Source organism: Thalia democratica, chromosome 8 (genome assembly GCF_965202585.1).
Source record: "Thalia democratica chromosome 8, ktThaDemo2.hap1.1, whole genome shotgun sequence".
Lineage (NCBI taxonomy): Eukaryota > Metazoa > Chordata > Thaliacea > Salpida > Salpidae > Thalia > Thalia democratica.
In genome coordinates this window covers 22322748-22466926 of record NC_139172.1, presented here as the reverse complement: position 1 = coordinate 22466926, position 144179 = coordinate 22322748, and the positions used below count along the sequence as shown (strand labels likewise).

The following is a 144179-nucleotide window of genomic DNA, read 5'->3' as shown; positions in this document are numbered from 1 at the left end:
AATAACCTATAAAGTTTTATTTTATTTTTTGGTTTAATGAAATGATGTTTTTTAAATTAAACTAAATGGTACAAACTGTTATATTACAAGAAATAAGTTAATCAATAAATGTTTCAACAAGCTAATAAACATATACAAACATTTTTAGTCTAATTAGCACTAAACTAAAGCTAAATCTACTTCTTTTACATACATAGCATTCGAAGTTTTGTTAAGCTTTTAGCTAGTCTACTATTTTCAAAAACTTTAAACTTATCAGTTTTTTTCTTTTTACTATTATACTTATACTTAAATTTCCTACTAATATAAATTATAAAAAATTTAAAAAATAAAACGATAAAAACAATTTATTAACTTTCGAAAAACATTTGTACATAAAAAACAGTAAGTAAAAGCATATGTCATATACTTTAAAAATATAACGAGTATATAATTAAAGTATGATATACCCTATTTAACTTTTTGATGATTTTTCAACTATTTTAAGCTGAAACAACATTCAACATTAGAAAAAAAAATTATACTTACAGTAATAACTTTGCAGTCGTTAAATTAGTTTTGAAACTTAATTACTTTCTTTACTTTCATGGAATGTTGTAATTTAAGCATACTTTATGCTTTGAACTACGTAATATTTTGTTAAAATATAATGTATTAAAAACTTTCAAGTTACCAAAAAACAGACATACTTTATTCTGAATTTGTTCTAAAGCTGTTTATCGTGTTAACAGATAACGTTAACACGTTTTTAAATGTTAAAAGCCTATTAGAGAGATCTAAGAAAACTGTTTACAAAAATTATCATTGGTTATGTTTTTTAAAGTTTGGAGTTTATACTTTAAATTGCTTTTTATAAAACAAAAAAATAATTCAATTTATTTTTGAGATATAAGAAATGTTGTAAAAAAAATGCGATATAAACATACAGAACTAAAAAGTTTTTATTACCGATTTTTATTGAATTTTTAAAAATTTACTAAAATCTGTTTCTCCTTCATTTTTCAAGCTATCGACCTCAAATTTTTAGCAATTTTTTTTTTTTGCATTATGAGGAAAAGTCTAATTGTAGCAATCTTTAAAACATTAGGAAACAAAAAAAATTACGACAAAAAAAAATATGTATATTTTTTGTTTATAAACTAAAAGAAAAAAGTATACTTTAATTTTTAAATATTTTTATTTATGTTTACAGTTTGATTGTTTATTATTAAGTTCAGATTAAAATGTAAAAATTTGAGAAAGACAGCTTTAAAACTGTAGGAGAAAATAGTTTTTGGTTAAATAGTTGTTTTTGCGATTTTAACTCCGCCTTTCCAAAACGATGCTTTTGAAATCTCCGAATTTGTGTCCTCATATCTCAACAACTTATTTTTATTATAAGAAACGGTAAAAATTAATTGTTAGTTAAGTTGGAGTTGTTTAAAATAGAATCAACATGTAAAAAAGTGCCTTACCGCCTCTATGCTTATACCATTATACTTTTACAAAATTCTTCAGTTTATACAATGTTTTAAGTTTTCAAGTTTTTTAAAGTTAAAACGTAAAATTACACTAAAAACTAAATACTTACATTACGAATTCGTTTCGGTTAAAAATTTGAATTGTGTGTTTAAATTTATTGATTAAACAAAACTCTTTTAGTTGTGTACCGTTTACTTTCTAACTGGCGTCCACACTTTTTGGAAGATACCAGCAGCGACAGTTGTGGCATTTGCCCCGCGTAAAAAACTTAAAAGAAGCCATCCAAAACGTTTTAGTTTCGTTTTTGAAGCAACCTTCTCATGAAACATCAGTTTAGTTCAAGATCGTTTCGCCCACAATACCTGCATATTTTCTGCACAGCTCAGCGCGTTTTTGGAGATGATTAAATTGTATGTGCGCTCAAATCTAGATAGCGCTTTTCAAGTTTCCTTACAACACTAAGCTGAAGTTTAATAAAGATTAGTTCTCTTAGATTACCAAAATTGAGTTTAAACATTTCGACTGTTCTAGTGTCATTGACCATACACAAATTTTTATTTAAGTTGTTAATTTTTTTAAACTTGAAAGCTTTTATAATTTATCTATTGAAATCAGTTTAAGATGCATTACAAGCTTATTCAAAAAAAAGTTAAACTTTTTCAATTTTTGTTAAAAGTAAAATCATTTCTTTGCATAAACTGTGCAAAGTATGAACAAAATAAAAATATGAAAATCAAGTAATAATTACCATATTTTAAAGTTAAAAGTATTTAAAATCTACCAAACTAAATGCATAGACTTGTTTTAAACAAATTACAGTTATAATAAAACTGTATATGAAGCTTCTGAATATTAGAAATTTTGCAAACTGGGTTTTAAACACTTAAATACTATTAAAAAACTAAGTTTTGGTACATTTGCATATTTTTTTACATCTAATTAAGTGATTTAAATAAAAATAAAAAAGTTGTGCATTGAAAAAACGATTTGAGTTTATAAAACCGAAAATGTGGTAGTTAGCGTAAGGCAGCATATTTAAACGGTAGGCTCGCAGAGATGTGAAACCAGCGACCTGAGATTAAACCTACTGTTATTCAACTTATTATTTTTAGATAGTTTTATATCTTTTAATTTTTGTTTATTAAAACGTCTTATACAGTAAATATTTTGAACAGGAGGAAATTTGATAATTATAGCTGAACAAACTTATTATAACACTTTTACCAATAACCAAAATAATATAATTCTAAAGCACTTTGATCAGTTAAAAGGGATGGTAGTTTTTAAGATGACATTTGAAAGTTTTTAAAAATTTTTATGCTTAATGTATATATATCAAATTTATTGTATTAATTATAGTAATTTATTTGTCTAGTATCAAAAAAATAAGAAAGTATTTTTTGTCTTAAAAATAAAACAAATGTCTAGCAGCTTTGTATGGTTACGTCACTATAAACTAACTTATTTTATGAACTCTTCTTAAAAATGTATTTAGTATCAAAAAAAATTTTGAGCAGTTAGTATACTTCTGTATTAGAAATAAGATAAAACATAACTTTGGACAATGAAATGAATAGTTAAGACTTGTTAGTTAGTTTACAGTTAAGCATAAGCAAATTTTGTTTTATTCTAAGTTGTCTTGCATGTTTAAACATATATTCAACTTATATTTTAAAGTTTTCTAGGTTTTCTAATATCTATTTTAACTAGTAAAAGTAAACTCCAATTCATGAAAACTATATTTATAAAGTAAAAATTTTTATTTTCTTTTTTAAAATACCAAAGTACAATTAAAAAAAAAATTCTATCCCATAGTCTTTAAAACAAAAGGTTTGTTTGTTTTAAAATAAGTAGTTTTCTAGGTTTTTGTATTAAGTTTATTTTTTGGTTTATATATAACTATAAACTTCATAAAGTTGTCAAAATTAAACAAATATGTATTTATATAAAACTGTATAACCTTACATTGACAGCTATATAAGTCGTTATCTTTAAAACATATATTTAGAACTTTTTAGATAATATTATCACAAAATTTTGTCACTAATTTGCCAATAAAGCATTTTTATGAATATGTTTTTTAATTAAAAAGTATAGAATGTTTCGTAAATAACTTTAGGTGCTAATCAAAACAAACATTTAGACATGATTTGAATATTAGATGTTAACATTTACAGCGAAACTTGAATAATAAAAGAAAGGTTTTCTTTGATTAATGCTTGTGAAAATGAAGTATGATTAGTAATTTAGAAAATTTTTTAACAGGTAGAAAAGATACGCCTAGCATAACATTGCCGCATGTAAACAAAGAAAGTTACATCTTTTAACGACAGAGTCATTTATAGATAAAGACAAGTTTCCAGTTACTATTCATATGTATTTTGACTTTAAATATAATTTGTCTCGATTTGACGTAGACTACAAAACAACTAGTTAGTGTAAACTTTTTTTTTTTACTTTGCTGTGAACAAAAAATGTATAACAAGCAACCAAACTGTTATGCTTTTAACTTAAAAAAGTTTAACAATATCAACGAATTTTGTATAGAATATAATCTACTTCTGTTTTTTTTTTATAACTTTATCAAGTTTTTATGTTTAAATTACTTTTGTAACAACTGCAGTTAGAAGATAAATAACTTCTGAGGCATAAAAATTAAAATAGCTTGTATAAGATTTGCTGATCATATATCTAGTTTTTTAATTTCATTTTAGATTATGTGTTATCTGATAACTTAACTTTAAAATGTTGCTGTTAAAAAAAAAAACTTTATACAAACTGTTTATGTTTGTATTTATGCAAATGTCTTTAAAAAGTATAAAATGACAACACAACGATATTTCAGCGTTTTTGACTACAACAATTAAGTTTATTACAAAAATTTTAATAAAGAGTTCAAAATGTTTAACCTGACATCTAAAAACATTCAAAGTGATACCTTTTTTTTCAATTTGAGGTGATAACTTCTTTCTTTTTTCAGTACTAACAAAAAAGTTAAGTTTAATCTTATCTAAAAGCTTTTTAAAACTTTACGTTATATAATATTTTGTACCACAGTCAAACGATCTCATGTAATTTTAATTGAACTTACTAATTATGGTAAAAAACTGTTTCCTTTTTGCAGTTAATTTCTATGACAATTGTAAAATTAAAAAACAAGTATAACACACTAATAGCAGTTTAAAATATTTACTACTAGTGATTGATTACATAAACAAAGCAGTTTATTTCGTTTGAAGACTATCATTTTGCTAGGTCTGAAACTGTAAAAACTAACAAAAATTTTGTTACTTATTATTATACAAAAAAACATTAAAGCAAAGATGTAAGTTTGTTAATCAATAGTATTAGTGTGTTTGCATTTATTTTAACTGAGTCTTTTTTATCCGATTATTATTATTATTATTATGCATCATTTAAAAAATTTAACTACTAGTTAAATTACCATCGTTTTAGAATTGTAAAGTTTGCAATCAATATACATAAAAATACATAGTTAGTGCTAGTAAAAGCTAGTGCATGTAAAAAAGAAATTTTATTGTAAATATCGTATTTTTATAACAAAAAGAACACTGTTACCTATACTAAAACAAGTACTGGTCATAAAAGATATAAGTTATAAATTAAGCAGAGTTTTTAAACAAACTGATAATCCTATAAATGATTGTTTTCTAACTCTAAAAATTAAGTTGTACAGTATTTTATTCTACTAATAGTTTTATTTTTAAGGCTTTTTAACTATTAACATCTTTAGTCTAATTTTTTTCATTTTTCAAATAATAGTTCTTTTTTACATCTTTACTTTATCAACAATTTATTATATGCTCTATTTTCGGATCTTTAAAACGACATTTTGCAGGGTAAAAAAGTAGAAAAACTTTAGCTGTTTTGAAAGACATGAAAACAAATTTCACCAGAGTTGATAATCTTGTATACGAAGTTTTAAACGGAGAGGTTAGTTAAAGTAGTTATTAAAAACTCCTTTAAAGTATATTGGCTCGGCGTAGTAAGTTCTAAATGAATTAAAAAGCATTATATTTAATATTTAGTTTTTTATTTATCAGCAATGTTAGACATGGCTTGTTGTGCTGGGGAAAAGCAAATAATAAATGATATCAATGTTCTTATAAACAGAGCACTTAGATGCATACATTATAAAAAATATGATGATAGTGTAAGAGAATTAAAAGCTCAGAAAAAAATATCAAATATTGAAAGTCTGTATCTATATGAAATAGGTCTGTTTATGTTTAAGTTTAACAATAACTTGTTACCAGATAATTAAAAAAAATTCTATAAAAGTGTAAAAAACGTCCATAATTATCATACGAGGTACTCAGAAACAAATTTTTTCCAACCTAGGTTCAACAGCAAAATAGGTCATAAATCGCTATCCAACCAAGGAAGTAAGTTATGGATTAAGCTACCATTATATCTAAAAAATATAATTCATTTTGGAAAGTTCCAGGATGAACTTAAAAGTTATCTTTTAAATAGTGATTCTCAAGGTCATTAATGATCATTCCTACTCGTCTGTTTACTTTGTTTAAGGAGTTAATAGTATTTGTCATTTAATATCCAACATTTTTATTTATTTTCTTATACTATTGTTTTTTTCGTTCGGAAGTTGATTTGGTTTGTTACAGTAACATTGGTTTAGACTAGGTTTTAACTTTTTCTATCTGGTTATACTTTAAGATTATTCTTAAAGATTACTACTCTGAATTAAGTTTAGAATACTCAAAACTTTTTTGTTTGATATGCTTATATATATATTTTTTCTTTTTTAGTATACAAATGTAAAAAAGTAGTTATAGATTTTTTTACTTTAGCAGAAAATAAAGTATTTAAATAGTAAGCTAAGATAACTGATTCAAGCAGACTCAAGTTAATTTTTTTTCTATTTGTTTTTTTTTGAGGAAATAAAAGAAAAAAATTCATCTTTTTATTTTTGCAAATTTTGCTTGCTTTCTATTATTACAGTTTTAGACTTGGACAAGTGTTCAAAAAAAAAAGAACACAAAAAAATTTTTTAAATAGAAGGAAATTTGTTGTTGTTTATATCATTTTGTTAAAATCATTATAGTTTTTTATCTTTTTTATTTTATTAAAAGCATAAATTTTACAGTATTTTTCTTCATATTTTATAAAAGTTAAGTTCAGTTATTTTAAAAATCACTTATTTTAAATTCTTAAAAGAAAGTTTACAATAGTTTATTTAACTATTCAAATGTAAATTGTTTTTACCGTTAAAGTTAAATTATTAAATAAAATAAAAATTACCTTCTTAAAAAAAAAACTTATAAAAAAAAATTGTGAAAAATTTCAGCGTAAAACATTTTACTTTCTCTAAAGAAGTTATAACCTATAATTCAAGTATTCACACGTTTGTTATTAGTGTTGTTTCTCTACTTTTAAAAGTTAATTTAAAGTTGTATGTATATTTTTTAGTTCATATGATACTAAACAACAGTCTTAGTACATTATTAAACACAAAATTAAGTTAACCTTCGTTTAGTTTTATTTTCTTTCACTTTTACTTTCGTTTAATTAATTGTTCATTACTAAAGATTTAAATATTTAAATGATAAAAAAACTATGTGTAAGAAACTCGTAAGAAACTTTATAAGCATGTTGTGTACGACTCGATAACCGAAAGGTTCCTTTGTACACCAGTTCCTTAGACCAAACTTTTTGAGCGCTTTTTTTATCGTTCAATAAACAGTATATATATATATATATATTTATTTATTTAATTATATAAAAACTATAATTTAAACAGCTGTTTCACACATTGAAATGTAGAATTTCATGTGATCGTCAGTAAGTTACAGTTTATTATAATAGTGAACAGAAGTTTCGATTTTAGAATTTTTTATAATAATTATGACGTAGTAATGGTACAGTTTATTGTACGATTAGTTGAATTTGAAATACGCTGTGAATGTTATTTTATGCTTTTTAGGAAAGTTTAAAAAGTTTATATGGAAAAATGTTTTAAGCTACTAGAAAAAATTGTTAGGCTGTTGGGAAAAATGTTATAAAATGCTATAAAATACTCGTGTTTGCCGCTTCGATTTTATTTTGTTTTAGTATTTAGTTGGTTTTAATTTTGTTAAAAAAGTATTTTTGATAATGGATGCATATGTTTTGTCTTTCGCTTTTCTTGTTTAGTGTTACGAAAAGCGAAAGACAAAACATATGCATCCATTATCAAAAATACTTTTTTAACAAAATTAAAACCAACAAAATACTAAAACAAAATAAAATCGAAGCGGCAAACACGAGTATTTTATAGCATTTTATAACATTTTTCCCAACAGCCTAACAATTTTTTCTAGTAGCTTAAAACATTTTTCCAAAATAAACTTTTTAAACTTTCCTAAAAAGCATAAAATAACATTCACAGCGTATTTCAAATTCAACTAATCGTACAATAAACTGTACCATTACTACGTCATAATTATTATAAAAAATTCTAAAATCGAAACTTCTGTTCACTATTATAATAAACTGTAACTTACTGACGATCACATGAAATTTTACATTTCAATGTGTGAAACAGCTGTTTAAATTATAGTTTTTATATAATTAAATAAATATTAAGCTCCAATTTGATTTGTCGAGCACTATCGATCAGAACTTTGTATAAAACCCTTAATATATATATATATGTATACTAACTTGGAGATAAAAAATTAATAGTAAACCTACATAACTTGTAAATGTGATTAGAAAAGCAAAAAGCAAGTTTTTATCGATATATATCGATTTATATTGAAAAAGATTTATTTAAGCACTGACGAGATCTTTGACCGAAACTTAGTTTGTAAAAGAATAAATTAATTATTTCTCCTTCAGTAGTTGAAATCTCTCTATTTTTTTTCTTAAAACTAAAACATATAACATTTTATATATGATAATTTTAATTTTTTAGAAAATTCACTAAAAGTTTTTTGCAAATTGAATTCGTTTTTAAGTTCAATTAACTTTGTATTGAAAGTTAAGAAAGATGGTTCTTCTGTAGGTTGTTGTTTTAAATTAATGTAAAGTTTACTTAAAACATAATAAAAAAAATATTAATTGAAGTATATTTAGATTATTAACAATACAGCGACAGCGAATTATCTTTATTTCTTCAAACAACTTGGTTAATCTAAACAGTAAAATCAAGATGGAAAGTACAACTGGAATTTGCAATTAAACTTAAAAAGTTTTTATTACTATTTTGTAACTTTAATATCATTTATTTTTGTTTTTCTATTGTATCGAAAGCTGAGAAACCCTAATTAAAATAACTTAAGTTCTTTGATAGAATTAGAATAATGACTTTTAATAAAAACATATTTTACAACTTTAAGTCTGTTTTGATTTAAAACTTACTTTAAATTTTATTGTGTGGTTTTTAAATTGGGTAGCTGTCAAAATTTCACGAGCGTACAAAGTTGCACGAGGGGACAAAATTGCACGAGTGCACAAAATTGCACGAATATACTTTTGCACAAAGACACTTTTGCACGATGGGATAAAAGTGCTTGAAGATAAAATTTAACGAAGGTACTTTTGCACAAGCAGAAAATTTTGCACGAGTTATTTTTTCTTTCCTTTTATACTTTGATTATTGTTTTTTTTTTCTATTTTAATTTAGATTATTTTGTTACTATCATTTATACCCCTAACCCTTACCCTCGGTCGGTAAGCTATTTGCTTTTTTATTAATTTTATTTACTTTTTATTTAATAATTTTTTTTTGATATTTATAGTTTTTTACTACTAGTATTACCCCTAACCCTTACCCTCGGTCGGTGGCTTTTTTTTCTAAATTTTAAATTTTGTTAGTTTTTATTTTTGTTTTTACTATCAATATTACCCCTAACTCTTACCCTCAGTCAGTATATTTTTTTTTATGTTAAATTATCTTTTAGTTTTTTTTTCTGTTTATTTTTAATTCTTTTTTTTCTGTTTTTTATTACTCTTGTGAAAAATGTAACTCGTGCTTTTATGTTTTAATTTAGCTTAAACTTAAAAACTCATGTTTTAAATTAAAACAGCGCTTCAGTTGAACTAAAGATTTTACCTAAAACATTTTTTTGAACATTTAACGTTTATATTTTTTTTTCTCAGTTGACTTTCTGCAAATTTAAGTCTTTTTTTTGTGTTCATTTCACAAAAAATACTCATTCCTTTTATACTTCAAAAAACAGTTTTATAAGTTTATTTCAGTCATCTTACTTTTATGACCTAAACTATGTAGTAGTAATTTAAACAAACTGTGTTTAGTATAATTTTTTATATGTAAAATAAAAAATCTTTTTGTAATGACTACTACAACAACTATTTCCATCAAAGGTTTAGTTTTTAAGTTGTAAAGAAACTAATTTATATTTTTAAAAATGACAATGGTTGTTGATAAAGCAAATTTTATTGAGTAAAGCTTTTTTTTTTTGTATAAACAGCCAAAATAAAAACCATCAAATAAATACACTTTATTACTGACGTAAACTAAGATTAAAATATTTTTATATTAACATACATAATCAGTATTTTACACTAAAAAATACGAAAACTTTTTAAAAGGTAAAATTGAAACGTGTTTTATAAAAGTTGTCAATCTGAATATATATATTAATAAGCAACAAACATGTCAAATGTTCAAAATTTATCATCAAGTAACTTCAAAGTCATTTTAATCAAAACGAAAATTAATAGTTTATAAACTATTTAAAAGCTGAGCAAAATTAATTATTTCCGAAAAATGTTTAATTACACACACTTTGTTTTACTTCAGTTTATTTAAATTGTAAGGGTATGCATTTTTAGCCCAAACAATTTTAGTAGTTTTTATACTTTTTACTAAGAAAGTCAGTTTTAGTCTTCTAAGGAACTATATAAATTTTACGATCACTAAATGCTTTTGCATCGACTTCAAACGTACAAAAAATAACCACTACTTTTGATAAAGATAAATTGTGGTATTAGCTGTTAATCTAAATAATAAGTTAAGTGTGTAATACTTAAAGAATTTTCAAAAAAAAACGCTTAACTTTTAAATAGTTTCTTGAAAATTTACTGTTTTTTTTATGAAGAAAATTCGAACAGATCTTTTGAAATTTATCCTCTATGCAACAATCGTGCTACAATACTATTAATACTTTTTACCTCTTCTAAAATTCGCTGTTTAGTACTTTTTACACCTCCATAGTCTAAAAAAAAAGATTTATAAGTTATTTACACTTACATGTTAAGTTTTCATTTTACCAAACATAATAGTGTTTATAAGTTACTCGATTTTTTAGTAAACAAAACGTTTTGTTAGGTTATATCTTGTATAAGCTACTAAACTTAAATAAACAACATAAATTAAAATGCACTCTTAGTTATATCAAATAGCTTTTGAAGATAGATTTAGTTGCTCAAACAAGGTGAGCATTTATAAAGTGGTTAAATGTATATTTGTTTATGAGTTACCCTGCTGATAAAAAGAAAACTAATACTTTCAAAGCAGATAAATTGACAAATCAATTTTCAAAGATATTCTTTCACTAGTTTCGAAATTGTTAACTAAAGTGTTTTTAAATAAAGTAATGGTAGTCTTATAGTGTTGATCGACAGACAAAAACTAAATAGTGATAAAAATTCACAGAATAATTGAAAACTTACAAACTTTATAGCAATAAGAATTTAAAGTGTATTATTGTTAACTTTACTAAACATATATCAGTGTATAAGTATGATTGCCTTTAATTTTGCACGCATGTATTAAGAAGAGTTAAATATTAAAAGTGCAATAAACTAAATTGAAATTACATTTAGTTGTATTGGTTGAGCAGTTTATTTGCATAGTTTTTTTTTAACTTATAACTACTATTAATTTTTGTTAACTTGTTATTTAAATTCGATGAACTATAAAAACAAGTATATGGCCACAAAAGTTGTGCAATTTAGTTTTAATTATCTCAAGTTTCATCAAATAGATGGTATTGCGATCAGAAGACTTTTATGCCTTATTCTTGCTAATAGTTTTGTCGGTTATCATGAAAATAGTTTTCTCTTAATAGATAACAGTCGCCAATTGCGTATTTTAGGTATGTTGATGATCTTTTTGCTATTTTATCTTCTAAAAGTAACGTCTAAAACTTCTTTATTTGGTTATAAATGCATAGTTTTAACCTTTGAAAAAGAAATTTTAGGAAAAATTAACTTCTTAAACATAAAACTATTAGAAATAGAAACAAAACGTTTATTACTTCCATGTTATACTATGTTTTACTGCCCAATACATTTTCTGCAATTCATTTTGTACCACCAAAAAAAAATTGAAGACCATGCAATGCATAACTAATAAAGCCATTACAGTTTGAACGTCCAATTGAGAATTGGACAATATTTAGAAAAAAATTCTCATTAGGATACCCCGAAAACAGTCATCATGAAGAGAATCGAAAAAACTCATTTCAAAATGAATCGCTTACCCTCCTTGGCCCACATCCTTGCCCAGTCTACCTTTGCCTTCCTTATACGGATGAAAAATCAATTAAGTTGACTAAGCAAACGTCATTAGCTATAAAATAAAAGTTTAAATGCGTTTCGATACGTGTTGTGTACAACACCAACCGCCCGCTTAACTGAGTTGAGAAAAATGCCACTTCTACTCACAAGTTAGGTATTGTAGTATACATTTATAAAAGCAATTGCGGAAATAACTACGTAGGTCGGATATCTCAACGTTTCCATTTCAGGCGAGAGCAGCATGCTACAAAAAAGTAAAAACGCTTTGTACTTAATGGCGAAGTAAAGCCTAAAGGTGAACATTCGTCCATCCATAAACATCAACAATCCTACTTGTGCTGAAAACTACATAGATAGTAGATTCAAAATTCTAATTAGAGCTAAAAACACTTACCATCTCTCAGTTCTAGAATCAAATTTCATTAGAACTTGCGAGCCGAAAATAAAATACCAGAAATCTGTAATTCAAATATATAAATAGGGATTTATAAGTGTTTTCGTTGGTGCCGCTTTTTGTAAAGCTTTTCTTTTTTATTCTATTTCACGTGAAACTTTAATTGTATTAAATGTGTCTTAAAAATTCTGTCTTAAAAAAACTTCAAGTCATTAAAGTATAATTTAATCCTTTTTTAATCCACAGACTTTTACATTTGACTTTTAATGACAAAATTATTTCAGCTGAATATTTTAAAATCTTTATACTATACTTTTGTCAGTATTTAGCAACTTTATTCTGATGACGTGCTAAACGAAACTTGTAAACAAACTTTCTGGACTATGAAAATAAGTGATTTATATATAATCTTTCTAGCAAAAATCAGTACCAAAAAGCAGTGCCTTTTCCATTTTTTATGCAAACCTTTTATTTGTTCACAAAATGTTTTGTTAGATTATGTCAATTATAAAGTACTAAAGGTCCTTACAAAAACATTGTCATTTGTACGTAATATAAAAATTATCAACCGTTTTTGTAGTTTTCCTCATCTTGATTTTCTTGGTTATCTTCAATTCCTTCACTCGCATCAGCTAATGATAATGCCCATGGATCTTGATCATTTGTAATATCACTTAGTGATGAAGACTCCATTGCACTTAGCAGTCCAACGTCTTTAAAAGTTTTATTCATTAAGTTAGTATAAAAATTTAAATTAGATATTTATTTGAAAATTTTTAACTATGTATGAAATTTTATTCTTTACATAATTAATTATTCTCAGATCCAAAATGATAAATGTTTTAAACAACATGTTTAGTGTCAGTTTTAATAGTTTTCATTATTTGATAAAAATTAATTGTTTTTAACAAAAACCAACCATTCTCGAAGTTTTCTTCATCTTGAACAGGTTTACCATTTGCAAATGCAAAATAAGCGATCAAATTTAAAATCAAGCACAAACAAAGCTTCATACTAAATGATAAACTTATTCAGTAACAAGTTTCAAGTATTGTGTGCTAGCGAAGAAATTTACTGGCAATGTATACTGCTCTCTAAACCTACGCACATAAAGGATAATAAAAACCCACACACATTAGTTTTAATTTTAGTAACACCACCTTCGTTTATTTCCTGAAATTTCTGCACGTGAACAAAAAAGTTCGAAGTACACGTTTAAAAAACAAGTAGCTTTAATGTTAAATAACTGCTTTTTTATTTTTAAGAGTTGGTTGTTTTTACTTACATTTAAGTACAGATTACAACCAAGAATAAATAGATATATCTGCTAAGCATAAAGAAGAATAACCTATAAAGTTTTATTTTATTTTTTGGTTTAATGAAATGATGTTTTTTAAATTAAACTAAATGGTACAAACTGTTATATTACAAGAAATAAGTTAGCCATTAAATGTTTCAACAAGCTAATAAACATATACAAAAATTTTAAGTTTAATTAGCACTAAACTAAAGCTAAATCTACTTCTTTTACATACATAGCATTCGAAGTTTTTTTAAGCTTTTAGCTAGTCTACTATTTTAAAAAACTTTAAACTTATCAATTTCTTTTCTTTTTAATATTATACTTATATTTAAATTTACTACTAATATAAATTAGAACACGATAAAAACAATTTATTGAGTTTCGAAAAACATTTGTACATAAAAAACAGTTAGTAAAAGCATATGTCATATACTTAAAAAATATAACGAGTATATAATTAAAGTATGATATACCCTATTTAACTTTTTGATGATTTTTCAACTATTTCAAGCTGAAACAACATTCAACATTAGAAAAAAAAATTATACTTACAGTAATAACCTTGCAGTCGTTAAATTAGTTTTGAAACTTAATTACTTTCTTAACTTTCATGGAATGTTGTAGTTTAAGCATGTTTTATGCTTTGAACTACGTAATAGTTTGTTAAAATATAATGTATTAAAAACTTTCAAGTTACCAAAAAACAGACATACTTTATTCTGAATTTGTTCTAAAGCTGTTTATCGTGTTAACAGATAACGTTAACACGTTTTTAAATGTTAAAAGCCTATTAGAGAGATCCAACAAAACTGTTTACAAAAATTAACATTGGTTATATTATTTAAAGCTTGGAGTTTATACTTTTAATTGCTTTTCATAAAACAAAAAAATAAACCAATTAATTTTTGAGATATAAGAAGTGTTGTATAAAAAAATGTGATATAAGCATAAAAAACTTAAAAGTTTTTTTTACCAATTTTTATTGAATTTTTAAAAATTTACTAAAATCTGTTTCTCCTTCATTTTTTAAGCTATCGACCTCAAATTTTTAGCAATTTTTTTTTATGCATTATGAGGAAAAATCTAATTGTAGCAATCTTTGAAACATTAGAAAACAAAAAAAATTACGACAAAAAAAAATATGTATATTTTTTGTTTATAAAGTAAAAGAAAAAAGTATACTTTAATTTTTAAATATTTTTATTTATGTTTACAGTTTGATTGTTTATTATTAAGTTCAGATTAAAAAGTAAAAATTTGAGAAATACAGCTTTAAAACTGTAGGAGAAAATAGTTTTTGGTTAAATAGTTGTTTTTGCGATTTTAACTCCGCCTTTCCAAAAAGATGCTTTTGAAATCTCAGAATTTGTGTCCTCATATCTCAACAACTTATTTTTATTATAAGAAACGGTAAAAATTAATTGTTAGTTAAGTTGGAGTTGTTTAAAATAGAATCAACATGTAAAAAAGTGCCTTACCGCCTCTATGCTTATACCATTATACTTTTACAAAATTCTTTAGTTTATACAATGTTTTAAGTTTTCAAGTTTTTTAAAGTTAAAACGTAAAATTACACTAAAAACTAAATACTTACATTACGAATTCGTTTCGGTTAAAAATTTAAATTGTTTGTTTAAATTTATTGATTAAAGAAAACGCTTTTAGTTGTGTAACGTTTACTTTCTAACTGGGGTCCACACTTTTTGAAAGATACCAGCAGCGACAGTTGTGGCATTTGCCCCGCGTAAAAAACTTAAAAGAAGCCATCCAAAACGTTTTAGTTTCGTTTTTGAAGCAACTTTCTCATGATACATCAGTTTAGTTCAAGACCGTTTCGCCCACAATACCTGCATATTTTCTGCACAGCTCAGCGCGTTTTTGGAGATGATTAAATTGTATGTGCGCTCAAATCTAGATAGCGCTTTTCAAGTTTCCTTACAACACTAAGCTGAAGTTTAATAAAGATTAGTTCTCTTAGATTACCAGAATTGAGTTTAAACATTTCGACTGTTCTAGTGTCATTGACCATACATAAATTTTCATTTAAGTTGTTTATTTTTTGAAACTTGAAAATTTTTATAATCTATCTATTGAAATCAGTTCAAGATGTATTACAAGCTTATTTAAAAAAAAAGTTAAACTTTTTCAATTTTTGTTAAAAGTAAAATCATTTCTTTGCATAAACTGTGCAAAGTATGAACAAAATAAAAATATTAAAATCAAGTAATACTTACCATATTTTAAAGTTAAAAGTATTTAAAATATACCAAACTAAATGCACAGACTTGTTTTAAACAAATTACAGTTATAATAAAGCTGTATATGAAGCTTCTGAATATTAGAAATTTTGCAAACTGGGTTTCAAACACTTAAATATAAATTCTATTAAAAAAAACTAAGTTTTGGTACATTTGCATATTTATTTACATCTAATTAAGTGATTTAAATAAAAATAAAAAAGTTGTGCATTGAAAAAACGATTTGAGTTTATAAAACCGAAAATGTGGTAGTTAGCGTAAGGCAGCATATTTGAGTGGTAGGCTCGCGGAGATGTGAAACCAGCGGCCTGAGATTTAACCTACTGTTATTCAACTTATTTTTTGTAGATAGTTTTATATCGTGTAATTTTTATTTATTAAAACGACTTATACAGTAAACATTTCGAACAGGAGGAAAGTTAATAATTATAGATGAACATACTTATCAAAAAACTTTTACCAATAACCAAAATAATATAATTCCAAAGCACTTTGATCAGTTAAAAGGGATGGTAGCTTTTAAGACTAAAGATGAAAAATTGTTTCTTTTTCAGTTAATTTCTATTACAATTGTAAAATTAAAAAACAAGTATAACAAACTAATAGCAGTTTAAAATCTTTACTACTAGTGATTGATTACAAGAACAAAGCAGTTTATTTCGTTTGAAGACTATCATTTTGCTAGGTCTGAAACTGGAAAAAATAACAAATGTTTTGTTACTTATTATTATATAAAAAAACATTTAAGCAAAGATGTAAGTTTGTTAATCAATAGTATTAGTGTGTTTGAATTTATTTTAATGGAGTCTTTTTTATCTAATTATAGTTACTATGCATAATTTTAAAAATTTAAGTACTAGTTAAATTACCATCGTTTTAGAATTGTAAAGTTTGTATTTAATATGCATAGTTAGTGCTAGTAAATGCTAGTGCATGTAATAAAGAACTTTTATTACTTTGTTTTTTCTTACTCTAAATATCGTATTTTTGTAACAAAAAGAACACTGCTACCTATACTAAAAACAAGTACTGGTCATAAAAGATATAAATTATAAATTAAGCACAGTTTTTAAACAAACTGATAATCCTGTAAATGATTATTTTTTAACTCTAAAAATAAAGTTCTACAGTATTTTATTCTACTAACAGTTTTATTTTCAAGGATTTTTAACTATTATATCTTTAAATTTCATTTTTTAATACTTTTATAAATTATATTTTTTTTTACATCTTTACTTTATCAACAAATTATTATATGCTCTTCTTTTGGATCCTTAAAACGACATTTTGCAGGTTAATGACAGTAGATAAACTTGGGCTGTTTTGAAAGACATGAAAACAAATTTCACCGAAATTATTAATCTTGTATACGAAGTTTTAAACGGAGATGCTAGTTAAAATTATGCGTAGTTATTGAAAACTACTTTAAAGTATTTTGGCACAGAGTAGTAAGTTCTAAATAAAATTTAAAATTAATGAAACTAATTGTTGAGTAACTGACATTTAATTGAAAATTCCAAATAATGTATGTTCTAGGAAAAGGTTTTAGTACTCATCTATAATTTTTTAACTCTTTTTTATCTAACAGCCTAATATTTGTAATATATGTTTGTATTATAATATAACTTTTAGTAATTTTTTTATATAAACTTATTAAGTGCACAAACACTTTTCTATTAAAAGTAAGCAAATCATACAAAGTTATAAAAAAGTTTTACTAAAACAATATTTTAAATATTTCTAACGTTAATTTTTGTACGCAAATTTTTAAAACTCCAGATATTAATACTTTAGCCATTGTATTTTTTCAAATTATATTTGATAAAAGTGTTATTATTCCTTAACAACCTTTAAATAAAAGTAAAGTAGTTTTTGCTAAAAATATTAAATTTTACCATGATTTTTGTCTAAAACTGTTGAACATATTTTGTTACAGTTTCTAAATAGTAGTAAGTAATAATATAGAAGTTTTTAATATTATAAAGAGTTTAGATCCAAACAAAGCCAGCGATGAGGATAGTATATCTGTGAAAATTCTAAAGAAAGTAAACAATCTTATATCCCCAATACTAAGCAAATTAATAAACCAAGAATTTTATGAAGGTGTTTATCCAAGTAGCCTAAAACTTTTAGAATTGATACCAATTTTTAAATCAGGATTAAAAACATTACCAGGAAATTATAGACCCATTTCACTTCTATATAATTTAAATAAAATAATTGAAAAAGTAATCTATGTTCGCCGGTACAGTTTTTTTTCTAAAAATAAAGTTCTAAATGATTCTTAGTTTGGCTTTCGACAGAATCATTCCACCTTGTTTAGCTTTGTCTAAATTTGTTGAAGGGGCTCTGTCGAATTTATTAAAGGAAACGCAGTTAGTGCAGTCTTTTTGGATTTAAGTAAAGCATTTGATAGTGTAGATAAAAATATCTTACTTAGGAAATTAGAATGTTATGGTGTGAGAGGAAATATGCAGCTACTAATCAGTTCATATCTAGATGGAAGGAAACAGCTCGTTAGCTTTGGAGGATATGAGTCAACCTGTGAAAATTGTGAAATTAGGGTACCACAAGACTCAGTATTAGGAACGTTGTTATTCCTTATACACATAAATGACTTACAAAATAGTACTAGTCTTATACTCCTCAACTTTGCAAATGATACAATATTACACAAAACATTTACAAAAGACACATACCTAAATGACAGTAAAACGTTTAACACAGAACTAAAAAAGGTATCAGATTGGCTTATTGGAAACACACTTAAATTTAACCTTAATAAAACTAGAAGCATGATTCTACACCAATTAAAAACTAGTTTTTGAAAAAATATAGAACTTAAGGTTAAAATAGGTAAAACAGTTATAACAAACACAGATAGCTATAAATATTTGGAATAATTTTAGACAGAAATTTAAAATGGACAGAAAGAACACATAGAAGCTACAAAAACAAAATTATAAAAAACATTGGGTGTATTATATAAAACAAGACATTTCTTAAATTTGAAAGCATTTTATTTAATCTTTAGATCTTTATTTATCAGCAATGTTAAATATGGCTTGTTAAGCTGGGGAAGAGCAATAAAAAATGTATAAATGATATCAATTTTATCATAAACAGAGCACTTAGATGCATAAATTATAAAAAATATGATGATAGTGTAAGATAATTAAAAACTCAGAAAAAAAATTAGATGTTGAAAGGATGTATCTATAAGAAATAGGTCTGTTTATGTTTTAGTTTAACAATAACTTGTTACCAGATAACTTGAAAAGTTACTATAAAAATGTAAAAATGTCCACAATTATCATACGAGGTCTTCAGAAACAAATTTTTTTCAACCTAGATTCAACAGTAAAATAGGTCATAAATCGCTATCCAACCAAGGAAGTAAGTTATGGATTAAGCTACTATTATATCTAAAAAGTATAATTCATTTTGGAAAGTTCCAGGATGAACTTAAAAGTTATCTTTTAAATAGTGATTCTCAAGGTCATTAATGATCATTCCTACTCGTCTGTTTACTTTGTTTAAGGAGTTAATAGTATTTGTCATTTAATATCCAAAATTTCTACTTATTATCTTATTCTGTTGTTATTTTTTGTTACATTAACATTGGTTTAGACTTGGTTTTAACATTTTATATGTGGTTATATTTTAAGATTATTCTTAAAGATAATTATTCTTTTATTAAGTTTAGAATACTCAAAAACTTTTTTTTTGTTATGGATATATATATTTTTTCTTTTTTAGTATACAAATGTAAAAAAGTAGTTATAGATGTAGTTACTTTAGCAGAAAATAAAGTATTTAAACAGTAAGCTAAGATAACTGTTCCAAGCAAACTTAAGTTAAAAGTTTTTTTGTTTTTTGTTGAGGAAATAAAAGACAAAAATTCTTCTTTTTATGTTTGCAAATTTTGCTTGCTTTCTATCATTACAGTTTTAGACTTGGACAAGTATTCAAAAATAAAAAAGAAAACAAAAAGAATGTTTTATAATACAAGGAAATTTGTTGTTGTTAATATCATTTTGTTAAAATCATCATAGTTTTTATCTTTTTTTTCTTATTAAAAGCATAAATTTTCAGTATTTATCTTCATATTTTATAAAAGTTAAGTTCAGTTATTGTAAAAATTACTTCTTTAAAATTCTTAAAAGAAAGTTTACAATAGTTTATTTAACTATTCAAATGTAAAATTGTTTTTACTGCTAAATTTAAATTATTAAATAAATAAAAATTAACTTTTCAACAAAAATACTTATAAAAAAAAAACTTTGTAAAAAATTTCAGCGTATTACATTTTACTTTCTTTAAAGAAGTTGTAACCTATAATTCAAGTATTAACACATTTATTATTAGTGTTGTTTATCTACTTTTAAAAGTTAATTTAAATTAGTATATATATATTTTTTAGTTCATATGTTACTAAACAAGATTCATAGTACATTATTAAACACAAAATTCAGTTAATCTTCGTTTAGTTTTATTTTCTTTTATTTTTACTTTCGTTTAATTGATTGTTTATTACTAAAGATTTAAATATTTAAATGATAAAAAAAGTTATGTGTAATAGCTGTAAGAAATTTTATAAGCATGTTGTGTACGACTCGATAACCGAAAGGTTCCTTTGTACACCAGGTCTTTAGACTAAACTGTTTAAGCAAACAATATAACAATAATAGTAAAACTACATGATTTGTAAATGTTATTAAAAAAGCAAAAAGCAACTTTTTATCGTTATATAAATATTAGGCTTGTTTCTATTTTTACTTTATTAAAACATTTATTTTTATCAAAAGAAACATTTAATAATTAGACTTCGGAATTTAAAAAACATTTAAGTTTACCTAAAAGATTTAATTCATTGTGAAAAAATAATTAATTTTAAAAAGAAATTAAGTTTGTTTATATAGCTTTGTACTAATAAACAATCAAATTGCTATTATAGCACAGAGATTGGCAGCATTTTATTAGTCTTAGGCCAATTTCTTAGAAAAAATTACTCCTTAGTCCTTGGCTGCATTGTTTACAAAAATACTTTCCGCAGGCCGCAGTAAAGTAAAATATAAAATAACCAATATACAAAAAAGATGAAAATATCAGTTTTGTTCACAATTATCATTTAAATAGAATACTGTCGTTCCTAACAAAATAGTGATAACAATTAACACCTTATTCAAAAATAATCGATTTTATATAATGACCTTTAGTCAAGGTCCTTGACATAAGTTTCTATTATATTTAAGACTATCAAGCGAGGCATTTAATGTGATAAAAGAAACTATAATATATTCATCTGTCAGCTGCATATATAAGGTTCTTTTGTCTTGCTAATATTTTTTTTCAGTTTTAACAAAATAGTTTTTTAAATATTGATTTTTTATATATTTAGGTAAAGTTGATTAGGATAAAGGATTAGACTAAAAATGTTGGGAAATATGACTAGTGGTAAGGATTTCGATTAGATGTTATTAATGGGAACGGGTCAAAATTGCACGAAGACCAAATTTCACGAGGGGACTTAATTGCACGAAGATAAAATTGCACTAAGGGTCAATTTTGTACGAAGATACTTTAGCACGAAGACGAATTTGCACGAATAAAATTTTGCACCAAGTGTCAATTTTGCACGAATTACAACTTTGCACGGAGGGTCATTTTTGCACAAGAGTAAAAAAAAAACTAAAAAAAAAGATAAGCTAATAAAAAAAGAAAAAGAAAAAAAAAGTTACTGACCGAGGGTAAGGGTTAGGCTAGGCCTAAGGGGTAACAGTGATAGTAATAAAAAAAGACTAAATAAGTTACCGACCGATGGTAAGGGTTAGTGATAGTAAAAACAAAAAATAGATAAATAAAGATAAAAAAAAAATTAGTTAATAAAAATAAATAAAAATTTCGACCATCAAAATTGTCTGCTCGTGCAAAAATGTCTTCGTGCAAAAGTATGCAAAAGTATTTTCGTGCAATTTAGTACCCTCGTGCAACTTTGTCCGCTCGTGCAAATTTGACACCTAATTACAGAGACATTTTGTTGGTGTGACGGAAACGCAATATTTGCTGAGTTAGCATAAAAAAATTATAAAAATTTTATGTTTTAATTAGTTTTTAATATGTTTGGGTAAGGTGGGTTAGGGTTAAGGGTATAAATATTAAAAAAAAAATCAATTGATGACTCAGAAAATGTTAGAGGAAACACCTTTGTTTTAAAGTCTGTACCCTAATGACACCTAATGCGTTATTAATATACTGCTTTATTATTGCTTTACCTCATTTGCATATCATAATGTTATGAATGAAAAAAAATCCCAAACCTTACTTCTGCAACACAATGAAAGTTCACTTGCATGCATTCTTGATAAAGTATTTATTATCAGAGGAAAAAGTGGTACATCTGTTTATTTTTGTCTTAGAAAAGCTGTACCAGCAGATGTTTATTCTTACTTAATTGATGTTCTATTCTATGAAAAATTTTAATGCTTGATTGGTTGGTATTTTAGAGGCTCATGATATTATTTAATTACAGTTTCAAACTCAGACTGATGAAATGACATCAAAGTATGAATTTAAAACCCAGTTTGATAAGCTTATTTGCTTAAGATATATTTATGTTTTTATGATGAAGATTCAATTGAAAATAATTTCACTACACATTCTTCTTAGTTTTCTTTTCAATAAAAAAATAACTCTAAAAGCTCAGAATCCCTAAATGCTTTTCAATGTTGCAACTAAAAACACTATATATCTAAACATGCTTCATATTGCCTCCAAAGTGAACTCACAATTGGCTGCTATAAACTAAAATGAAAATGCAAAAAAAAAAAAAAAGTTATTGAACAACAAAAAATATACTCAAATTATTTTTTCCTAGGACCTGATGCACAAAGAACCTTCTGGTTATCGCTCATTACGGATACCTTTTAACGTCTTATCCAGGACTTGTTAAATAAATATTTGCTATAAACTCAAATAGAAGTCTAAAAATATAACTTAAAAATAACTATACAAAAAAAAAGAATAGTGTTATGTCTACAGTTTTCTATCAATAGTGTTCTATCATTGAAAGTTGTATTACAATACTTTTATATAGATTTTAAAACATTAAAATTGAGAAAAATATGCTTTTAATTCTCTTACTGCTTTCAGCAAAATCTTTACTGTTTTGCTAGTAGCTAGAAGCTAAATCACTAAAGTTAGTATAAACTTTATTAATAATATACACAAATACAAATTTATGTTATAAGATGATATGTACCAAAAAAAAATCAAAATAACCTGTAAACACAACATGCAGTAACATTTTCAAAAATGTGATAAAAGCTTTTAAAATTTATACTTGATAAAAACTTTTTTTAAAGTTTTTATAACAATGGTTAAAATTATATTTTTAAAGTTGTAAAAAAGACTTTCTTGAAGACTAAATTAAAATTTACAGCAGGACTATTCTATACAAAAACTTAAAAAACCTAAAATTAAATTTAGGCAAAAAAGTATGGAAATACTTGATAATAAAAAAAAAACTAGAACTCATAACAGTTTTTAAATGTAGAACTATAAAATTTAGGTTTGATACGAAATAACTGTTTTATACATTAAAAAGTTAGTGTACTATTTAGTATTTTATTAGCTATAAAACATAAATAAAGTAGCATGTATTTGTAGTGATTTTATACTACAAAATTATTTTAGTACTTAAAGTTTTTATGTCTACTAAAAAGGGACAAGGAATCTTGTACTTTTACTAATTATGATTGAGACCAAAAAACTAGAAGAAATTTATTTAAATCTAGTCACCACCCTGAATTAAGGTCCAAAAAATAAATTGTAACCAAGGATTCTCCAAAATCTTTTAATAACACTTTTTTTTGCAAATGTTTAGTTATGAGAATGTACAAATCTTACAAGTGTAAGTATATTGAAGTCAACATAACATGCTTTTAAACTACATTTCAGCAATGTGTTAATCAAACAACTCATTTAATTTGAACTGGTCAGTTTTTATAAACAATGGGCTTGTTTGTGGCTGAGCAAGAACTTGAATTAACACATCTTTCTTATTTACTATAACTTGAAGAACTTGAATTAAAATAACAGTCAGCTGCAGCACCACATAAGCAGACTGAACAGATTACTGAACAGAACATAGCCATTAAGTAAACAAAAGTTAAGTAACTATTTTACTTTTGTTTTATTAATGTAATCACAACAAATTTAGGGAATATGGGGGGGGAGTTCAAATTCATTTTTTTACAAAAAGTAACAAGACTCTTACGTTAAAGCTTAAGGTATAAACTATAAGTCAGTTTGTATAAAATACAAAAAAACTTTAAAGTTATAGTCATTCTTGTAAAAAGTTTCAAGACACAAATGCGTAGACTACAATTTTTTCACTGCCAACTTACTAGGAAATAAAAAAAAAATCATTAAAAATTTATCTTTTTCTTTATTTTTCAAGCTATTTCCTTAAATTTTTAGGAAATGTTTCTTGCATTAAAAGAAAATATTCTATTGTATCAATAAAACAAAATTATACCAAAAAGAAGAGAAAACATCAATAGGATTATGAAGTCAAGACTAGATTGATAAAGTTTAAGAAAGATAGCTTAAAGACGGTATATAAAAATATATTTTTAATAAAATAGCAATTTTTTGCCTTTTTAGTATGTGTTTCCCATAAGGAACATTTCAGTCTCTGACTTTGACCGGCTATGCCTCAAAAATTATTTTGAACTTAATCTATAAAAAACAACTTTTAGCTTAATGAAAACTCAATAAAAATGATTAAATTGTGAAAAAAGTGATTTACCTCCCCTATGCCCTTAAGTTGATTAGTTTCAACATTTTATATATTATAACCAATTTAGTTGAAGAACTTCCTTTTATTAGTTGTAAAAATTAAAAAAATATTTTGAGAGATTTGAAAAACCTCAGGATTGTTAAAGGTCATTCAGGACAGTTTTGTCACTTAAAGATTGGAAACCCTGTATTCTATTTAAAAGAAAAATATTATTGATTGACTTGTAGAATCAAAAGTAAAATCTTAAAACAACTTTTCTGGTCAATTAAAAAAAACTTTACCAGAGTTATCATTCCCTTAATTATTGCAAATTTATAAAACAAAAAACACTTAAATTCCCAAGATAAATGTGAATAAATAATTAAAAAACTCTGGATTTCCAGCAATTTTACTTTTTTTTGTCTAGTGCTGGACCATATTTGATTATGTTTACAATTGTATATAATAATATTTTTTAGCTTTTAAAGTGGCTTAAACAAGACTAAACTTTTTAAATGCATTTAGAAATGATTGTTATATTGATCTACTATAATTCTGCTCCTGCACTTAGTTTAACAGTGTATATAGCAAATAATTTTCATTGTGTTCTTATAGATACAACAAACAATATAAAATAAGCATTGTGACATACTTGACTAGTTTAATATAAAAAAAAATCTTTCATACTTTAATTTTTTTGGACTTGAAAATAGTCTTAGTATTTTGCAGAACTAAGCCTTGTTTTCTTTTTCAGAAATCTCTCTATTGTTTTTATGTAATTAAATTCCCATTTTAACTAGTTTGATTGTTACTATTTTTAGGTATTCAAGCTTGATTAGTTCACTTTTTTGCTCCTAACAGTTTTTCGTCTCTGTTTTCTCACAAGCTCAGGCCAACTCAGGCCAATTTGATCACCATTTGACTCAGGCCATACCTTTTTTTTGATCACTCAGGCTGACTTTTTTGCTTAAAATAGTGGCAATCCTGCAAACATAATACACATAAGTTTTAAGATTATTAACTTTGATTTGAAATAAAGCAAAAAATCTTTGTTTACCAATATAAAGTCGAGTATTAAGAAGAGATAATAAAGTTATCATATTTTTAAAACTATGGAAAATTACTTTATAGCAGGTAAAACTATAAAACGTTTACAATAATCACAGCACTAAAAAAAATATTCATTTAGTTATGTCAATTATAAAATTTTTTATAGTTTTTTATTGATTTATTGAAAATGTGTTATAAAGTACTGAAACAATTTTACTCTAATTAAGTTTAAATTTTTATTAACTAAATTAGTGAAAGTAACTTTTTCTACCTAGTAAATGCTTTTATAGTAAATGCTAATCATAATAAAATCTCTAAAAATTACATTTGATGTAATTTCTAGTAAATCCTAATAAAAAATACATTTTATTATAGAAACTTATAAAAGTAAACCAATTATTCAGCTCGTAAATTGTTGATTAAAAAAAGTTCGTAAACATAAAATTAATATTTTAGTGATAATTATCTGTATTTAAAAAATTTTGTAGTTTGTATTTTTAATTCACCCTATAATCTTACAAACTGGTTTAAAACTGTAGTCATGTACACAAATTTATGTTTTTTTTGTATACTATTTTTTTTTTAAATTTTAATCCTATAGTATGAGTTAATAACTAAAAGTATAACTTAAATTAGTTAACAGTTTCGTTTACAATTGTATACAATCTAAAGTAGTTTATCTTATTTATTTTTTGTCTAACCCAACTTTTAAATATTTTATCTAGCAGTAAAAACTAAGTTTAAGTAAAAATGGATTCCTACATTGCTTTCACTAATAAAAGTGTTGGTAGAGATAAAATTTATAGGTTTGTTTGATTAGATTAAATTGTTCTTAAAGACTACAAATTTAAGATTTTTTTGTTTTCTTATATTAGTATAAGATGATTTGATGCTAAAAGATTTCGAAAAAAGATATTCTGTACTAACAATACAAAATGAATTAAGTTATTTTTATAAAAATTCAGACTTTGTTTACTTTTTTTAAGCAACTAAGCATAAAGTTAAGTTTATTGTTTTTGTTTATTATTTATAAGTCTAAAAATTTATAAAATCTAAGTTTGACTGACAATATTTTGCTGCCCAAAAAAAATAAACTGTTTCACACTGAGTATGTATGATTCTGTAGAGCTGTTTATATTTAATAAGCAGTGAAACGTTGTCAGTCTAATAACGTATTTGTATACGAAAACATTTGTTTTTATTTTTTATTAGACTTAGCTTGTTTGAATTTATAAGATTAAATGACTTAAAATATAGTATCTAATTTAATAAAATACTTTGTAATTTTCCTCTCTAATCACTGCAAAATTATAAAATTGTATTTTACTAGTGATTTTGTAGGTAATTATTATAGCTACCAGATGTTTTGCAGCTAAATAGATTTGTAAGGCTTAAAAAGGTTATTAAAAAAAAACAACTTGGTTTAAGTTCTATTTTCTATAAAAATTTTAAATTAAAATTCTTTAAACTGTTTATTTTATTCTAAAGAAAATTTTAAGTTTTTTAATGTAAGAATTTATTTTTTGAAAAGTTGATAGCTCTCACTTGAAAGTTGGATATTTTTGTTAGTTATAGTTAAACATTTATTTAAAAATTAAATATTAGATTATTTATAATTTTCTATTTTTAAGAATTTTTTATATAAAATTTACTAGTACAAATGTACTAAATTAATTAAAGATAAGTTTTTGTTAGTGAATTTAAAATATACTAATTCAATAATACTATTAAAAGATAAAGATAAACAAAGAACTATCTAATTATTTTTTGTTTAATTTTTGTTATTAATTACTGCAGTCTTTTAAACTTAATTCTTAGCTATTTGTAATAACTTTTAATGAGATAAAAATATTGTAAGTATACTTATTTATAAATAAATATGCCTTACAAGTTAAGTATATTTTTTAAATAATTTATCAATGTTCAAAAAAAACTATTTTATTGTATCAAACTTTATAATTTTTTTACAAAACTAAATGTCTCATGTTGTAGGTATTAGTGGTAATTGCTTAATTAAACTTTGAAAATTATATAAGCAGTATTGTATAAAATAAGCAAGATTTCGTTCTTACAAGTTTAACATTTTTCTTTTAAATTCAGAACAACTCAGTTTGCGTGCAAGTTCATAGGCTGGGTTCTGAGAAATCATGGGACTGATGAAAAAACTTTGGAAAAATTAAAAAAGCTGGAAGCTCATTCTGGCCTTGGTAGAAAACGTGAGTTTCAGTTGAATTGTTTTATGTAGAAATTTTACTTCGTTTGTATAAAGTTCGTTTTATTTTTCAATTGTAGCTAGTTATAATTTGTAAAAAATCACAAATTACTATTATTATACATTCTTACAGTTTTACGCTTAGGACGTTCGGTTCACTCACTTGATTCAGCATTAAAAAGTATCCACATTCCTGATAAAACGCTGCAGGTGATTGTCACCACATTCTATATTAACCAGTTGAGCTACATGGTAGTAGACCACTACTTATGGATGGGAAAAGTAGGTCTTATTTGTATCAATAAAGAATGGGAAATGACTTCTGCAAGGTTGTTCAACTTTTCAATTGTTTTGGGCATCTGGAAGAACTGTTACTTGATGAAAAAGAACATGGAACGTTTGCAAGGCAAGGACAACCGCACTTTCAGCGCACCACTTCTGTACGAAGCTGTAAGAAATAATCCTGCTCCTGCCGTAGACTTGCTGAGGAACTTGTTTGATCTGCCCCTACCTTTGAGCAAGTTGGGCAAGATAAAGTCAAATGATGGTGTTTTGGGATTTTGTGGACTGATGTCGTCGCTCATTGGTGTATATCAAATGCTGCATCCTGAGTTTAAACCCAAGCCTTGATTTTTAAAGAACAAATGAATTAAATAACTACCTAGAAACTTGCAGTATCATTTAATTTAATTTAATATTTAGTTGTTGTATCTTTAATTGTAGTATCTTGTTTACACTAAAACTTTAATTAATACTTTTAAGTTAAAAAACATTACAAAAACAATTTTAGTTTATATTGGTAAGATTTAAACTGTACATAGTAATTTAGTTTATATATATAAAAAATATTGTTTTTATAAAAAGTGGTTACTTTCAGCAAGCTATCAAAAAATTTATATGTGAAGTTTTAATTTAACATTTGTATGTTATAATTTTAGTTGAAATTAATTGTTGTTGATAATTTTTAAAGTTTTTAACTGTAATATTAGTATGTAGCTATTTAGTTTACAAGTGTTATTGTATTATTTTAAGTAGGTGTAATGAATACTGTAAACTAATTTCCAATGTTCGATTAAAAAAAAAAAATTTAAATTATCATAATCATTACCTGTCATTCTGCTCATTTTTATGACCATTTATCTGTTTTTAAAAATCAAGTTTCTTTGAAATTAGCATACTGAGTGTTATTAAATTTCTAAGCATTCCCAAAGGTTTAAAAAAAACAATTTAAGGAATATTTGAACTTTATACAAACATTTCTTATTGTTTAATATTATATTTTATTTTTTGTTTAGTATGTCAAACATATCTAGTGCATTTTATTGTTAAATTTAATAGGAACAAATCTATGTTAAATGAATGTTTATGTTTTAAATAAAAGAGTTTTTATAATGTTGCTAAAATAGTTTTCAGTTAATACTAGCTTGTTTTAAGGTCAAATTAACATATACATTTATGTAATTTTGAGAAGTTAAATTTAGTTTAAGGATATAATTGAGTTTTATTTAATTATTAAGTGCTATTTTACTAATTATATTAGTTTAGAAATATATTTAAGTTAATTATTTTTTATTTAATTAGAAATGTATTTCACATTTTTCTGAGATCTTCAATGCGCATTTATTTAGCTAAAAGGCATACTATTAATAAAAATATAAATCTAAAATTGACATCAACAATTATTGATGCATCTTCATTTAATTTTCATTATCGAGGCACACCTTAATTGTGTGATGTTTGAAACACTAAAAAGTTTTGTTCTAATATGTTATATAGAAAAATAAGATAGTTTAAAATAAATGCTCTGTGTATTGCATTTACTTTTTTATTAGTTTTTGGAAGACTGCAGCTGTTTAAGTATAAAGTTAAAATGAAAAAGTTATTATCATTAACTAGATTTCATGACTTTTAAAAATTTGTCATATTTTAATTTAGTTGGATTAGATTTAATATATTTCAAAAATACTAAAATTTTTGGTAATTTTTTGATGATAATATTTTGGTTTGTTTTTTAATAATTTTTTTTATATTGATTTGTTTTTACAAAAATATTTTTTTTAAGAACAAAACTATGCAAATTGAGTTCTAAAGTTTGAATTTTGCCTTATAGAAATAATTTAAAGTTGTGTATAACAAATAAATAGTAACTGTAATTTATAATTTTATTAGTTTAAAAAATGAGATTATGTTTATTTTTACATATGCAATTATGTTTACAAGTATTAACTTTGTTTTATAACAAATACATAATAATATTTTTACAGGTTTTAATTTATTATAAAAAACATGTTTATTTTTGAAGTAGAAAAAAGTACATAAACAACAACCATGAGTAGCACAGCATCAAATGAAGAGTTGGATCTGAACAAATCTTTAAACATCAGCAAGGCGTCCAACGCAAACACCTCAATGGAAAGTTCGAATTTCGACAGCGACTTCACGGACGAAAACGTCTTCTTCAAAAGAGACAAGAGCCTCGAAAAAGACTGGCACGACGTAAGCACGTCGATTATCAAGTCGTTCGAAGAGGCGGAGATCAGCAGTCCGGTGAGCGAGCAGAAGAGCTTCTCCTTCTACGAGTCCTCCAGGCTCTCCACCTCCTCCTCCACCTCCGACCTTCTCGATTCCAGCCTGGCGGATTTCGAGGACGCGGCGCTGGCGTACGCTTCATTGCAAATAAGCCGCCACAACAGCACCGACTGCCCGAGCTCGGACTACGCAGCTTCCTGCGACAGGCCCACCAGCCACTTTCTCGTCCAATCAAAAGGCTGGCTGCCCGTGCAGTACGTTTCGGGCGACCCTGAGGCGAACAGCAGCAACGTGGAGGCGTGCATCAGAAGACTGTCGAGCAGGCAGCACAGGCAGCTGCAGGACGGGGTGGGGAGCTGGGGTGAGGGCAAAGACATGCTGCTGTCCATCGAAGCGGAACATTTGAAGTTGCTGGACCCGCTGACCCACGTGGAGCTTCACTCCCAGCTGATCAAGCACATCAGGGTGTGGGGAGTGGGCTGCAACGACAACTCGGAGTTCGCCTTTGCTGCCAAGGACGAGCGCAGCAGGGCTTACAAGTGCCACGTGTTTCAGTGCGACGACTGCGGGCCGACCATCGCAGAGCAGCTGCACTTTGCATGCACCAGGCTCTCCAAGCACTCCAAGAACGACCAGCTGAAGAAGAAGAGCCTAGCGCTGGCTACGCCCATTCCCAGGCCCGTGCTGGACACCAAAGACTTTGAAGTTTCCTATCTGGGCTGCACCAAAGTGGAGAGCTTTACGGGAATGGACGTTTTGAAAAAGGCCATAACAAATGTTACTAAAAACAGCACCGCGCTGCCTTCAGTTTTGTCTGTGAACAACGCGTCGGTCACCATCCAATCAGACGGCTGCAAAGCGGCTCACTGTCGAATCAGGTGCATCTCGTTCATGGGGCTGGGCGACGACCCCGCGGTGTTCGCGTTCATCTGCGTGGTAGGAACGAAAGGCGTTTGTCACGTGGTTCGGTGCGAACCCAACGCGTACAAATTGTGCCTGGCCGTTCAGGAGGCGTGCTGCATCAGGTACCAGAAGGCGGTGGACTCCGCCGACAAGCAGCGAGTCGAAGGGCCTCAGAAGGACCAGCAGGGAGTGACGAGGAGGTGGTCGCTGAAGAAGCTGGTGTCGAGCATGTTCTCCAGCACAAAGTCCGTTCAGAGGAGCCTGTCGAACAAGTCTCACGGCAACAAGTGATCAAGTTTTGTTGTAAAGTTTGGAGCTATTTATTTTTTTTACGGTTTTTTTAGAAGCTGATTTTGGCATCTGGATTTTTAAGTAAGTAAATTCTTTTGTCAAAGGTGTAAAGCTTTTGTGTTTTAGCCGAAAGTTCACATGTCAATCTGCTTTTAATTATTTTGTTTTTCATATAAAGTTACATTTTTATAGACTTTTTTTTTTTTTAATAGTCGCTTTTATGTAGAAATCACCACTTGATACATCACTTGCTGAATTAACACAAAGCTATTTTTTCTTCCATATATTTTTGTTGCCTTTTGAACAAGCCAATTGTAAATTACGAATCATAACTGAATTTTATTTGGTGCTTTTTCAAATCGTTTATGATTAGCTATTGTTGTTTTTATTTTTTTCAACTTATATTTTTGTTGGTGCCAGCTAAGAGTAAAATAGAACTAAGTTAAATTTGCACGAAAATTATTACATGATTATTTATTGATTTATACTTAGTGTTAAAAAAATTATTTAAATGTTTTTGCAAAATAAATTTACATTTTTTAACGAATTGTTGTTTAAATTTGAAATATTTTATTTATTTGATTATTTTATTGTTTTAGTTTAAATCATCTAAACAGTATGAAAACTTTAGTTTCTCATTTATCACAAAATCTGATTTGTAAAAATGCTAGAAGTTTTTATAAACCAACAAAAAAAATAACTTGATTTAAAAAATTTTTTGTAATACTTTATTGTAACATTCTTAATTTGCTTGTTTTGTTTAATATGATGCACAAAAACTAGATTAATTACTTTATGATTAACTCTATATTAATTTCTATTAATATGTAAGTTAATTTTATTGCAGTTTAGTCAACAAAATCAAAAATGTATTGTTTTACAATATGTTCAGTTAAATGCAAAATAGCTAATTTCTTTTTGATAAAATGACTATTACCTTTGTTCTCTTTGTTTTAAAAATACCTATTTTTATAGATTAATAATAGAAAATAATAATTTTATTAACGTTAATATTTATTAGTAATTGCTTCAAGTTCGGCAAATTGATCGTAAATTTACATATTTTGATATTTTAGAATCATTTACACATATAAATTCATAACTAAGTATTTATATAAATATGATTATGTTTTATTTCATCAAATGTGTTGTCATGTGTTAAAATTAAATAAAATTTTCACTAAACAAAAACTTTTTCTTTAATCTAATATATGTTTTTTAGTTTTTGAATTGTTTACCACAGCTTACCTTTCTTCATGGTCAGGTAAAACTAAGTTTTATTTAAAAGAGTGCTAATTCAAAAAAAAAATTATAACTGCCACATCATTATAACAAAAGTCTTAACATTCTTTGTAAGCTAATCTTTGTATAAACGTATACAAAACATGTCTCAAACATGAATAATTAACAACACTTCGATTTTTTTTTAGTAAAGATTTGAAACGTATTTAGCACCTGTTTTGCAAAGTTATAGTTTTCCATTATTTACAACTGAAAGGTTTTTTTATTGTAGTATTTTAATTCTTGAAATCATACTTTTTGGTTTATGAGAGGATTTTTTTTTCGGAATAATTGTTTTTATAAGTTTTTCATGTGTGTACCTAAATTTTTTATGTCGGTTTTTAAGGTTTTCACAAATATTTTAAAGTTAATATAGTTCAAGTTTTATTAACTTATACATATAAAACCTTAACTCTAATTAATGTTGAAGTTAACAAAAAAGTAAATGTTTATTTTTTAATGTTTTTATCTTAGTTTAAGACTCTACGTAAAATATTTATTACATGTCCTACATAATAGTTTCAAGTTTATCTAAAGAATATAATTAATAATTGTTTTATTTAATTCAACTTGAAAACTAAACATAAACTTTTTTTTGTAGAATTTAACTACTTTAAAGTACTTATTTTTATATAATTATTTTAACACTATCTATGTCAACAGTTGTAACTTGAAACTTTTTTAATAATGAAGTAACCTACTAAATATTTTCTGTTTCGGCGAACAAAAGCCTTTAAGGTCAGTTTGTTTTAGATAAAAAACTTCTACTGGCTATAAGAGACAGGTTTGTTGTTGAAAGTAATTCAACTGTGAAATCTCCGATTTAGTTATAATCGATTTTTACGGTAAAAATTCCAATTAGGAATTTAGATCTAAAATATATTGGTTTGATATTCAGCTTTTAGAGATATTTTACAAGAAAAGTTAAAAAAATATCAGTTTGCTTTTGACTTAACAAGCTCATATAGTGAATACGGCTTATTTTCTAAATTTTATACAAAATAAAAACATTTTTTATTATTCAAAAGTTCAGGAAAGTTATATTTTGATACTCTACTATCCTAGTATAGCTTCACTAGCACCTTTATTAAAAAGTATCAAAAATTTTTAATTAAATTCTAAGGTTTTACATGAGTTATGCATTCATTTTACTGCAACAAATTTTTGCCAACATTACATAAAGTTTCTCAAAACTTACTACTGTCTGTCAATTAAACAGTTGTATAGCTTTATAGTTGCTATTTTGTGCAGTGTAAAACAAATTAATACATATAGGTCATACAAAAGTCTTGTTTTACGAAAAGAAGATCTAATTGTTAGTTGAAAAAACAAAAACGTCGTAGTAGAAATTAAAAATTATAATTTTTTTCTTCAAAACTTTTACAACGTTAAGAATTTATAAGTTTAACTAAATTTTCATAACGCTTTCTTTTTTTTACAGGATAAATAGTTTAAGGAGAGTTTTTATAATACTTGTTTCAAACAAAATTAACTTAAAGAACTTACTATTTCGGTAAAGATTACTTACAAAGAAAACCTTTAGATTATTGAGTCATACACCACGGATATACTTTATTGTCCTGTCCATGACGTTAAGTTGGTATATGTGAACTTGTATACATATATTTAAAAACATATTAACTGAGTCAGTTTTCACTGAGACCACTTAAAAAGGCTTTAGTATTTTATCGCAAAATGTAACGTAAAAATAGAATAACAAATAAAAAACAGAATTCATTTTCAATCTAAAAATTTGGAGATTGTAACAATAAGCTAAATATAACAATTGTTATTTTTATTTTGAACCTTACATTTTGCTTTAAATGGTATATATAAAACGTTTTACAGTTAAGATTTTTTCAGTAAATTACCAAAAAAAAAGTTAAATAAGTTTTGATAAAAAATTTTAAGTTATATTATTTACTTTTATCTTAATTCTCTATTAAATGTAAATAAATACATGAAATCTGTTTTTATAATTTTTTGTGGTAATCACATAAAAAGCTACGTGTTTTTTTTTTGTTTAAACTCGTCTGATATTTTAAAAACTTTGTTAAGCATAAATAATATAGTTATTAATAAAAACTAAATAAGTAGTTCAGTGCTTCTGAACCTTTTTCTAGTGGCGGAACCCTTTTCCAAAGTTAAACTTTTCCGCGGAACCCCTAATATAATTTTACATAAAATGTTTAATATATTATTTCCAGCTAACAACAAAAGAATTTCAGTGAAAAACAAATTTTTTAGCAAAACTTTACCATTGTTAAAATTATACCAATTGTAATACAGTGCTTCCTCGCTAATCCGGTCCTCGCTAATCCGGTTCCTCGCTAATCCGGCCATTTTTAGTCGAGAAGTCGACTTATTTACTTTAGCGTTTTTGACGTTTAATTTCATTTTACTTCGAAAAAGTATTCAATTTACGTTTTATAAGTATGCAAGCAATATAATGTTACGTCATAATAAAGTATCATTTGTATAATCTTAAGTTTTTTTTCATACTTTTCCTGCTCAGTTGCAACAAACTTGTTTATTATTCATTTGCAATTTTTCTGTCTTTGCTAAGCAAGTTACACTTTAATATACTACAATCAACATATCTGGTTAAAAAATGGATAAGACAGCAAAAAAACGAAAACGCGTTCAACTAACAAAAGAAAACAAGTTTTCTGCTAAGAAACGAGAAAACACTGTAAAAAAATCTTCCATTCTTTCTTTTTTCAAAAAAAAAATCTTAAATTAGTTAAAGTGTTAACAGTGTAGTTTTTTAGAAACAGAAATTTTATAGTACGTTTTGTTATATACATTCATAATATAACTAAGGTAGATAATTTGTAAAAAAGCGATATTTTGTTCTTATCCGGCCAAAGGCAAATCCGGCCGTATTTTCGAAAAAATCTTGCCCAACTTGGCCGGATTAGCGAGGAAGCACTGTAGTATTAAGTCGAGTCAAACTCAAAGTGCGCCAGAGGCAATAGGTGTTTTATGATTCTATAATAAATAAACGAAAACAAACATGATTAATCGCAACGTCATAAAAATCTTTCCTTGCATAATAAAAAAAAATGAGAGCTACAAACAACAACGAAATGAACATGAACCTAATCGAATTCACAGATTAATGTAATAAACGGGTAAGATGCCTAACGAAAAATAAATAAAAACATTTAGTGCGAAACTTGAACTTGTCTCTTAGCAACAAGCATGTCAATGCGCGGCTGGATTTTGGATAGACTGAGACGGAGACAGGCAAATAAGGTTGGAGTCAGCATACAGTTCTTTTGCTTCGTTTTAATGTTTGTTACATGCTAAAAGCCGGACTCGGAAAGATAAGTGGTTTCGAATGGTAAAAGAAATTTCACTGCACGCTTTGCTAAGACGGGGTACTCTGAAATTGCACATATCCAAAAATCTAAAAGCTCCTTCCCTTTGAAACTCAATTTTAAATTGCTATACTCAGATAGTTGCAGCAACTCGTTTTTTGTATCTGTAGGAAGATTCACTTCTTCTGAAGTAATATCACACATAAAAGGATTCAAATTCCATAAATTTCCGATGCGAACATCTTCAGCAAAATAATGTTGAAATTTTATAGACAAAAGATCAAGGTGGTTGTATATTTCGTCAGAGAAGTTAAATTCTAGGCATTTTTCATGGGCTTCATCAAACCGGTGAAACATCGCAAAATTACCGTTGCTAAACTTTTTCTTCCAAAAGTTAATTCTATTTTTAAACGCTTCAATCTTGTCTGTCATGACAAAAATGGAATTTCGCTTCCCTTGCATGCTTAAGTTCAAAGCGTTCAATTCTTTAAAAATATCGGTGAGATAAGCTAGCCTGGCCAAAAAAACATCATCTTCAAAAAATTTGCGCAACTAGGACACCTATCAATAATGAAAACCCATTAAAAGTCCTACCGCTAGATAAACACTAAGAAGATCAATGAATGCTATAATTATATATGTTTTCCATTTTATGTGTTCCATTTTTTTTTTTGAAGTTTTATGATTAATGTTTTTTTTTTTTTTTTAAATTTCTTTTTTAAATTTCGAAAGGCTTCGCGGAACCCCATTTCAGAAGCACTGAAGTAGTTGATGAAAACTTAAATTAAAAAAAAAAGTAATTCTTATAAACTATTATTTTTCAAAAATAAATAAAACTTGGTAAAATAATAACTATTAAGATTTTTACTAAATATGATTATAAAGGCAAAAACAAATTTTGACAACAAAGTTTACTTATTGATTTGTATAAATTATTCTACCGTTAACTTTTTTTAAACTTGTTGTCAAAACCTTCAGGAATGTTTTCTATGTATAGTAAAAGCTTGTGAGTATTTCAGAATTCACAAGAAGTTTAAAAAAAACTGAAAAAAAGGATTAAAAAAGAGCTTGTTCTTTGCCGTTTAGTTAAACAGAGATCAAAATATTTCTCCTTAAGACCTGGTGCACCAAGAACTTCACGGTTACCGAATCGCACACCACTTGGATATCTTTTAAAGTCTTGTTTAGGACATGAACTTATTTAGAATGTGTTTAACTTTTTTGCAATTCAGTAAACTAGTATTAAAAAAGGTTTATTTTTTTATAGATTTAAGTATTAAAAAGAAAGCACGCGTAACTTTACCAAAGTGAACAGTTACTTGTAAATAGACCTACAACTCATAATCAATAAGAAGTTTTAACTAAAAGATAAACCTTACTAAATAATAAAAATTAAGTCAAGTTAATTAAAATGTATTAAATCATAAGTCTTCTGCTATTCTTAAGAAAAAAACGACCGAAATTGTTAAAGGTTTCAGGTTAGCAAGAGTTGTTAGATCCAACTACAAAAATAAAATATAATCGAGTATTCAAACTTTGAAATTAGAAAATATACTTAGTTCTATATGAAATTAAAAATAGTATCATTTAAGACTATTTTGTTAACTCACAAAGTTAAGATGAGCTGAACTTATTCTTTATTAAATCTCTATTTCAGGAATGTCAAAACAAAGCAGTACACACTTTTGCTTGTTTTAATCTTAAAATTGACACTTGAATATGTTTTGGCTATGCCAGGGTCGGTAGCCTATTTTAAATTAGGGGCTAATCTTCCAATTAAAAAGTTCTGCGGGCTGCAGTAATTTAAGTATCTATAGTTATAAAATAAAATTAAACAAAATAAAGCGCACTAGTGTAAAGAGTAATTATTGTATAATAAGACTCATTGAACGAAAAATTCTTACGAAACGAATATTCTTTTATTAAACGAAAAAAAAACTCTCAAAATATTTCGTCTTAGGGCCTGATGCACGAGGAACATTTCGGTTATCAAGTCGTACACTACGGATACCTTTTAACGTATTGTCTAGGACAAAATGTTTTATATAGTTTCCAACTTGGTGATTTTTAAATACCAAGCCCTGTAGTTTTATTTTTCAAAAGGTTTTAGTATACATACTTGATTATTTATATAAAATGAATTTTTTGCACTTACTATATTAAAAATTTTGAAGTTGGTCATATAGTTTTCTTGTATAAAGATAATTCAATACATAGTAATACTAGGTTTAGTAACTTTACTAATTATTTTAAACTATCCATTAGCTGAAACTAGTAAGAAATATAGTCGGAAACATTCTTAGGAGGTAAAACTAAGTTTTACATTTTTAAGTGATACTTGTAGTATTTAGATATATACTTTTTAATTTAAAATATTAAATTTAAAATGAGTTTGGTAAACGGTATCTATATTTCACTGTAATATTTCTTTAACATCTTAACTACAACTTTTTACTCTCAAACTTATTAGCTTTTTATTCCTTCGCTTAACTTTTAAATAAAAGACTCAGAGCATAGGTCAGCAGCCTTTTACAGTTCGCGAGCCAACTTCAATTTAACATGCAATAGTAGAGCTAAAGAGATATTATCATAACAAGAATATAATTATAAGTTTAAACTACAAAAACTTGTTACTTTGGTATTTTACAAACAGCATGTTTTAAGTTGATAAGTACCTCACGATTCGCAGTTTTCCGACCCCTAGTTTAATTGAAGACGTGAGGTCATTGACATCATTAGTTATACAACATTTTTTAACAGTTAAACATTTTTCTAGCTGTTTTTAAAATTTGAAAAGTATGATTTGAATTTTTTATATCGAGTATGAATTAAATGAGTTTATTTCTATAGATTTATTTAAAAGTTTAAAGTATTAGTTAAACATGGCATTTGAAAAAATATAAAAATTCACAAAACTAATTGATCAAACAACTATACAAGTAAACTTAAGAAACAATCAACAAATTACTAATCAAATAAAATAAAACTAAGTAATAGATTAAAATTTGTTTAATTATTATTTTCTTAGTTTAAATTAGATAGTTTTTTGATTGTTTTGATTATAATTTTATTGATTGTTTCTTAAGTTTACTTGTTTTTTTTTTTTGGCGTTCAAAACACTTTTTTCCTTGTCCATCATAACCGCTTTTCTAAAAAACTAGAATATTAAACTTAGCTTCTCAAATTACATTAATTAGTTTTTAATTAGAAACTAATTATTCATTTGTAGCAGTGAAAAAATTTTTACCTACAAAGTTCATTTAAACTTTTTTTTTAACTTGTGTGGTTATCTAATTATTTTATAAATTTAAACTTTTTCTGAAATGAAATTTAAGCTTAAATAAATTTTATTAAAACTAGGTTTTAAGTAAGGAAAAAAAACCTTCTGCATTGCCTGTTTTAAACAGGTGCTCATTTAGGTGCTCTTTGTTAAAACAAAAGGTCGCTTCTATTGTTTATTTAGTAGTATTACTTATAGTTGATTACATACATGTTATTGCTTGGAAGACACACTTTCTGGTAGAGTAATCAAGTATACAACTAACAAAAAATGTTAACAACTTATGTATTTTCGAAATAGTTAAAACTTTTTAACTACATATTTTATTTTATTATTTAATAACATTATTTTTATTAGATTACTCTATTTTTACAACTTAATATATAATAAACATTTTTAGCCACGTAAATAAATTAGTTTACAAAACGTATTACAATGATGCCAGCAGCAAATAATCAGAACAAAACTAATGGAATAAAAGAAGAGCGTAAAAAAAATGATTGCAAACCACTTGAATTTCTTGAAACTTGTAGAAGGAGCTGTGGAAATATTTGTGATATAAGTTCTTATGATTGCAAAACTTTCAATGAATTTATGGATTCAAGTAAAATATTTCCATTGTTTTTAAATAAAATATATTTTAGATTTCAATCATAAATTAAAGTTGCTGGTTATAAAAGTAATAAACTAAATGAAATTAAAAATTAGTTATTATCTATAAGTATTTCATACTTAGACGACGATTCAAGTTATGATAACTCAATTACAAAAAAATAAATTTTTACAATATTATTTATATTGGTCAGGAAAATAAAAACAATCAAATAGGCATTATCAGAAGTTTCCCAAACAAAATTAAATTTCTAAAAGTTATTAAAAATTATTTAAATTATTATTATTGTTTATTAAACGACAAGAAAAGCGCTCAAGATATTTGGTCCTAGGACCTGGTGCACGAAAAAACCTTTCGGTTATCGAGTCGCACACCACTTGGATACCTTTTGTCTTGTCCGGGACTATGTGGTTTTTAAATTAGAATTGTTAGAAATTAAATTGTCAGACTTTCAAACGTCGTGCGCTGTCATTTTGTGCAGATAATCTAAAAAAATAGTTATCATTTTCGGATATAAAAAGAAATAAATTAAATTGATAAGCTACAAACTGTATAACTAACTGTATTTTACTAAATAAAAGGTTAAACCTCTATAAACGCTCTAAAACGCTTAATTACGTTCAGTTAACTTTCCACAAGAGGATAATGAAATTTTATCAATTCTTAAAACAAGCAAGGTATTTCTCAACAAAAAACTGAAAGTTAATACTTGCAACTTTATGCAGAGCAAAATGACTGTTAAGAACAATATACTCTACCACAAAATCGCCGATGTCTTCAACTTACATAATCTATCTCAAACGAGTTTGGCTTATGCAGAAAGATGTTTTCTAATGGTTGTTGATACTACCAGTTTTTTAGAACTAGACTTTGCCCATGTTAAATTGATTCTTCAGTCTTCCAAGCTGCAGATAACTTCAGAACTTGAAGTATTTTATGCGGTAGACAATTGGATTAGCTACGACCTGAATAGTAGAATCAAGTTTGCAAAAGATCTCTTGCAAACAGTGCGACTTCCTTTATTGTCAAAAGATGCTTTGAACAGTCTTTTAATTAATGTTTCTTCCATTAGTATAGTTGAGGATTGCACATATGTATTAGAAAACGTATTTTCTGACAACGAGCTACTTTTGAATTCCAGCAACAGCTTTGAAATAAGATGCAACAATCAAAACTTACTTAATATTCTGTTTTGTGGAGATGTAAAACCAGAACAAGAAAACAGTGAACTTTTCATAAAAGGTGAACCTGTTAAAATTAACGAGATCCTGGAAGAAGATGATTGGGTTGCTCTTGGAGCGTTTTATAAAGGTAATATTTACATGATCGTTAGTAATTCTAGCAATAAAATCATGGAAATCAGACAATACTCTTGCAACTCTAAGTGTTGGGAAAAAAGAGTTGGTTTAAATTATCGTTACAGGATTTGCGCCTGTGTTCTTGTTGATAACATCTACATCATTGGTGGTAATATTAATTATGATGCTTTAGATTCTTGCATCCAGTACAATATCACCAACAGTAAAACAAAAGAAATTGCAAGTTTACAACAAGCAAGATTCCGAGCAGCTTGTACTGATTACGGAGGAAAAGTCGTAGTTTCTGGTGGCTGGTTGATGTGGACCGCCAGTGGATGTGCATGGAGGGTCCAGATAGCTACGTAACATCAAATACCGTAGAGGTATACGACCACAAAGCCAACAAATGGTCATCTATGCCCGACATGGTTAATGATAAAGAAAATCACAGCTTAGTTGCGATTAAAAGTAAACTGTTTGCAATTGGAACGTATAGAAATTGCGAAGTATTTGAAAAAGTGACTAACAAGTTTACTGCCTTTACAGTACCGTTTAAAGAAGGTGTGATTAGATCCGTTAGAGCTATTTCTTTGGGAAATAAACTTGTCATCTACAAAAAAGATGAACCAAAAATTGTATATTATGATACAGATAAGGAAAAATGGTATGTAAAATCATGTGATTGTCTAAAAGCAGATTATTTTACTCATTTTATTAAAATGCCGCAAATTTTATTTTTTTAAATTATGATGTTCTAACAAAAACTATGACCAGGATATTTCAATTCTTGTATTGAATTAATGCTTTTAGTGTTCAGTCAAACATATTTAATTGTATTTGGTTAAATTTGTGTAAATATTCTGTTGTAAATATTTATAATAAATTATGTTGAAATAGTTTGCTAATTTTATTTTATAGTACATAAAATAATAGAATTAAAACCTAACTTTGATATGATTTTTATAACATGCTGGTAGCTAATTTACAAATAAGATGGCTGTTTGTTAAAGTTTATTGTTATGTTTTTAAATTTATTTAAACTTTATGGTTGGTTTAAAGTAAAATTAATGTAAAAAATAATATAAACTACCTTACATATTAAACACCAACAATTAAAACGCCAATGTTTTCTAAACTTAAAAGGGTTTCGGCTTGCAAAAGGTAAAACTGTAGTCCCACTAAACTATATTTTAAAACTTCCGCTAGATTTTCTAAAATTTGAGATAAAAATGTTAACAAGGTCTTAGGTACGGTATACAGGAGTCTCTAAACTTACATTGGTTACAATTTAGAAAAGATCAGTCAGTATTTTGTCGAAATTCAATGGATAATTAAGTAAATTTTATGGTTTAGATGAGTTTGAAATACTTTTGTCCGCAAAAGCCAAAAGGCTAACTTGACATGTTAAGTTGAAGTTATCGAAAATAATATGATTTTGATTTTTTTGTTTTAAACATAACAATGTCTTTATTAATTTTATGTTTTATTATATTTTTATAACTATATTTTAAGATGTATATACAACTTTAAAACACTAAAATTTACAAACTATTTTTTAGCTCACAGTTTGAACTTTTAGTAATTAAAGTAAGTTTTATGCTTAAGTATATTTTTAAAATGTTTATAAATACAACTTATATTTTTTCGAAAATATTTTTACGCAAGCAATGTTTTGCACAAAGAGCTCATCACTAAAATTCAAAAAAAAAAAAAGACATGGTAATTGGTTGTTACTTAAGAGATTATTTAAGGTATTGGTATGAAACTAAAATTTTGTTTAAACAAAAAACAAAACTTTACTTATTATTTTAAAGTTAGTGACCAATTTAGTAATCGTAATTTTTAGATAAATTAGGCTTGTAAGATTAATTAGTTTTTGATAAACATACATATTTAGATGACATATGTAAGATGGTTTAGACATTTCAATTTAAATTGTTTTAAGATTAAGAGCTGTGTAACTAAAAAAAGTAAAAATCTAAAAAGTCTATTTTAAATTCTAATACTTTTGTGATTTTTAAAATCGAGTTGTAGTTTAGTAATTATTAGGTAGAAAAAATTAAAATAAAATAGAATAAAATCTAGTTGTTTTTTCTTGTTTTCTGCATATTGTTGAAAGTTTTTTAAGTAAAAAGTATAATATTGATGAGTTAATAAAAATTAAAAAAAGTGATTAATAATGAGGATCAACTACTAATATATGCAAGGCTAAAAATCATCATATTACGATTTTCTGAATTATGATGTAGCTAACGATTTTTTTTAATATGTTAGTTTTGTTTATGAAAAAAAAAATATTTTGGCAATTACTTAATTAGGGCAATTAAAAAACTTTTTTAGTAGCTACACAAAAATATTTATAAAAATATGCATAATACTAATCACGGACAAGATTTAAGTTTTGAAATGTATTTTTTTGAAATGTGGACAAGAATTGCAAAGTTTGTATCGTTTAATTAGACAGTATCTTCTATTAGCTTTGGCGATCTCAATTCTCTTAAGTATACAGGTGCTAAAAATATTGGATGGGTTTTTTGCCTTTCTAAAGTGATCAATTGTTTTCCAGTCTATTTTAAAGTTAATGCATTTATTTTTAAGTATCCAGATATATTTTGACAGTGCTTTTCCGTTTTCTCTGTAAGTTTTGAAGTCACTGATGTGTTTATACCAATTATTTCTAATGCGCCACCCGTTGAACCTTAATAGTGTTTTGATTCGTTCGATGAGATTATTGTTGCTTTGTATATAACGTTTTCGACCGAACATTTGTTATAGAGGGGACATTTACTTTTTATTCGAAAGTCGCAAAGCATTTTGTTTTCTTTATCGTTTTTGCAATTGTTTTTGCATTATTTTCATCTATGCAGCTGTAGATATTTTAAAACAATACTAACGTTCTTTTTTGAAACTAAATAGTATTTAGGCACAATGCTGTAAAAACAATTGTATGACAAATAGTCGGCTTGCAACTAAAAATAACAAAAAATGCATTAAAAATTTATTGTTTAAAACTAGTGGTCAGAAAGCCAAATTCAAAACGAATTTTCAGAACAATAATTTGAACAAGTTAAAAATTTTGTCCACAACTGATGTTGAACCATTTGGCGCAAAAACTTTTTTCTTTTATAAAATTCAGAAATTTTTAAAGCAAGGATATAAAATGGAATGAAGGTAGTCTGCCTCTTTTGATTAAAAAATTTGACATTTTTTGAAAAATTGACTAAATTAAAAATGGTTGGAAGCCATTAAAAAACCGTTGTCTCAATCTTTTAAGGAAATCAACTGAGAAAGAAAAAAAAACCGTTAAACTTACTGTAAATAAAATATTTCATTTGCTTTTCTTAGTTTTCAAAAGATATTTAAGTTTTGTTTATTACGTTTAATTAGTAATTAAGTCAAATTATTTTGGTAAAACTAAAAATCAATAATAATTATGTATCCAATAACAATATGAATTTTAAAAAACTCGCAAGCGTTGACTAAATAGATGTAAATATATACAAAGTTTAATTTTGTATACTCTAATAATACTAACGAAACATTAGCAATTTTTTTACTAAATACGCACTTTGTATATCATATCAGTGTTCTTCTAAAAAGCCTTTATAACTTAAAAATTATTTATAATTTATTTATCCAAGTAGATCACACAATTTTACATTTCAAAAACTATATATTTGATATCTACCTAACATTTTCAAGCTGTTACAACACAAAAAGCTATCAAGGATTGAATTTAACTTTTCTTGCTTTGTAGTTTAAAATTAACCTATATTTTAATACGGACGATTATATAAAAACATTTCAGAAATTTACTGCTTTTTGTCATATAATTTTGTTGTAAAAAAACTACATTCTTTAGAAAAAAAGTTCTAACAGCATCTTGGTTACATAAAAATTCATTTTTAGAAAGACTCAAAACCAATATTATTTAAAAAAGTTTTAATTTAAGAGGTGCCTATTTATAGTTTAGCGCGATTCATGTCAATTTTGTGACATAATGTATGCTCTAAAATATGCTAAATTTGAAACAACAGTATTTTTAATGATCAACTAAAGATAAGTTTTATTTTAAGTTTAACATTTTTAAGATAAAGTACTGACATATTACACGTTTATTTTTGATTACTTAGAATCGATGTTATGTTAATGTTGCTTCATTTATTAATTTGACAAGCGTATATTAGGGTAGATTAAAATATAACTTTATTGATAGTTAAAAAAAAGACAACTATGTATCAAAATACTTGACAGCCCACAAATTTTACAATTAAACAAGGTTTTCAAACTGTATTTGTAAATAAAAATAGTAGTTATACAGAATTATCGATATAAAAGCATAGAAAGCATACATTTTTTAAAGCTCATTAAAAGGAATTTTAATAAAATTGAATATATTAATTAAACTTACTTGGAACATAAAAAATAACTTAATTAAAGAATAAATATTTAAAACACAACTGATTTAAAGTTTAGAAGAAATAATTTAATATTCTTTAATTAACAATTAAGTAAATATGAACCTTTAATTAACAATTGAATAACAATATGAACCCATTTGACTTATTCTTAAATAGCAAGAATTTAAATTATTAAATTTTTAAGTTATATAAAGAAAAGCCTAAGTAGTTTAAAACAAAAAAATCATTAATAGTTGAAATACATTTATTGGTTAAACTTCATTTTGATTTTGTGCTGTTTTTGATCAGTTAGTCAAGTTTACAAATTTTTAAAGCGTATAAAAAATGACGGTAAAAAAGCATTTAATAGATTAATATAACTAAGTGAGGCGTATATCTTTCAAAAAACATTTTACGTATCTTTTTAGCTTGTACTTGAAACATAAGACCAATTTTCCTGAATAACTAGTCAAAAAAAAGGAGTAGACAATCAAAAACATATGAGTTAAGTTTTTTAAGATATTTTAGTTTCTTCAGTTGTATGGTGCCGAAATAAGACTTAGTTATTGAGTGGAAAAAATACAGAATTACAAAAAAAATCCGAATAAATGCTTGTGTTATGCTGCTGTTTGATTAAAATGAGTCTTGATCAAATTAAACTTGAAACGTCTTTTTTTTCACACTTAACATAGACAAAGCATTATTTCGGCACCACAAACAGATATGCACAACAACAAGTTTGATTACAATTACAAAGTGCGGAGTATGAACTTGTTAGTAGCCGACTGCGCACTGCCTCCTCCCGCACATGCCTACCTGCTGGTAGTGCTGGTAGCTCCTGCAGTAGTTGCACATCTCCGTGCTCGCACCGACTTCCTCGCTCTTGCTCATGCCCAGTTCCTTCCACGCCTTCTCCAAGCTGTTCACTAGTTTTCTGGCAAACAAAACATGTTTTGATGAATCTTTAATAGCGCAATTTGTACTGCTGTGTTAAACAAAACAGTCTACGGAGTTAAAATGTGGGCTTGCAAGGTATTTTGTTTTTGTGTTTAAACTTTTCAAAGACTAAACAAATGACTGTAAGTTTTTACAAACTAAAGTTAGTTTTAAGTCTTGCTTCTAATTTAGTCTTTTTTTCTTTGAGTATTTTAAAATTTATAAGATATCAAATATCCTTTAATTAACAATTAAGTATATATGAACCCAATTGACTTAATCTTAAATAGCAAGAACTTAAATTATTAAATGTTTTAAGTTGTTTAATAAAAGACAAAGCTATTAAATTCATTAAACTTAGTTCAAAGACAAATGAAAGCAAAATAGCTGGCGGAGACTTAAATTTTAGGATATCAATCTTTTGAAAACTTTAATTTACTTTAAATTTAAAAATTGTTAACTTCATGAAGTTAACAATTAAAAAAATTAAAACAAGTTATGAGCAAGTAATTTTTAATTCATAATCTGTCTTTAATGAACAAAGCAATAAATTTACTCGTCAATTTACATTTAAAAATTACTCTTTAAACAAACAAGCTGTTTTAGATAAGTTATATAAAATACACAAGGTGCTATAATATTAATAAACTAATAATCAAATTAGCTACATTTTAGAAAATATATTACGTAGCCTCTCGTTAAATGCTTACAAGAATCTTAAAATGACTTATTATAAACAACCTTTATTAGTAAAAATATACTTATTAAACAAAAATTTACTTGAAAATTTAAGATGTTACCTCTCACCTTTTATTTAATAGAAAAATACACAATTTTATAACTTTTAAAATATAATAACAACAAAAGATAATAGTAAAAAATTCTTGTTTTAAGATGACAAATACAATGACAACTTAGGTTACAAATATAACATATATGTTCTGTTTTACATATTTATTAATCATCAAATGTTGTTCATAGACTTACTAACAAAACTATTATGCATATTTTATGAAACAAAATCAAAAAGTTGAAAACCTTTTGTTACTGCAAAAACTATAAGTGTATAAATTAGTGATACTTTTTCTATATCAAACCACTTTAACAACTTAGTGAAATGTTAATTGTTTCTCAAAACAAAAGCTTAAACAATTCGAATTTTACCTTTCCAATTTTTAAAACAAACAAAAAGAAAGTTTAGATAGAACATTAATCAGTCATCAATACGTTTTTTATGCAACATTAATCTTAAGTGTCAATTTTCTCAAGAGTTTCAAATAACCTTTGTGCTCAGTTTATTTTGCTTGTTTAATTTTTAAAAAGAACTTTTTAAAGGGAAAAGCTTTATCAAACTTTTTATGATGCAAGCCTCAAGTACTATGAATCATTGCTTAAGTAATAGAGCTGTAAAGTGTATCAAAACCACTTCAAAAAAAAAGAGCTTTAATTAAACATATTATTACAAACTTATTATGGCAGTAACTTTTGTAATGTAAAGGACTATTTACAAAAATAAATATTTTAAACTCAGATCTGTTATTGTTTAATTAAGTTGTATCTTTGAGATTTTATGTTTTTACGCAGTGTAAACAGATATTTAATTATCTAGTTAAACTATACAGTTGCTTATTTGAATTCTTTAAGTAAAGTCAACTGAATTTACTTAAATTTAGCAGCTAATATTGCTATGACAAAAATACTTAATTAGAACATTTAAATAACCTCTCCTAAGCAAAAAAACAACCTCATTAACTGAGTATAATATTGAAGACATGCTTCTAAGAACTAAATATAGCAGTTATTAAAAACAAATCAGAGTAAAGACACAAAGCTATTTGATTGAAAAAAACTAAGAATAAAACAAATTAGTTATTGCGAGAACTTTGGTAAAACAAAGCAAACACAAGAATTTCAAACTTGATTGCTCACAGTAGTAAAATTAAGTAACTATTAAGTTTTCTAATTAAAAAAAAGGATACAAGCAACTTAAAAAAAAGGATATAAGCAACTTAAAAAAAAAACTTTTTTTATTGACTTAAACCTTAAACTTTTTTAGTTTTACTGCATTTTTACTTCTTACCTTACAAAGTTTTTTTAAAGTATCTAGAACATGATGATCAAATTAAATAAGTTTATCAAAACATCATTCAAACCTCATCATGAGCTGATCGTGCTGGGGTGTTACTGCGACCCTCAACATTTCGTCACCCCTGGCAACCGTGGGGTAGTTGATGGCCTGCACGTAAATATTGTATTTGCTCAACAGGTGCTCAGATAACAACGTGCATTTCTTCGGATCCCCGACCTTTGAAGAATTAAATTTATTAGAAAAAACGTACTTGTTGTTAATTACAAAACAAAATATCTAAACTTTGTTATTGGTATTGTTCCGGATAGTGAAGTTTCAAAACTTAATTTGTTTTTTATTTGTATTTAAATTGTTTTAAATATAAATTATAATGCAAGTTTATCCAACTTTGCAATTCAAATAAACTGTTTTAAAAAGAAGAAATAAATTTCGCTGACATTTTTGTACAAATATTTAGCAAGACAATTAATCAATTTACCATCCAATCACAACCCGAGCAAACACCGTTTTATTTCATGAATAAGCATAAAAATAATTTCCCATAAAATAATTTATGCAAGGTCATTAGCCGGCGCTGTATCGATATGAGCAGCCGCAGGGTTGAGAAACGAAAATACAAGAGATTAAAGCTGAGAGATTGTAGTAGCTGCTTGCGGTATTTAATATATGAGGGAGAAAATCACAAAAAGCACATTGCGCTGTGTTGTGACCGATAACAGTTATATTTAAATTGCACGCGCTCACATCATAGTTTAGATAGGTTTGGTGAGCAGTTTTTGGACCTGTAGTATTGCTGTTCAGTGTTCAAGCTAATTACACATAATCCGTGCATTGAAGTTAAATTCTTTAAAGTCTTGTGATCAAACTAAAAGATGACATCCGAGAATTTGTGTACTGTCACGCAAGCGTGTGTTGTTTCTGCTGACTTATTTTTAGTAGTTTCACCTGCACATTGTTTGCTTTGCCTTACAAACTTTTATTTGTTTCAGCTCATTTGGACGAATAACAAAAAGGTTGAATTCCATGGGAATTGCTTGAATGGAAATGTGTATTTATTATTCCTTAACGCTTTCCAGTCTCACGAGGCTCGTGTAGCGTATAGCGTGATCAATTAATTAAACTTGCGGTAAAGTTAATACAACAGTTTTGAGCTTTCGACTACGTACATACATTTCAGCATGCTTATCAGAATAATTCAAATGTAGATCACCAATAAACACACTTTTTGAGTTGAGAAAATTAAATAACACCCATCAATTACTCATAACTCAATTTCGAAAACACTTTTTTTACATGTAGTTCGATAAAATATTATACAACTGTAGCTAGATGTTTCTTATATAAGCATGTTGAGATTAAATGGTGCAACAATTGAGTTAATAACTTAAACCCTCAAAGTTTGGTGTGATGAAATAAACGTGATGTGTTAAAACCCTTGTATACCAACTAAAAACTTGACCACTACTTCTAGTAACTAACTATTTTAACTCAAAAAATCAACTTTTGTTTTGATGCAAACACAATTTTAAGGGCTTAAAAAGTATTATTGTGTTCTGAATTTATTCTTTTCGCGATAACTTATACTGATAAATGATATTCACTTAATATAATTTTAAGGTGATTATATTACACAAACTAATATAAGTAATAACAAAAGAAACTATCAGTGAGCATGTAAACAAATAAGGCTAACAAAATATATGTGCGATAATAAAATGCACAGAAATAAGTATAAAATATACGACAACTAAGAGTAAAACTTTATGAAATAATCTAGATATATACTTAAAAATTTAATAAAAAAAATTTAACTCTTAATAAAAGAACTGGAAAACTTCGAGCAGAGCAATTAAAAATAACTAACGTCCGTTTTAAATAAATCTCAGCAAAGTTAAATGATTTCTTAGGAAAAAAAATCTATTTTTACAATAACTTAGTTACAAAACTTTAATAAACGTTAATTTTCATATAAATGAATTTAGGTTTTTATAGTAATTTTTTGAGTTTTCGAATAAAACGAAAGATTTCCTAATTCCATTATCTTAAATATCACGATTTTATCTTTATCTAACCTAACGCTATCTACTTTTTATCGAAACAGCCGTTGTATTGCAATAAAAAAAAACTGCTTGAAAATACAAAAATAAAAACTTTTATGGGTATGATGTGGCTGGGGCAGTCCTCGTATGGGATGTTGGCCTGGGTCAGCAGACACTTCATGTGGGCCACGTTCCGCTGCTGCGCCTCCCGCAACGCCCGCCCCTCCCCGCTCTTCAGCAGCCGGATGGAGGCGATGGCGGAGGCGAGGTTCATGGGGGGCAGGGCGGTGGTGAAGATGAAGCCGGCGGCGTACTGCTTCACGAAGTCCACCGTGGTGGCCGTGGAGGCGATGTAGCCGCCAACGCTGCCGAAAGCCTTGCCTGAAAAACAGTGAAGGTTGTTCAGATTTGTATGGTATAGTGCGCAGCCACGTTAACAATCACTGATTTAAATTTCGAACTTGTTTGTTTTGCCTGACTTGTTAAAAAAAATAATTGTTGCCTTTATTTATATATCATTAGACTGCATAATGACTATGTGGGATGTAGAGGTGTTTGTTTGCATTTGTAGAAAAATTTACAACATGTTGTTTTAATTTGTCAGGTAGTTTAAAGTAAGTTATTTGCCTAGTGGGTGGGTTAAAAAAAGTTGGTTGTTGTTTTTTTTTATTTATCATAAACAATATTTGAAAACTTTCTGGTCGATTTTCTGTTTGTCAATATTTAAGGTACTTAAATACTTACTTTTTGGTTTTTTCTAATATACTTGCAAACAAAATAGATATTTTAATATGAACTATAATCTAAAAAATCAAATCTTTTAGTGTAAATTTTTTCTAGTGTATTCACAAGTATTAATTTTTTTTCTTTATAAGTAAATAAAATTTTAAATGTGATTAAATAAGTGAGTGGTTTAATAATTTGTTTGCCTGTCAGTAACCAAATACAAACAAATTATCAGTTTTTTCAAAAATAATATTACGGAATTTATTAAAATTTGATTATTTGCTTTTTCTAATCTTATTTTATGATTTAGTTAATTTAAATTTAAAAATTATGCAACTTTTTTATGCACTTTATGTAAATTATGTGGAAAGTTTCATCACAGAAAATTTAAGTTATGACATAATACAGCACGAAAACCTCAATAGATCTTTATGACGGAATAAAATTGTTTTGATCCAAACAAATCTTAAAAAGTTTGACAGTATGTGTACGTACTAAAACTTAATCGTAAAGGTTCTTTCTTTTTCAAACAACAAATATTTTGGAATTTTTTATTTCTATCTGATCAAAAAAAGTAAAAAAAATAATTACCTCTTTGTTTAATACATGCTCTTATGTTTTTAACTTTTTTTTTGCTTTGGTCTTAATATTTAAGATATTTAAAGTTAACCAATAAAAAATTAGTTTTCTAGCACCAAAATTAATTGTAAAAGTATAAAGTACAACAAAAATTTTGCTAAATATCGAAAACTTTTTAAATTAACTACAAAATTATTAACATTGTCTCAATCCAATTTACAAGTTTTGTTAGAGATGAAATTATATTTTATTTTAACTATTTTAAAACGAACATTGTGTATGTAAACTATTTTATCATGTTTTGTATCATACTACCAACAAACAAATAAAATAATTTTCAACTTACCAAGTGTTCCAGATACAATGTCCACTTTGTGGTGCAGACCGTCCCTGTCCGAAATACCGCCCCCTCGTGGCCCGTACAACCCCACAGCGTGCACCTCGTCCACAAACGTTATCGCCCCGTGTTTCTTGGCAACGTCACACAGCTCCTCTAGCGGGCACACCGCACCTTTGAGTTTTTAATGAAACTTAAAAGAAAAAAAAAGATTTTGTAGCTTATCAAATAAACCTATTATATGGAATTTAGTTATTTAAATGTGTTCTACTATTAACTTTTAAGAATGAATAAAAATGCTTTATTGCAAGCAAATTTAATTAATTCAGCTTAAATTATGAAATAGTTTAATATGGATAAAATTTTAGCAGCTTACCATCCATTGAATGCACACTTTCAAAAGCCACGATTTTCGGAACGAGTTTGTCCGATTTGCTTAGCAACCGCTCGAGATCTTCTGGGTCATTGTGACGAAATATGAACTTCTTCGCACCACTATGACGTATGCCTTGTATCATGGAGGCGTGATTTCCGGCGTCAGAATAAACTTCGCAGCCTGATCAGAAAATAAAAAACATCAAAATTGACTTTAAATTTTTATTTTTAACAGTATAAGTTAAACTTTATCTAAATTGTGGTACAAAGTGTTTCATAGTAATCAATTACCTGACTGAACTTATTTCATGCGGAAAAATATATTAAATTCTGACTACAGTATATTATGTAGGTGTTTGAATTAGTTTCGTACTAAGTAAAATTAAATTTTTAACTTAAAAATAAACTAATATGAGTAATATTGCACAAAGACCATAAGTAAAATAACCACTTTTTTAACATAATGATTAAAATATTTAAACTCATAAAGTTATAAGTATTCAATTCATAAAAAATTAACGTTTTATTGTTCACGTTTTTTATTTACGTAAACAAATAGTTAAACTTCCTATATTAGAAGAAAAAAATAAAGCTTTTATAGCGAAATAAAGGTAAGTTCTGTGAAAGAAATTCTATCGCGTAATACAATTGTATAGAGGAACTGGCTGTTTAAATATCTAAAAGGAAGTTAGTTGCGAGAAATATTAACACGCCCTTATGAGCTTTTGTAGCTTTGTTTAATAAAACAAGCTATTTAAAGATTGTAGACTATTTTTAAATAAAAAATAGATTTGAGTGCCTAAATAGATAAATAACAAATACTAAAAAACAGAACAACAATATACTTTTTATCTTGAAAAAATTAAACAGTTTGTTATTTTTCTCGAGTAGTTTTTACAACATAACTAAGATTTATACAAATGTATAAAATGACTTTTCTCATTTAAAAGAAGGAAGTTTAGTAAATACTCTTCGAAAACTCAGATAGACAAAATTTAATCTTACGAATTTATTTTTTGTAACTAGTTTTAATGTAAACTGAAACAAACCCTCACCCGGAAAAACTTTTGCGAGCAAGGAAGTTTATAACTTACATAACTTAAAAAATATTCTTGAATGTTCTGACAGTACATGTTTAAAAATAGTAGTTTTTTATACAATCCTTACTACTTAAACAGTCGAAATATAAATCTTTAAAAATTAAATAACCCTTTACAATACTAATTGACAACGCTTCAATTTGAAAAAATTTTGCAAGCAATAAAAGAGGCTTCTAATTAAAAAGGAAAATGTTTGTAAGTACATACTCTTCAACAACTTAGATACACAAAATTCAATCAAAAAACTCTCATCTTGAACAAAGCTCTCACCAGGAAGAACTTTGGCGAGCAGGGACAGGGTGGAGTCGTTGGCGACGAAGCATGACGTGAACAACAGCGCCGCCTCCTGGCGATGCAGATCGGCGAGCTCGAACTCGAGGGAGTGGTGGAGTGACGAGGTGCCGCAAATGTTCCTCGTGCCTCCCGCGCCCACTCCGTACATTTCCATCGTCTCTCTGGATATTAATTCGAGTTAAAAATACTCTCTTTTAGAAGCATAAACGTCTTTTTTATTGGATTTTGATTAAATACAATTGTATTGTATATTTTATTCTAAAAACTATATTTACAAAACTGTTCATATATAACTGTAAAGTTCTAAATAAAACTTTTAGTTCGTGTTTAGATCCCATTATAGTAAGCGAGCTAAAAAAAGCAATAACTTACATTATTTTTTATATCAATAAAATTTGTATGAAAACTTAAAAAAAGGAGTTTTCTAGTTCATTTACTCGTGTTTTCATAAACTTTTAAACTTATTCTAAGGTAACTAATATTTTAATTATCAGAAATTAAATTTTCAGTTTTGTAATAAAACAATTTCAGTGAAAATTCAAACTTTAGAACTATCAAAACTTGAGGAAGACTTCTATAAAGTTACATATAGAATTCCAAAAGATGTTATCGAATTATATTTTAAGGTATAAAGTTTCACGCCATTATACTTTGATACGCGTAAAATAAATATTTTGAATTCGTTAAATCTTAAAGATTTAAAAAACTTTTAAGAAAAACTTTAGTTTTACATTTGCCTTAATAAAGCTTTTTTTTATTAAACAATAGTACGTTATAAAGATTAAAACATAAACTATAATAAAAAAGTACAAATATAAAAAATAAATTAAATCCTTGAAAACTTTACTAAAAATTTTAAAATTTGTGTTGGTAAAAGGTTTAGAAAAATTAAGTATTCAAGAACACTTTAAAAATTAAAGTGAACATCAAAAAATAAAAAACTTTAAAAACAAAAAATACTTTTGCTGAAAGATAAAAAATAATTACAAACCTTGCAGCAGAAATAACTTTAGGATGACGGCTCATACCAAGGTAGTCATTACTGCACCAATTAGTCACAAGTTCTTTTTCATTTGAGTGATTTTCAGCCATTGGAAACCTGTCAGCTCTTCTATTCATCTGTTTTTGAATTATACATAAATTCTAAACGAAACCTATATGCTTAAAAATAGGAAACAAAACTGTATATCATCAATCAAATCAGTAAAAACTTTTATATTGTATACCTAAAATAAAAACAGGTAGCATTCAAAGGTATTCTAAGTTTAAAATAAACCTTGAAAAACATATTTTAATTATTTTCAAAAAACAAACTACTTAACAAAAACTGACTTCAATTAAAATTATAGAGAGGAAAAACTAAAATATTAGAAGTGTTATAACCTTATGGTTATTTTTATATAACTTTAAAAAAAAATCAAAAAAAATTGGGATAATAGTTTTTTTATAATCAAATTTTACTTAGAACAAATGAATTGATAATGTCAATATTAAAAAAAGTTTTAACTGTTTTTACAGGCATTATATACACAAACAACAAACTTTTTTAAAGATACGATAAGAATGGTCTACATGTTTTAGCTCAAGTTTCTCCATCATAAGCTTGTCATAATCAAAAGTAGTTCCATCTAAAGAAAAGACATAAAATATCTTAATAAGCATCATTGATAATAAAAAAATAAAACTGACACAAAATTTAAAAAACTTATTTTTTTGAATAATTATAAGTAGTATTATTATTTTTTAAATGTTTTAGTTTTATTTATACTTAAATACTTGCTTTTTTTTTTCTTATTCGCTAGTAAAACTACAAAAACCTCGCTTAATATTTAACATATGCAAATCAACTATTTCTTTATAAATTAAACGAACATAAGTAATTTTTTTAGTTTAGTAAATTTTATGTTGATTTAGACTTATATAAAATGAGTTAATACTATCTATTTTATCTGATATACGTTGTTCTATTGCACTTTATGGCTAATTAATAAACTTTAACTTCTTAGTCAAACGCGAAAAACAGCAAGTGATAATTTATTTTTTTAACTATAACAAACTTTTAGGTGTTTCAATTACTTTGTACATTATCTCTTTCCTCATAAATACTTCTTAAGTTTTATAATTTCATAAAATTTTATTTTTAAGCTTTGTTTTACTTCCATTCATAGGGCATCAAATTAGAAAAAAAAACTTAGCTGTTGAATTTATATTCTAAAATTAACTATTCAAAATATAGAGTTATTTGTTTTCTAATAAAGATCCTAGCAAAACAAGTTCACTGGAATATATAAATATAACAAGTTTAAGCTGTACTCTTTCTTTATTAAACTAACACATGTTTCTGTGTGTTTAATAAAGAAAGAGTACTGTTTTAATTTGCTATTTTAAATCTAAAATTAAAAAAATTAATTAAAATGTTGTAAAAATATGCAAAACTAAATAACCAGTTGAAGGGTTAACTGATGAAGGCACTTCTTCTTTTTTGTATGTCACAGCATCTTTAAGTTCATCCAACACTGGTAATGATGAAACATCTGAAAAAAATAGTTGGTTTTTCAACATCAAAAAATATATTTTTTGTTAATAGTGGACTAATCATAGAAGCTATTGATACTATCTACTAACTCACTAAATATTCTTGATTACTCAATTATATTAGTAATTATAAAGAAAAAAAAATTAAACATTAATAAAATTTGAAAACAATGATTCAGCTTACTTTAAAAAACTAATGATTTTTTTATAAACACAGTCTTGTGTTAAATTACATAAAAAAGTTGGACAAAAATACTTTTCAACTAAATATTAACATATAATGTTAACTATCTTGAAATTGAGTACATTATCAGATTATATAAAACGTTACCTGACAGGGCATCTTCATATGACTCATATCCGTCATCTTCCAAGTTCTCAACACAGTCTTGAAAAATATCTTCTTGAACATCAAAGCTTGAATTTGTGATAAGTAAAGACTGAGAGTATGGGCACATGAGAATGTTTTTTTCAGCCCCATACTTTTGTTTTCGCTGGCACTTATCTGATATAAAAATAAGTTATAACAAATAGTAATTGTATATCGTTTAAATATAAGTTTATATACTTTCAAATTGTCATAACAAAAACATATTAAAAAAACAACAAAATGATTAAAACCTTTTTATTTTCATAAACAACAATTTATGTAAGCATACTATTTGGTAATGCTTATAATTACGCTATAAAAATAAAACCAAAAGCTTAACAATATAATAAATAAAACAATTTAAACTTATTAACTTACTATGGACTTTGCCTTCAAAGTCAAATGAGGGGTTACCAACGAAGTTACTTCCATTTGTTGATGAGTATGTCCTAGAAATAAATTATTTCAACAAACAAAAATCTTATAAACTTATTTTTAAAAGTTGTTACAGATTATAAAGTTATATAAATTAGTTTTAAATTTTTTATCATGACTTTGTAAAACTTATAACAAAATTTAAACTTAAGTTAAATTTCTAAAAAGGAACTATAACTTAGCTACTGATAAACATATTTTCAAATTATAGACAGTATTTCAGTTGATTTTTTATTTCATGATCAATTAAGTATGTCAAAAGTTTTGACATAATTTTAGGTCTTTGTTTTAGGAAGTAAAAACTTAATCAGACTTTTTAACTTATACTTTTGGTTTTGTTAGCTATGTATACAACTGATGAAAATAGTTTGAAATACATCTAAATCTGTGTGCCATATATTTACTTTATACTTTAGGTCTTAATCAAACAACTACAGCTTCTTATTAAAATTTAAGGAGAATTCTACTGTTAAGATTTTTTTGTATTTGATGATCTAATTGGTGAAAACTTGTTTTGCAGTAAATTATAAAATATTAACAATTGTTCATTTTTATGATTATCTAAATTCCTCTAAAGTTATATGTTATATTTTACAACTATAAAAACAAGTATATGTATACTATATTTTGGCAACTTGTTTTTGATATAAATTTTTATGTGAATCAATGCTTTTAAGTTTTAAATTTTGTATCTAACTATTATTTTAACGAAAAATAACTAAAACAATGTAAAACTTTTTATTTTTTGTCTAAAAAAATGAAGCAACTTAATTTTTAAAAATAAATTAAATTTGAATTTAATAACTAAGATAAAAATCTTAGTATAATATGAAAAATAAGAACATAGTATATGGGTCTATATAAAAAAAAGAAACCTAGATCAAACAATTTAAAAAAGTTTTATTTACCTTTCAAAGGTCTTAACCACAGAGTTTGCAAACCCTTTTATCACCGGACAATTCTGAGCATAGTAATTCAATGATTGGCCTGCTTTTGCAATAAATTGTACAGAAACTCTTGAAATGAAAGGACATCTACTCATCATTGCTTTACTTTTTTGTTTTAAAGTTTTTTTGTAAGTTATGAAAAAGAAAAGAATATTGTAAAAAATTTTTTTTTTTTTTTTTTTTTAACTTTTATATTTTTTAGGAATTAATTGTAAAATTTGATTTAATTCAACTTTACAAGTTATGTTATAGTATTCATAATTAATGTTACCAAAAACTTTATTTTAATAAAAGTTTAGAACTTGTTTATAAATATTTTTGTTATGAAAAAGCCAATTTTATTTTTAGTCTATGTATATTTCTAAACAAAACTTTTGAGTTATACTTTTTTTTTATTATTATATAAGAGTTGAATTAAACAATGTATAATAAAAATCTCATTAAATATTTTTAAAATATATAGGAAAAAAACTTTTTAAGCCACTATTGAATAAATATAACGGATTTTCACAAGACCAACACAAAAGAATTAAAAAATGTAATAAAAAAGAATGATTTAATAGTAAGAATTTTTTGATTTTAGTATCAACAGTTTTTACAATTTTTTTTTATACTTTAATATAATCCACTTAGACACAGTAATTCTTAGACTAAATAAACTTAAACTAAGAAATTCAGCCTAAATAACTTAGGTTATAGTAAGTAAGAGTAAACATTAAAACTAAAATATAAAATTAATTGAATTGAACAATCTATTTCATTAAGTTAAATATAATTTCTGGTTTATTGATCAAAATATGTGGCCTGATAGCCTTTGAAAAATCTCAGATTTAAACTCTTCAATATCAAAACCCAGTTAGTTACTTATGTATAGAAAAAAATATTTATAAGTATAGTGTCACTTTAACTAATTACCAGGGTAAAAATATTTAAATAGTATTAATAAAAAACAGTAAGAACTTTTTTTGTCTTAGAAAGTATGTTTACAATGAAAGAAAGGAATTATGTATGTTTCTAGTTTTTAAAAAGTTTTTGAATTTCAAATTAGAAACTTAAAATAAAAAGTTTGCAGTAAATTTATTTAAAGTAGTAGGAAATTAGCTAAGACAAAATTAAAAAAAAACTGTTCTATTTACTTCAGATAAACTTTTAACTTTTTATCAATCTTTTATATTATTTAAGTTTAATGTACAAAATTGCTCCAACAATAATAAAATTTAACAGTTTAGAGGTAGTATTGAGTAAGGTATATCATTTAAAAATATAAAACCACTATCTATGAAAACCAAAGTTTTGCTTCAACTTACTAAAACCTAAAAGTTATTATATATCAAAAAAAGTGAGCTATTATAGTACATAGTACTTAAACTTTTATCTAATGAATAATTCGTATCATCAAATTTCATCTATATATACTGAATTTATTTGATAATGAATATTCATTTGACCATAACTTTTACATGGTGCATGAAATTGTATAAGCAGCTTGGTAGTAAATTTAAACTTTATACAGCTTTATTTTTTAGCTTCTAATTAACTATAGAAGTTAGCTTTACTAGAGTGAATGAAATTAAAAATACCCTAAGCTGAAAAGTACAAGGTTTAAACTTTAAAGTTTTACTTGTAAACAAATTGAAATAAGACGTAATACTTCAACAAACGGTTTTGTACTAGAGTTGGTTCTACAGTTCAAAACAAACTTGGTAAAATTTAATAATAAATTATTTTATAGACTAAAAGAGTTCTTTAATATTTAGTAAAATTATTATAACTGTTTATTTTCAGCTTATAAACTTCTATAGTTTTAAGTTTAAACATGTTAGTTGAAACAAGCTGGTTTCTAGATTTAGTCAAGTACACTTAAAGTTCAGTCTGATTTGCATACTTGGTGAGTCAAAAAAAAAGAATTTTTCATGTTATTCTACATTTAAATAGTTTAAACATTGTTTTTTAATTAATTCTGAATACGTTTGGGTAAGGTGGGTTTGGGACAAAAGTATAAATAAAAGAAGTAAAAACAAAACTTAAAAAAAGATGTGTCATCAAATAATCAAATCGGACAAACCTCTAAGTGTACTTTTCCTAAATTTATAAACTTCAAAAAAAAAAAAATGGCTAAAGTCATTTATGGTTTGTGTAATTACAGTGTTAGATTAAGAGATATCTTTTTTTTTTATGGGACAAAAATAATTAAGTACTTTAATATTCTAAAAAATATATAATATGTAAAAAGTATCATAACAGCTTTAGTAGACATGCCTGTCAGAATGAAATACTTATAGTTCTTTTCTTCATTTATTGATGTATAAGAATACGAAAGGACAAAAGACGGAAATGAAAAGATTGGCTTGAACAAGTTCAAAAAAAAATGTTTTGCAAAAAGAAATCAACTAAAGATTAATCTCATTGTTTAAGCAGATTACTGAGGAACACAGAAAAAGCAAAAAATAATTGCGACGAAATAAATACTCTCCATGGCAAGCTAGTCGAGATGGACTGCTACAAAGAAGTTTTAGAAAAATAAACTTGTTGAAGCAGCAAAAGAATACTACGGAAAGGTAGCAAGCAAAAGCATTGCTGACATGACTTCAAACCAGTAAGTTCTTGAGATTGAAACTTTGATTGCAAACGAAAAATCACGCATTGATTCAAACGTTAACGACAAAACTATTGATAAGACCAGAAGTACTTTACAGGAAGTTCTCATCAGTGATCATTCGCAAGCAAATTTGCTCATCGCTAAGGATGCAGGGGATTTTCAAGAACGTTCGAAGAAAACTCGGAAGATCAGCTCAAGAGTGTGTAGGATACTTTCAAAATAATCAATAGCAGACACAGAATACTTAAAAATTGTTAAGAAAATTGAATTATTATGAACTAATTTATAAGAGGCTAAAAGAATGTTAAAAGAAACGACTAACAAGTCATCAGCTGAATTGCAAATCAACAGATTAATTTAGCTGAAGAACACATGCGATCGACTTGTGTCCAACTTATTTTCTAGCAACAGTGGGTATCAGTGCAACGTAGAAGACAACTTTTTGAAAATCGTCACCAACAAGAATGTCAGCAAGTTTGTGCATTTTCATTGACATGAAAAAAATTAAATCGATCGCAGGAGATAAAGAACATGAAAATCACTTCAAGACCATCAACAATAAAGATGATTTCAAAGCAGCGTTTAAAAAGCTTTTGTGCAAACGACTCGTGAAAGTTAGATCTCCTTATTTGACATAAGAAAACAGGATTGTTGAGCTAATAAAAAGCAAATGCACACTAGCCTAGACACAATAACAAAAGACTTTGAGGAGTCCAGAGTGCTGAACAAATCCTTTTTGAAAGAAGTAAACGCTATCAACGGTGTTCAGTCGAACTACCGAGTCGAGTAGTGAACTCTCGCTCATGGACTGCTATAAGAAACTTGACGCTAATATTATACCTTTAGTTGTAAGTGATGGCCTTGAAAGATTTGAACAGTTCTACCATAACGCCGAAGAAAACAAAAACAAACGTTCAACAGTTTTGAACAACAATTTTGTAGCCGAAGTGAACTTGAACTTACCAACCAAGAGTTACACTTTACAACTGTGCTCTTCAACTGTCAGAAAACAGTTATGGATTTCAATCAGAAGAATCAATTTACTTTTGAAGAGTTGTTGTCGGTCAAGGATTTAACAAAATTACTTTGTTCTCTAACATCTAAGAAATCCAATATTTATTTGAAGTACCCTTCCGTAAAAGCTTATTCATCCACTGACACTTATACAGTTAATGAAGGTTTGAACCTGGAATCAGACAAGATCAACGTACAAATGACTCCGGAAGCCTAAGTTTAGCTGAACACAGTTAAGTTTATTTTAAGATATTTATTTTTTTTTCTAATAGCTCGAAATATTTATAAATAAATAATTTAACTTTATATATATATTGTGTTTTTTTTTAATTTGTTCATAATCTACTGTAAAACTATTTATTGATTTATTTTAACTAAACGAGAGTAACTAAAATATGTAACTTGTTTTAGCGTGTTTTAAAATATTTAGAAAAATAAAAACTTTAGAACAGTTTATAAGAATTTATTAAAAGTTTACAATTAAAATAAATTAAATCGATACTTTTCAAAAAATTAACTTGATTGAAAAAAAAGTGAGTATTTTAATTAAGATAAATCAAATTAACACTTTTAATATTTGCTAAAGTTGAAAACAATGACAAAAATTGTTGAAGGCAAATTTTAAAACAAAAAGTTTCTTAACTACACAGCAATGAATCAAATAGACCGAGAATAAGTAGTAGTTTTTATATTTTTAAACTAGACATACAAAATTTTAAACTAGTTTTGCCTAAGAACACGAGGTAAGTGCTGATAATTTTAAAACATTTTCCTCTACAGCTCAATTTTGTTCTTTAGCTTAATATTTATTTCTTGTTTTTTAAAGTCTAATTTAATAAGCAAAGCAATAGAAAAATATCTAGATAGGATGTTTTAATATTTTGCTTCGTGTGTCAAGTCTAATTGAAATGCAAAAAGTTTACTGAAAATGAGCTAAATGTTTCAAAAACTTAAAAACAGTTTTGTTTCGTATGTACTGTATAGAAGAGGCGGTTTTAATCCATTTTCATAAAGTCCAAAAAAGAATTCGACTAAAAATAAAAAAGTTTTATATTATTAACTAGAAGCCTTATTAACTTCCTAAATTTTAAGATTTTATTATTAAAACAATATTTCTCTGAAAAAAAGAGAGACCAGTTTGGAAAAACTATAACAAATATGTAAGAAGAAATTAGGCTAAACTAACTAAAACTTTGAAGGTATGAGACCTTGTTTAAAAACAATTTCATTTTACTAAAAATTTTGCACATGTAAGTTATAGTGTTTCATACTTACAAAACTTTTGAATAATGAATGTCTAATTTACAGGTAGTTAATATTAGAGATTATAAGTAAAACCTTAGAGCCGGGAGCTTTTTTAATAAGCTAAAATTTCAAGTTCATTGTAATATCATAAGCCTATTTTAATTCGCATAATTTTGAAATCTAAGTAAAATATTAGAAATAAGTTTTAAATAAATGAAAAATAGTGGCAACACGTTGAGTGAAGTAAGAAACATTAGTGATCTAAAATATTTTATATTTATAATCAAATGTTATATTTAAGTATTACTAAGATATTGATAACAAAAAAGTTGGATATATTTATACGAAAACAACAATAACTTGTTTATACTCTCGTCTTTTCTTGTACAAAGCAACCTATTTTTAACTAGTAACACAATCAAAAAAGTCTGTCAGGCTAAAATATAATCAAAATGTTCAGGCGTTGACTAAAACTGACAGTTCAAAACTTTTAATAGTCTAAAGTTTTGATTGAAAATAGTTCTAAAACGAATTAGTTTTGATATTAATACTCCATTGCATAAGCTAATAGGCTTTAACTTAATTTTATTTCAAATAAGTTTTGTTTAAAATTAAAAAAAAAACACTTTGAATCAGAAAATCCGTTTCAAAAAGCCTAAGACTTTGTTTTTAAAGCTGTTGCAAACAAAAACTTACTTTATTAAAGTCGAGACTAACCAGGTTAAACTTACAGTGGGCCCAAATCGCGTTTAACTTAAAGTAGGAAAATAATTTTTGTCTGAGATCAATCGTTTTAAATATTTTAAACGATTTTATTTTAGTGCATTCTAAAGTTATATATTGAACTTTTAAAATAAAAAAGAATTTATTAGAGCAGAAGTTATCAGAATTTTAGTTTTAGGTATCTATTTACTTTTTTCAACACGCTGCTTTTATATTGTACAATAGTTTGTTTTTAAATTTAAAATAAGGCAAGTTAAACTTATACTTTAGTTTTTTGTAGAAGTTTTTAAATTTTTAGATTTTGATATAAAGTTTAAAGGTTAAAAAAAACGTTTTATCGAAAATACCAAATGATAATTTAAAAGATAAGCTCTATTGTGTTAAAGAATACGTTGACTGAAAGCTTTTAATAAAGTTATAAATAGTTTATTTTTGTGCGCTTTGAATATATTTCTAAAGTTTACGTAAATATAATAAACTAAAATGTATATAAATAAATATACTCCAATATACCGAAAGCAAATATACGATTGAAATTGTACTAGAGTACCAACAAAAAGAGTTAAAAAAGGAGGGTTTAATGTTTCTTTTACAAAAAAAAAAGTTTAAGAAAAAATACTTTTTAAACTTTACAAATAAAACTTTTTATACGTTTTTTAAATTACTGAAAAAATATGTAAAATGTTTTTTTGAAAGGTTTTTATTCATTGATTGTTGGATATCTATGTTTAAAGACATCAAAGTTTGATTTAAGCAAAAACTCGTCAACTACCTTGCGTCAACTTACATAAGCTTTGATGTTGGTGGAGTTTTTTTAATTTAATTTGAAGGTCTAAAAGTGCTATAATCTTGACTTTTTGGCCACAATTTGAAAATAGAAATTTTAAAATTAAGTTTACTCGTGATACCAGTTGCGTACCGACTGTGAAAAGTTTGTTCACGATATTAACATTTAACAATTAAAATTCCAGAAATTCTAAATTATGTTTACTTAATTTTTTTCAAAATACTAAAAAAAATTCAAAAAACATAATTTATTAATTAGACCTACATAAACATTTTTATCTTCTAAAAATTTAATCTATTGTTTGAGATATGATTAAGTTAAACTGAAAAATTTAATAAAATATAGTAGTTTTAAGCATTAAATAACTTTCAGTGTTAATAAATAAACATTTTAGCTTTTTTACCATCGTAGTCTCATTATTTAAGAGTACATAGGATTTTAATATTTTTTTCGATATATATAATTATAATTCTACATATATAATTCTGAGATGTGAGCCCTAATTTTCTTAAAAAGAATTTTTTGTTTGTCAGAATTTGAGTTATCAGAACTTGAATTGACATGTATGTGTAAAAGTGTTATCAGTACTTAAAAAAGTTTAAGTTATTCATTCATTCTGATTAGCAGATTTAGTAGGAGAATTGTTATTTTTTGTTTACAAAATATTCATTTGTTTCTAATGCCTCGTTAAAATGAAATACATTAAAAGTTTAAAAGTTAAAGTCACAAATATTATTAATAGATTTCGGTCTTTTAAATGCTTTGTTTTTGTTTGTAGTTATTGTTTGAAATACTTATAAAAATTGACAGCTGCAGTATACAATACTTTCAACTAAAAGTTTATAAAATACTTTAAATGCAAAGTTTGCTTTTTTTTTTAATCAAGTTTCGACAAAACAGTTAATAAAATCTAAAACAAATAACTTAAAGTTCAATAATCTGATATAAAGTTTTATTGAAGTTTAAATGTATTTATTTACTTTTCAATTAGTTTTAGGTTATATTTATTATTTAAATCAAATCAAAATACTATTAAACGTCAGAAATAATTATTACATAAAATAAAGTTGTTATTATTAAAAACAACCTTCTAAAGGTAAATTGTCTACTAGGCTGTAGAAGTAAACAAAATTCTAGGAGTTTAGATTAATAAAAAAAAAGTTTTTTATTCTAAACTAAACTTAATCATTCAGCTTTAATTTAGTTGCTGTTTTTTATAACTTATAGAAATAGTAGACTTTGTAGCAACCTTACTTCTTATTAAAAAATAAAAACCTAATAAAAGCTTAAACTAATAGCTACTGATTATTTTTTGTATATTGAAAACTTTCAATCTTAAAACTTTAAATGTACACCATTTGCGTTTCCAAAAACAAGAGTTATTCAACTATTTCATATTCGAGTCTAATCAATCATTTCTGACAGCTTCTTATAAAAAACTACCCGAAATAAAATATTCGCACCTGCACAAAATAAAAGCCACTTATAGACAGCAACTTCGATTAATCCGGAAATAACTTGTGAAAGAGTTCTACGCAGCCACGGCAGCTACTCTTCGCGCTAAACATCCACTCGGCACCAGGTGCTTCATAATAATTAAAAAAAGAAACATTTCGTCGCTACTCGTAACGCCGCTACTTGTGTGTTTTCAATACGCGTATTGAGTTACTTGTCAGCCGGCAGGTACTGTTTCTGCTGTTTCGATTATAAATAGTCGTTTCAACACCCTCGCCTTCCGAGGATGCGGTTCACTGCGCGCGTGAGAAAGTTTTGATTGCGTTCGATTTTTATTTTGTGTTGGTTGATGAACTGGTGGAAGGTTATTACTTTCGTAAAAGTTTTGTTTGCAACGAGGTTTTGTTGACGGAAGCGTTAGAAATTTTTCTATACTTTGCTTATTGTTAAGTTTGAGTTATCTGCTATAACCAAAATAAGTCAAATGTTTGTGCTAATTGAAAAGTAGATTAGTAATGGTTTTGCATTAGCTTTTTATCTAAACCTGTTTTATTTCTGTTTTTTTTTTTGAGACTAAATTGAAACAATAACTTTTAAATGTTGTTAGACTTTAACCGATTCAACTTTTTGATAAAATTTTTGAAAATGCTTTTTCATTGAAAATAAGCATTAAATCAAGACTTATGATTAGGTATAAAGAGAAGGATAAATTTGCATATTAGCTTCAATATAAAGCTAGAACTATTATATGTTTTGGTTTTAAGAAAACAAATAGAGAGATCTCAACTACTGGAGGAGAAATAATGAATTTATTCTTTCAAGAATTTATTTCACAAACTAAGTTTTGGTCAAAGACCTCGTCAGTGCTTAAATAAATCTAATTCAAATAGATTTCTAAAATAAATTCTTAAAAGAATAAATTCATAAAGCTAGAACTATATAAATATCAGAGAATATTTATTTGTTATGCCATTTACTTTTCATAGTCATACTTTTTATCGATCATTTCAACTGTGTTTTCATTCTTATTTTGGCAGTGTTTAAATTTTTGTTTAGATTATATAAATTAAAAACTTATATAAGCCAGAACAATAATAGGTTATTTGAAACTTTTAAATTTTATTGACTCGTGGGAAAAACATTTCAAAGTTAAAAGGAAATACGAACAGTAAAATAGCTAAAACCAAAGAGATTCTTTAAAAGCTTAATATTTTCAGTTCATTGTTACACAACAGTAAAAGGAAAAGTGTAAAATTAGCTAAAATGTTTCGTAACGGTCTTTAAAAAACCTTTATAAAATCTCAAACGCGGTATTGGCGATCAAATGTTATTTACGTGAGTTGTGATATAACTTCACTAACAGGTATTAAGTTAACTTAAATTTTTTTGATATCTTTATGCATATGCATCGTAGAAAACGCTTAATTAAAATTCTTTTAAATTGTAAAACTTTTGTTTATTAGGATAAGTATTGGTGGTAACAACTGTTTAGGCAGTAAACATAAACTTTGTTGCATAACCATTTGTTCAACAAATTTAATTGAAAATTGATTAAAAACTGTTGAAAAACAAAGTTAGAATTTACAAAGAAAATAAATGAAAGTGCAGGCGAAAATTATAATGATTTTTTAAACTATAAAAAACTAGTTCAGTTTGTGTTCGTTGATTATATTTTAAGTCTGTTACGAATAGTGATGTACCGGACTCACTATCCGGGTCCGGGTCCGGCCGGATATTGCCATTTTTGTCTGATATCCGGATCCGGCCGGATTCTAATTTGAAAAAAAAGTCCGGATCCGGTTCCGGCCGGATTCTAATTTAAAAAAAAAGTCCGGGTCCGGTTCCGGCCGGATTCTAATTAAAAAAAAAAGTCCGGATCCGGGTCCGGCCGGATCCTAACAGAGATCCGGCCGGACCCGGATCTAGTTAGTAAAATAGAGCATGCTGGAAAGTATTTTTTCATAAACTAACCCTGTGTAAATTAATAAGAGTCATTTTTGTCAGTTAAAATTAAACACCTACCGTGATTGGCTCATTTTGTACGAGTGACTAATTTACATTTGATTATATTTAAACTATGAAATAAACATTTCATGAAATGCAACTCTTTACGTATGTTGTAAAATTGAAAACTTTGGAATGAATACTTGCATTATTTATTGTTTAAAGTTGAGCTCAGAGAATATTTAGAGTTAATACGGTTGAATGTACGAGCCAATGAGAATCATATGACGAAATGTTTCAAACTAAATACTGATGCAACAAAACATCAGAACATGACAGGCAACTTATATGAAAGCAGTTAGTTAGTTTGGTGTGTAGCTTGAAGCAACAAAATATCTTGAATGTTTTTGTGAATGCTTATTGTAAGTAGTGTTTTGTTTTAAAAGTGAATATTTCAACAGGTGTTTAATTGTTTAAATAATTAAGCCAGGTTTTTAGTCTAATAGTTAATTAAAAATTTTACAGTTTCTTGTTCACTAAAAGTTTTATTTAATTTTTAGTTTTTTATTTGAAGTCTTTTGATAAAGATTTAAGTAGCTTCAAGTTTTTAAAGTGTTACCAAAGTAATTAATAATTTTGTATACGCTAGTATTTCTTGTTGTGTTTTATATAAAAGGTTCATCACTCAAAACTGTCGTGTCTGATTATAAAAAGTAGTCTCAGTTAGAATTAAGTATTTGTTAGATATTAATTAAATAAGGTAGTATTTAATTATGATGGGTAGTACTAATAAGTTAAGTACACCACAATCAGTCCACAACTTTACTACCAAATTGTCAACCTTTGCTAGCTGTTCTACTGATTATTAGATTAAAGTATTTTTTTCAGTGTTTAAAAACCTCATTCTGACTCAGGCTTGTTTATACTCACTCTAGCTAGTTTTATTGACTTAAACAGTGGCAACCCTGCTAGTTTGAAAATTTTTGGGAATTTTTGAAAATTTTGAACTGCCTCAGGCTAGTTTAGTTTTTTATAAAAACTCAGGCTAGTTTTCTTTTAAACTTTGAATGAGTTTGAGCTGATCCAATTTTCAATATTTTGTAATTTTCTAGTGTATTTTGTTCAAGAACTTGATTTCAGATTTTTAATTGTAAATAACACCTAAATTTGGAAACCTTGTGGCTAGCTGTTCTACTTATTATTAGATTAAAGTTCTTTTTTTTTCAGTTTTTAAAAACTTCATTCTGACTCAGGCTAGTTTATTCTAGTGATATACCGGACTCACTATCCGGGTCCGGGTCCGGCCGGATATTGCCATTTTTGTCTAATATCCGGACCCGGCCGGATTCTAATTTGAAAAAAAAGTCCGGATCCGGTTCCGGCCGGACTCTAATTTGAAAAAAAAGTCCGGGTCCGGTTCCGGCCGGATTCTAATTTGAAAAAAAAGTCCGGATCCGGTTCCGGCCGGATTCTAATTTGAAAAATAAGTCCGGATCCGGGTCCGGCCGGACCCGAAATTGTGGGTCCGGTACATCACTAGTTACGAAACAGCTTGCTAAGAGAAGGCAGCTTAAAGAAGTAATTGAAAACAAAAATACTGTCAACGCTTTTACTTAATGTTATCAACTTTATTGGGATAGTTTCATCAGCAAATGCCAATGAACTAAATAATCTGAGATTAAAAACGTACTTTTATACTGAGTCACTCATGACGCAGGTTCTAGTGTTGTTTTTTAAGTAATTGAAAATGTTCATCGATATTGAAGCAAAACTGTCTATGCAAAATGGACATCCTAAATCTCGTGTACATTTAATCTTCCTAATACGGTTTTCATTGTGCTGGAAAATACAACTTTAAATGTTTTATGTTTATGCTTTTAGTTTCTAAAATTTTAAGTTGTGTTAAATGTTAAATGTTAAACTAATTAGTTTGATTCAAAAAACAAAAACTTAAGCTAGTAAAATATAAGCAAAGTTTGTAAACTAAAACATATGTTTATGGTAAACTGAAAACCGCAAGTTTATAAGTTTAATAAAAAACTAGTTTGCTTATTGAATAAAATAAGCAGTTGTATTTGAAGAATGTTTCCTTATAAGAAAGCTTGACTTAACTTTTTAGGTTTTTGTTAACAAAACTTTAGTTTTAAATGATTTGTATTGGCAACTCCTATCATCTTTGTTGAGTAAAATAAACTTTGGTTGTTTCATGCTGTTATTTTTTATTAAGCGTTAATTCAAAAACTTTTAGTAAGCTATTGACTTCAAGTAATGTATGAACTAAATATTTTTTTTGCAGCCTTAAGTTTTAATAATAAGTTCAAACTAAATTCTACCACTAAGAATTGTTTTTATTTCTACTTTTGTTTAAAATCAATGTAAAAATATACAAAACAAACAATTTAAACAAATAAAATGTTTCTTAGTTCCAGAATGTTATTTATATTTTTTGTATATGTATATTTACCAAAAATTTAAAAAATTATAGACAAGCTGAGCGAGACGTTTTCTTGTTATTAAAAAAAAATTGTTAGCTTACATACAGTTTAACATGTATTAAGGTTGTATTACAGATACGAATTACCATGCACGAATTGTTAGAATTTTCTATTAGTTTTAGACAGTACTTCGATTTTTTTATTATAAACATCAATCAACAATAAAAAGTATTTTTCGACAAACTTATATCGATATGAACTTTCGGAAATATACGTTTTGAAAAATTGTAAAAACGAATACTGTAAAATGATATTGTATAAACGACCAGAACTTAAAAAACATTCGATACATGGAAAAAAAATAATTCTGAAAATAAATTTAGCAGATTTAAGTAGTTACCATGTAGTAGTAATTTTAACAAGCGTTTAGTTTTCGATTTTAAATTTTTGATAACATTAATAATTGCCTTAACTTACTTGGATAAAACATTTTTATCTTTTCTAGTGTTTTTGTACGTAATTAGTTTAGTAAAAAAAAATTTTGAAAGTTTTATTCTAGCTAAGTTATAAAAGTATTTTCAATTTTTAAATTAGATACTCTACAATAACCACTTTGTAAAGTTACGGTTTTATCTTAAAAGTGCTGCTATTTAAGTTATAGATTTTTAAAACTAATTAAATTGAAAAAAAAAAAAAAATTTACAAATTCTTTTAAATGTTTAGATAAAATATAAACTTTACCATAAAAAGATCAAGATAAAAAAGTTTCAAATGCGGAGTTTATAGTTGAACATTTCAACTAAGTTAATTGTAATCCTATCTTTATTTTCGTTATATAAAAGGCTTTAATTAAATAATCAAGTGTTTTCAATGTTCAAAAAATTTTTTCAGTAAATTAATCTCAAATTTTATTTTATTAATTTTTAGGAAAAAACATCAATGCTTTGACATAAAAAAAAAAACTATACATACCTTAAACTTGCGATTGTTAGTAATTTTTTATATAAATTAAATAGAAAAATTTGTTCTAGATGTGTTGATTATATAAGATTGTCTTTTAAGTAGTTTTAGATAACAAAGTTTAATTAAACACTGAAGTTGTTCTATTTTAAACTTCGAAAACTTTATTTTTAGATCTTTAATTTTGCTTAAAATAGTAAAATAATAAAGTTGTTAATAATTATTGATTTTAATATATGAAAAATCATCCATTCCTTACTTGAATGATAAGTGTTCAGTTGAGTCCCGAAAAACTAAAAAATAAGAAAACAGACTAGAGTGAGAAAAGAAAGAAAAAGGTACTATAAAGTTAAGTTCGCTAGGACCAACTGAATCCCTGTAAGTAAATATGGAATTCTTACACCCCTCGAATGTTAAGTGATATATTTGACTTCTTCATTTTACTATTCTTTTTAAGTACGAAAAAAAAGTTAAAATTTCAAGTACTTTAATTTAGTATTGAGCGTGTGTGTTTTGAGCTGAAGTAAATGCCTAGAAAAAAAATTAGCAGAGACTTTTAAAGTAAAAATGTTTAAAATAAATTGTTTAAAGAGTTAATGAAAATTTATTTTTTAAACGTTGTTTTAAGTTATTGTGTTGTAACTGATTCAGTGAAGTTTAAAAAAAAAATTAATGAGCTTTTTAGTAGATAAGTCTAACTTTATAAAAAACTCTGCTTAAACTATTTTTTTAAACAAAACTAATAAAACAGTTTTTTTAGGGAGGTTTATTGCAATTATATTATTGAGAAATATAAACAAAACACCCATAAACTTTTATAGTAAAAAGTACGTTTCTCTAACTTGCTTTGTTGCCTACTTAAAACTTTGAAAAGCTTTTACAATAAATTTAATTTATTTTTTTAGTCATTTCAAATATAAACTTTAGCTAGTTTTAAGAAATTAAAAACCAATCAGGTTGAGTATATGTTCAAAGCTTTCGTCTTATAAGATTTGTTGAACTCAAGTATCAATTAAGCTACTGCTGCTTCTGTTTTTCTTTAAAAGTTTTAATTTTATTTCACTCAATTACACTTTCACAAAGAAAAAGGGGTTTTGTTAATGGTTCTAGATATAAAATGATTTCAAAAGTTTAATCTGTTATGATAAGATAAAACTCTAGAATTAGGGCGCTCTAAAAACTTAATCAGAAAAGTAAAACAAAAAATATTTAAAAAGTAAACTTTTGTTCCTTTATATTGAATATATCTTTTAAAAACAAGGTTTTTCAAAACAAATGATCAACTTAAAAATAAACATACACTCAAAGTTTTTGTTAAAATTAAAACTTAACTAAAAAACGAATTTTTTCAGCAAAAGTAAAAACAAGTTTTTTTTAATATATTCAAATAAAGCTAACTAAGTAATCAAAATAAATAAAAGCTCATAAAAAACTTTATAAAAATAGGAAATTTTAAAGGTAACTTAAAGACCTAAGAGGATTAAGCAGCTTTGTAAAAAATTTTGAAGATTTTGATTGTTTTTCCCACACTTCCTACTCTTAATGACCTGTTTAAATTAAAAAAACAAATCCGTGTTTATCTGCTGAGCAGAACTCAATCGCTTTATTTAGATGAACTTCTCGATCACGGTTTGAAGCTTAATTTGATTTTTCCACAGCACATTTTGAGCTCGGATTAAAATTAGACGGTGGCATTGCCGTTGTTGGCAGCTTCAAGTACATGGAGCGGTGCAAACGCGGGTCAAATGCCTTTTTGTCGCTTCATAAGTGTTTTGCAGCCTTCTTGTACTCTGGTTTACTAAAATATGTTTTGTGTAAACAACAGCTTAGAGACTTGTTTTCATTTCTTTTTTAATTGTGAGATGTATAAACTACAGAATTTTTGTGTTAGATATAGTTTAAGTATGCCGAACATAGGTAAAGTGAAAGATCAAACTCTGTTCGACTGGAACCTGGATGAACTACCAAAGTGGCAGGTAGCAAACTTTTAAAATACTAAGTAAATTTTGTTTAAAATCGTACATATAACATTTAAAACAAGTTATAAACAGTTATAGTTGGAGCATGTGCGAAGGATATATTTCGTTTTGTCGTTGATTAATATTTGAAATAAAAGTTTCACACAACTTTACAGCTACCACATACTTTTTTGTACAGGCAGTTCCGTTAAAAATTTGCAAAGATGTGCTGACTTCAGAAAAACTAATCTACAGCGTCTTCGCGCTTTGCTTTGTGCCTTGCGTAGTTTTTACGGTAGTTGTACTTGTTCAGGTTAGTTATGGTGTTGTAAATATGCTTTTATAAAATATTTGTTTTTCACTATTCTATTTGTGTACGGCGTTTGAGAGAATAAACAGTTTTAAATTTTACTCTGCTTAAGCTATGCTATTTATATAACGAAAAGCTTTTCAATCTTTAATGAATAATTTAGAAAATATTTAAAGGTATGTTGTAAGAAAGCCTAAATTAAAAAAGTATTTGGTTGGGATAAATATAAATACTATAAAGGTTCTCGAAGAGTTTCTTAAAAGGCTTTAAGTTTTTGTTTATAAACTAGTTTAAACTTAATTGTGTACAACAATTTTACGTAACTTAACTTTAAAAATTAACATTAATAAATTAATAAGTTAATACAGAGTGTTTCAAAAAAACTTAAATTTTATAATTAAATTTAAATTATTGTACGTGGTATTACGAAAGTATCTGTAAAAAATTTAAAATTTAGTAAATTTTGTTTAATACCAATGAAGAATATTCAGAATTTTTATCAAAGTAAAGCTTTATTAAACTAAGAACATTTAAAAACTTTTTAACAATACAAAACTTTAAACAACTTTTAAACTTGTTAAAATAAGTAAAACTTTTGTATTTGTTTCGAACAGTTACACTTTTCTTAAAAAGTTTTTGCTTATTTTTTCTAAAATCAACCAAAATAGTTGTTAAAACATCAAAAAAAAAATCTAACAACGCATTTAACACTGACCATTTTGTTGGCTTAAAGCTGAATAAAAAAACAAATACAAACCATTTGAAATATTTAACACATAAGGAAAATGTACTTTAACAAGATATTTTCTTGACTTAATAAAAGTTATACCAATTATGGTTTTTAGTCATCAACAACAAAGCATATATACAGCTGTAATCTTCTGACTAAAATACCTCCTGTAGCTTCGAAAAACCCCCTTAGTAGACATCCTTTATCTTTTACTGAGCGAGTAGTATTTGATTTATGAATATTACGAACAAAGATACCTTGGAAAAATGAGAAGCTTTTTAACTTTAAAAATCAGGTTAGATTCTTAAGTGTGCTTCTGACTTGACTTGTCTTGTTTAAAATTGTAAAAAAAAAATCTCTAACTTTATATTTTGTATATTTCAAGTTCATGTGATTAAATTCAAAATTAATGATTGTTCCTAAAACAGTTTCTATCAATAAGAAAACGATATTTTTTATTTTTTGTGGTAAAATCGTATTTGCTTATAGGAATGTAGTCACTAAATATAACAAACATTGTAAAATGAAGATAAAAATATTTAAAAGCCTTATTTAAACTAATTTAGTTTGATTGATATAATTTTTTTCTATTACTTGATTAAAAAATTTCATAAAAAGTTCAAACAATAACACAAAATAAAATACCAATAAAAACTAACTAGAATAATCTTTAACTAGACAATCTTTAAATGTAAGTGATTTCTAGAAGTTTTTACGTATCCTTAAACTAAATTGTAATTATACAAAAGTTCAGGATGCTTCTAAAATTTTTCAAAACTAATATTTAGACATTTTAAAATAGTGAAAACTGTTCACAGTATTGAATAAAGTGTATACAAAATATTGAAAACTCACATTCACAATTGTTTGCTACAACAAATTGTACAACAAAACAACAAAGGTTGTTGAAACAAAGGTTTATTTTGTTTTAAAACTCAATTTAAAAACGGTAGTTTAACTATAAATATATTTTTTGCATTATATTTTATTATCAAACACACTTTAATGATAATAGAAAAATTTTTGTAGTCAGGATGTTAAAACACAAAAGTTTAGATATATTTTAAAAAATAAAAGTTTTGTTGTCAATAGAAATAAAATATGGAATACTGAAATCAGATAAAGGAAATATTTATTTATTGCTTTTGCTATTAATAAAAAGTAATTAAAACAAATGAATAGTTATAATAAAAAACATTAAGTACTTAACAAACTTTTATGTATTTTTATTGAAGTTAAAAGTTTTAAACTATAAATGCCAATAAAAAATTGCTACTGGATGACATTTTTTAATACAGATCTATAGAAGATTACATTGAAAAAGTGGTTTTCTTTTGTAATTATAGCTTTGTTTTTATCAGGTAGATATAAAAGTTTATTTTCAAATCATTTATAATGTGTAAGACTTTAAAGAAAAACTAGTTACTGTACATAATAAAGTATATTAAAAGGAACGCTATAGTTTAAACTGCTTCTGAAAATATTCGAGTTTCTGAGAAGTTTTTTATACATTTAAAAAGCTTGAATTTTTTGTTTTTCAATGAGGAAAGTTTTTCTTAAAACAATTTGTCTACGTAGGTATAATAATTATAAACGGACAACAAAAATTTAAAGTAACTTAATAAATTAAAAAAAATATATGGAATCGATTTAGTTAGTTTAAATACTAAAAAAAGATAATAAAAACAACAAGTTATAAAGTTAGCAACAAATACTTCTTTAAACTCATCATTGACAAATAAATTAAAGATAAAACCAGCTTTAAAAGTTTTAAATAAGCAATGTTTAGAATTCAGATTAAAACCTTTAAATTGATTAAGTTATGCAGGTACGAGAATTTATTTCAAGAAAAAAAAAGCGACTTTAATTTATGACCAAATAAAACATTAGTTGCATAATAAATAATAATTTATATTGTTTAAAGTATTTAGTACGGATTTCACAGAAAAGTCTAATTTTTTTCAATCAGTTGTCATTGATTTACTAAAACAATTCGAGGAATTGAACAATTCGTGTAAAAGTATTAATGTAGTTTTTAACCTTTTAATAAAAAATAAATTATAAATCATATGAAGAATAAAATGTTTTTAATATTTAGTAAAAATATTTCATTCATATAAAACTATTAAAACATGAAAAAAAATCGTATACCAAAAAACTAAACTTTTAAATTTTTTAAACTATTTATTGGTAGTCCAAAGTGTTTGTTCTATTTATAAATTTTTATTGCTATAAAAATCGACACTTATGTTATTATAGTTGTATCAAAAAGTTAGTAGTTCGAGTAGTAATACCTTGCTATGTAACAGCTTAGGTAGTATAATTTTAGTTAAAACTAGTGAAAATTAAATTTTTTAACGCTTATTTTAGTATAAAAACTTACTTCTGAAACTTATCGACGTTTTCTAACGTTGACTGAATATTGTGAAAATAAGATAAAAAATTCAACTTTTTTTTCTAAACTATGTACGCAGAGCTTAGTTTACATAGAAACCCTCATTTTTGTATTTACTTTAGTGTACTTTAATACTTACGCTAATCGTCGTCTTTAAAGTAATGTTTAGCTTATTGATTTTTTAGGTAATTAAATCCTAATTCAATGTTTAAATGTCTTAACTATTTGATTTCACAATAAGCAAGTGAAAATTAACGCATAAAAAAGTAAAATATATAAGGTTTAATAACTTAGATTTAAAAACACAAATTAAAAAAACGAACGTAAAATAATTGTTTTGGTCATTTAAGTCTTTAGTAATTATAATGACGTATTTTTTATTAAATTACAGAAGACATGTTAAACAGAATCTATTAGTTACATGCATTTAAAATTCTGTCAGTGTATGTAATCTAAATATAAGGTTTTTAATCAAGTGAAATATCAAAAACTTTAACAAAATTTACAAAATGCATTTTATGTACAATATTCTCTAAATAAACAAATACTTAAGCTTGCACAAATGGATTAAATTTAAAACTTAATTTGATTTACAAATTGTTACTATTTTTTAGCTGTTTTTACAAAATTCAAACAGCTAACTTATTGTTTTACATAAAGTTTTTATAAATAATTTAAGAGTCATAGATCAAATAAGTGTAAAGGTAATTTAGATATTTTATATGCTTTATAGATTTTAATTGTATTCTAATTTGAGTTTTAAATTAGTTTAGAGTAGTTAAAAAATAACAAAAAAGTTTGTTTAAAACTGTCTATCTCGCTCGAAATAAGTACTTTAAGTTTATAGTTGTACGTTTATTATACCAACTGTTTTTAGCTAATCAAGTTTTAAAATATTTTTTTTTAATAGTAACACAAAAATTAAATCGAAATGCTTTATACTAGTTATTTTACAATCTAATTTTTATAAAAAAGTTCTAATTTTTTTAGCTGCTAAATTCTAAGGTTATTTTCAGTACGTTACAATAAAGCTTGATACAAATGCTATTTTTATGTGTTTAGGTAAATTGTTATAACTACTTTATTTTAGATTTATTAATATGATTTATATCACTAAAAATTCATAACACCAATAATTATATAAATTAAGCTAAAATGACATTAGACCACTCTAGTTTAGCAATTCTGTACAATTTCAATGATATGTTAGACTACGAATTAATTAATTAATCTAAAGGTTAGAACTTAGATATATATGTGGAAGCTAATATTTAAAAAAACTTTTATCTATTTTTAAATAACTTTATTTATCATGTTAAGATAGTATTAAGCTAAATGTTAGGAATTATATTTTGTTTTATTTTTTTTATTTTTGTTCACAAAACTAGTATCTCATCGGAACAACTCTGTAGCAAAAAATGTACTTAAGTTTAAGCTTAATGTTGATATCTTCTACTTGGTTTATTCATGGCTGGGTTATTTTAAACGTTTTGTTTTCCTGATATTAACTTTATTTTTATTTTTTGAGTTTGAATATATAAACGGTTTTGTTGCCTTTATTTCAGGGTTTCCCAAACTGAGCAATATAGCCCCCTTAGGGGCATTCACAGAAATTTAAGGGTTCATAAGCAGCAAAAGGGGCCAAAGGGTAGGGTGGGCTATGAGGCCATGATTTGAAACTAACACTAGATATACTTTTGGGGTTGATGGTAAAAAGAAAAAAAAAGTCTTTGGTGTATTTAAGGGGAAACTAGGAACTTATACTATTATGGGAAATTATTATGGGAAATTTTCAGAAGTTTAAGGGCCATAAGCTGTAAAAGCCATGAAGCCATAATTTGAAACTTCTAGATATTTTAAGTTGGTGGTGAAAAGCAAAAAAAATGGTCATAAGTGTATTTAAGGGAAGTTTTTTAAGAAATCTTGCTGAAAGGAGCCACAGCTTTTTTATTTCTTAAAAGGGGGACCTTATGAAAAAAAAGTTTGGGAAACCCTGCTTTATTTGATTTAAGGGTAATTTTATTCTGTTAAAAAAATGAAAATTAGCTTGTGGTGTTTGATACAGTTTTTGATCTGCACAGCATTAAGTACTTTAAAATGTAGTGAGTGTTGTATAAGAGTGTTTATATTTTACTTCCCGAGGTATAACTACGTAATTTTTTGCTGTATTTTTAAATCTGTTATTTAAGCACATTTTGTATCTTTCTTTTATCGCTGTATTAGTGTTCCGATGTATAAATTTGTTGTACCATCTGCTTTTGCTGTGGCTTTTTAAACAAGATTGGCTTCTAAAAAGTTTTCGTTTTATTGACTCGGTTCGACTCTGCAGTTGCAAGTTTTTATAGTGTTTAATTGGTTTGTTTATTAAAGATTTTGTTATTTTGGTTGAACATTTTATTTTTTATTGCAGCTGTATGTCAGTTTGATAGTATTTTGCAGAAAGAGTGAGAGTTGTAAAAATAGTGATTAAATATCATTTAAACCGTTTTTTAATAATTTTTGTTACTTTGAACTTTATAGTTATTATAAATTTGTTTATTTAAAACACGCTTAATAAAACATCTACAGAAGTAAGTGCATATTTTTTACAGCTTTAGCCAAATCAAGTTGTTTAACAAACATCTACTTACTTAATCACAAGCTACCGTATTTGATTTTCAACAAGTATTTTAAAAAATTTGACTAAAAAATTATTTAAAATTTAATGCTATTTTTTAATGTCAATGATATTGCTAATTGTTGAATTTCCCAAACAGATACCTACTTCATATTAATACATTAATAATAAATAGTATAAATATAACGTTTTAATGAAAACTCATAACAAATAATATTGCTAGTATTAAAATTCTATTTTAATAAATTTTTTGAAATATAACATTAGTATTTATCCCGTTGAACTCAAGTTGGTAACGCTAATTGTTGATTGTTATTTCACTTTTTTTAACTTTTCCATAATATTTCATACCCTGATTTTAAAACGTGATCTGTATACCTAATATAGTATTTAGATAGTATCAAATATAGTATTGGATACCAATTTAAAAAAAAAGTAACTAAGTATTATACTTAAAAGATATTGTACAGTTCTAATGTCTTTACAAACAATATAAAAATTTTTGAAGTATATTTCCGTACAAAAGTCATAACTAAGTACAAATCAATAAAATATTTCACCAATTGAAAATGTTAGATAAGTTAGTTCTTACAAACCTGTTTTTTCATAAAAAAGTAATAACAGGACTTGCTTATAATATGTTTACAAAATGAAGATGTAAATCAAGTTTTAAATAGACATTGTGATTTAAAAAAACCGCATAACTTAAGCCAAGAACAAAACTTCACACTATTGATTTTATAAAACTTTACAGCTATGTTTCACGATTTCCGTTATAAAATTTACCATTTTGTATGTATCGTTTTGTATAACTTAATAAAGTCTAATTCATATGATACTTAGTCAAACAACATCATAAAAACTTTATTATTATTATTTTAAAAAAATACGGTCTTTAATTTGTGCATATGTTGAATTCTACAAGAAAAATAAACATTATAAACAGTGTTAGTTTAAAAAAACTTGAGTAAATTCCTAATACTTAGCTTAAAATTTGTTATACGTTTATTATATAAACTATAATCATTAACATTGTTTAGCGTTTACTAAGTATTACTTAATTATTTTATAAGCGTTGTACTTCTAGTTAGCTTTTGCTAATCAAAATAAATCTAGTTTTTTTTAATAAAGTATTTCCGCTGGCGGGTTAAAGAGCAGTTCTTCGGCTCAAGAAAAACTTTTCGTAAACTGCACACGAGTGATTTCATTTAAAGTTGCTGTAAAAGGACAAAAAAAAATATATAAAACTTTTTCTTAAAAATATTAGAAGTTGAAAATTTTGTTACGTGATTAAGTCAACATGTACAATGCAAATGGAATCATACGGTTTTATAATTTCGAAAACTAGAAAAGTTTTTATTTTATTTTTTAAATAAAGTAAAGCTTAAACTTTTTTAAAATAAATTATATCTGTTAAAAACGAAAAATACTAAATTTAAAAAAATCACTTCAAAACGAGCACGACTTAAAAAAATTAATAGTTGAAAGTAAGATAAAATTTTATTATTCGTAAATACTTTAATTAAATTAAACTCTATAAGATTGAAATTCTTTTTTATATGTGTCCTAAGTAAAAAGTGGTAAAATAGATTTAAACAAAATACTTAAATTTTCAAAAAATTCTCACTAGCTAAAAATTCAATTTAATTTACATAATTAAAAATCAATACATAATGGTGTTTTACTCAGAAAAACTAAACACAAGAGAATTAATAATAATAAAATTTAAAGTAGCGAACTTTTAGTATCTCTTAAAGTTTAGTTTCATTATAGATATTTAAAGATAGCCTATTATTTTAAAAAATTGTTGTTTTATAGAATTAAGTTACATTAAGACTAAAAAAGGTCAAAAAAAATTTTAAATTTAAATTATAACATTTATGCATTAAATTTTACTATCAATACTTAAATAATCCTTAACAAACATTTCATTGGAAGTTATATTTATCTTTAATCCAACAAAAGCTGCTTTTAAAATAAATGTGGTCTTTAAACAGTTAAACGATTTTAAATTTATACAAAGTTATAGCTTTTACAATAAAGATCAATTGTATAAAGCTACTAGTTTTATAACTATAACTAGCTGTAAACTAGATACTTTAAAGTTTTGATTGTTTGTATTTTTTAAACATTTATAAATTTAATTTATTGTAGAAAGTTTTTTTAATTGGAATTAGTTGCAAAAACAGTGAAAATGTTCAACAATTAATATATAATGACTTTTAACTAAAGTAGTAAAAGTAGTATTGTTTAGTGTGCATATATTTTGTTTTACAATGTAATTTTTTTATTAGTTTAAAAGTATTTGTACGAATATTAAGATATAAAACTTTGATTTTGTTTTTATCAACTTACTTTTTTAATTATAAATGTATTTCAAAGTAAAGCGTTTTCAGAACAAGTTGCTAATTCTGAAAAGAAACTCATGAGCTTTTTCAAAGTTGTGTTGCGATTATTAGCTCATAAGTATAATTTATTTTACTTATAACTTTTTACTTTTTTTAGTTTACTTACATGTTATTTATATGTTTTTTTTCGACTTAATGACATAAGTTATAAGGATAAAATATGAATCTCGTTTAAGTTAAATAAAGAGTGAAATTTTATTGATTTCAAATATGAAAAGTAACGATGAAACGATGATATTTTTTACGATGAAAGCAGTATGTTAGTAAGAAGTTTTACGCTTGTAGTAGAGATCAAGTGTTTATATATTCAAGTAAAGTAAAATTTCTAAGACCGTCAATAATACTAAAGTATCAAACGGTTTAGTATCTAACTCAAAACATATGTACACATTTTAATGAACTTCTCACAGTTACTTTTATTAAACATGTACAAAATTAATACGAAAGTAATTTTAATTAACCCAAATGACATTTTCGGTCAGATGCTGTAAAGTAGTAGTACGACCAATTAATTGCGTAAGTTGTCGGTTTAAATTGAAAAATCTAGAACTTTTAGTTCGACAGCTATTTTTAATTTACTGCTTGGTTTAAGTTAGTTTAACTTTTAACACAAATCATGATCTTTATGCGCTATTTTAATTAGAAACGTGTTTATAACGAAGTTTACACAGAACGTATTTATGCTATATTAAATGTTGAAAATATTGTTTAATGACTTTTTTATTTCTAAAAAGCTCTGTTTAAACTTAATTAAGTATCTAAACTGTGTTTCAAACTTTTTGATTACTAAAGTTTATTTATTGATTACAGCTTTGAAAATGATAAGTTTAGAACTTAATTAAGTTTTCCTAGTACTTCAGCTTTAGTGGTACATTAATTACTTACTGCATGAGCTTCAAAATATTTTCCAGATAAAATTTAAGATTGTACTTATCTTTCCTATAAATACCGCACATATTTTTTCATGTGAAACTAATCTTCTTCTTCTTTTTTTAATCCCTTTTCAAATTAAGACAAGCGAAAGTTGCTCTTGTTTGTGTCTAAAACAAAGACGAAAAAAAGCAATCTACTCAGGTTAGACTTGTAACAAGAGCTTCAAAATAATAAATAATTCTTCGTACATAAATTTTGTTGTAGTCATGTTTTTATTTTAGTTGCTGTGTAACTATAAATTAGAAATAGAATGTATTTTGTTTATTTTGAGCTATGCCTTTAAACTTAAAAATTTTTGAGTGTTGAAATTACATATACTGTAAAAAAATTCTGTTAACATAGTAAAAATTATCTTAATAATAAACTGAAATGTAATTATAAACTTATAATTTTTAATAAACTTTTTGCGAAAATAATTCAATAAAAGTGGAATTTTTTCATTTTGTGACGTCACTATAACAAAGCACCTCTATTCGAGAAAATTTTGCCGCAAACAAAAAGCCAGCATAAAAAGAGACAAGTGCAAGAAAAGGCAATCGGTTGAATTCGTCCTTTTTATTTTTGCTTCGCAAACTATAAAGTCAAAATATGTTTTTGTTAACTTTTATTGCTGCTAGTAAGGCTTGTTAAATGGTTATTAATATTTAGAAAATTTTATTAAATGTTGTTTTTTAATAATGAAAAGTAAAACTATTCGAGAAAAATGTTTTATCTCTGTTCAGTCAAAGATAAAAATACCGCATTAAAATTCTTTCCAAATGTGTAGCTACGCGGCTACGCGATTAAAGATTATCTTTGGAAAAGTTGTGTTTAATTACCAATGACACATATGTGCCAAAATTTTCTTAATCCACTTTGTACCGGTGGAGTAAAATTTTTCTAATGCATACTCGTATAAAAATAAAAAAACACTTGACTGAGAGAACATGTAATTTGAGTAGTTCGGTACTAATGCAAGCCTTAAAAGCTTTTTTTCTTACAATGAGAAACTGGCAGGTATAATATATATTAACAAGCAAGTTCTTGTGTTAAACATCAAATTAATTCGATGTTTTGTTGGCAGAAATTTGTTTTAAGAGGTTTTTTGATATGACTAAAAGTAAAAGTAAGATCTTACTACTATAAAACATATGTAAAAATAAATTAAGTAGTAACTTGCTTAAAATTTACAAGTTGAATATTGTTATAGTTTTTTTTTTTTTGGTACAAGCGTTTATATTTTAAATTGGAATAAGTAAATTCGAAAAGCATACTGTTTAAATTTAAAAGGTTTAATTATCTTTTAAATATTGGATATAGTTTGAACAAAGGTATAAATAAATAAAAATGTGTGTAAAGATGTCAAAATATGTGTAAGACTCAGTTTTGTTTTACCCAGTGGTTCTATAAAATAATATTTATTGTGTTTACCAAAAAACCAGACTGCCAGCTTTCCATTGCTTTAGATGTTCTATGCTGAGTTGATTTTTTCCAATAAATAAGTTCAACCCAACAAGTTTAAACTTTTGTTCAGCCGAACTTTGTATAAGCGCAGCACAAACAACGTTTAGTAAAACTACAAATCGATACGAAAACGAACATATTAGTTACCATTTGTCCACACACCTCTTCACGGACAAATGCATTAATCATTGTTTTCTATCTCAGTCAGTCACATTTTTTATATCAAAACAATGCATTTGCTATTGGCAGTTACAAAACTAAAGTGTTGTTGACACAGCACTCTCGATACTAAACTAAATTAATGAAAATTACACTCTTGAAATTTTTTAATATAAAGTTTTTGCTCTTATATTGGATGTGTATTTATAATTTTTATGTTTTCGAAAACAGTTTAATTTTAGATATAATAAGTGTTTGAATTAATTATCTAGAAAGTTAATGGTTTAATAACAACCAAGAAATGTAAAAAAGTTTACTTTTATTAAACTAAAATAAAAAAGTTCTAGTTTAAACAAGTAAATAAATCTATTGATTAATTTTATACAAAAAAATTAATGTCAATGAAACATTTTTAAATTCAGAGTTCATTACTTAACACTGTATTTTATGCACTAGATAATGTTCATATTTTACAAACTCTCAGTGACAATTTGCTCCTTTTAAGTAGTTTTCTTTCCTGTCGAATATAATTTACCTTTAATTTATGTTTTTATATAAAAATGATCAAATTTAAAATTCTTGTGATTTATTAACATTTAAAGATTTGATACAACTTTTAAAACTTATCTTTATGTCATAAAATGTTTACCTTACATGTAATATTTACATAACGTACGATTATAAACAACATGAAGTATAAAAAGTTATAACACTTTTTTTTCAAAGATGTCACAAAAACCTAGCTGAATTAATTTGTAGTGATAAAACTAAAGTATTAATTTCAAACACGTATTGTGCGATAAGTTTAAGCATGTAAGAATATCTTTATTTATCTAAATATGAGCATTAATACATGTCAATCGACAAGTTGCAGTATAGTCGGAAAGTGTTAAAAGATATTTCGAAAAAAATATCTTACGGTGCATTGTTCTAAAACTTTAAAGGTTTACATAATCTAATTTGAAACCATCATTATTTTTTTTAATAAACATTTATAAATTTTTAAACATAAAAAAACAAACTGTTAAGTATTATAAAGAGTTTTAATGTAGGTTCGACTCAAAAATTTACAGTTTAATCATGAGCAACAAAGTTTAAAACTGTTCCTTTGAAAGCAATTAACTAAGTAAATACTTTTTGTTGTTCATAGAAAAAATATAAAACCATTAAAAACGATAGAAAGGGCCAAAAATGACTGTGGTGACCTACGAAGAGCAGATCGTCATACTCCAAGAGGAAAGGTTCAAATGCGAGAAGAGATCCGAGCAGCCCCCCGAGTACATTTATGACAGTGCAGGTTTCAAAAAACAATATACGAAAATATCGAAACTTAGTATGCATTAATGCATAAATAATAAATGAATTAACTTTTATTAAAAAAATAGTTTGTTATTAAAAAATTAGCAAACACTTTTTTCCAAGCTATCAAGCTCAATTTGGCAGAGAGTAGATTTTTCGTTCTTCATGCCTATTGACATGGATGCACAATTATCGCGCTACTTGCGTATTATGACTTCAATGGAAAAACCGTTATGTTTTTAAATAAAAACTTTTCGCATAAATAAAACGTACTAAAACGTAGATTTAACGCAGATGAAAAACGTTTGGACTTTTAATCTGGAAAGTTTAATTTATAAAATATTTGCACTTTACACTAAATTTTAGTTGTTCGTTTAGCATGTATACAAATATTTTGTTTTTACTTAATATGCTTAGTTAATTTATAAACTTAATTTCAAAAATATATAAAAAAAAAAACAGCGTTGCTTCAAGATAAAGTTTTAATTAGTTGTACAATAAAAACTTGATAACTAGGAAACAATACTTTTAAAATAATAAACAAAATCATTAAAGTTTAAAATACACAATATTTCAGATAAATTACTAAAAATATAAATTTATATAAAAGTAAGGTGTTTTGTTAACGTGTTTTAACGTTTTATAACTACAACCTGTAAAAATTTGAATAAGCATTCAAATATAAAACATTTAATAAAATTCTAAAAACAATTGTTGTTTAACTAAAGTTTTATTTTAAAAATATTATAGTTTTGGATTTTAAAAACTAAGCTGTTTCAAATTAAAAAATACAAGTTTTAAAAATATAAGCTATATTTTCAAAACTTAAAATAATTATAAAAACTACTATTTAATGTGTTTGCAAGTTTCATTTAGTTAAAAAAATTTGTTAATAGGAAAACAACATACAATATTCTGCAAGCAAGAATTCGACAACATAACTTGCTGGCCTAACAGCCTGCCGGGAGAGTTTGTAAGTGTCAACTGTCCTGCCTACATGAAAGATTTCAACCCTGAAGGTCAGTTGTTTGAAAATACCACAGTCGTGAGCAAAAATTTAACTATTTGTTTTATGCTGTGTAAAAAAAAAGATACTAACGTGAAAAAAATTTAGCGTACGCGCAGAGAGTCTGTGACGTGGACGGAAATTGGAAATTAGCGCCAGTCTTGGGAAACCCCATAAAACGTTGGGCCAACTACAATGACTGCTGGGTAACTGAGTTTGAAGCCCTGAATAACACGAACCACGTACGTTTATCTGAAATGGGTATAATTTAAACTAAATTCGATTTAGAAATTTAAAATCAACTTATATACTTAAAACTAAAACACTTTAAGTTAAAAATAACAAATGTATTAGTATAAATGTGTTTTAATCGTAATTTTTTTAAAGTTTTTATGTTAATTTTTTTTAATTTAAATTTGATATTTGATAATCGATTTTGTGAAATAAAAAAAAAAAAATTTTAGAAAGACGTTAAAATGCTTATGAACCTATACACAGTCGGGTACTCGTTTTCCTTGGTCGCGTTAGTGATAGCAATGTCGATACTTTGCTATTTCAAGTTAGTTTAATTTTCGTTTAGAAATTTATACCTAAATATAAATAACAAAAACTTTAAAATTTTATGATTAAAGTGTAACTAAATGTTATAGTTTTAAAATACTAAAAAGCCTGCAAAAAAATAATCATAAACTACGTACAAATATGCTTCGAGGAACAATAGTTTTTAATAACTAACATTATTAAAAATTACTCACTATTTTAGATTCATGAGTTGTAGGTAAAAAATCATTTACTTCTAAACTAGAACTGAAAATCACTTTCAAATAGGAGAATACACACTATTTAAGCTCATTTATTATACTTTATTTTATTGTACATACGAACATTACAGGAGGCTGCACTGCACCCGCAACTACATCCACATGCACCTGTTCGCGTCGTTCATCCTCAAAGCCGTCGTCATCTTCATCAAGGACGCTCTGTTGTACAAGGGAGCCGCCATCCTAGACGTCATCAGCAGCGATTTCGATGACGTCATTGAAAAGAGTTTCGGCGGGAGAGTGAGTTGAATGTTTTCTTGAACAAAATAACTTCTAAGGTTTTTAAAATATGTTTTTTTATTTTTTCGGTTTTTTTCCCAAGCTTATAAGCTATTACTGACAGGTTGCTTTATTCCGTATAATTGTATTCCACATAAAACATTGTGTACGTAAACTTAATAAAGTAAAAAGTAAAAAAACAATGCAATTTAAGTCTTTTTTATAAATAAAACGAACAAAAATAATTAAATTAAAATGTTTTGGAATTTTAAGTAACAATATCGCTGGTATAACCTATATTTAAACATGTGCGCAAAAAACAAAACAAACGAAAGGTTAAATTAAAGATAAAATTAATTTAAAATAAAACTAAAAATCTAGCAGTATATGCAAAACTAAATACAATATTCCAGTATGTTATATTTTGTTTTATATTTTAAAGTTTTATAGAAAGTGTTAAAGGTAATATGGTTTTCAATTACTTATTCCTATCACATTCTACCTGTTAATTCTCAAAAAAAATAAAAATAAAAGCAGTGAAAATTAAACAAAGCTTATTGAGTCACTCAAAACTTTATCTTGTTCAAATACGTAAACAAGTTTGGATCAGACAGGTTAAGACGTTACTTAACTGTAACTTTGCAACACACTATAAAAGTACGAGCTTAAAAAGTTCAAAAACAAATACGAAATAGTATTTGTAAACAAAGATTTATAACGAAATTTAAAACACGTAAAAGTCTTGCTAAAAACAAGTAACTCTACGGTAGAAACTTTTGTTTATGATTTTTTTTTTGGATACAAGAATTTAACAGTTCACTGTAGTTTGAATTTCAAACCTAAATCAAGCTTATTTACATATATTTTCTCTACTTTATTATACTTTTGATAATTAAAATACTCAACACTGTAATGCACACTTGATTATTTTGATTAAAGTCTCAATAATTAAGAAAAAGTATTCAAACTTAGGTGAGTAAAACTGTTTTGAAGGTTGTTTTAGAATCTATTGTCTAATTAAAATGTTTTTAAATTGACTGCGTTAATCTTTTTAAGGTATACGACCTTACTTTGTTTATCAAGTTTACTAATTAACAGTTGCAACAATTTATTTCACGATGATTTAAATTGAAAATTTATTTTCTTAAACACTTAAGTCTCGTCTTTAGTTTAATTTTTTTAATTTTTAGTTTATTCAAATAATTTTTATTATAAAAACTTAATAAGGTTTTGCAGATAATATTTAAGTATAACGATATTAAAAAGATGTTTTAAAAATAAGCTTAAAGTTATATTAATAATTTTTTTTATAAAAGTATTTATTCTGTAGATAAACTAAAAAACAATAAACATAAAAAATAGAAATTTTTAAATTATGTATGAACGTGTGCTCATTTTTTAGTAAAAATTAAAAATACTTAGTATTTATTTTAACTATGTTCTCCAAACTAATTTAGTTCAATAGATTAATTTTCTACATTATGTTCTTCACACTATTAAGTTACTTTTTCTATTCACATGAGTTTTTTTCTTGATAGCCATAATGAATTGAAAGCTTTTTTAATGACGTTTAATAATGTATATGACAGGTAATAAAGTTCCATTAACAGGCCTTATATATTGCCAAGTAGTATGAAACGTAGAGAAATAAATTTACTACATTATATGAAACCTAGACGAGTTTTGAACAAAAATACTTAAACTAACAATAACAAAGTAGAAATGTTTACTATTCATAGAACCTTTAAGTTTTTTTTAATGAGTTAAAAAAAACATTTTAATTAAAATTATTAGCACAAAAGCAAAACAAATCAAAACCAAAACAGGTTAAAAAATACTTATTTGATCTCTTTGTTTTATATTTTAATTTCAAACAGGTCTTATGCAAAGTGATAGTGGCCGCATTCCATTACTTTATGGCTACTAATTTTTTTTGGGTACTGGTTGAGGGACTGTACCTTCACAGCTTGATATTCGTCACTTTTTTCTCCGACAAAAAATACTTGTGGAGGTTCGTCGTTACTGGATGGGGTTTGCTTTTAACTATATTTTGCATAGTACATAAGGATTTGAACTTTTTTTATTTAAAATGCGTACTTTTTAGATCTTAGATATAAATTAGTAATTGTTGTAAAATAAGTAATGTTGGTTTCACTTTAGTTTTAATACACTTAATGTATAACTTAAGTTCTTAAAAACTATTACAAAAATTTTATTTGAAATTTTTTTCTTTACAAAACGTTTACTTTTATTTTCAAATAGCATTTAAACTGTTTTTAATATTGTAATAACTGCTAAGGTCATAATTTACCAGTAATAAAATTAAATGAGTTTTTCTTAAACGTCACAAATTATGAAATAAGTTAATGAAAGTTCTAAATTGCAGGCCTTCCGTTGTGTTTTGTAATTCCTTGGGCAATAGTGAGAGCAATAAAGCTAAATTACGGGTGAGCAATGGCTTTATAAATAACTTTTATCACTGTTTTTATTATGCATTGTAAACTACTTTAATTTAATTAACTCAAAAAAATAAAGTTTTAAATTAAGTTACTGTTGTGTAGATTACTAAAAAACAATTACACAGATGTTAGCTTTAAAAGCAGTTTTTTATGATTTTATAGGAACATAAAACTTTCTTTACGTTCAATTTAAGATATTACAACTTACATTTGTTTCAGCTGTTGGGATATTGCTGTGCCAGAATATCGTTGGATTTACAACGGCCCAATAGTTGTCGCAAACGTTGTTAGTTTTACTATTTGAAAGTCTAATCATGTTTATAATAATCTTTTTTTATGCTGGTACAAGTTTTCTTAGGTTTAATAATTTGAACTATGTAAGAAAAAATATATGTAACTAACTATTTTACTAATTATTTTAAATAGCTTATTTTAAGTTTTCAAAGACATTATGTTTTACTGTTCCAATTTTATTTCAAACATTTTTAGTAAAGTTTTTTTAAAGCTTTTAATATTTGAGTACATAAAAACATTTTAAGATTTAATAACCTGTAAAACATTAAGAACTAGAAAAAATACAAGGAAAATTAATTTCTCTCGGCTAATTGATAATCGAAATTTTGAGCTGTTGTTTATTACTGCAGAAAAGTTATTTATTTGAAAATTTTAGAGTAATGGAAATAGTATTGATTCATATTAGTATAAGAGTACGCATTAGTTTTTATAAGCAATAGGTATCGCAATAGGTTTTCTACCAAAGAAAAGCGTACTAACTAAAATTGATACATTTGACGTTTCGTTTGTGCCATTCAAATTAATAACATTCCAACATAAACTTCTTAAATTAAAATGAACACAATGGGGATGACATTAAAAAAAAAACTGTGAAACTTTCACAAAATTTAAAGAAAACTGCACACCCAAATTTACCGCTGTAATTAACTTTTCATCACTTTGCAGATAAACTTCATGCTGTTCGTTAACATCGTTCGGGTGTTGTGGTACAAAATGAGAAGGGGAATCTGCGGCCAGCCCGAAGCAAGCAGGCAGTACAAGTTAGCTTGATAAACATTGATATTATACTTTATCATGAGTCTGTTTTTTAACCGTTTCGAAATTTTCATGCAACGTCAAGTGTTTGTTGTAAAATATGCAGTTTCAAAGTTTTGTTTTTTCTTTTGTTTCAATCTGTCTGGAAAAACAAAACATTCGGAAAGTTTATGGTCTGGCGTTGGTTTGAGCTCACGACAGCAGTTCGCACAATGCTCATTACACTGTAAACACAGATATGAACTTTCTGAACAGCTTCAAATCTCATAATGTATATCAAAAGCTTAATATGCTGAACGAGGCTACAGTTGAAAATCAATAAGATGCAAAACCTACTGCTTTTTTAACAGTTTAACATTATTTTGTTCATATATTTCTAGGCCTGTCAAAATGTGCAGAGAGCAATCGAACTAAAGTACTTCCGCTGTAAAATTTTAAAACTAAGACGAAGAAAATTTTAAAAAATAGATTCTTAATCAGCTTAGCTAAATATAAAACCATCAATTTATTATATTATCAAAGGAAACCGTTGTTATAAATAGCTGTTTTAATTTCATATGTTTATTTTACTTTATGTACTTAGAAGTAATTTAAAGAAGTTTTTTTATATCGTAGACTAAAATTTGCAAAAATAAATTTAATTACTGCAAAGAAAATAAAGTTGCGCACAAAATAAAAAAAGTAAACTGAAAAACTTTAAAGAAAAATTAATATTAGAAGTGCCTAACTTTAGCTTAATTTAATAAACTCGATTTTAATTTAACACGATAGGTTAGTAGACTTAACATACATTATGGGTGAAATACAATAGGTGAAAGTTCAGTCTTCTGTGCGAAGTTGCCTAAAATTTTCTTTTAAGTAACATTAAAAAGACTTCTTACAATTTTAAAACCTTTAAAAAAGCAGTTCAATATAATTTTGTTAGTTTTAATTATAAAGGTTTTTTATTAGTATGCTGTTATTTCTTGAACCTGGCTTAATAGTTTCAAAAGCAAATGTTTAAATGATTTTTTTCTGAGAAAAACTCGTTGAAATCGGAATTGAGAGTTTATAACGAAACAATAACCTAATTAAGTTATTTTAGTGAATAAATTATTGTGTTAAAACTGACAGCTGTTATTATGTTATTGATATCAATTAAAACGATTCACAACTTGCTGTGAAAACTACACTTAATAAAGAGCTAAAGTTATCGTCTAAATTGCACTAGCGTACAAAATTGCACGAGTGCACAAAACTGCACGAAGATACTTTTGCACGAGGGGATAAAATTGCACGAAGATACTTTTGCACGAGCAGACAATTTTGCACGGTTGAAATTTTATTATTTTGTTTTAATTTTTTTTTGTTATTATTTTTTTTTTTTATCACTATTACCCCTAACCCTTACCCTCGGTCGGTAAGTTATTTTTTTTTATTTTTTTTTTATTAATATTTTTTTTTTTAAGATTTTAAGTTTTTTATTTTTTTCCATTTTAATTTTTTTTTCTATTATCATTCTTACCCCTAACCCTTACCTTTGGTCGGTAGCTTTTTTATTTTTAACTATTACTATTTTTAAAATTTTTAATTTAATTATTGTTTTTTGTAAGTTATTTTTTGTTTTGTTTTTATTATTACTGTTACCCCTAACCCTTACCTTCGGCCAGAACCTTTTTTTTGTTATCTTTTTATTAAATTTTTTTTCTGTTTACTTTTATCATTTTTCTGTATTTTTTTACTCTCGTACAAAAATGTAACTCGTGCAAAATTGGCCCTTGGTGCAAAATTGTCTTCGTGATATTATGTTCCCTCAGGCAATTTTGTGCTTTCGTGCAATTTTGTTCTCGTGCAATTTTGTCCCCTCGTGCAATTTAGTAACCTCGTGCAACTTTATCTTTGTGCAATTTAGATTCGTTTCCAAAGTTATCACATTTACAACAAAGTTCAAAATAAAAGTTTTAATACTGTTATTCTCCTATTCTAATAAACCTAAGTTTAAAAACGTTGTCAACTGTATTTAGATATTTAAAAAGAGAAAAAAAATCTACCATCTTACTTATTTAATCTTATACTTGACTCATAAAAAAAAAGATAAAAATACTACTCGTTCAATATTAAATCATAGTTTATATTAATGTTCAGAAAACTGGCAAAGTCAACGTTGGTGCTCATCCCGATGTTCGGAGCTCATGCCATTGTGTTCATTGGTCTACCCGACTCCGCACTTGAAAACAATCAGACCATATGGAAAATTCGCATGTTTTGGGACTTATTTTTTAACTCATTTCAGGTTATTTTGATTTCTTATTGTTTGATAATAAAAATATATACTAAACAGTTCAAAAATTTTAAAAGTTTTTGTGAGAATTTTTATAACAAGTTTTAAATGTGGATTTTATTTCAGGGATTTTTTGTTGCCATCATCTACTGTTTTACTAACGGCGAGGTATGTTACTTTTACTTTACTATTACTTTCGTCGTTTCAAACTTTAAAGTTTTTGGTATAAACTAACTATTGATTGAAAGTATTTATAATTTTGTTTTTTGTCCGTTATCCAGATATATTTCAAAATTATTTGACAAACACCAACGTATTTTTGACAGATTTTGGGATTAATACAGACTAAAAAGTTTTGACGTCTGAATTGTTCAACATTTAAATTTATAATAAAATTGCGATTATATTAAAAACATATTTAAACGAAAAAAAAAACAAATTTAAAAAAAATAAAAACTGTTCCACTATTTAAGCTAAGTTCAGTTGTTTTTTAGTTTTCGTCATTTTAGAGAACTATCATTAACAAAACATCTTTATTTCGCTATCAAGATGATGATTGATTTAAACATGTTATTTATACCACTTTATAAAATATTATACACGTCTTAACCTTTCCAAACTTTTTTAATTAAAGTAAAAACAGTTGCTATTAAAACATTTATTAAACTAGAATGTGCTTTTTTTTTTCCGTAGAAGTTTTAAAATATTTTTAAATAATTGAACTGAAAAAGCGTTAAAAAATTACCAGAATTAGATGTAAGTAAACTTTATGCTTCAAAAATATATTAAATTTAGATTTCAACTTTATGGTTTAACTATTTTCACTACCAAATAGCAAAAGTTTATTCAAGGTCCGTCGTGCAACAGTTTATCGATTTAAAACATACGCGAAAACAATTAACACGCAACTTTTTAATCTACCAACCTCACCCTCTACCTTTCATTAAAAAAAAACTTAACAAGAGCAAGCGTTCGAAGCTTCGTTATTAAAAAATATCCGACGCGAAAAAAATCGATGCAACGTTGGCAGGTGCAAGCGGAATTCAAGCGCGCCTGGGATCGCTTCCACACCAGCTTCGAAATTCAGCGCGGCCAGAGGGAGAGGAGCAGGAGCTCGGTAACGATGCTGGCAACGTTCAGCAGCGTCTCACAGGTACACCAGTAGAAAAATCAAACTTGTTTTTTATATAAACTTTTTTTATTCATTTTTTATTACACTTTACTGTGCTTCTAGCTAAAGTATGGATTGTACAAAAAGCTGTGCTACGGGGTAAGTGTTTTTGAAATTGCGTAGTCTGGATCGGAGCTTGCAGCTTAAAATGTTGTTGTTTGCATACTTTGTTGAGCTTTGGTATTATTTTTTTTAATTTTCCCGTTTGATGCCGGTTATTTAAATGCCTCAAAGTTGATCACAAACTAAGGTGAGTTTTTAAAGCACCGATTTAAATCCATAACCGCTTATTTTGATGTTATCTGTTATTTTATTGAACCAAAGATTTAATTGATTCGCGGTCAAGCGGTTTGATAAACTTTAATTATTGTGAAAATTTCAAATGAAACAGAAAAAGTTGTATGTGTATCAGTCAACTACTAGTATATTTTAATCTTTTGTTGTTGTACAAATCAAGCTTGTATGTTAAACAAGTAAATACCGATGTTTTTAAAAGACAATCCAAAATGCTTAAGACTACTGTTTATCAAAAACATATATTTAGTTTTTATTTTTACGGTAATTGTTTGATTGTTTTGTTCGAAAATTAGTAAGTGTTCTAAACTTTTATGTTGCTATGTATGCTTAATTAATGTGATATGCATAAATATTTAGGTAATTAAAAAAACAACTAGAAACATTTAAAACTAAGTATATGTTATTGCGTTAAATGATTAGTTCTGCATGTTTTATCTGCAGTCTGTTAAGTTTTGCGGTTAAATGAAGCAAAAGTTATGTTTTAAACGAATCATAGTAATTTATTTACTACATAGTTTAAATTTTTTTTGAAGTGTACATTAGAGTTTATTTATATTTGAAGATATATAAAATAATCTCGTCAATTTAAGTTTACGATTTTGATATTTTTTTCCTAAATTAAAACATAACTTAAGCTTAAAAGTGTTTTTGTTTTTTTATATTATCAGCTATAGACCTGCTCTTCATAAAAGTTATTTTCTTAGTTTGATGTCTTTGATGTCCAATAACTAAAATATATTGCAAGAAGCTGATAACTATAAGTAAAAAAAGTAAAAAACTATTTTAATAAAATCTCAAAGAGTAAATTGTAAAAATATTCATTAGCTGAAGTTTATTTTAATGTTTTTCTTATGTTTTGTTCAAGTTTTTCAAAACAATCTATTTAACGGTTTAAAAACTAAAATCTAAAGCTATTAAAATTGAATTCTAATAAAATCTTGTATTTTCAAACAAGTTTTGTAGTTTTGAAACTATTATAAAATCAATTAAGCTGATTTAACAAAATTATTTCAACAAAAACTTGTTTCAAACTCAGCAAGTTTAAAACAATACGAAATGAATTTGATTGAACTGTATAAATGCTTTCTTTCAAATTTTCATTTAACAAACAGTTTTCGCAATTACCTGAATGTGTGAGAACACTTAAAAATATAAATAAAAAATCTTCTGATGAGGTTGAAACTTTACACAATATTTAAGGTTCGTCACTCAACAGCTAGTCAGTACAACAACAAATTCAACGTTGAAATAAACGAATTGAAGCAACAAATACCAGCAGTGAGTTTTAAGTTTTGTTTATGGCTTTTTGCAATAGTGTCTAGTTTACTACAGCTAGCTTCAACACTTTATTGAAAACACTTGTTAAAATTTTGTAAAATCTGAAAAATCAGTACACAATAGCTACATTTTTACTTAGATTGTAGTATAAATTTTTTTCTATTTTACAAAAAACTTAATGGTGAAACTGTTTTGAAATTTTTATATGAAACAAATTCTAGAGTTATGTTTATAAATTGAATAAAATTGTTAAAGTAGATGTATTATATTTAGCATTTACTAATAACTTTATTGTTTTAAATTCCTTATAAAAGTTATTGAGTATCAAAAAATAGGTTTTATTTACTTTAGAAAAAAGTTGTTTTAAAAGTGTTAAATTTAAATTTTAGAACGTTGAAGAAAGTAAAATATAATGAATGTTCTACTAAAAGTTTTTTTGATACACTTACAACAAAGAAAACTGCGTATTTACAAAAACTCTAATCCGATCATCTCTATTTTTATTCGTATAGATAAATTAAGAACTAATAAATAATTTTCTTTATTACAACTACTTCTTGTTATTGACTTCTTAGTTTTAATTAAGCTCGTAAATAATGTCTACACAATAAACATTTTATGTCTAAACAGCAAACAACATAACTTTAAAATATTGTGTTTCAACTATTTATATGTTATATAAAAATCAACTTAAAACTGTAATTAGAACAAACACAATTATTATAGTTTATCAGCAGCTGTTTTAAAGCTATTTTTTGTTATTTTATTATAAATCATATAACTTTAAACATTCTAATGTTTTCTTTCTGGGTCAATATTTATTTTTTTTATTTTTTTAGTAAACTAATGTTAGAGATAAACTACTGTGTTACTTACATTGCTCTTTTTTCATATGAAACTATCGGATACCTGAAAAATTTTATTAACAAGTATTTATTAAATACTACCGATTAATCAAAGTAATAAAGTAAAATGTGAAAGGTCTGCTTAAAAAGTTGCTATGAGTATTAAACATACTAAATTAAAAACTAGTTTAAAAATGACAAAACTTTAAGTTAAAAATAATTAAGCAACTAATAAAATTATAATAACCTTTTAACTTTTATCTAAACTGAACATTACTACTTTGTCACGTTTTTCCCCTCTTGTTTTATTAACTTTTAAACATTTCGTACACAAGCTGTATTCATAAAAAAGTCTTTTGAATACAAAAAAAAAAATCCAGGATTAAATCGTATAATGAGATTTATTTGTGACTGGATTTTTGGAACACATTATGTAAGCAGTTTTATTCAAGAAAACTTTAAAATTGTCTGTGTTGCGGAATAAGTTTTTCAAGTTATATTCAAACTTTAATAATATTTATTTTGCAACATATGAATAGCATTAATGTATATAGTTTATTTTAACTTATTTATTAATAACATTCTACAAACTAGGTTTATTTGTTTACACTGCTACAGTACTTGATTACAAAATTCTAAGAAGCTAAAAACTAAAAACTCATACATAAGTTTAAAAAATTATTTTCGGTTAAAAAAATAATTTTAATTACAGTAACGTTTTCTTTATAAATAATGTAGTTAGAGAGAAAAAAGTGTTTCATAAAGTTATGATAATATGTAATAAACATATCTTTTACAGTAATTTAACTAAATTATGAACATTATGCCTACCTCTAAAAACCATAAATTAGACTTATTTAATTCTATTCTTAATTTAATTTATTTTTTTTTAAATAATACAATTTTTTTTCATTTACTCTACATTTTCTGTTCACATTGCTTGTTATCTAATTTGCTTGATATCTATTAAACAATATCGACAATATTAAATTACAAATTATTATTTAATCAATTAATGTTTATTTTAATATACTATTCAATTAAAGTTATCGAAAGGAAAAATCTGTTAGACTTTTTCAGAACAAAACCTATAAGAACTTAATGATACAAAAAGCTTGAATATATAATTTTTCAAGCTATCTTGTGAGAACACTTTTTCAAGAAAAATTCAGCTAAATAAATTAAATTGAATTTTAAACTAATTTGAATACTGTTTTGTTTGATAAATTTCAAACTACGTAAAGTGTTTTTTTAACAGAATTTTAAAGAAACTGCTGCTGCATTTACGTCAAAAAAGGTGATAAGAGAAAACAAAGAAAAATCAGTGCTGCAAAAATTGAGTTTGAAAAAGGATGAAATTCTTGTGAAGGTAGATATTTAGACTTAAAACATGAATAAAAATTTCAGTTATACATAGAAGCAAAAATAACATTGTTATAACTAAACGAAAAACTTTTTATAAGGTACTATAAATATTTTGACAACTGGAAAATAACTATCACTGTGTTAGTTTAGTGCAGTTTTTATTTTAATCTAGTGTTCAAATGAACTTATATCATATGAAAGAAATCTAAACTAATTATGTCTACCAATTTAGTTAATATGACTTTAGAAAAACTATACATAGTTTAGAACTTACCAATATCATGTATGCTTTGAAATTAGTTATCAAAATGTAATTAAACACTAAAAGACTACATTTAATATCAAAAAAATCAAAAAAGTTATAACATTAGAACGTTGATGAAACAAGAAAACCGAGCGATTTGTGCGAACCGGGTAAGATCGCAAACAACAACAACAACAACGAAAAACGAAAAGATTCAGAACCATACAAAGATGATGAAAATGAAAAAAAATCAGAGTCTGAAATATTGTCGGCCCCTTCGCACGACTCAGGAATCAACTTGTACTCAGCTTCATCGAAAACAAACAATCAAAGCTTGTATAACGACGAGAGCGTACAGAAAGACGAGCTAAATCAGTTCATTGAGCATAAAAGTGAAACTTCTTGAATTTTATTCTGGAATATTTGTACAGTAAAAACGATACAAAAAATATTTTTGATGCTACATTTTATTTGTCTAACTATTTGTAGAAATTGTCTCATACTTTTATATAACTTAAAGAATTTAGTCTTCTTTTTTTAAGGTAAATAAATATGTTTTAGTAAAAGCCATTAAGTATTCAATAACTAAATATCAAACATTTTCAAAGGTTTTTGAATAGACTTATATATAAACAAACTGTTTTAATCATAAACTTTATACACAACAACTACTAATCATAATTTCATAACACGCTTAGTTGTTTAAGTATAATTTGAAAGTTTAGGCTTGTCAAAATTAATTTGTTTTAAACTTATATATTGTAATATTTTTAAATGAGTTGACAACCGAGCACAGACATGACAAGTTGTTTTTATACTATTTTCCTAAAAAGTTTAAGTACTTAAAACTTTTTACATGTTTTTTTATTGTTCTTTTAGAGTACTTTTATAACAATTTTTATACAATAAATGAAAACATCTTTCTCAAAAAAGCACCTATATACAATATATAAATAATGTTATTATTAGCTATAAAATTGTTCAAAGAAAAAACTTTTTTCGTAAGTAAATTTTTAGCTTTTGCTCTATATGAAATACATAATAAACTAAGCTCACATTACTTTAGAAAACTTATTAAAGCTACTATTTTTACTTTAAACAAGCTTTTCGGAATAAGTATAAACTAATTGACATATTATTTAAACTTTATGTCGCTTCGAAGAAAAACACTAATACACTATATAAAATTAAGTTCTAAGATTAGTTATAAAACAATAAAGTGTTAAGTAAAAAAAAAAGCTTTCGTGAAAAAAATCTCCATAACTTACATGATTTAAGTTATATTACTTGTTTTATTTATCTAGAAACGAAATATTACTTAAAATTTATCTCTTAACAACAAAAATTTAGATTAATAACCAAATAAAGATTTTATAATCATATTTTCTCTTTTTTTCAGTTAGAAGTTATGTTTTTTTTAGTCGAATTTTAGTCTAAAACTAAAAAACTTGAACAACTTTACAACTAATTAAGCCATAAAAATTATCTTAAGTATAAAACTAATCTTTACGAAAAAAGCTAAAAAAGCAACTTTTTAAAGAAACATATATTTTGCTTTCTGTTAGTATTCTTGTTAGTATGTACATTATTTATCAGAATGCTAAAAAATAATACTATAAGAGCCAGATGAGATTATTTTTTTACAAATTAAGTCATTAAAAGTTTTGTGTACATCCTTTACAAATTGATATTATATATAATTTATATATCTACATTTATTTATTATGATATAGTTCCATGTAGTTTTAGTTTACAGATATGTTCATATAATTGTATTTATTAATGATTAACGCTAAGCCATTTAAAAGATGAATTTATAGTTTTAAAGAAAAAAAAAATATAAACCACCTACCAAAAATTTTTGATTAAATAGTAAAAAGGATATCCTTAGTCAAAGATATTTTTATGTTTCGCTAAAATCTGTTAAAAGTAGATTTGCATGTAGTTTTCAAAGTAAGAAAAGTTCAGCTATTTTACGCTAAAGTAATCAGTCATGGTTTACTTTAAACAGTAATCTTAAGCTAATTGTACACCTTTGACTTTGTGATCAATACTTAATATTTTAAAAATCAAAACTAAAATAAATTTTGAATTATATTTAATCATTAAAAAACAAATTTGATTTATATTTTCTCATGTGTCATAAAAGTAAAGAAAAACTATTTCAAACTGTAACAAAAAACCATAAGCCACAATGTATATACTTCAGAAAAATAAAAAAGTTACAGTGTAATATATACCTTATGGTAAAAACATAAATTTGAAAAGTGTAATGATCTTAACTATACGAAAATATTGGGCAAAATTATTTACTTTTAATTAGAGCTTATATATTATTGAGTTATGTTTGACATTTCTGTTAAAGTAGCCTTTTGTTTAGGTTTTTTGTTGTAAGCAAGACTTTTTAAAGTACTAAAAAAAGGCTGCATTCTTAATAACTTTTTCCAATACTAACTAGCTTGTGTTTCTCACAGTTGACCCTCAATTGGTAAAAGAAAAAGTTTTTTTTTATTATTTACTAGAAAGCCACGACTTTTGCGCATTTAGAAACTTAAAAAATTTATTTAAATTTAAACAAAAACAGTAGTAGTTATGCCAGCTGGCGAAAGGCGATTTGCAGATTTTTTGCAGAAATCAAGTTTTGATGTCTTTAAAAAAAAATAAACTGTCAATTTTTTTTTAATTCTTCTTCCACTCGAAAGTATTGTATTTACTTTTTGTGTTAAAAAAAACTTGAAAGTTTATTGAAATTTTAAATGGCATTCTCACTAAACTTTGATTTAAAAAAAATAAAAATTGTAATAATCGCACCTTTTTTGTCGTTAACCTTATAAGCTTTGAACGATTTTTTTACAGATAAGCAAGGGATTTTTTGTATAAATTCTAGAAAAATAAAGATTTAGTAGACTTTTTTAAAGTTATAGCAACGTTCTGCGCAAATTCGAAAAAAATACTTTAAAAAAAACTTTTTAGACAGTTTTAGCCGTTGTATTCTTCAAAAATAACCTATAAAACTTTTATTGTTTTTAATGATTAGTTTTAATAGAAAAAGTATTTTTCATTTCCAAAACTTTGTATTTAGAATCTACACAATATTCATAACCTTTTAAAATACAAAAAAAATTAAATTACGAGTTGAATAGCCTAATTTTAAAGTATAAATATAATTTTTTTATTAATTAAAAAACACATATTTTTTTAGGGAAACTATTACTTTGAGTCTGGTAGCTTTATTTTAATGTTTCTATATACTTAGTTTGAATTGTTTTTTGATATCATCTTGAGCTATATAAATACTTTATAAAATTCATTCACAAGTACAGGTTTTAAATGAAATTTCACTTTCTATCCAACGAGATTTGGGTACCTTTAAATATGTTAAAAACAATTTTATTTACTTGTTTGTTTAATAAAAACGTTTTGTCTCATTTGTCTCAAAATCATGTCTCAAAATTCCGTTTAATATATGTAGTATAAAAAAGTAAAACAATTTTAATTAAAAAATTTAGAATGACATGTCAAAGGCAAATTTTTACCTTTAGCAATAATTCAAGAGACTTTTTGATCATCTGTTATTATTTCTAGTTTTTAGCATATTTAGATTAGACTTGACTATAAAAAAGGCTGCGTACTTAAAGAGGAGGATACTGTACAAGTCTTAGTTCTAATAGTATTCTTTAAACAATTTATCAGAACAAAACTTTTTTATCTATCTATTTATACTAAGTAAAACGTATATATCTACATAAAAAATGATTAATTTAACGCTGTTATGACTTTTATTGCAAATATAGTATAAAAGCAACTAACCATGTAGTTAACTTTATATCTTTATTTGGTTAAAAAATACAAAGCTAGCGTATTTATAACATATTTTTTTTGCACTCTGGTAAAGTTAATATTTACAATTCTTCACAAATTCTCTATAATTATTAATAAAAGTTACAAAAATATGTTAGAGTAAAGTAGAAAGCTTAATATAGTCAAAAAAGCTTGTCATTCGAATAATAAAAAATCAACTTTGAGTTTTACAAGTGTTTTTAGATAATACTGATAAGTTAAATTTTTTCGATATACGAAAATACATATTTGCTCTTTTTTTAGTTACTCGTGTTAATTGTCTTAAAACTGAACATCTTAATTTATTTTTCAAATATGCAAACTCAAAAACGAAACTATTTGATTTGCACCAAGAAGTTACCTAAAATTTCCAAAGACTGAAAATTAAAAGAATCTTTTTCAACCAAAATATTGTTTTAAACCTTACTGTGAAAACTCTAAGAAACAAGCTTGATTCTAAAACAGAAAAACAGTTTTTCTTAAAATTAAATTAAAAAATTAAACTTTCAATTTAGCTTTTGAACTATTTTTAAAATCTAGTGTACGATTATTGAAATTAAGCTGTTAACAAAAAGTAAAACTATCTTTCAGAAAATTTCTGGCCAATGCTTAATGAATATCTGAATTTAAAGTGATACAAATATGTAAAACTCGTACACACACTATCTGATTGTATAAAAAATATTACACAAAAACAAATAATTTGTTTGTAAAGAATTAAAAATGATAGAAACGTAGTAATAATCCAGTAGTCAATCATTTAATATACTTTATGTGTTTTATTGCATCTATATTTTTTAAAGACAAAAGTTTGTTAAGTTTTACAAAAATTAGACGTTAAAATTTTAGCTCTACATCTCTATTTAGATTATATAACAAAATATAGATTTTTTTTCGCTTAACTGAACTTTAGAGTTCTAAACTTTTAGTTCATACGCTTAAAGAGAACCGTTTAAGTTATCTTAGTTTATGTATCATTACTTAAAAATTTAAAAAATATATTGATATTCTAAAGCTTAATTAAAGAAAGTAAAATTCAAGATTAATTATTACATTTTAAACATTGCGTTTTTTCAAAAGTTTTGTAACTGACTAGAAAATGTTAAACTGGATTTTTTCTGGCTATAAACAATTAAATATCGTGTTAAACTGATTTTCACTGACGCGTTTCAAAACTCAGACTAAATTAACACTAAAACTTTTGTAATCATTATAATGAGCTGTTTTTTAACGTTTTTAAAGCCGTTTTAATATTCAAAAATCATTGATTCAAAATTTTAAATAACTTAGTAAACTTTCTACGTTAAATTAAAACAAAATCTTTTAAAAGTTTTCAAAACTTTTTTATTAAAGGAATCTTTGAAAAAATTTTCATCTACAATTCGAATAAATAAATAAAAAATATTTTTTATTTAATTAGTAAACTATTAAATATAAGGCTTACGATGATAATTTTAAGCAGTTAATTACAATTTTGTAAACTACTCTACTATGATATTTATCACTGACACATATACTGTAAAACAATTAACATTATGTAACTAGGTCTTACAATATCAACTAAAAATAATAATTGACTAACTAAGAAATTTTAATGGTAGTTCAACATTTCTGTAATACGTTACGCAAGTATGTATTAAACCTTGTTTTACAAAAATTATATCATTAACCTATAAATTAGTTTTTTAAATGATTCATAAATAAGATTTTATTTTGATTATACAAAACATACAAAACAAATGCAGGTGATACCTTCAAGATATTCGCGATTCGCTTTGGTATTGTTGAAACTAGGTTAAGCAGCTGATGTTATTGATTTGCTTACACATTACAGCCCATGTCACGGCTAATATGTTAACTTCATTTTGCCCTGTCAAATTTTCTTGCAATTAGTGCATTTACTTAAAACCGTAACTTGCAAATTTTTCATCGTTAGCCAGACTTTTAGTCTACACTAACTTTTGAAAATGTTTGCTTCTATACCGTTTCTAATGAAGGAAAGCATAAGTTTTATTGAAGTAAGCCTCATAATTTTATAATAATATAAGAAGTTCAATTTAAAAATAAAAAAAGTCGTAAAGTATTTGTTCTGGAAACAAAAAAGGTTGTTAATAAATATAAGCTTTCTCGTTAATGCTTTTTTATTTTCAAAGTTATTAAAGTATTGTTAGAAGACATAAAAGTTGCATAAAAATCCAAAAATTATGCACAATCTTTAAACAAAATATATAAATTACGTTACTGGTTTAGAGTAAGATGAGTTAATAATTAGTTATGTTCTAAGCTAATAATTAAATCAAAGATGAGCAAAGCTATAAAAGTATGTACTGTTTGAACTATGTACGCATAAATTAAAAAACATAGGTTCCCAAAAAAGTTTAGTAAATACTTTTAAGCAATGTTTTCAGAAAACTAAAGAATAATTTGCCATAATAAATTTTATAAAAACTATCTACTTATCTATAAAATATTTATTCCTTGTTTTGAGTAATAAAAAATATTTTTATAAAACGAGGTGAAATAAAAATATACTTTTTGAAAATATTTTGTTAAATTATTATATTATCTTTTCACTTCAATTGCATTTATATTAATACTACCTTGCACCCGCGCATATATATTAAACCACTATTTAATAGTTTTTACTCGATATCAAGTACTTAGTAAAAATTTAGTCTACTTTTTACTTTATAGGTAACAATAAAAGTTCTCGACTTAATGACAAGAAGAATGATCAATTTAAAATATTTAATTTTATTAACAAAACAATGTTTCACTCGCTTCAACAAAATCAGACTAGATCATCAGTTGGATAAAATCTGTAAAATTTTACATAAACATGCCAGAAGACATTAGGCTAAACATGAAATAAAAAACTAAAACAAACAAAAAAGAATATTGTTTAAGCTATCAATTTAGAAAATCATAATGTTACCAGGTTAGTTTATGTTAATGTTTGAAAAATTTAAGTTACTTAATAATACTATAATTTTAAAACTTAAACAAATAAATAAATATATTTACATTTAGTAGGCTTGTAAAACTTGTGAACAACAATAAAAGAAATTAACTCTTGCAACTAAAGCATTAAAGTTAATTTACTGTTTAAAAAGTTAACTATCGTATCGTGACGTAAATATAAATTATGCTTATAAAATCTAATGGCGTTATGAATTTAAAATGTTGAAATTGGTTTTAATATTTGCTTGTACAAATTAAAATAGTAATGCATTTATCAACTGTATTTTAAGTTTTTAAAATAAAGTCTTTTAAAATGTACACATGAAAGTATTAGTTCGCTCCTTTTATTTAATGAAGTTCCCCCGTCAGCGTTCGATATTTTCGTCTTCTCATAGGTACAGGTCATGCAGATTCTCTGCGGACTTCTTATTTGCCTGAATGGTGTAAAACTTTTCATTTAATGTTGTAATTAGTATTATTGTGTTTTAATTTCCAAGTGTATTTGGACAGTTAGGTGCCGTTTTCCTTGTGGACTTTCATATCTCTAAAATGGCCATACCACCTTGTTAAAAAAGGTCTCCCAGTGCTTCCAACGTTTTCCTTTATTTATTTTTTTGGTAACCGTAGCTTTATAAATTACGTTCTTAGTTGGCCATTTGTTTTTAAAACAAGGTGGTATGGCACCTTATCTTTTGGTTTTTTATTTTCAAGTTTAGCCTAATGTCTTCTTGCACATTTATGTAAAAATTTTACAGATTTTATCCAACTGATGATCTAGGTTGATTTAGTTCAAGCGAGTAAAACATTGTTTTGTTAACAAAATTTAAAGTTTTAAATTGAGTTAAAATTTAGTAAAAAAGTATGTTAGTATTTTGAAGTTTTTCTTTTATATTAAGCTACGTTCTTTAAAACTTTTGCGCAAAACTTATAATATTTTAACGACATTTATGGCTTTACATTACATTTTTTTAGTTGAAAGTATTTAAAAGTCGCTAAGGAGTAAAGATAATGACGACAACTTTAAGTTTATAATACGGTAAGTAACAAAATTACGATAGCATGTTAAAAATTAATAGTTAGAAGTTGTTGATTACTAAGAAACAAATACTTATAAACACCGTCACAGAAACATTGTAGAAGTAAGTACATAGTTGTTTTACAGCAAACTTTTTGATAAACAAACTTAATTAAATTATTTTAGTTTAATTTAATTTGTTGTAATTCACATTCTTATTAATTTTTTTTTCCTTTTATCAATTTTTTATCTAGGAAATGTCAAGGCAAATGATAGTGTAATATACATCATATTGCTTTGGGGCCAAATCGTAAAAGATATTAACATTATTTATAAAATAAACATCTAAGAGTTTAAATAACATGCAAACTAAGGGAAATAGAAGAAAAAAGAAAATAAAAAATTATTTATTTTTGGTTTTAATACCATAATAATGAAAAAAAAAAACCTTTATTTTTGGAGGGACCCCATGAAGTAATTCAAACCCCAAACCAATTTTTTTTTTTATTTAAAGACAAGGTGCGTTCTCTAAAATAAAACAAAAATTTTTAGATAGCTTTTAAGATAAGGAAAATAATTGACATTAAAGTTTTATGTTTTTTGAAAAATGTATCAATTTGCCTTTAAAATTAACTTTATGCTCGTAGACATCAAGGCTTAGCGAACCATAGCTTGTTCGGAATATTTGTTTGTACAAAATTATTTACAGTTACTGAACTTGTTAAACTTTTGTTGTTTTTTTATAGTTTCCTAACTTAAAAATTAAGAATGTGCGTCTATGACCTTTACTTAGTTAATAATTTATTGAAAAACAAACAAGTTTTCTAGCATCAGTTAGTTAATAAGTTAAACTAGAAAGTTTACTTAAGTTCAATCTAAAGCAGCAAACAACAAAATATACTTTTAAAGTCAAAACACTAATTTAAAAAATTATACTAAAAGAATGACTAAACTAGTAGTGTTTACTGGTGTAAACTTTCAAAAAAAAAGCAGAGTTTAGTTGACATAAGTAGTTTTAGTATAAAATAGTTGAACCTTTTACCATAGCAGTTAATTGAAATTTGTTAAAAAACATTAAAATTATGAACTATAACTTGAACAAGAATGCATTTTTTTCTTAACTGAAGAAAAAAAAACTGTTAATTGAGTACTCCAATTTACTTCACAACTACATTAAATACATTTAGAACTATTTTCTATATTAGTTATTACTGAAATAACAATGTAATAATCGATTAAATAACGATAACAACTCTTAAATCAATTGGTGAAAACATAATCTAAAACAATTTAAAACAGTTGAAGATATTATATGGTTGATTTGACAAGTAAAATATAAATATAGGGTACTTAAATCGCATAATGAATTGTAAATTTTTTTATTTGCACGCAAAAAAATTAAATCATCATAAAACAATACTCAGTTAAACTAATAGATTCTATTTTAGACAAATATAACTTTTTTACAATTTAATTTCATTAGAACTCTTAAACTGCACAGTTTTTTTAATAAATTTAAATTTCTACTTATTAAATAAATTAATCTTGAAATAGTTCTCAGTTTAGCGAAACTCACTTAATACTTTTTGTTCTACAAAAAAATTTTTACTGTTCTTAATTTTACTTTCTTATTTACATATCTTTTAGCTTTTAAGACTTTCCACTTTTACGTCATATTTAGAAAGTATTAAAACCATTGATAGTCTAAATTTATTATTTGTACTAAATACAACATTAGTCTGTTATTCAAAATTACAATTGCCGTCTTAACTGAAGAGTTTCTTATAGAAAGAAAAAAAAAGAGTTTTACTTATACAAATACTAAAAACTGTTTATTTTGTATAAATAACTAAAGTTTTTGTTTTTTTCTTTCTATAAAGACAACAGGTACGCTCGTCAAATGTTGTACTGTAAAAAGAATTGTATCTTAAATAAAAATACGACAAATTCTGTAGTCGATAATGTTCAACAATATGTTGTAAATCATATTGCTCACATGCTTGACTGAAAATTCTACTAACTACTAAAATACTTTTAAATTTTAATTAACGTCAATCTTCTAAATTTAAAAAAAGTGGTATTTAGCTTTTTTCCGGTAATTTCAATGACGTATCAATGTTGTATATACTGTCTTATTAAATTATTTTATTGATTTTTAACATACAGCAGGTGTAGTATAAATATTTTTTTGTTTATTTGTTTTCTGGTTAAAGCGTTTTTTATTTATTTTGAATTTAATTTCTACCAGCAACTTCTTTTGAAATACGTAGAAATAATTTTACTAGTTTCTTTTAGTTTTAGATTCTTTAAAATATCAACTTTACCAAAGTTTGTAAATGAACTGTTGTAATTAATGAAATTTCTTTATTGCTTGATATATCTTATTTATGCATGATGTTCTTTAATTTCTTATATAAAACTTTTCGATTTTAATTAAATAAGTGTGAGGTAACACAGAAAGAGATCTAGTAGTTGAAACAGATTTAATCGCTTCACTGCACCTAACGTTGGTTTTTTTCTGCTGTGTTAAAAGGAAGAGATCAAACTCGCTTTAACTGTTGTCAAAACCAGACTATTTTCAGACAGTTTAGAGTTTTGATATTCTACGAAAATTTATCAACAAAATATTATAATTGTTTAATTTGTCATGGGTGTCTGTGTTCTTGTGTAACTTTTTATTTAAGGTTTTCATCTTGTAAAATAGTAGTTAACAGTTAAAGCTAACATTTTTTTACGGATAGAACAGGTTCTAGGGTAAAATTCAAGAGCGGCCCTTGGCTTTTTGAAACTTCAAGAGTTTTATCTTTAAATTTTAAACTATTCTTAGTTGGATTATAAACAGAGACTTATAATGCTAACGTGTTTATGTTTAGTTAAAATGAACCAACTTTTGTTTATTATCTTTTATACATGACATAAACTTTTTAAAAAAAATTTTGAAAACAAAAGAAATGTATATTATGCTAGTAAATTAGTCAGTCAACAACATTTAAAAATCATGAACTTAATGGCCTATATAAACAAAATCTATCACTTCTTACTTTAGTTCATAGACTTTTTTTTTTAAACTTAACTATATAATTTTAATAGACTTTTAGTTAAAATTTCAGAAAATAAATCAAAAAATAACAAGTGCCATATTTAAAAATATATTAAGGTTTCAAGTCGTTGTAACTATCAAGTAGTTCGAAAACTTAGTTTAACAGTTATTGCCCCTTTGAAAATTAATGAAGAAAATAGTAGTGAACGATTAGTTTTATAACCGATTGGTTGATTATGTAAAATTTAGTTCAAAGTTTAAGTCTGTTATAGATAAACAGTAGTTAATATTTTTGACTAAAACTTATTACCGATTTCTAGAAAACGTAAACTTTTGTTTGTTTCTTACTATTTAAATCTTCAATAACTTCAAGACACTTTTATAAAAATGTAAATGAACAATTAACCATTTTTTTCTCAGTAAAAAGATTATTTGCAAAAATGTAAAGTAGTAAAACTGATGAGTGTTCTAAAAGCGGTAAAGCTTTAATATGCATAAAAAATTTAAGAATTCTAATAAAAATGTTCAAGTCTATAAAATTATATTTAAGAAACTTTTATAGGAAGCTTATAGTTTTAAAGATCATAATTTTTAACACATAAAATATATAAAAATTTAGCTATGGAGAAAAAAGTTTTGTTTAATTTTATACTGGTATGAACCATATGAAAAAAATTGATGCTCTAAATTCCTAGTTAGATGAGTAAACGAAATAAAGAATTAAAATATTTCTTAGTAAAAATCAAAATTTTAAAAAGAAAACTTGAAAAGTATTGAGAATCTTTTTGTACAAAAATTGTTAAACTTTTGTTGTTTATAGTAATATTTTATCAAAAAATAAAACTGTGCGTTTTAAACCTTTAGTTAGTTAATTACTTAAAGAAATATAAACGAACTGTCTAACTTCAATTAGCTAAATGAATAAACTAAAAAGATAACTTGAGTTAAGTTTAAAGAAAGTAAAAACCATAAAAGTTTTAAACAAAACGAATCTCTTTAATAGTTTCAAATAATGCAAGGTTTTGGAAAAAGAACAAGAAAAATACGGACTTGAAAATGTTAGATAAGTACTGTTATATTAACATAGTATTTTCCCATAAAAACAGTTGCTTAAATACTTTTATGACACATTAAAGAAAAAATTAATTTTTCTACTAAGCTGCTTTAAAATTTATATTTCGTTAATTTGTATTCTTACTTGTGTAATCTTACTAATTTGTAGGTTATTAGTGTTTAACTTAAGAAAAAAAACAATAAGTTATTGATTTAATACAAATGTTTTAGCCAATAGTTATATTAGTAGAATTTGCAATGTTTTATAATGGTTAATACTAAAATAGCAATTCAATAGTCTATAAAAACGTTGGAATAACAATTTTAAAAGGTAAAATTATCATACAGTTAGAAGTCTAGATCAGTTGAAAACATTTAAAAGTTAATTATTTATGTTTCATAAGTAAATTATTTTTGAACTCTTTAAAACGACATACTTTTATTAGAATTTAAGTTTATTAAAACTCCTGAACTATTGAATTTATTATTTGCATTACTTACAATCGAATAATTTATTATAAAACAGTTTTTAGTTGGTTCGCTCTTTTACTTGATATAACTTGCAGTACAAATATAATTGAGTTATTTATATTTACAGCTTCTTATTCATCATTCCTATATTTTTCTTGCTTTTAAATGTTCAAAATTTAATATTAGGCAACACTCATAAAAAACTAATAAATTTAAAGTCTAAATTTATTAATTGTCTGTAATAAAGAGTATCTTGTTATGTTTAGATTTACAACTTAATATTTAAAAAAAAATATGGTTTTAGTCAAGAGTTTAACTTTTGCTACAATTTTAAGTTTTTATAGTCAACTATTTTTTAAAGTCAACCTGTTTATTTTGGAACTGCTGAGTTTAAATGAACTTAAGTTTCAAACAAAACGCTTTAACCTGTAAAAAATTAAATCTGTAATTTTTAAAAGACTTAAATAAATGCTTTAATTGACATTTGTTAAACAGTTTGAGTATTAAAGAATTTTTCGATAAATATAAAATACGAACACTACGAAAAAAAAGATCATGTATTAACTGTGAATTGTTGGCTAAATGTTTTTTTTTTAATTTGTTCCAGTGAGTAGTGCTTTCTTTTCTATTACAAGTCTAAAATTGTGCAATAACATTTAATCGAACACTTATTTCTAACAGGATATACCTGAATACTTTAACCTATTTATCAACTTCGATTAAAGTTTTATTAAGTTAACGTGATAACTTGGTATCTGTTCATTTAAATTAAGTGGTAGGTTTCGTGTTGGTTATAGCTTTAATACTTTATTGTTTCTCATGAAATTAGCATAACAAAAAGATTTATTTTTAAAACTTAAACAGATAAAAATCACAGCATTTTAAAAGTATTAAAGTCTGATGTAATAAAAAATCATTTAAAAGCTAACATTTTCATTTCTTTGTTCCTCAAAGATTCACAAAACTTAATTTTTACAAAAAAAGATTGTTTTTTCTTCGCATTAGTCCGAAATAACTGTTTATTTTCATTCAATAAGTATAAAAATATTTTTTTCTATTGTGTTAATTAGTAAAATTAATTCTGTCCAGTTTTAAAACTACAGACTGAAATATTTGCTTCCAATTTATTAAGTGTGAGGTGGCACAAAAAGAGATCTTTTAAGTGAAACTGAATCCATCGCATCACTCCACCTAACGTTAAAAAAAATTTTTTAATAAAAAATCAAACTTGCTCTTATTTTTGACAGAGACAGGTTTATTCTGACAATATAAACTTTAAGAAAGTAGATAAGCATTTTTTTTGGTCATGAATATCTTTGAGGTCAGTTAAAATGGCTGTGGTTTTCTGTAAAAAAATGAAAACTTTAGTGACTACTATTCTTGAAAACATATGTACGTAGTAGAGTCCTTTGCCAGACGGCTCTATGCTTTTTTTTAGCTGATAGCTGCTCAGACTTTACTTCTTTCGTAAAACACATGCTTTTCATAAATTACTTTTTAATTGAAGTAATAGTTTTAGTCTACAGGCTTAAAACTTAACACAACTTATTTTACTAAATCACCCAAAAAAACAAAATCTTGATCTCACGGCATACGAAAGTCCAGGCTCTGTAGACTTGCGCCGATGTTTTCGTTATGGTATAAACACAACTAAATATTGATAAAACTTGTAAAAAGATGCTGATAAAATTTAATTTTACATGTGCATTGAGTGAAACAAAAGTTATAAAAAACAGTTTTGCTTTCAATATTTTTAGTCCCATTTTCATTCTTGTTGATAATAGTTCACTAAAACTTCGTTATGCTATTTTTTCTATTAAAGTGTATCGAAATAACTACAGGAACGTTCAATTTTTTCTTAAACTCATAAATTTATTCTCTTTACATATAGCTATCTTCAATTATAAAAATGGTTTAATTTCAATTTAAAATTCTAATAAACAAACATAAGTTGAAACGTAACTACAATAAATTTTGATTACTATAGTGTTTGAATTAGTCTTTTAAAAGATAAAGTAAAAAAAACTTTTAGTTTGATATAAAGTTTTAAGTAGTTTTTGATTTCTTTCTTGTAAACGATTATTTAGAAGCTCTAAATGTTTTGAAAGTTATATTATTTTTTTTTGCAAAAATTTAGTTATCGATATGCTAAAAATTACAAAACAATGGAAAGAAAGCTTTGCACCACCTAAAAACAACAAAACACCATTAAAGAAGACATTAGCATATGGAAAAAAATTTTCCTAACTTATTAGAACTAACTTAAAAGGAAAAACAACTTAACCCAAACACAATGATCACATATAAACGACCAAACACACTAGCAACGTTACTTATCAATTATAAAATAATTGCTCATCAACTTAATGCTGATAAAGGTATTTCTTACCAATTTAGGAAATGTATGCTGTGCGATCGAGATGGTAATAAAGGAATGGTTAAAATCACTAATAGTTTGAAATTAAAAACGGGAAAAATAATTAAATTTAAAAAAAGATATTAAGTTGTAAAAATTTTGGGATCTATGCGGCAGAACGTATGGAGTGTTATGTTGGACAGACGATAAGATCATTTTCGCAAAGATGGTGCTCGCATAGGTATATTTGGAAAAACATGGATAAGAACGAGGTTAGCGATCGAACTGCACTTAAACCACATTATAATAAAAAATATCAAATCTAACTAAAGGATCCAAAAAATCTTTAACAATAAATTGTTTTGGTAGTTCAGAAGATCAAGCAAAATTAGATTTTTCGGAAAGCAAGTGGACAAATAATTTACAGGCTAAAATTAATGTAAACAGAACAATACTACTTTTTTACAGATAAGCAATTAAACTAAATAAAACTTTTTTATATACTTAAACAAATTTTTATTTATTTAAAAGTTTTTGTACCGCAATTTTTCAAAAATAATTTGAGTTCTTCATTTTTTATTTAAACCTTACTTAAAAAATTTCAATTAGTACGTGTAAAAGTCGTTTATCTCAAGAAAACTAATACAAATGCAATAAAATGTTCTTTTTTTTTTATAAAAAATCTTAAAACTAAAAACCAATGTTACTTAACTATATTACTTGTTTTCACTTTTTGTACTAGCTTAAAAATGCCATGTTCTTAACATTAATGTCTACTTGAAAATGATTATTAATTATAATCGAAACTAGTCGTAGAAATAAGCAAATAAAAATATTGCAGAATTCATTTGTAATTTTTGAAGTGTAAATACCAAAATAATTTGTTACGGCGAAGTAAAAGAAATCCAATACAAAAAGATTGTGCAAAAAGGATTAGATTTAAGGTAGTTTTCACACTATTTTGTATTCTGTAGAATTTGTAGTACATTTTTGTCAACTATTTTTTTTGTAATAGCTGAGTTTAAAAAAATTAAAAGTTATAGTACTGTAAAAACCTTAATAAAACAAAGTTAAAAACGTATTAAAGTTTAAATATAAAACTCTAAAAAACAAAAGGTTACCATCAAAAGTGTTAAAAATAAAGAAAGGTTCATAAAAAAACAAAGCGACTTTACTTAAAGTCAAAAACTGTTTAACATAGAAAAAATTAAGTTTGCTGGCAATGATCAATACAAAAGTACATTATAATTGAAATTTATCAACATAATAACGTATCAAAAATATTCCAGTAAAAATAAAATTACTAATACTGTATTCCTAAAAAAGATTATATGAAAATTATGCATAGAAAGTTTTTTTTTAATAAATATTTTTGTTACACAAGTCTAAAACAGAGTAATAAATTACATTTGTAGCTTTTATATCAATATATACGTAAATATTTTAACCTTTTAATAAACGTCATTTCAAGTTCTTGTAATCAAATTGACACCTTGGTTTTTTTTTTCATTTAAGTTGTAAATTTTCTGTTAATTATAGCTTGAACAAAATTTTTTATTTGCATTACTTGAGCATATCAAAAAGCTGTTATTTTTTCAATTTAAAAACGTTTTTAATTTTTTTACACTTAAGTTGATTTCAGCGTAAACTAAAAGCACCTCTAATGCTTTTTGTTGTTTTTTTTTTTTTTCAAAACACTTAAGTTCAAAAAATATTTAAATACTTTTTGGTTCAATAATATAACTGTTTGTTTTTGTTAACTGATTAGAAACATAATCTATTCTTTGTTTAAATCAAAAAATATGTATTAACTTTTAATATTTAGATTAAAATATTTGATTTTCATTCAGTAAGGGTGAGGTGACACAGAAAGAGATCTGTTAGGTGAAACTGAATCCATCGCATCACTCCACCTAACGTTGAAAAATTTCTTCTGTTGTTTGTCGTATGCTTTTTTTCTTGCTGCATTTTTTCTTCTAATCCTCCGTCTTTCAATCCACTTGTTCCTTCCATCTATGAACTCCCTTTAATTTTCAAAGTTTCAGTTTTGTCTAGTTTAGCTAAAAACTACTAAAAGATTTATACATTAAGAGTTTGGTTTAATTTGTTGTAACAAACTTCAATATTAAGACTTAATTTTTTCTGTGTGTTTTACTTTAGCTTTATATCTACGTTTTTAATTTACGTCAACGTAATAAAATAACATGTAACTAAACTTTTGTTTATTTACAACTTATCAACAACATTAGCTTTTTTATTGTTTTTTAAGACTAGAGCTACTAAGTAAGGAAAAGGATTAAAAATTGTTTCGTTTTTTAACTTTAAAACTAATATTTCTACATTTTTAAACATTTATATATGTATTAGTTCTGTTAGTATATAAAATAAGTTGTTTAAAGTTTTAACAACTTAAAACATTGGTAAATAATAAAGCTACTTATATAAAGTACAGTGGGCTGGCAAGCGGCAATTTAGCTTTTTTGTTTTAGCTGTGTTTGATATAAATCACTTTTATATACTTTAGAAGTTATTTAAGGTTTAATGCAGCTAAAATTTTATTGTTAAAATTAATTTTGAGATCAAATTACTCAAAATGCTTTACATTTGATGTCAACATTATGGTCAGTACCAACTATTTAAAAAATAATAAAATATTTATATATAAATGATACTATTTAACTTTAACATGATTAAATGTTAATCAAAAACTATAAAGGATCAAAATATTTGAGAACTTTTTAAAACTTCTAAATTGCAGTTTTTTCTTACTTATATGCGTTTGGACAATTTAAGAGTTATTGCGTGGCAGATAACTCAAAAGACACAATAAGAAACCTAAAAACAAATTTATAAACAATTATCTACTCGTGCTTAAATTTTTAAGATTTTCAAAAGCAGTTTACATAAAACACTTTGTAACATTAAAAAATCAAGTTATAATGTTATTTTTCAATGAGTATTGTATCAAAGAATATCGTAAAAACCAGCGATATGTCAGTATTTCTGGTAAATTTTGTAATATTTTAAAGCTATTTTTTGAAAAAGTTTATATAGAAATTTTAGCTATTTCAAAGATAAAAAAGCAAAAATAGTCTGTTTATAAGCCTGAGTAGCTTTTTAATTAGTTTAAGCAGAAAATAAACAAACCTATTTTTGAAAAGAAAAAGCCCAGCTTTACTACGGAAATCAATTTTAAACATTGGTCGTGTTAATTTTCAAATAACTAAATAAATCAATTTCCGCGTGATAATTTATTTCAACACACTGTGTTTCAATAGTACGAAGAAATTTTATATGAACGAAAGCAGAAAAATAATGACTTAAGTTTAAAAAATACCATAAGTACACAAAAGATGAAAATGTCAATTACTTTACAGCTAAGTTCCTTACATTAAAATAAACTACTTGTAACAAATCGTATAGCTGATAATTTTTTCTGTTAAGCTACACAAAAAGGATATGGGGTTGAAAGAAAATATCCAAACTACTTATATAATAAATTTTCGTGTAAATAAATTTTCAAAACTTTACGACCACCATCAAAATCTTTTAACTTAATTTTTCGTCCTTGGGTTATGTTTAATATGCGTTAAGGATTCTATAACTTTGGATAAAGTGAGCTTTTTGGTAATTCTTATTCCTAAAAATGTGTGTAGAGCTCTTTAAAATTTCAAGTACAATGGTTGTGTATTTCATTGTTATATTATTTTTAAACATATGATATTGCTTAAAAAAGCAGAAACAATTTATGTTTAGTGTCGTTTAAACCGATTGAAATTAAAATTTAACAATAAAACAGTAAGACAATAAAGTAAAAACGGCAATTTAACATAATGAGTTCTTTTTAGTCAAATGTATACTTTCTTAATTTTTTAAACAAAATTGAATGTTATCGATGCATTAAAATATATTTATTATAAATTAATAAATTTATTTTGTAAATTCTTTAAGAACTTATTGCGTACTTCAATTTAAATTAACTGTGAAGGAAAACATCCGCATACTTAAATTTAAAAAGTGTTTATATGCCAAAACAGTTTTTTTTTCAATGTTAATTCTGACGCGCCTATGTAGTATTAATAAACTCGTCTTTATATAAATCCTCGTTTGAAAAAAAGTAAATCGTAAATATGACATTATTGCACAAAAATAACTAAAAAGGATACTTAAATTTTGTAGGTGCTTGTTGAGTGAATTTAAAATATACTAATTATCAAATATGGTATATTCTATTTAAAACACTGCAAAAATATTATAAGTATTTTAAAACTTCAAGTATAGTTTTGATTTAAAAATTCTAAAATTCTTACGCGTCTCTTCTAAAGCTAATAACTGATAACAGTTCGCAAGTTTCAATCAATTCAAAGTTTTCAATAGCTAATAAGTATTTTAATTTCATTTCTTAGTTAGAAGTCGGCAAATTTTTATGAGAAATGGGCTGTTTGTATGACAGAATAGCCTTGTTTTTATCCTTACATCAGACAATCTTAAACTAGATTCACAATTACAACTTTTTAAACAAATTAACTTCATAAAAGTTTTCTATTTAAATAATTTAAATACTATAAACATAACAGCATTTATTTTTAAATGCCGTTACTTTTTAATCAATACAAAATATTTAAAAAAAAATACTTATATTAAAATCTATGTACAAGCTTTACTGTTGCTATCATTCTCAACATTGAAAAGAAAGGCTTACCACTTTAAATACTATATCAGAGACTTTCTGCGCTAGATTAAACAAAAAACTAAATGAAAAAACTAAAAGCTCTCGTTAATCAAAAATTTAACGAGCTTGAACTGTAAATAAACTAATTATACAAATAAACTCAAGAAAATTTTGTTTGCCATTTTTTATTGCAAAAATATTGTCTTTTGTTTTCATGCTTTGTCCAAAGAATCTAAGAATAAAAAAAGTATGATTTATGATTGGTTTGAAATTTGAAGAAATTTCTTATTTACACAAATTAGTTTATAAATAATTAGTAACAACGTATTAAAAAAAATAAAGAAAACTTTCCAGTACAACTTTAATCAACAATCAGAAGAGCTGTTTGACTAAGTTTTTCTGAAAACTAAATTTAAAATATAAATAAATTTTATGCATTAATAAGTAAACAATATACTATGCTTTTATGTTTTAAAAACTTAAAGTTTAAGAGATTCTTTTTTCTTTTATCACTTTGTATTTTTTTTAAATTGATTGCTATTTTTTAAGTGTTTTAATTTCGATTAAAGTTTTTTTTTTAATTAGAATTGAAAGGTCTATTTGAATTAGATGGAATTAATACTAGTGTCTAAATATACAATTTCTATGAAAACAACATAGTTTATAATATCGAAAACTTAAAAAAAGAGTAAAATCTTTTGAATACTACATAAACAACTGATATTTAGAACTACTTTTAGTAAAAAAAATTAGGTACATAAATAACTTTATGACAAATGTTTAAACAAAAAGTTTAGGCTGCAGAACTTTTCCACTCGGCTGTTTCTATTAATTAAAAATTTATTTTTCTATTAGCTTATAACTTTTAACTAGTTTAAGGCATGTTTATTTTAATTTTCCTAAAGTTAAAATAAACTTGGATGTCTGATAAACTCCAACTTAGTGTAAGTTATCTCAATCAAATCAAAGTATCTCTGCTTGAACTTTTGTAAGCTCTGAAATTTAGTTCTTAAAAAAAAAACTTTCAAACCGGAGCATCTAACTCTATCTGCAACTACAAACAAACAACTAACAACGGTCAACTTCACTCTTTCCTGCTGACGTGAGCCTTCTTGATTTGCACCTGCTCATTCTAGGGGTTTTTTCAAAAATTTCGCCAAACTCTCTAAACAACATAAAAGTATTGGTGTATACAACAGCTAAGCAAGTAGACTGAAAGCCTAATGCGGTACGTTATGAAATATGTCAAGTTTAAATAAATATTTATCGTTTTTCACTACCGCAGTGCTCATGTAAACTTTGAAGAAAGTTACGCCTAAAACTTTCAGCGCTTATATGAAATATTAACAAGCCAATCAACAAACTTGTAGTCGATTTCTCCGTCCTCGTTATGGTCGAGTGTCTGCATCAGCGCCGCCATCTGCCGCTTGGAAAACTCCAGACCCGCGTTCCTGATGCCCGTCGCGAACTCGTCGGGAGTGATCGTCCAGCTCTGGTCCTTGTCGAAGCTCTTGAACAGGTCCAGCAGCCTCACTCGCTTCTTTTCCAGGAAGTTCTTGATTTTTGTAAAACATACGATATAGCCGCTTAAAGGAATTAAAAAACAATTTAAAATATCAATAAATTTTAATAACAAAAAAAAAGAACAGGCACAAAAAAAAAGATTAAGAACACTCGAAGTGTTTAACTTTAGTTTTTGCAAAAAAAAATATAACCATCATTAATTGAATGAATGACAAACTGAAACATATATAAAGCAGCAACTAACGGCGAGCAGTTCAACGGGGTCTTCATCGGCGTGCGCGGTGGCGCTCACCATGTAGTCGTCCATGCGTTGCACCTCGTACTGGAAGCTCTCTCCCGTCTCGCTCTCGAACCTCTTCGCCACCTCGCCCACCACCTCGTAGAAGCTCTGGTCCACCGGCACGTCCTGAATTGTTTACAAACATGTTTGCTTCTGCTCACGCAAAGTTAATTTCGCGAGTGGTTTGGCTTCTTACTCGTATAATAGATAAGGGGATGAATTTTACTTGATGGCTTTATAAAAGTACACTACTGAAATTTATGTTCCAATTACCATCTTGGTTGTTTTAATTACTGCTCATTATACGTATTATAAACTAATAAGCTTGATAAAACTTAAGTTAGCTAATTTTTAGTAAATATAACAAATTTTACTAAGCTGTAACAAAAATCAATAAATTATGAAATATTCAAATATTCCAATAATATATATATTAATTTTAATTTTAAAAACCTTATTTTAATTGTAAGATAATGTGCTACAATACTCACTAAACTGCTTTAACAACATTTACATTACTGTTACAAATAATTGTAAATTTACAAAACATAACTGTTTACTTACTCCTGATAACTTTTAATACACTACTGTTCTTTTTAATAAAATAATTAACCTCTTTTTTTGAACAAATTTCAAACAGTAAAACTAGGTTATTTTTATGAAAAGCATGAAAAAAAATTAAATTGTTAAGTCATTAAAAGCCAATTAATAATACAAACTTATCATATTTTCTGAATGCTGAAAAAACTCAAAATCGATAAACAAGCTAATAAGATAACGAAAACGTAATAATATTTTCATACATTAATTTACCTGATTACGTTATCTTTTTCAATAAAAATGTTAGAAATACAATCGAAACTAATGAAGTTTAAAGTTTGATTTAAACTTTTTTTATTAAAAAGATTAGTTCTAAAAATTATTCAAATGATATACATCATAAATTTTTAAAACGTTAATTTAAAGTATACATAATAACGTTTTAATAATTTAATTAAAACACGTTACTGTAAAGCGTTGTACTTTAATGTAAAACATAAGTTAATTATTTTGTTTGTAGGTGGTAATAATTAAAACATCTAATTTAATTATAACCTTTTACTTTAATTTGCTTGGTTATAAATTAATCTGTATGTAAATTATCTAAATTCGTGAGACAATTAATTACTTAAATCCTCTAAAAAACACATTTTGGAAAACGTTTATGTCTGTTATTTAATATAACTATTTTTTCATAAGAAGTCAAAAGTACGTCTGTAAATATTAAATAAACAGGTGTAATTTTGATAAGTTTTAACAATAAATTAACTCCATTCATGTGTCTTTAACATGACAAGTATCAGTTTGTACTGCTAGTTTATAAAAATTTAGAACGTAAATTTATAAAGATTCTTATTTTTTCTTAAAAGTAATAAAGAAAAATAGCTGTTTTTAATTTTTTTGATAAAGTCACTTTAAAACGCCTATTTAATTAGCGTTATATTGTCAAAATAAGAGCTTAGATTTTTTTATTGTTAGACGTTAACTAATAATTAAATATTTTTATTCTTTCGTTTTTATGTTGTCTGAATTTTTCTTTTTGTAAACTGCAAAGTTTAAGAAAATTATTCTCTTTTAAATACAGTAACTACTTAAACTTCAATAACTACATCAAACAATTTTAACTATGAGTAATTTTGAAACAGTACAAGCTTACATTTACAATTACAAAGTATGATATTAGTTTTTGTATATTACAACACAACAACAGTTCCGCTAAGCTAAAGGAAAATTATACAGAAACGCAACATAGTTACACAGTTCTTACTAATACAGCTATTTCATATCTTTAAAACACATATAACCTTTAATCCAAGTTTTATTATTGCTGAGTTAGTGTTACTTGATATCGCCTGTAGTATTATTGAAGCACCTTTAGCTCCCAGGGGGTTTGAATGTAGATTTATTACCCTGAGGGTGTCGTTGTTAACCAACCCAGTTGCTATACCAACGGCACCTGTAACATTACTGAATTTGAATTTTGAAGAAGTTATCTTATCAAGTATTTATATTAAAAATTTTGCGAGAAAAAATTATTCACGTTGTAACTTGTAAATCAATTCTTTGTAACCTATACATAAGAATAATAAATAAGAAATTTTTTATTTTGGTTAATCTTAAAATGTGGCATAATCATGTTGATTTTGTATATATTAACAACCAGGTAAGATCTGATTAGGTACTTCAGAAAAATTTCAAATAAAAAATTTATTTCAGTTAGCAAAAAACTTTACTATTAATGTGTATAATTTCCATTTTTGCACAAACAAAGTCCTATATATACATATATATCAAAATTGTTAATTATTGTTTCTTTAGTCCTTTACTTTTGAGCAACAAAAAATCTATCAATTCAAAATTGTTTTAGTAGTTAAAGAACTTTAAACATTAGTAGAAATCCTAAGACCTAAGATATACCTTTTATCAAAAACCGTTTAAAAAATATTTTTAACAAAAATAAAATAATTTATTATTTAGGAACGAAAATTTAATAGGAAAATGTTTTCAAAAGTTGTGGAAATATACCTCTTTTGAAGTGTTCATTTTTACAATTAACATCTAAATGGTAATATGTCTGTTTTAGGAAACGTCACCTTAACTGATACCTTTCTCGGAAAAGAAGCCAATCAATGACAAGGTTGCCTACTTGTTTTTTAATTTGTACACGTAGTATTCCATAAGCTTCAATTGTCTACATTGTGACAAAGAACCTTATGTTCTAACAGTGAATGCAGATTTTTTTAGATATAACCTTAAAACCTCGCTTTTTAGAGTTTCGGATGACTAAAGAGCCAAAATTAATAATAAAGAAGCACATGAGTATCAAATGATCGTAACATACATACTGTTTCTTGTAAAAAACCAATTAAACTCATTGAATATACTTAATTCTTAACTTTTTTAAATTGGTAAAAAACTTCTATTAGTAACATAAGTTTATTTAAACAATACTTAGGTAAAAAATTGGGATTTGCGCATAACATTCAAACAATTGACCTGATCATCACCACAAACAAAATTGATGAGCTTCGGTTATAATCTTAAAAATGCAAGGCATCAATTAATTGTACGACTAGTAAAGATAAAATAGTTAGTAATGCAAAAATATACAAGATTAATTAATCGAGATTTCTATTTGTAGAAGTAAGTTTCACCCTTTTCGGGCTCTTCAGTTACATTTTTTCTTCAATTTAGAACCTCAAATATAAATGTAAAATAAATAATAAATAAACAAAACTAGTTAGTAATGCAAAAATATGATTTACATATTTTATTTATTTATTATTTATTTTTATATTTTTTATTATTTTATTATATTTGAGGTTCTAAATTGAACAAAAAATGTAGCTGAAGATCCCTTAAAGGGTGAAACTTACTTTTACAAAAAAAAATCTTGATTAATTATTCTTGTATACTATCATTTTACGATAAACTACAAAACCGTCAGAGGATCAACCTTCGAGTCCGATGCGGTTGTTACTGAGGTCGAGATGCTGCAGGGTGTTGTTTGTTTTCAGCATTTCGCCCATCGCTTTCGCCCCGTCGTCACTGAACCCGTTCCACGACAGATCCAGCTGCTTGATCATCATGTTCGCCTTCATGCCCGCCGCTATGGCTATTGCGCCCTTGTGTTAATGTTTTTTAAAGTTACAACGGTTAAGTGTTACTAACTGTGTTTTACGTTGGCGTAAAGAATTTTACAAGCTACTAAGTTTTCAGTAGGTTAGTGAGCGCATAGTTTGTTGAATTTTGTTACGGAACGTTTTTATGAGCATTTTTAATGCTATTATTGTATAGTGTTATTTAATTTTTTAAGCAAGAAAAAATAACTTTGAAAAAATAAGTTTATTAAGGTTGTCTTGAATAACAAACTTTCTAAACTAAAGGGCATATGGACGTAAACCACCTCTTTTTTAGTCGTACTTTACACAAAAATAACTAAGTGACAACTAAATTTTGCTTCTCTTTAAACTTAACGTAACTTATGATATATAAGAAATAAAAAATTAAGAATTTTATGGGTTCTTCATGTAAAGTAAAAATATACTATCTCTCTAAAAATATCTTAGTTCTAAATTTTTTCAGAAACCATTTTTAAAATTTTTCAGTCTAATCTACAGAAACTTTAACAATTTAGAAAAAATTTAGTTTAAAATTAGTCTGAATTTTGTCATAAATTTATTATTTCTTAATTTTTATTTACAAATTTTTCGTAACGCTTAGTAAAAATCTGATATCTTGGCTCAAAAAATTAAAAAGCAGATAGATTTTTGAAGAACTTTAAAATTTATCAGAAACTTGAATTCAAAAAAAATGCTATTCATAGGTTTGTATTGAAAACAAACGTGACTAAATAAGCTTTTATATTTTACAAAAAACTGACTTAGTTTTCATTTATTAGCCAATGTTAATTTTAATGAACAAAAATGATGGACATACATGGCATTAATAAGTTCAAAGTTATTGACTACTATTAAACAAAAAGTGCAGTCACATATAGTTATGTTATATAACTACTAAAGCATATTAAAACAAAGTATAAAAAAAAAAATTTTAAATGCTATATATTAAAAAAGAATATTTATGTATTTCTTTTTAGCCGAACCAGAAATAAATAAGTTACTACTCATCAAATCATTTGTTTTCATATTTTTAGTGATTTGTAGTTATTTTCAATGAAAAACTTATTGACAAAATTATAAACACTTCTACATTAGTTTAAAACATATTATCAACTAAGTCAGCTAAACCTTTCCTCTAAGATGATTCCAACTAAGATCTAGATCTTCAATAGATTCATTCATTGCCAGTCCTTTGCCAAGATACTCCCCTCCCTTTTCGCTAAACTCATTACCACTAAGATTTAGAGACTGGTAAATATATAAAACCTTTTTAGTATGGAGTTTCAGTATTAAAAAAATTTACTTTTAGAAGATAACGATCAAGTGCTTGATGAAAAATTAAAGCGGTTTTATTTATCACAAGTAGCTAAATAACAAACAACATGACGAAAGCCAGAATTTATGAAAATACCTTTGTTGTAGTATTATATTTAGCTACTGAACATTTATTATAGCCAAAAGCGTCCAATAAATTTTTTGTGATATAAGATATCAATGATAAATAGTAAACGTCATTATAAAAAGTGCATATTTAAATTTAAAAAGAGTTTTAGTAAAAATATCTATGTTTCTTACAAACCACTAAGTTTTGGAAATTTTGATCATGATTGTTTTCCTTTTAAAATTAGCTAGGTAATAAACATTTCCTAAAAGCTAGGTGTTTAACTTTATAAGTATAGGAAAAAAAATATTTTAAATAATTTTTGAGAAAAAAGCCAACAAAAGCAATGATAAAACAGTTTTATGCTAGAAGCATATTTAACTTCAAAAAATAGAATATTTTATTCTATTGTTGTAAAAGTAAAAGGTGTTAAAATGTTATATATACATGGTTGTTTTCTGTCTACTACAGCATTGAGGCAAGTACAGTCTAGTACATCTAGCTATACATACTTTTAAAAATAGTTTTAGTACATTAGTTTTATAAATTTGGTATACTTTTATCTCAAAAAGTTTTTGCATAACTTAAAATTAAATAATTAAATTTTAAACTAGTTTTTTTTAAAGACAGTTGCTTGTAATAATGTTTATAAAAACAATTTGATGTTTTCGAAAACTTTTTAGAAATTTAATAAGATTTTATGCTGCAACAAACGAGCAGAAAAACTTTGTATTACAAAAAATCAGACATATTTATATCAAAGAGAATTGTATTTGTTCTATTTATTCTCATAGTTAAAAATTTATACTTTTAAATATTTATTTCAAAATAATTAAATCTTTTTTATATAATTAATACAGTTAGCTTTGTAGAAAAACAGTTACTAAAGAGTTAAGTTTTTAAGTTCTTTTTATAATCAACAGTTCTGACTCTTAAAGCATTCAAGAATAGTACTTAAAGTTATCTATAACTAACTACTTGGAAAATTGTTCAAACTTATTATTACCTTCAATCTTAAATTAACACTAAGACCATCAGCAAAAAACTTTCCATCTTCGCAAGAAAACTCATTTCTTGAAATATTAATATGTTTCAAATTTGAATTTTCTAAAATCATGTCTTTAAACATATGAGCTCCTTTTGATCCGAGCTTGTTTTGAGCGACGTTCTGATTTTGTTAAAAAATTATTAACAACTTATAAAAGAATTAAATAATTAAAAAAAAATCAAAATTTTGATAAACATATTCTATTTAAAGAAATATACAAAAACTCTATGTAAAATACAACATTTAAATAAATAAAACTTCAAATTTTTGACTTTTCTAAGTTATATCATAACAATTTTATATGATAACACATGTATGTAATGTACATTTATACCAAGATAACACATTACTAACTAAGCTGGTAATGAAGCAATTTTCCATGAGCATGTCACAAATATCACTGAAACCTTCGTGCGTTATCCAATTATCTTCTATATCTAGTTCGCAAACACAAGTGTTAGTCTGTTACAATTACTGTAATAACTACTGCTACTTTAAAACCAAGTTTTGAAGGTTCGTTAAGATAATTATAAAATTAACAACAGAACAAAACTGTTGCTTACTACTAGTGGAGCGGCGATGGCTTTACAACCAACGGGACCTAAACCGTGATGCTTCATTAATATTTTATCTTTTTTGAGGTTTTTCAAAAAGTAAGTTGAAGCGACGACTTGTAGTACTTGACAGCTCTTCTCGTACAACTCTTCACTGCTCATGTCAAGAAAGGTTATCTTTTTGTGCGGACCTTCTGCAAAATATTAAATAAAATTGTATCACTTTCACCTACTTTCTAATGCTACTATTGAATACCAACGGTAACATAGTTCAAAAATTCACCCTAGCTTTAAAATTACGTTTTTTGTCAAAATACACTACTGTTTAAATAACTTCAAAATGCATGTCAACTGCTTAAGCAGTATTTTATTAATAACTTGCTTTTTTTAATAAACTTACCATCAGTCTCTATATCAGTATCATACTCATCTTGATCAACTAAAAGAGGGACAACTATGTTTGTATTTAGTTGCACAGCATCTACCTCGTGTTTGATTTCTTCTTTTGGTAATGAAAGGTTGTTGTATTCCTGAACAAACAAATAAAAAGTAAAAATACATTACTTTTTTTTGTATCACACAAAAACTGAATTTTAAAAAGTTATGTGAAATATTTTTGACAAAAACAAATGTTTCTTTATGTTAAAAAGTTTAAACTCTTTTTACTAAAGTTTTTTAAACTATAGTACAATGTAGAACTAAAACTAACTTCAAAAGACAAAGAAGCTCTTTCCATTTAATACTTTATTGTACAGTTTTTAGAAAGCATGAAAACTAAAAATTTGTGTTTAATTAGAGTTTTTATTAAAAACAAAGCGTACGTGATTTTCTTAAATATAAAGAAAGATAATGAAAAACAATATAAATTCAAACTATTAGTTTATAAGTTTTCAGTGTACTTCATGTAGTAAAAATAAAAAAACTACTTAAAAACTAATAAAAATAAAAGTTTGAATAAATAAAAACTTGTTTAATAATCTAAAACACTTTTGTCAAAATTCAATTTAGAAAATAACTATAATTTATCTCATTTTGAACTAATTTTATCTAAATTTACCCATATACCCATTTCTCTTAATTTTCCTTAAAATAATTTTAAATTTTAAACCACTAAAAAATTTCTAAATTAATAAAAGCTACTTCAACATCACTTTACGTTCATTGTAAACAAACGCCATTCCATACTAATAAAATTTATAGGAGTAAATAAAAAACAAGCGCGGACAAGAAACAAGTAAATTATAAATATTTCATAAGTAATAAAAAATTTATGTATTCAAATTACTTTATATTCCAAAACTACTATGAAAAATATTTAATATTTAGCTATTCTAAAATGCTAATTCGATTAGTTAAAACACTATAAACTTGAAAAGTATTTATATTACTTAATCTTGTTTTATACGTTAGTCTGAAGCGGAAAAAATATATAGACATTTGTACAAAAACTAGAAACACTTTAGAAACTTATTTGTTTTAATTTCAGCTCTGTAGTGTTATTTTAAGTTGTAAGCATTGATATTTTAAGTTATATATTAAAAACTAGTATATATTGTTTATTCTATATTCGAAAAAAGTAGTATTATTAACTTAAAAATATAAAATTTAAATATTACTAAGTTTTTTTTTTCTGGTTTCAATAAAATTTTAAATATCAATAGTAAAAATGTATTGATAAAAAGTTTAATATAAACTGGGTACTATGAAAATAATCATTTTGTTTTTTCTATTTATTTTTTCAAGTATAAGTTTACATAAACTTAAATTTTTATTAAATTTCTATGAAAAGTCATTGTAAACTAGCTAAATATATTTTTATTCATGAAAAAAACCTAATTTATATATACATAATTTTATTTAAAAAAAACTTTTTCTAGTACATTTTACATTGTAAGTATGTATTTCATAGTATTTCCAAAATCTGCTTACTTTAAGTAAAGAAATTAAGTTGATCGAAATCTTGCAAGAAACAGATATTACCAACAAAAAATTGTGTTTGTTTTGTGTTTTGTACTTAAACAATATTTCCTTTAAAAGTGTAAGTTAAAGGAAATTAGTTGTTTAAATTTAAATTTTGAACAAAAATGTACAAAATAAATATTGACAAATTTGATAAATTTTAAGAATATTAATTTATGCTTGAACTAACTCCAGCTTAGTTCAAAAAATGTCACTTTTAAAAAACAAACATTAAGAACTCTAAAAATATACCCTCATCTGCAGCAAAACAGAGAAAAAAATGAAATTTATAGACAAAATATAATTTTTTCACACAAAATATATTTTTGTTAAAGCTTTTTCTTTGAACCAGCTAAGAATACAGTACAATAACATAGGAGAAATTTAAATTGTAGCTTTCAATTAAACCTTCTACCAAATAAAGCTGAAGAGATTTAAGAGTTTGAGATTAGGATAAAAACTGACCAAAAAATTAAATTTAAGAATGAAACAATATTATTTAAGTATATTTTAAAAATATATTTAAGAAAAGTAAGAAAAAAAATGTACCAGAAGATAAAACACTAAACTATCACAAAATACCCAAACAAAAATATTGTTGACATTTATCAAAAAAGAGTATAAAAAAAGCAACAATAGTGTAATAAATCACAAAAACAGTAAAGTACATGAATATTGGCTAAAACTGATCAAAAAAGTGTTGACTATAATCTCAAAATAAGATGACAATGTATTAGACCTTGAGTTGTGAACAATTTGGCTGCATTAATTTTTCAGATTTTACCCACTTCAATGCATATGTACTTAAGTTTACTTAATTAGATCTCAACAGCGGTTTCTTGCAAATATACTTGCCTGGTGAGTCCTAATAAGGATGAAGCCGGTTGTAGGTTATCTTGAATGCTATTATTAATGGCCCTGGAGTGAAGTTTATTATTGATTAAATTTATTATTGATGGCTCAAAACATCTAAACTTTGTTGATGGATGGCCAAAATTAATATTGGTAGTAAAAATTCACAAAAACCCACTGAAATATGGTATAGAATAAATAAGTATGTTTGTAATATGTGCTATTAATTTTTAAGGTTAGATATTTATTCACAGAAGTGTTTACCAAAATCTGCACAGTAATCAGAAGAAAAAAAAAACTGATGACAAAAATTTTATTGAGTAGTAAAAATTCTTTAAAATGTATAAGTTTTTTACTTTATTTCATTGTCAAAATTATTTCTGATTATTTTAAAATGTTTAACTAATTTTATACTAAAACAACAGTAAATTTGTTAATTAAATAATATTAATTTTTTTATTAAATTTTCATAAGGCCACTTGAGGTCCACCTTCAATTTTACTTGCCGATTTTATTTTGTAGAGTTTTATCTTAGCTATCAGAAAATTTTGAACTCTTAATACAGTTCAAAGTAATTTTCAAGATATAAATAAACAATAAAATTTTATGAACTTTTGGGTTCTTTATGGAAGGCGCAAACTAAAAACTTTAAAAAAAGACTATTTCACTAAAAATTTTTCTTCTCTTCAATTTTTCTACAAGTATTTTAATTTAGTAGATTACTAATACTTAAATTAAATCAATACAGATTTTTTTGTTTGAAAACTAAAAGTTCTTTAAAAAAAAACCACCTACTACTTTTTTTATCTAAAAAAATTATCATTAAATATTTTCAAAATCCCATCATTGAAAGTCTTTCAAATTATCAAAAAAGTTTTCATTGAAAATTAGAGGTCTCAGGAGCTAAAAAAATGAAGGAGGATTAGTTTTTTAATTTACAAGAAAATTGATCTGAAAAATCTGCACTGTATACGTTTGTACCCAAAACTTTTTACAAAAATCACAATTAAAGACTTTTATATATAATATTTTTATTACAAAAATGCATTAATAAAAAAATTAGACTGTTAAGTTTACATTAAGATTTAATCATACCTATTTGGATTATCAGACCACAACCACAGGTAGAATAGCTTTTTTGGTTGCGAAAAACTGACAGGTTTAAAAAAATTAAACCCAAGGCTCAACCTAGTCTGATTATCCAAGTAGCATGATCAAAACAGTTTAATTGAGCTAGTCACACTGCACAAAATCTAGACTTTGGTTCTGTCAAAATATTGTTGATGTGTTTTTTCAAAGAGTAAAACATACTTTGCAAAAGTTTATGATTGAGAAACACAGCTTTTCAAACTAACTGCAACCTGAGATTTTTCCTAAAATTTATTTTAAAAAATGGAAATAAAAAATGCAAAGGTATACAAACACCCTGTATCAAAAACATTTTTTAATATCAGTTTTATTTTGTTGGCATTATACATATTTACAAACTAAAAAATAGTCCAGAGATTCTGTCTTTAGGTTGGATCCAAAATATTAGTTCAAATAAAAAACAACTTAATTTTTATTCTATATTTAAATTTTTGCTTAGGTTACTTATTTTTTTATTAATTGAAACAGCAATCTGTGTAAAAAATATTAAATAATTTTATGTACTACTTACCTTATAGTAAACTTCATAAAGTAACAAAAGCACAAAACTACAGAAAAACTTGATTTAGAATACAACTATTAAAAAAAGAATCTCAATCTTTATAACTTTTAAACATAGTATAGATCAAGATTACTTTTTTTAAACTTTAATAAAAGTTTATAACTATTTTACCTAACATAAAAATTTTAATTTAGAACAAGTATGATTTGGCTTTAATTGTCAAAAAGACATAAAATTAAAACAAAATTTCTAAATACTTATAAGTAGTATCCTTTACTTGTCACTAAGACCTGAGGAAACGACAACTTTTTTAATGTTTAGCAGATATTACTTTTATTAACCTACTAATTTTTTAATGTTTAAATATATCTATTGTTTATAGAAATAAAAACTTCAAAACATTAAATAATTTTATAAGGAGTTGTTTTTCAAAGATTATGTATAAAAAAGCTCACAAAACTTTCAAAGTAGTATACAAAAACATTATAATAACAATTACACATAAAAATATATTTTTGAAAATAAAGAAAACCCTAAAGCATTAGACTTAATAGGTTGTTTCAAACTAGATTAGACCAAAGCCATTCAATTGAAGTTAGCATTGCCTTCATTTTTGATTATCAGCTAATTTGCTTTGTAAACTTTAGTCTAAAGTTAAAAGTGTTTAGAGTTTAAATGTTTAGTTATACAATAAAAGTTTAACAACACAAAATTTCAAAGTTGAAGTGCAAAACAAAATGTTTTAAAACTATAAAATTTTGAATAAAACTCCTGAAATGGTTAAGATGTTGCTATTTTACTGTAGTTATTTCATAAACAAAAATATTTAAAAGTAACAAATAACACTAACACAATGATGTTACAGCAAATAAACTTATAGATAACACATTTAGAAGATATAAATAATTAAACAAATAATAAAGCATAAGTATTTTTTTGTTATTAAGTATGTTAATATAAGTGTGTATATGTTCTTTATTATAATAATATTAGTCTGAATTATAAAATATCCAAACTTGTTTAAGCTTTGCAAAAAATTGCAAACATTTCCAAGTTAAAAAATAAATAAACCAGCCTGAGTGTGTAAGTACCCTGAAACTAACTTGAGTTTTGCAAAAAAAAATCAAATTACCCTGAATTAATCATTTTGCATTATATATTTTATTAAATAAAAATAGCTATAGTGGCCTAAGTGTGTGGCAACCCTGTAAAAGAAAATTGTTATGTACTCAGTTCAACAACTTTTTAAGTTTTCTAAGCTTTGCTAGTTACATATTTTGTATAAATAGTTATGCTTCAACAACTTTTTTCGTAAACAAAAGGTACAACTTGACAAAATCAAAAACTAACTTTTGTAAAAAGTTTAAAAAGAGGTTCTTAAGAATAACTACACTTTGCTTAAATTAGTTGATTACGACATAACACGTTAATATAAAACAGTTATAAAATAATATTATTTGTAACTGGTTTTTATTTTTAATTACTTTAATTATAAATATTTAAGTTAAAAACTGACTGCTTGTTTGAAACATTAAAACAGAAAAGTTTATTTACTAATAAAAACAAGTTTTATTAAAACTATAAGTTTTACTAGGAAAAAATTATGAAGACATTTCCTGTTTGAACCTAATTTAAAAAGAACTTATGTAAAAATTATGGCTACTTTATAGGAAAATTAAAGAAAAAATTATCTCCGTTAGTCCATCCTGGACAAGACAAGACATTAAAAAGTACCCTTGGCTTGGTGTGCGACTCGATATACGAAAGGTTCTTCATTTCGTGCACCAGCTCCTAGGATAAAATTTTTTGATCGTAGTTTTTTTTTTTGTTCAAAAAACTAGTTGTGGGCAACGAGCTATTACGGAGTATTTCAAAAATAGATCTTATATATCTTTTACAAAAAAAAACGAATTTTAAATATTAAACATTTTAAAATCTGCCCTTAATTTTATTATTGTCACAAGGTAATAATTACTTAAGATAATTCCGTTGCAGTTTTTATTAAGAAGAAAAAAAAAATTTTAACTGTTTTAATTTTTAATGTAAAACTTTTAAAATTACGCAACTCGCAATAGTTTTTTACCAAATCTGGCCAATAAAAGAATTTTTAATGAATTTACCTCGCGACTAAAAAGGTTTCCACCAGCCCTAGGGAAGAATAAGTAAAAAAATTCAAATTTTAATATTAAGAATAACAAAAAAAAAACCTTGAAATGTATATTTTTCTTATTTAAAACTAAGATTTATGTTTTAAACGTACAAAGTTGATTTTTTTATTTCAAATTTACAATAATTTAGTAAATATAATTTAAAGAAAAAAACAACAGTTTAATCTAAAAAGAAAAAAACAAAGATGTTACAAAAACGAGCAATACTAATATACCTTATATTTTTAAATAGTTTGGTTTTGGTACTGGTTTTAATTAAAAAGTTTAAACATAACTGACTCATTTTCGAAAAAAGTTTATTTATTAATTTCGTTTAGCTCTCTTCAGAATAACATTGCTAAAAACTATGAATATTGTAGAGTAATTTTAGTTATATATAATGAATTTGAAAAGTCTAACAAAAAATAGTTACGTCATAAAGTATAAAAGTCTGTTTAGAAAAAGTTTGAAAAATAGAATAGAGCTGTACTGAACTAACTTGAAGTAATTTATAAGACAAAATTGCTAAAACAAAAACATTTAAAATAGTAGAAATTTTTACCTTAAACTAAATTAAATAAAAAGCACATTAAAAATACGACAATAACGACAACAAAAAATAATACTACTAAAGACCCTATTTGTAAAGTTTTAAATTGTAAAAATCTCTTTGTTTGCAAATTTTTGGCTCGCGAGATCTAATAAACAGAGATTCTAGAACTGAAAGATGGTAGGTGTTTCTAGCTCGGGATAAGATTTCGAAACTATTATCCAGGTAGTTCTCGGCACAAACAGGGTTGTTGAGGAGGTGCTGATGAATAGATGACTGTTCACCTTTAGGCTTCACGTCGTCATTAAAAATAAACCTTTTAAGCTTTTTCGTGACATGCTGCTCTCGCCTGACGTGGAAACGTTAAGATGTACGACCTACGTAGTCATTTCCGCAATGACATTTAAATATGTAAACTACATTACTCAAATCATGGGTAGGTGTGGCATCTTTTATGATTCCGTTAAGTGGGCGGTTGGTGTTGTACACAACACGTAGCGAAACGCTGTTAAAGGTGGATTTTATAGCCAATGAAGCTTGCTTAGCCAGTCTTATTGAGTTTTCACCTATATAAGGAAGGCGGAGGTACACTGGGCAAGAATGTGGGCCGAAAGAGGGTAAGCGATTCATTTTGGACTGAGTTGCCTTAATTGTCTTCTTGATGACTGTTTCGGGGTAATCTAGTGAGAGAAAAATTTTGTAGATGTTGTCAAATTCTAGATTCAAACAGTCAGCAGTGCAAATTTTAATAGCTCTGTTGGTAATGCATTGTATGATCTTCAATTTTTGTTTAGTGGGACAACACGAATTCCAGGAAATGTAGTGTGGACTAAAATTTTCTTTTCTGTAGACAGAAGTAGAAAAGGTGTTGTTACTGTTTCTAGTAATGTTAATGTCTAAAAAGTGAATTTTACCGGAAACTTCTTCTTCAATGGTAAAAGCTATGCATTTGTGCATCTTATTTAGCAAAGTAAAAAATTTATTGACATTATTTTTTGAAGTAAAAAAGCAAAAACATCATCGACATACCTATAATATACAAGTGGCTTACTGTTATCTAATGAAAGAAGACTATTTTCATAGTAACCGACAAAAATGTTAGCAAGAATAGGGCCTAATGGGCTTCCCATCGCTACGCCGTCAATTTGACGAAACATGAGATTATTAAAACTAAATTGTACATTTTTCGTGGCCATACATAGCATATCATTGCAAACAGATCTTGGGAAAGGAGGCGGAAGTAAGTCAGAATTGTACAACTGATCTAAACAAATATTTATCACTTCATCAAGTGGAACGTTTGTAAACAAACTTTTAATGTCAAACGAGACCATAAAGTTGTTTTGTTGGGAAAGATTTAAGCTTTTTAGTTTGTCAACAAAACTAAAAGAATCAGGTACTGTGTGAGTAATGAATTTTTCTAATACTGGTTCTAAAACGGAAATAAAAAAGGAAGACAAACTTGATTGTGGTGATTTAGTCATAGATAAGATGGGTCTAAATGGAATTTCTTTTTTGTGTGTTTTTGGGAGTCCATACAACTTAGGGCGCTGTGAACCAATAGGTCTGGTTGATTCATACACTTCTTTTGATATTTGACTCCCGAGCTAGAAACACCTACCATCTTTCAGTTCTAGAATCTCTGTTTATTAGATCTCGCGAGCCAAAAATTTGCAAACAAAGAGATTTTTACAATTTAAAACTTTACAAATAGGGTCTTTAGTAGTATTATTTTTTGTTGTCGTTATTGTCGTATTTTTAATGTGCTTTTTATTTAATTTAGTTTAAGGTAAAAATTTCTACTATTTTAAATGTTTTTGTTTTAGCAATTTTGTCTTATAAATTACTTCAAGTTAGTTCAGTACAGCTCTATTCTATTTTTCAAACTTTTTCTAAACAGACTTTTATACTTTATGACGTAACTATTTTTTGTTAGACTTTTCAAATTCATTATATATAACTAAAATTACTCTACAATATTCATAGTTTTTAGCAATGTTATTCTGAAGAGAGCTAAACGAAATTAATAAATAAACTTTTTTCGAAAATGAGTCAGTTATGTTTAAACTTATATTTTTAAAAACTATATGTACAAAAAATTTTATCATTAAAAAAGGTGAGGCAGAAATATTTAAATAATAAATGTTTGTCGGTTAGAAAACTTTTTAAATGTCATATATTTATATTAAAAATTAAAAAATTATTAGCTAACTGTAATTAATGAACTTTTTAGGTTTTTTTTTAATTGCCTTTTTTCAGTTGTAGTTCTCTAGAAAAAGCAACCGATTACTAGTTTACTTACACTGAGATTCCCGTATACAATCGAAATTCTTGAATTTTATACAAAAAACAGTTGACCTACGTCCTACATCACTTATTGTGCAACGAATTCAAAAATTGTAGTTTACGTCAAAAAAAAAATACTAGGTTGAAAATATCCAATACCAAACTTTTAAATAAGAATGGTATTTTATTATTTTCTTATTTTTTTGGTAGTGTTAAACACCAAAAACTTTACTTATGAACCATAGTTCTTAAAGTTTATTAAATCTAGCGGCTGTGAACGCAACAGTTTTATACATTAAATCATCATGCGTTTAGTCTTCACGAATTACGTTACAAAATGTTTTAAATGAGCTAATAAAAGAAATGTAAGGGATTTCATGTTCTAATGCTTATAATATTAGTAAAACGTACTAAGTCATATCTTATATAAAAACACTTTAGTTACAAAAAATCATGAACCTATTAAAATATTCATAACTAAGTGTATTAAAATAATATTTCTTTTTGCTACAAAGGTTTTTGAAATTTACAGTCTGAAGTATTTTTATATATTATTAAAGTATTTAAACATTGGAAAACAAAACAACAAACCTTGAAAACATAGCAAACTATAAATATTAAATATATATATATATATATTTTGGCTAAAACGTCCGTTAGAGTAAAAATTAAAAAAAAAATCATTTTTTTTAACAAAACCAAAATCAAAAATTCAAACCCTAACTCAATGGATCTTTTTAGTTAAAGGCAAAGAAGCGTTCTCTAAAAAATCTTAGTTAGCTTTAAAGATAAAGAAAATAATTGTATTTAAATTTTGGACATTTTTTCAAATTGCAAAAAATGCTAATCGAGATAAGTAAACAATCGTTAAAAATTAAATAAAACGTTATAGATCATTAATTATTTACAATATTTTAAGGTGGTGCAATTGCGGCAGTGCAACACCCGACGAGAGTCTCGACGCCACTGGTAGGTAATGTGTAGATCAGGGTTTCTAAAAGTTTTTTTATGAGGCTCCCTTAATAGTGAGAACAATTTAGTAATAAGAAGATTTAAAAAAATATTATTTTTTTTTATTATGAACTCAAATTCAAAATAGGACATTTTCCAAAAATCAAAAATATGACTCGACTCAAACGTTGTGCTACCATTGTTTTCGATTAAGTTCTAAGATCTAGTAACAATGAGCATAGAACTAACGACATGGTTGAGAATTGGCACAGAAAGTTTCAGTCTGTGTAATCATGTAGTAATTATGTATTTTTACTTGTGTAAAAGCACTGAAAAGATAACAGATGAACAGCAATGACAAAGTTAACAGACTTAAAGCTAGCTTTTTTTTAAAAAAAGGTAAATAAATATGTTGCCTGGAATAATCGTAAAAAAGAACAGTTGACGAAAAGGAAGAAAGAAATATGATGGAGTTTTTACGAGTTATTGCTCGTATTTGTATTTAATTTACCAGTGAGTAATTTAATTACTTTCTTTTTTCGTTTTTATTTCATTAGTGTTTTTGTTTTTTTATACTTTGTCTTTTTAATAAAGTCAATGTAAATAAAACTCATATAAACCAAACTAGTAATTTAAATTATAAAAAAAACTTAATAAAGTTGTATTAAATTTCAAATTTTTTATAAACTTGCGTAAAAATTAATTTTATTAAAGATTAATGACACGAGATTTAATCAACAACCATCACATTACAGTAGTAAGGAGCTACAATATCACATCACAGTAGTGAGTAGCTACAATTATCACATCTCAGTAGTGAGGAGCTACAACTATCACATCACAGTAGTGAGTAGCTACAACTATCACATCACAGTAGTAAGGAGCTACAACTATTACATCACAGTAGTGGTGAGTTACAATTATCACATCTCAGTAGTGAGGAGCTACAACTATCACATCACAGTAGTGAGTAGCTACAACTATCACATCACAGTAGTAAGGAGCTACAACTATTACATCACAGTAGTGGTGAGTTACAACTATCACATTACAGTAGTGAGGAGCTACAACTATCACATCACAATAGTGAGGAGCTACAACTATCACATCACAGTAGTGCTAAAACTAGGAATATAACATAAGTTAATTAACACGATGGGTAAAATTATACATATAAATTTGTACAGTACGGTAAACTTCAAGATCAATAATAAGTTTAGGTAGATGGGCATTTACAAACAGTAAAAAACATTTTTTTAAAAACTTCAAGTGTGTGAGTATTACCCGGTTTAATTAATTGCTAGTTTAAAATTGAACTACAACATTAAATTAAAATTGGTTTATTAATCAAGTTCTAAAGTTTGATTTTACATTCTTTAAAAATATTTAAATAACTGGCTGCATTTTTTCTTCATTTTTACAATGTATACAATATATGGTCTGATACGGCTATTTTTCTTCTAAAAGTTTCTTTAATTCTTTCAATAAGTGCTCTCGAAGTAAATCAATTGTATTGGTTACTCTTATCTTTATAGCACTTACATTCGTAGACTACATAATGTTTAAATTCAAAAATATTTAATATGCTTTTTGCTAATTGTTTTTGGTATAAATAAAAAAAAGTACTTAAAGGATACGAATTTTTACGAATCCACTAAATGTTAAATGTTCATTCTTTAAATTTCAAATACTTTAAAAATCTATATTTAACACAAATTTTTATAAGAATCAGCATTTTCTTTACTCGTTTACGTTAGTATATGTATGTCCTGAATTTCATGTCTTTACAATATGCAAAATCTGTTAATAGTACTTACCAAGTTTATTTTTAAATTAATGAAATAAAAACAGTATAAACTATTAGACTGCATTTCTAACTGTCTTTTTTGTCTGTAAAAACTACTAAAACTTCAACACAAATGAAATATAATTTAACAATTTTAGAAAATAAGGAAAATACTGTGTTGAAACTAAATGTTTTTTAATTAACATAAATGTTATAAACAATGCATACAGTAAAAAAATAACAATTGATTTGTGTACTTTTATTGTTTATAATAACCTGATAAGTAACTGTAATGCATAAAAGTAATTTAAATTAAAGTTTAATTCTGTCTTCTGTCACCAACCAAAAGGACATCGACGCTTTAAAAGAGATGCCTTATCATAGTTTTCAAAACATTACTTAATTTACAATTATCTATCAGAGTTGGATATAAAATATAGCTGACAACTATCACATCACAGTAGAAATCATGATGTAATAGCTCCTCACCTCACTACTGTGATTTAATAGTTGTAACTCATCACTACTGTGATGTGATAGTTGTAGCTCCTCACTACTGTAATGTGATAGTTTTAAACTCCTTATACTGTGATGTGATAGTTGTTAAATCCTCACTACTGTGATGTTATAGTTGTAAATTCTTCACTACTCTGATGTGATAGTTATAGCTGCTTAGTACTGTGATGTGATAGTTGTAGATCTTCGCTACTGTGATGTGATAGTTGAGCTCTTCACAACTGTGATGTGATAGTTGTAAACTATCATATCACATAAATTTACTTATGTCATATATAAGAACACTTTAGCTAAAAAATAGCTTTAATCTTTTAAAACAGACATAGCTAAGTGTATTGAAATAATATCTTTTTTTTGCTGCAAAGGTTTTTGAAATTTGCAATCGGGAATATTTTTATATATTATTAAAGATTTAAATATTAGAAAACAAAACAAAAACCCTTGAGAACACAGCAAACTATAAATATTAAAAAATGTATATATATATATATATTTTGGCTAAAACATCCGTTAGAGTAAAAAATTTCAAAAAAAATTTTTTTTTAAAGGAACCCCACTCAAAAATTCAAACCCCAACCCGATAGATTTTTTTAATTAAAGGCAAATGACCGTTCTTTAGAAAACAATCTTAGTTAGCTTTAAAAACAAAGAAAATACTGGATCTAAAGTTTGAATTTTTTTTAAAACTGCAAAAATACTAATCGAGTTAAGTTAACAATCGTTAAAAATAAATATAACGTTATAGAAACTTAATTTTTGATACAACATTTAAAGGTGGTGCAATTGCGGCAGTGCAACACCCGACGAGAATCTCGACCAGACTTGTTAAAATGCTAAAAGTTACTATTGTTATTTAGCAATGAAGCGTATAAACTTTAATTTGTTTTTATAAGTTAGCAATTTCACGCTGGAGTAAACAAAGCAGTGCTTTTTAACATGTTTGGTCTCGACACCAGTGATAGGTAATGTGTAGAGCAGGGTTTCTAAAAGTATTTTTATGACGCTTTCTTTAAAAAATAAAAAAAAATACGGCCCTCTCCAATAACTTTTTTCATAAAACTATTGATAAATACGCCATGCCCTTTATTGTGCTCTTTCTGATAAAATCCAAAATATCTAGTGTAGCTTTTTTAAATTACGGCCTTAAGGCCCTTAAACTTTTCAAATAATGCATTTTCGGAAACCTTTGTTTAAATATATTTGAGCCAAAACATTCCTGCAGCAAATGCTAGATTCAATATATGGTTTATAATATAACCTTATTATTGTCTTTTAAAAAAACTCCTTTAAAGTATCTTATGATTTAAAGCATATTAATTTATTGTCTTTTTAGAAATTTTTTTAAAAATATTATCTCTAAGATTAAATTCTTGTCTTTTTTTTTGTTTTAGTTTCATTACACTATAATTCATTTATTGTTTACGTCTGTAGTTATTTGTAATAAACTACAACTACTCATTTGTTATGCCTAGTTTAATTAGCAGTAGTATTTATTACTGTTTAGTATTTAAGCATTAGTTATGTTTTAAATTATTTACGATTTATATTGATGTTGTAAACTTCACTACAACCATACTATTTTTACTAATTTTAGTCATTTCAACATCTGTTTTTTAAATAACCCACAATATTGGTAGGTTATAATGACTTATTCTAATGTAAAGAATCACCAGTAATTTCAAAAAGAGTTTAACGAGACAAAATCAGTAAATTGCCAAAATAAATTTTACTATTAGATATCCTTCATATATATATAATTTATTAGGAAAATGCGATTTCAAAAGTTCTAGAAGATATGTCTTATAAAGACAAAAATAGATTGTCTCTAAATTTTAGCTCGATCAATTTAAAATAAAAAGAACTTTGGTAGATAATGATACAAAAGTTATACAAAAAAACAAAAAAAATGTGATGTAAAAATTAAATATTGTACATTACAAGTATTCAAAATCAATGTTCCATCTAACTGAGCAAACAACCAAAATTTACAAAAACCACAATTAAGTGACTATAAAATACTTTAAAATTTATTGTACTTTAAAAGGAACTTTTTCATAGGTCTACAAGACGATATGAATTCACTCCTCTTATTTAAAAAATAAAGACTTTTTTGTATAACTTTTGCATCTCTGTTTACTAAAATCCTTTTTATTTTAAATTGAACAAGCTGAAGATTAAAGATAATCTTTTTTGTCTTTAAAAACTATATATTCTGGAATTTCCAGAATCGCATTTTCCTAATAAACTATTTAAAAGCCCTTCAAGTGGGCTCTGTTGAAAGTGATTAAGTTTAAATAATTACCTTATTTTACATAATATTCTAAACACTGACATATATAAATATGTAATACATATTTTTATTTTTTGTCATATTTACTACATAGTGCATTTTAGGTATCATTATATTTAGATAAATTTTATCATAAAAGCTTACATTTAATTTTTAAGAAGCAATACTTACTTTTACTACTATAGGGTTGCCAAAAAACTTTAAAACATGGAAAAACCTGGAATTTGATAATTTAGGCTATAAAACCTGGAAAAACCTGGAATTTTGAACAAAAATCACTAAGAAACCTGGATTTTTAAACAATTTTTACAAGTTGTAGAAAAATTTTGATTTGGAACAAAAATCTACCATATAGATGAAATATTTTTATTATAATAAAAATCCAGTTTAAGTCCTAAAAAGCACAACATTTTTTGACAATGTTTTGCCTGAAAAACTACATAGGGGTTTTGACAAAGTGTGAGTCCAAACAAGTCACAAAAGTATTGACAATTTATGAGTCCAAATAAGTGACAATGTGTATTGACAAAGTTTAAGTCAAATAAATCATAAGGATATTGACCAAGCATAAGTATATATAAGTCACAATAAGTGGTGACCAAGTTTAAGTCACAGTGAGTAAAATTTAATTCTATGTAATGCTCTTATACCTTAATGGCATAATACCATAACAGAAAAAGACAGTATCTATTAATAACTAAGACATCAAAGACCAGTAACATTCTTAAAATTTTCAAGACTTTGTTTCACAAAGGTTTGTATAGGCATGACATTTGAGTTATACTTTTGATTAAAAAACTTTTCCAATTACACTTAATTATAATATAATGTTGTTGTTATTTTATTTAGTTATTTAAACGATTTGTAAATTAAATATACTGAACAAGTGTAAAGAGAATTATGAATACAAATAATAAAAAAAAAAAATTAGACCTAAACCAATTTGTTGAATTTCTTTTTATTACCGATTGATTAATTTTTTCTTTCAGATCAGTATTAGGAATAATTTTTTTTTTATGTTTTAATTTTTTTAAATACTTCACCTGTTACTTATTGATAAAGGTAGTTATTGCACAGTTTAACTTGTTTAAATACTTTTGTTCAGCAATTTTCCTATAAAAGAAGAGGATGGTAAAGTGTAGATTAGGGTTTTCTAAACTTTTTTTCAAAATACCCCCTTTAAAGGAATTAAAAAAAGCTATGGTCCCTCTCTGACAAAATTATTTCTAAAAGAACTACTATTAAAAACTCCTGAGACCTTTTTTTTGCACTTAACCATTAACTCCAGTATATCTAGTGCAAAGTTGCTACGGGTCAGGCTAAGTCTGTTATTTTGGGGTCAAAATAACCAAAGGTCAGTTTTGTTTTGTTAAAATGGCAAAAAGACAGTTTTGACAAAATGTCAGAACTTGTCAGTTCTAATTCACAAAATTCTTAAATTTTTTAATCCAAAAAATGGTAAAAAAAAGCAAAATATCTTTTAAAATCAGACTAAAATTGAAAAATTTTCCTAGGAATTTACTTAAAAAATAATTCAATTCCAAAGTCTTCAAATTAAAAAAAAAAATTTTTATAACATTAGACTAAAATTGCAAAAGCTTCCTAAAAACATGTTGAACTATTATTCTATTTGAACTAGTAATTGTTGTGTATAATCTTTTTAGTATTAATGATCTGTGGCGAGAACACTTACATAGTCAAACTTTGATACATAAAAAAAAGTTTATTTTGCAAAATTTTAGAATTAGAATTTTTTTTCTATTTATGTACTTATAAACGTCTTTATAGTTAAGCACTTAGTTTAGTATATTTATGTGTATTGTTTACCTCTTTATATAATACTTTCAGAGTTGTTTAAATTTGAAAAAAAAAAAATTAAAAGCAGATTTTATTATTTATTTTGTATTTTAAAGGTTTCATAAAAAAAAAAAGAAGGAAGTATTTTATAAAACAGAAGTATAATTTACTTAAATATATTATTATAAACTTAAAGATTATTTGCAAAGAGGTAAGCAGTGAGAAAAAAGTACACCTAGTTCAGTGCTAATTTTTTCTAATTAAATTTTTATTATTTTTATTTACATTCCAATAACTTATTGTTACAGTTATCTTTTGCTGAAGTACACATTCTGAATACAGCAGCTACTTAATAGAAAGTTTGTAGCTTAAAATTACTTAAAAAAAAACCTGACAGAAAGTTTTTATTTTGGTTCAAAAACTTGTGCTGAGTAAGAAGTGCGCACTAAAATGGGTACT

The 144179-nt window shown here is 25.6% G+C and overlaps 7 protein-coding genes across 7 annotated transcripts; 4 read left to right on the top strand and 3 right to left on the bottom strand.

Annotated features, from left to right (window-relative positions):
* The first annotated feature begins 26483 nt into the window (after positions 1 to 26483).
* On the top strand, positions 26484 to 28810 carry LOC145842252 (peroxisomal membrane protein 11B-like). Its single transcript, XM_082949672.1, has 3 exons — positions 26484 to 26563; positions 27858 to 27973; positions 28103 to 28810. Exons 1-3 carry the CDS (start codon positions 26508 to 26510, stop codon positions 28597 to 28599), a joined length of 669 nt encoding a protein of 222 aa, XP_082805798.1. The 5' UTR covers positions 26484 to 26507; the 3' UTR covers positions 28600 to 28810.
* Positions 28811 to 30239: 1429 nt separating this feature from the next.
* On the top strand, positions 30240 to 32189 carry LOC145841915 (amyloid beta precursor protein binding family B member 2-like). Its single transcript, XM_082949216.1, has one exon. The coding sequence runs from the start codon at positions 30298 to 30300 to the stop codon at positions 31690 to 31692; it is 1395 nt and encodes a 464-aa protein (XP_082805342.1). The 5' UTR covers positions 30240 to 30297; the 3' UTR covers positions 31693 to 32189.
* Positions 32190 to 40920: 8731 nt separating this feature from the next.
* Positions 40921 to 41853, top strand: LOC145843021 (kelch-like protein 13). Its single transcript, XM_082950491.1, has one exon. The coding sequence runs from the start codon at positions 40921 to 40923 to the stop codon at positions 41851 to 41853; it is 933 nt and encodes a 310-aa protein (XP_082806617.1).
* A 3909-nt stretch (positions 41854 to 45762) lies between these two features.
* On the bottom strand, positions 45763 to 58754 carry LOC145842613 (5-aminolevulinate synthase-like). The gene is made up of 12 exons (XM_082950083.1): positions 58611 to 58754; positions 57646 to 57716; positions 57229 to 57402; positions 56807 to 56896; positions 55905 to 55990; positions 55354 to 55481; positions 54339 to 54523; positions 52970 to 53149; positions 52603 to 52767; positions 51064 to 51332; positions 48977 to 49128; positions 45763 to 46821 (listed from the first exon to the last, which is right to left on the bottom strand). The coding sequence occupies exons 1-12, from the start codon at positions 58745 to 58747 to the stop codon at positions 46662 to 46664; spliced, it is 1797 nt and encodes a 598-aa protein (XP_082806209.1). The 5' UTR covers positions 58748 to 58754; the 3' UTR covers positions 45763 to 46661.
* Positions 58755 to 73715: 14961 nt separating this feature from the next.
* Positions 73716 to 99484, top strand: LOC145843020 (parathyroid hormone/parathyroid hormone-related peptide receptor-like). The gene is made up of 17 exons (XM_082950490.1): positions 73716 to 73787; positions 73969 to 74082; positions 85944 to 86061; positions 86960 to 87082; positions 87178 to 87311; positions 87534 to 87628; positions 87962 to 88130; positions 89987 to 90140; positions 90496 to 90556; positions 90788 to 90854; positions 91529 to 91623; positions 93743 to 93890; positions 94005 to 94046; positions 94909 to 95031; positions 96547 to 96624; positions 98728 to 98838; positions 99206 to 99484. Exons 1-17 carry the CDS (start codon positions 73716 to 73718, stop codon positions 99482 to 99484), a joined length of 1983 nt encoding a protein of 660 aa, XP_082806616.1.
* A 16176-nt stretch (positions 99485 to 115660) lies between these two features.
* LOC145843018 (uncharacterized) lies at positions 115661 to 127671 on the bottom strand. Its single transcript, XM_082950488.1, has 11 exons — positions 127645 to 127671; positions 127336 to 127465; positions 126945 to 127129; positions 126736 to 126843; positions 126340 to 126501; positions 125081 to 125200; positions 123787 to 123955; positions 122135 to 122286; positions 120255 to 120416; positions 119851 to 120041; positions 115661 to 115838 (listed from the first exon to the last, which is right to left on the bottom strand). The coding sequence occupies exons 1-11, from the start codon at positions 127669 to 127671 to the stop codon at positions 115661 to 115663; spliced, it is 1584 nt and encodes a 527-aa protein (XP_082806614.1).
* A 6786-nt stretch (positions 127672 to 134457) lies between these two features.
* LOC145843017 (uncharacterized) lies at positions 134458 to 135051 on the bottom strand. Its single transcript, XM_082950487.1, has one exon. It carries the CDS (start codon positions 135049 to 135051, stop codon positions 134458 to 134460), a length of 594 nt encoding a protein of 197 aa, XP_082806613.1.
* Positions 135052 to 144179: the final 9128 nt, after the last annotated feature.

Excerpts from the sequence above, each read along its gene's own strand:
- LOC145842613 (XM_082950083.1), bottom strand. The coding sequence starts at position 58,747 with ATGATGAGTAGATGTCCTTTCATTTCAAGAGTTTCTGTACAATTTATT. Across the intron at positions 56,897-57,228 it reads ATATGAAGATGCCCTGTCAG|ATGTTTCATCATTACCAGTG; the intron begins GTAACGTTTTAT and ends TATTTTTTTCAG. Across the intron at positions 46,822-48,976 it reads CACGATCAGCTCATGATGAG|AAAACTAGTGAACAGCTTGG; the intron begins GTTTGAATGATG and ends TTTGTTTGCCAG.
- LOC145843021 (XM_082950491.1), top strand. The coding sequence starts at position 40,921 with ATGACTGTTAAGAACAATATACTCTACCACAAAATCGCCGATGTCTTC.
- LOC145843020 (XM_082950490.1), top strand. The coding sequence starts at position 73,716 with ATGCCGAACATAGGTAAAGTGAAAGATCAAACTCTGTTCGACTGGAAC. Across the intron at positions 86,062-86,959 it reads GTACATTTATGACAGTGCAG|GAAAACAACATACAATATTC; the intron begins GTTTCAAAAAAC and ends ATTTGTTAATAG. Across the intron at positions 87,312-87,533 it reads CCCTGAATAACACGAACCAC|AAAGACGTTAAAATGCTTAT; the intron begins GTACGTTTATCT and ends AAAAAATTTTAG.
- LOC145842252 (XM_082949672.1), top strand. The coding sequence starts at position 26,508 with ATGGATTCCTACATTGCTTTCACTAATAAAAGTGTTGGTAGAGATAAA. Across the intron at positions 26,564-27,857 it reads GGTAGAGATAAAATTTATAG|AACAACTCAGTTTGCGTGCA; the intron begins GTTTGTTTGATT and ends TTTTAAATTCAG. Across the intron at positions 27,974-28,102 it reads TTCTGGCCTTGGTAGAAAAC|TTTTACGCTTAGGACGTTCG; the intron begins GTGAGTTTCAGT and ends ACATTCTTACAG.
- LOC145841915 (XM_082949216.1), top strand. The coding sequence starts at position 30,298 with ATGAGTAGCACAGCATCAAATGAAGAGTTGGATCTGAACAAATCTTTA.
- LOC145843018 (XM_082950488.1), bottom strand. The coding sequence starts at position 127,671 with ATGGAAAGAGCTTCTTTGTCTTTTGAA. Across the intron at positions 127,466-127,644 it reads GAGCTTCTTTGTCTTTTGAA|GAATACAACAACCTTTCATT; the intron begins GTTAGTTTTAGT and ends TTGTTTGTTCAG. Across the intron at positions 115,839-119,850 it reads GACGGAGAAATCGACTACAA|GGAGTTCATAGATGGAAGGA; the intron begins GTTTGTTGATTG and ends TGAAAATTAAAG.
- LOC145843017 (XM_082950487.1), bottom strand. The coding sequence starts at position 135,051 with ATGCACAAATGCATAGCTTTTACCATTGAAGAAGAAGTTTCCGGTAAA.